This window comes from Pleuronectes platessa, chromosome 1 (assembly GCF_947347685.1).
Source record: "Pleuronectes platessa chromosome 1, fPlePla1.1, whole genome shotgun sequence".
NCBI lineage: Eukaryota > Metazoa > Chordata > Actinopteri > Pleuronectiformes > Pleuronectidae > Pleuronectes > Pleuronectes platessa.
The window spans coordinates 9,044,273-9,164,981 of NC_070626.1; the positions used below are offsets into that span (position 1 = coordinate 9,044,273).

The window sequence follows — 120,709 nt, forward strand, 5'->3', positions numbered from 1 at the left end:
CGGGGACAGGCCGTGACGGACACTCTCCTGGCTGCGAGGGGAAACATCAAGGCTCTCTATATGCATCATGTGTCACGTGGCATGGGGCCCATCGCCCTGGTGAGGTCCATGACGCCCCGGAATGCTAACGTCTTCGGGCAGCCTGTCACATAGATCCAACATCCTGTCCAGCCTCCGGAAGTTTGATGACTCCACCGCCTGGCCCTGACTTTTCCGATGTCAACGGCCTACTTTGGCTCCCCTTACCTTCACCTTCAGCCGCGCTACGTGCAGAGACGCTCTGATTGAGCCTGAGTTAATTGAATTTGGTGAACAACGGTCTGAGGGAGGGGAAGAGGGATGGGAGGAGGGACGCCAGCGCTCCAGCAGGGACGAAGATGATGAATTTGCCTTTGGGGTGAGGGCTTGATTCAGTAGAGCATATGAGCCGGTTTCTGTGGGTTTCATCAGAGCGGGCCTTATGTTGGCTTGGTTGGGTAGAGGTCATGGGAGGTTGGATGGAGACATTTACCAATACACAGGGTCTTATGTAACTCCTCCTCGTGCTGCACTGGGTCAGTGGCTGCGGAGAAACCTGGTTTGAATGCTAGGGGAGCGAGGGAGTGATCATATTTGAAAGAGTCGGCTCTCTCAATTCACAGAAACACACAGTTTCTGAACAACCTCCACTGGTATCTACCTCCATCCATCTATCAACACTTGTCCTTTTGGGGTCATGGGAGGGCTGCAGCCAATACCAGCTGACTTTGAGCAAGAGACCCTTGACATGTCTCCAGTCCATCACAGGGTGGACATACAGAGACAACAACAATTCACACTCATGTTCACACCTACAGGAGATTTACAGTCTCCAGGCTACATGTCACTGGACTGTGGGAGGAAGCCAGATTACTCAGAGAAAACCTACAAAATAAAATCCACATGGAAAGATCCATCCGAAAATTTAGGTTTTATAAATTTTTGTCCAGGTTGTGAGATTTCTGCCTCCACCACAACACAATGGGGCTGAACAGATTGTACTTTGTGAGAGTCACAGCACTGAAGCAACATCTCATTTAAACGATATTAATCCTCATTCACATTCCAGGCTTTGCTATGTGTCATAGTTTGTGATAAATTGATTTAACACTCATTTGTTTAACACCATGCAAGAATAATATCAACTTGAATGTTAAAAGTATCACAAGACTGTAGATTGGGATACAGAGCTTCTACAAGACAGGGCCTGGAGACTATTTCAAATCACAGGAGCCCGATTGAGGTCATCATTACTGAAGGTCATCATTAAATCAATTAATCAAATCTGGATGAACCAGAGCAAGTAAACAAAGAAAAAAAAAGGAAAAAACTGCTGTTCTTGCCTGGTAAAATACCAGTCCAGATATCCCAGGTATACTGGCCCTTTGGTAGCTGTCTCCAATCAAGTTCACTGCATTTGATATCCATAACGTCAATTTATTATATAAAAAAAATAATTTTTAAATTTTTTAATTATAATAAATTTAAATGACAACTTCGTTTTTTATCATGGCTGTTAGTAGCTTTGATTCCTGCTCTGCAGTTCTGTTCCTTGTAGCTTCTAACTTGTTGATGTATCAAACAAATGTGTTTATTTGAGGAGAAACAACGTCGGGGTGCAGGAGCAGCTGACGGATTCGTCAGTGGCTCTATAACCTTCTCTCTGTCGTCGTCTGTTGTTTATCCGTGCAGTCATTCCAGGACCTGAGCAGACAGAGGAACAGGGGAAGTGACAGGATGAGGACGATTAGCCCCACCTCCATCCACCCTACTGCATGTGCACACAGACACACACTGACTCACACTTCCTCCGCACATGGAGAACAACACAGCCTCTCACCAAATTACTGTGCATGTGTGTGTGTGTGTTTGTGTTTACAGATATGAGTTATCTAAGGATAACAGGGATTCAGAGGCAGTGATCTGTGACGGCCGGGATCAGATGAGGTCATCAGCGATGGCGAGCTCAGAGGAGTTTGTCTGCGCTGAGAGGGAGTCGGCTGTGTGTGTTAAGAGTGGAGCAGGGGAAGCTCTCAGTTAGAGCATATGTCAGAATGTTTAGATTTTAGCATCAACTGACCATAGAAATTATCAAATTTGTCCAAATTTAGCAACAACAAAAACAAAGTAGATGTTTTTTAATCTGGCAGTTCAAACGAGTGCATATACACATTTAATCTGTTTTTTTCCCCCTTGTAATTGAAAAAGGTCAAAGTGTTCATGCTTCAGAATATACTGAATTAAAATGCACAATTTGCAAGCTGCTGTCAATAAGATCACAGAGCACCATTTTGCATGAGTGGAAAAACAAATGAACACCTATTTATAGTGCACGAGGGCACATAAGAGAGCATTACCATTGAACTGTTACTATATGTGCCAACACACACGTTGGCACATATAGGCAACATGCCCCCCCCATCCGAGGCCTCAGGTTTAGGGGGGTTCAGCTGTTTCTCAGATGGGCTGCGTCCACTGGGACGGTGCAAACATCAGCGCTCGCAAGCTTCCAGTGAGTGGACGGACAGAGAGGCTGCACGTGACTGCAAACAAACTCACACACATTGTCAGTGAGGACACTTTAGCTGGAGCTGGGTCAGTGTGGCAGACAGCAATGGCTCCCAGCTTTGCCATACCGGTCTGAAACAGTACAGAAAATCACTGACGCTCCCTCTCCTGCCCTCTTTTGATTTGAATCCTGGTGTCGAGCCACTTTAGGGAAGCAGGCCGGGGTAGAGACGGGTCAGGGGGCCGGGTTTCTGAGGTCAGACTGTGGGAGTTGGTGCTCACAGTGTAAACACACAGAGAGCGTGTTTATTTGAACGTAAGAACAAACCGAGCTCTGCTGTGACTCAACTGTCACGTCAGCGAATGTGTATTCAGTGTGTTTGTGTGTGTGTGTGTGTGTGTGTGTGTGTGAGAGTGTGTGTGTGTGTGTATGTGTGTGAGTTTGTTAGTTATGGCAGTAGATGAAAACATGAGCTGCCGTTGCTTAAGTAGCTAGTTGCCAGAAGATGTTTTTGAGACTTGTTTGTGCGCATCTGTCACTATTTCTCAGTCTGTCTATCTGTCAGTGGGTGTGTGTGTGTGTGTGTGTGTGTGTGTGTGTGTGTGTGTGTGTGTGTGTGTGTGTGTGTCTGTGTGTGTGTGTGTGTCTGTGTTTAAGAGAGAGAAAGAGAGAGACACAAATAAAGCTGTAACTCTCTAACACAGAGGAAACAGATGGCGGCTTCTAGCAGACCCCAGGGTCACAACAAGATGGCAAGATGTATGGATAATATGTGGCATGTTGCATCTTGGGAAATATGAAGTAAATATGAAGCATGCAGTGTTTGTGGTGTGTAACGATACCACTGAGAATTGCCCTGCACAATGACAGCGTATTACGCGACCATGTGAAGGGGTCCCGTTCAGGGCAGTGAACGTTATTCACTTATCTGATGTACGATCAGCACCTGCTTGTGTTTGTAGAGAAAAGCTCCATGTGATACTCAAAGCAGAGAGTTATTGAAAGTATAAGGAAAAGGAGGAGCTTGCTCGTACAACATCACATACACAATCTACAGTGGATTGTTGAGCCACAAATTTAAGTTAACAATTTGTTGTGCAAATGACTTCTTGAATTAAAAACAGTCATCGTTTTCTGTCACCACCCCTCCACTGACCTTCACCCCATCTCCACCCATCACCTCAATAGCCATCTCTCTCTCTCTCTCTCTCTCTCTCTCTACATATCGTATCTCTCCTCTTTACTTCCCCAGTCGGATTTATCTCATCCCTCTCTCCTCCGTTCACCCTCGCACTGCCAATTGTTTGCATCTATTCATGAGAGAGAATTTTCCGGTTTTCTCATTCCATTTAAGCTCAGCCAGCACTAACCGATTGTGCTCTGATGCTCCTCTCAGGCAGGAGGTCTAAATCAGGCAGGGGGAGACAGCGAGGGGGGGGGATGTAGGGAGGGAGGGAGCATGGTGGGTATTTGAGGGCTGGGTAAGAAGGCAGGGTTAAAGGAAGGGAAAAGCAGAGAGGGAGAGGTATACAATATCTAAGAGGGGAAGAAAAGCTAAATAAGCAGAGATGTTACAGCGCCGACAGGCTCAGCAGCCATATGCTCAAGTGAACTTAAATTTGTCCCATGACCCCTGCTGCTCTCCATCCTCTGTCTCTCCTGAATGCTAATATCTCTCCCTTTCTCTCTTTTCCACCACCACGCATAATTTTCCTTCTCTAATATCAGTTGTGGATAAAAATCCGCTCTCATGTTTTTTATCACTTGACATCCAGCACACAGACTGTCTCACAGACCGTCTCACTGTGCGGTGACTTAGCCCACTTTGCAGCATCCTACAAAGCTCCAGTGCTTATGAGGTTTAAAAGCCACCGCAGCTACTTGCACTAATACAAGTCGGATGTTTGGATGAAGAGGAGCGCAGCGTCTGTGCAGACATGGAGAAAAGAGCTGGTTTAAAGTAGATTTACAGGATGGGAGCCGAAAAGAAAGAACAGTTAATGCACAGGATTGAGAACAGCGTTATTACAGTCACCAGAGATCACATGTAGAGATGAATCAAAATTATCACTGCTGTCAGTACTATCGTGGTTTTGTTAAAATGTGCCGAAAAGTACTGATACGCAAACTGAGGTAATGCCATTAAGTATTAAACAATATTTGTAATGATATGATTCAGGTTTAAATGAAGTAAAACCAATCTGCAGATGAAAACATCCAAACCATTGTAAAAAGCTATGCATGTAAAAACATATCAGATGTTGATTGATATAAAATGAGATAAAAACAACAACATGCAGAGCCGGACCGGAGGAGAGTCAAAACAAAATGTCTGAATTTTGGTGACAGTGGATGTTGCTCGTTGTCGCCAGAGCACGAGCGGCTCATACTGTTACAGTAACACCCAAATCACCATGGTGATCCCAGTAGTTAAAGATTGACATGGTACAACTACCTGTCAGGAATATGATCACAGTAAACCATCAACCACTCATCAGCCATGACTGCCACAACACTAATACCAGTTACTGTTAGTAGTGTTTTGAAATGTTAATGTGATTATTCCACATTATATATATATATATATATATATATATATATATATATATATATATATATATATACTTTGATTAATAATTGTGGAAAAATGAAGTGCACAAATGAAGCAGACCCTTTTGACCTTTGACCCCATATGGGAGGGTCCGGGAACATCTGGCATCTGGACAGTTTGATGCAGCTGTGAGATAACTGAATCAAGGCATAAACACAACTCAGGCACACAAATAAGTTTAGCCTTCTCTGTTTTCCTGCCATCAGGGACAACACTAAACTCTCGTCCTTCAGCAGTTCACACATTCAGTTTATTTCAGTGATGATTTGTCTTTTCGAGCTCTGTGTTACCGCCCCAGTCTGATTGCCGTTTTGGAGGCGGACAGGTCTGTTTCAGCCAACTCTCTGAACATTTCAGTTTCATCTTTCTCACTTTAGATCGGCTGTGAATGCTGTCATTGAATGTGTCTCTTAGCACTAGCAGCTTCTCTTCACACGTACAACAACGCCAATGTGTTGTTTGAATCCCAGTCTGGGTCCCTGTTTACTTCCCAGCATTGTCCTGTGAATGTATTTTTTTCAGAGCAGCCATCCATCCAAAGTTTCACAGAGGGGCTGTGAAACTGGATGGATGGATGATGGGTTTGTATGGAAGAAGGATGGATGGATGGATGGATGGATGGATGGATGGATAATGAGGTAAAGGAAAAGCTCTCAGTCCCACATCATTTAATTTTCATATTGGTGCATTGCTAAATGACACCAGGTTGCTGAAGACAAATTTTCATCCACAGAAACCAGTGGATAATTCTCATACAAGTTTACTGAAATGAGCTGAAAGAGATCAGAAAAAGTAAATTATTTTATTGTATTTTTATTGGTTTATGTGCAAAATAAAACTGAAAAAATGATATTTCCCAGCAACCCTTCATCCCAGAAACGTCATCCCAATTACTGTGGATAATCCACAGACTTTGCTGTCAACGGTTTTCATGTGAACCATTTTCTGCTGAAGAAATAGTTGCTCTGAAAATGGTCTGCAGTGAGGGCTGTGGATTATCCAGACTCGTGGAGACACTGATTTAAAAAAAACGTGATGGTTCTTTCACATGTACTTATTCAGTTGGCTTCTCTGTAATCTGGGTGAGCATGAAGTTCAAAAGTTGAAAGGTCCCATATTGAAGAATGTGTGATTTCCACATCTAATCTGATTATAAAATACATCTAGATGCTAAATACAGAGCACATATTCAGAAACCGCTTTAAAAAAGAGTTGTAACTGAAGTCGTTTTAACACATGGACTCTGGAAATGTCCAAATGTTTGTCTTCCACATATGAAGAATGCACCAGGAGACGATCCGGTCAGATGCTATTCCCAGCGACTGGAAAAGCTCCTGAACATTCAGATGAGGGGTTAGTGTCACCAGAGCCTTGCAGGAGCCAGGAAATAACATATAAATTCCACAATGTCGTTTTCTTTCCAAGTTGAAATCTCATTTGTGTCTTCTCGTTGTGTGGCACTACTTTTTCATTTTGAGATATTTGTATTCTTCCAGTTTCACGTCCAGCGCGTATTAGAAATGTCAACCACACGCCCACTTGCTCTCGCTCACTCTGACATATCACCACTGGGCTGCAAGGACGAGTTTTTTTTATTCGATCTCTGTCTCTCATTGTCTCTTATATATGTCTCATTCTGCCTCTTAAATGATCTCTACAGCTTCTAATCTTTTTATCATTATTCTTCTGCTGATTCGTGGATCGCTTTCATTTAGCTGTTTTGAGCTTTCTGTTTTACTCATCACAGTGAGCTACATGGTGTGAAAACCAGCTGCCATTACCACAGTGTGTGTGTGGTATGAAATCTTGCTTACTCAAGGGATGAAATCCAATCGCCTGGAGTCACAGCTTTGAAAAAATGGTTAAGCTGCTTGACGGCTTTGTCTCTGTAGCTGCTGCCCAGGCAAAGCATATTTCTGATCATTTCCCTACATACTAGCACCTTTCATGCACTCGCATTAATTTCACCATCAGTCTCACGACAATACTTCCAATCAATCGCATTCAAAACTCTACATGTTCGGGCCAGGAAACTATTCCTTTTCCTTCTGGTAACCCACTCAGTATATATTCCACTCTGTCCTAGCTGACCGATGGTTCACCTCCATGATGTCTACAATGGTGATGATGTGGGTTTCTGTGACAACACACACTCCCCTGGCTGACCTCGGTGCACACTGGCACTGTGCTGCTCCGTCTGGAAAAGCTGGAGGCAGGGGCAGTGGGCTCCGCCACTATTGCATTGGACCTGGACCCCTCACACCCCCATACCTCGAAAGGGGGAACCAAACTGGAACCAAACCCAAAGGTCTGGTTCTCCGGTGCTGCACACCAAATCCAACCAAGGCATTGTAGCACAGAAAGCTGAGGCGCACCTCACTGTCCTGCCAAATTAGCTCGTTGACCCAGGGGTTTTCCATCACTGCCGATCAGAGCAGATTAAAACCCTACTTCTGCAGAATCATCAGTAAATGCCAATTGAATCCATTCCCATTGCAGACAAAAGTCAGTTGTTAGCAGGCTTTAGTGGGGTTTTTCTGGGGGTTTTCAGTCACATCATCAGGCTACACCCCTTTACCTGTGGTCGGCCTGGCCAGGTTTCGCTCCGAAAAATGACCTTTTCTTACTTAAACTCCAGTGAGAGATGTGGGAGAGTAGATGTGAAACAACATCATCTCAAAATCACAATTATATCTTCTTGTGGAAAACCAAACCAGAAATGAGTTAAATATATATGACCTTTAAACACTCTTTTATTCCTCTGGATCAGGGCGGTAATATTCAGGTCACAGGGAAGCTACTGATGTTAGCTGGGGGGACAGTTGCCATTCTGATAAGTGGTGTAGTTCAACACCTCCTGGACAGCCTGCAGGGCATCAAACCACCTCTGCTGGGGCGACACGCTTGCCACCATATGGTGCCATTCCGCAGTGACCCCAGCTGTCTGTCTGATCTGTGGTCAGGACCTGAGTACGGTAGAAATTTACCTCAGCGAATCAGCAGAATCTCCAAACGGCCTCCAATGCTTTCCTGATACAGAGGAAGAAGTTTCATCCTCGAGTGAACAGAGCACTTTTCACTTCTAATGAGATTAGCGTGATATTTTGTCATCTCATGAGGGGGTCGCCACACACACACACACACACACACACACACACACACACATGCTGCTTTCCTTAAAACAGGCATCCCAGTGACTTGCTAATGGCGTTATCTCCGCCCGTGTAAATTAAAAAAACTCCCACAGTGTGGATATTGTGTGCTGCGGGGCACATTGGTTTGATGAGTCTAATCCCTTGTCTGAAGAAACAAAAAGTGTGAAGTGTAAAGTGCTGAGGATCAGAGTGAGTGATGGCGTACAGAAGCCCATCTCTCCCAATCCCACACAGGCTCCTAATCCGAGAAGATCAAGTGTAACCAGGCTGGAAATGTGACTGGGCGGGAGCCAGTTTGATGCTTTCGGTTATGTTGACTCACAACGTGATCACTCCTGACGCACGACAAACTCAACACGTCATGCCTGTCTAACCTTTTGTACCCTGTTTCCACAGAAATTTATCTCAATATGAAATTGACTATATCAAATGTACAATCTGCATTTTTATGTTTTTCCTACATCTGAATTATTTTTCCACATTCTCCCATTAGATATTTGAATTGAAGCAGTTAAAACCTTAATATTTCTGAGGAGTAAACACAGATGTTTGTGCATGGGGGCAGAATAACGTGCCAGGTTCATGTGCAGCCACGCATGACCTTTTCCATAAAGATCTGGGTGAATACTTTGCATGCTGATATGTTGCTATACATGCTCAATGAGACCTCAACTGTTCATTTTCACACTCCAACGCAGCATCATTCAAAACCGAATGGCAGTGCAAGTAACTGAGCAGATGCACAGAGCATTTACATGAGGCTATTTTTAGACCAGGTGTGAATTGTTTTTGCTTTTAATCTGTCAGTGCCACATGTTTTTATTAAATAAATACAACTGATTGCATTCACTCTAATGTTATACTTTTTCAAAGACTCAAAAATATATCATAATGTGGAATAATTTTACTGTTACACATTGTTTAATTAGACAAAGCAATCACAGGGCAGTTGAAGTTAGTCTTATTTCCAAGATTGGATTTGTCAGACATCAGTTTGTCAGAACAAAAATTTAAAATACAATTCATCTATCCATCATCAACCACTCATCACTTGTGGGTCAAAGGGAGCTCGAGCCAATCCCAGCTCAGATGGGGGCGAGAAGCCCCTTCTTTTTTTGGATCAGGTTGATTCTTCTGTTCTGTGAGACATGTTTGACAAGTTGTCAAACATTTCACTACATGCAGTTTGTAATTTTCTTTATTGAAATGTATGGATTTTGCTATAAAGTATGTGTGTGATATACATCATGTTGGATTTCATCCCTCCTGCTGTGTAGCTCTTAAAGCAATTTAAGTTAAGTCTCAGTGGGAACTCATGAAAAAGTGAGTGAGACCTCTGCTGGGAACAAATCCCATAGGTTTGAACATCGAAAAGCAAAAAAGGTGAGAAACTGATGTTGAAACATGCTGGTTGGGTAAATTCTTTCTTTATTATTCAATTTCACAGAGATTACAGTTTAGATCTTATTCACAGTGTTACGTCTCCATCTATTTACCGCTGGCAGCTTTGAAGCTGGGAAGGGGGCTTCAAAGTGTGCCAGGTATAGGCTAACAAGGCATCGCTAAGCCTGCGACAAAGAAGACACAGAGATGTGTAGTGTCATTCCCGATCCACAGGGACTGGGAAAAGTAGGCCAGGCTCGGTGTCAGACTGCTGCGAGGATCAGGACGCTGCAGTTGTTGTTGACTTGTGATCAAAGTTCCTTTTCCCACTTTGGATGTCAAGAATCTCATAGAGAGAAAGAGCGAGAGAGAGATTTTAAATATTCTACACACACATATTTTCTAGCAGTGAGGCTTTTCAGCTGAACACTGAGTCACACAATGTCACCCACTACCCGGTATTTTAATTAACCATCTTTTCTGCTGATGAAAGTTGAACTCTTCACCTCACCTTCCCCATTAGAAGACACAGCAACACGGTAACATGAGAGGACGGAGCACAGAAGAATCCTCTTGGAGACCAAGTAAGCAGACACATGAGTCACTGTAGGAGTATTAAAGTGATGCAACTGGAGACAGCATTTCTAAATTTAGGATGTCAGCTCTGGTCCCTGAAAGGGGCAATGGAAGGGCATTGAGTACGACTGAAGCATGGATATTTTCAGTTTAAGAGATGCTTCATCATTTCAGTCTCCTCTCATCTTCTGGAAATGAGCTTGGACATGTACATCAAATAAACTCCTATGGAGAAGACACATCATTTCCGACTGACTAGGCTAATGAATGTGTTCATGCCCTGAGTTCATCGACAGCCATTTGACTCATTTGCAATTAGAAGGCTCTTTTGTGAGTTGACAAACTGTTCGGCTCCAGCGCGCACACAACTCTGGAAGAGACAGAGGCACCGAAACAGCCAGGGGACGCTGAGGCTCGTCACGTGTTGTTTGTCCCCCCCAGAGTCCTGTCTGACTCCATCCCGAGTTATAATCAGACGGCGAATCACGGGACCCCGTGCGAGCCCGTGGATGCCGACGCGCGCCTTGCGAGCGCACACCCAGTCCGGCGGTGCCTGGGATTGGGTGGAGGGGGTGGTGGCTGCAGCGGACGCAGGGTCGGGATTGGTGGAGTTCACCGCCAAACTTGTTGACTCATAACCACGCAGCTCTCCATCCTTCACGGCGCGGAGCTGTCCGGGGTCCAGTGGTGCTGAAACGCTCACCTCCCGTCGCGCCATAGGAATTATCTCCTCTTTTGTTTTTCTTCCTCCTCGCGGTGTCACTGCTCTCAACGAGCTCGTTAAAAGTTATATGCTCCCTCTGTGCGACACGTCCAGACGATTCGTTTAAGCGTCACCGCTCTCGCCAAGAGCGCACCAAGCCCTCAACTTCTTCTTAGCCGCTCACAGAGAGCAGTCACCGAGGCGCAGCCATGTCTTTCATGGTGAAACACATGGTGGGGGGGCAGCTGAAGAACCTGACGGGCGGACTGACGGAGGAGAAACCCGAGGCTGAGAAGACAGATGCCGCCGCGCAGGGGATGACCCAGGAGGAATTTGAACAATATCAGCAACAGTTAGAGGAGGAAAAGTAAGGCGATGATTGAAGCTTGTGATTGTGAAGTTGTAATGGACATCTAGAGTGTGTGTGTGTGTGTGTGTGTATGAAGCGGTGGAAGCTCGGCATCATATTTAAACTGTGTGTTTTCGTGGGTAAATAGCTGAGCGCTCCCAGTGCGCCGTGCGCTTCTCTTTACGCATCAATGCAATAACGCGGGCGCTCCACACACAGCTGCTCCTCTCGCCCAGGGAGCTCGCTTCCTCTTTGCTCCGGTAAATTATGGAGAGTCGTTTTTAATTTGGGATTCCTGGAATCATTCTTCCATGGAAATGTCCATAGGGATTGGAGCCTGGGGACAAATACGTCCCCATTGCTGTGCATGCATCTAAATTATCAAGCAGATTTTGTGTGAAAATTATTTGGATACAGAAGGATGGCAAAAAAAAAATCACGAACTGATATCAATATTATTGGCTTGACTTTCTTAACTGACTTTCATCTTTCGCTCAGAAGTGTCTTTTGAGGTGATTCAATCAATTTATAGGCTATTATATGAACAAATGGCTAAAAATAGATTGGCATTGCCTCTATTATATCTAAATTTCATTCATATATTCACAGCTGTGAGCCTTTCAATTCTTTATTCTTTATTCTTGAGGTCATTTAACTCTTTCCTCTGTGTACGACGTACAGAAGTGGACTATTTCAACATAATTTTAGATTTTATGTATTTGTTATGGTGTTTATCCCCTGAGCCTAAACTGGAGGTTAATTTAACACAACAACAAGGTCATTTGGTAAAGACTTCACCCAGCAGACATAACTCACTATTGATTAGTGTGACGCTTCCCTTACAGCAGGACTCCACATCCCATATCAGATGTTCTCCATCCTAAGATAGCACTGATAAATGATGTGAAAAACAGAATCTCCCAGTTTTGAAGAAAAAAACAGTAGATTCAGATTATAGTGTCTAATCGTTCCATCCCTCTTTTCATATTGTCTAGTGTAAAATGTGTTTTCAGAAATGTATTTTCTGAAATGTCATGTTTGGACCCTTGGGGCCACCGTAGGTTTCAGTTTAGTATTTTACAGCTTAATTTTGTGTTGATGATTACCCAGGTTGCAATAGGCCTTGTTTTGCTTATGTTACGATTGAAGTCAACAAAAGCTATTTAAATTTCGAAGATCTGAATTGTATCTTAAGCCGCAACATGTTTGTGTTTAACGAGTAAATGTTTGATATGATTTCATGAGATAGGAACCAATTTAGTCGATATATGTCCATGAGCTAATAAACCCAACCTAGATTTATTAAATGGTAAATGGGCGTGTATTTATAATCCCCCTTTCTTAGTCTTATTGATCGCTCAAAGCTCTTTACATGACAAGCCACATTCACTAGGTGGCTAAAGCCAATCTCCCTGCACCATGTGCACTTAAGAATGAGTGGGAAGTGAAGTCCTAACTCCAGCAGCATTAACACTGGCTGAGCTCGGCCCACTGAGCTCCACAGGAGGCTTGGCAAGATGCTTAACGCTCTGCTGTCGTAATGTGACCTTCGGTGGAAGTGAATTATTAGTCAGAGGTGCTAAACATGAGCATAGATCACCGAGACGACCATACTGCTCAGATTAAAGCAGAATAAGGTTTGGGGGCTTGAGTTGTGGGGGGTGGTGTACTGCTCACACTGGCATGTCACATGTAGAAAATACATTTTATCACCCTCAGCACTCGGGCAACAGTGACAACCCAGGTCATCTGATGCCCTTGAGAGGGGAAGACACAGAGCTCAGCTCATTGGCTGCATCAGTGAGCGCTGTACGGGGGCTGTGTGACGTTCTTTGGTGCTCGGCCCGCTCATGTTAATACAAAGTGAGCTCACGCTCACACGGACGGCACCATGAATACTGCATCCTCACATAATTTGACCTTGCCCTGACACATTGGGTACAAGCACTTCAGACCAGGCTTGTGTTCCCAGCTGCTGATCTGATCCTTGCTGACGTACAGTGTATCCTCGAGCTGCCTCTGTAGTTCTGCCTTGAAGATCAGCATCCAGGGTATGTGAGATTAAAGCTGTGGCCTTTTGACATCATACCACATGTTTGGCCTTGGGCCATTGAAGCAAGTTTAAACATCGTTATGTCATGTTGTTGACTCTGATTTCAGCAAATTTAACAATTCATGAGGAACAGTTACGAACCACACTGAGGCAATAAATATTCTAGTGATGTTGATTGGAGAGATTACTTCCGGCAGCCTGCCCTCTGCTGGAGGCATCACATACTATAGGCTGGTGTCTTCACACAAGTGACTTTTATGAGACAAATTACAGAACACAAATTTCAAAAATCAGACTTACGGGTTAACTCACTTCTTGGATAGTTTAGCTCACACTGCCCATGTTGCAAAGATACTTCCTCCGCTATTTTGAGGATTTCCAGGATTAAAGGATGAAAAACACAGTGACGTTTAATATTAGCTCTGCACAAAGGGAGTTGAGTCCAGGATTTGAGTGGAATGGGGCAGCTATATAAGCGGCAGTGAGTCAGCAGTTAGTTGGTCACCTCCGGCAGTCAACATCCCAAAAGGCTTGAAATCCCTCAGAGGAGTGTTGGACTGACAGAGTGCTGCACCTGGGGCTCCTGAACATGAGCAGAACATCTCTCTCTGCTTTTTGACCCCATGGCATCACTGCTGCTCCACCTTCTGCTGGAGATGAGTCAGGATGAGAACACATGTCAATGCTCTGCGTCAAGGGCCTCCAGGGTCCCGACCAAGGCCTTATGATGCCCTTAAAAAAGAGATGCCAGTGCACATGAGCAATGCAATGAGGGAAACTGATTTTGGTCATGTGTGGTGCTCGGAGTTAGGACCGTTACATCAAACGTTAGCGTAGGTGCAGGGTGATGCAAGTCATACGGTTGATTGGAAACTGAGATGATCTAAATGAATTGTTTTCTCCTTTCTTGCAGACAGGAACGAGAAGCAAACTTTGCCCAGAAGAAAGCTGAGCGAGCTACAGTTAGAACTCATTTCCGGGAAAAGTACCGGTTACCAAAGGTAAACTAATTCAGCTCTTCTATTGTAAAGAAATGTTAATTCACCAAGAAAAAAAACAAAAATAAACAGAATAACTGCATGTATAAAGGTTATTCTTGTAGTGCACCTCGTTAACTATGGAGGACTTTTAGTTTCTTTGTTTTAGTATTGACATGCATGTATACATATGTCTTCTGTGTGTCTACGAACTTGTGGACCACCTCAGAACGAGTTGGATGAGACCCAGATCCAGCAGGCGGGGGATGACGTGGAGCTGCCCACGGAGCTGGCCAAGATGATCGCTGAAGACAACCAGGAGGAAACGCACAAGCAGTCCGTGCTGGGCCAGCTGTCCAACATCCAGAACGTGGACATGGACCAGCTGAAAGACAAAGCCCAGGCCACGCTGGAGGACCTGAAAAAGCAGACGGAGAACTGCAGCCTCATGTGATCCTGCAAACCTCCCAGAAGATTAGAGTTTGACTTGTACAAATATTTTTCAGAGGCAGAGCTGCTCTAGAGATAGAAATATTCTTGTTGCTTCAGTGGAATGTCAGTTGGCATAGCCACATAATAACAGTTTTTCTAGCTGTGCAAAGTTGGACAGACGCCCCCGCGGAAAAGAAAGGAAAAGCTGATATTTTGAAATCTTCGGCTCATATTACAAACTGGAAAGAGAGTAGTTCTAGCTACAGTGTCATCTAGGGAATTTTTCTTGTTGACCCTCAAATCTCCAATAAGTCAAATGAATGTCATTCACATATTTTGATCGAATCAGCTAACTTGCACTCTCAAAGACTGTGGTTCTTGGGCTCCTCCTATTGATTTATCACATGAGACTATTTCTGCATTTAGAACAACTCCTCCTCTGAGAAAACTTTATCTTGTGTATCAAATCCTTTCGTTCCCAAACCTCCCTCGGTGTCTGTACCTCACGTGACCGGTGATAACACGATACCTTCCTGCAGCAGAGCGCTCAGGTATTTGTCAGGGTTTTGTTGCTTCCGAACACACAGCACAGCGGCCGATTTCCCTGATGCATTAACAACAAGAGGGAGACGGCGCTCATCAGTAAAATCACCCACAAGACTGACTCTGGCTTGTGTCAGGAAGTCATACATGTGTGTTTAGTTGGATGTAGGAAATTTGGTGATTCATTTCAGGGTGAGTAAAACTAAAGAGCCATTTGTGGGGTTGTTTATATTCCACGTACAAAAGCACAAAATCTTAAAACAGGCAATATTCATTTCAGAGCAACAATTCAGGCAGATCTTTGTTGTAAGTAGCTTACTAATGTCGGCGCCCTGGTGCCCAGACTAAAGCTCCCTGTGGGCTGCGTTAATCTTACTTTCAATATTTTGCTGAGCATATCATTTTACAAGCGTTTAAAGCCTTTTCCGTTCTTCGGTGTGCCTCTGACGTCCGTACAAGGTTGGCGTCTTCATAGCTTCAAGATCTGTAAGCTACTTTTTACAGAAACAGGCCTTATTGTTTGCTCCTCTAGGGGATTTCATTTTTTTTTTAAGTTGAATTAAAAGCAAACAATATATAGTCAGGCACATATGATGTTGTATGTTTGCTGCTGTAATTAAATACACCAAAATGTGTATTATAACTGCGTTCCTGAATTTAACCTGGCAGCCATATTGACTACACAATAGAGTAAATCAGTTTTGTGCTGCATCCAGTTAAAAAAAGAAAAGAAACGATGGCTGCTCAGATGAGAGAAATGTAAACGCTTTAGAAGTTGTATGCCAAAGGAAATGGCGTAAATATGTCAAATTGTGTAACCGAAGTGTGTGTTTATGTGTATAAATCCACATACAAACATTTATGTTGTAAAAGATGTAAATGTATCTCCTGTTTGCCTATAATGTCAACAGCGGATCATCATCCACTGCTCTCTCATCGACTCGCTGGGTCTCGTAGTGTTGTAGAACGCCTCGTGTGACCTTTGACCCTGTCCTCCATCTCACCGACCCCGTGTGTCCTCGGTGGCTTCCGTTGTCGTGTTGGTGGACTTTGTGCTGTTTAGACGATGTGATATGTTGAGTGGTGTCTTTGTAAAAAAAACAACCTGGTCCCGTGTGCTGAGGGTGCTGGTGGTAGTGTTACACATGCAGCACAGTCCCGGAGGTGTTCGGTCTGAGCTGCTTTCCCTGCCGACCGTGAGGCGTGACGGCGTGGGCGACTAAAGAGGGGGTGTCGTTGGTGTCGTGTTACGTTCATATACATTTTTGCCAGTGTTTGAGTTTACATAGCAGTGGTGTGGAGGGTGATGTCAGCTGCCCCCTACTTTGATTCCCGTTATGGTTCAACTGCCAAAAAAGTTATTATGATTTTATTTTAAAGGAAATGTGGGGGGAAACAGATCTTGCCTGTTTCTTCTAGATTTGTTGGCCATTTCCTTTCTGTAGATGCCACACAACTGCTGAATGAAACCCGAGGCACCCTGATTTCGACATTTTCAGAACAGTGGTTAGTGCCCTGTGATACATAAATAGTATATTCATGACATTTCAATAATATGAAGCAGAGGAAAAGTTGCAATAAGTCCTTTTATGATAAACTATCATGTTTCATGATAAGATAACATTAGTGGGTGGAGCAGAAGCCATAAAGCAAGCTGTTTGCTTTTTATGAGTGTGTACAACTTGAAATAAGAATTCAGAAACTCAATAATACTACTACTAATAAAAGTGATATGTAAATGTACGTTTGTGCTGTCATACTGAGCAGTTGATTTGTTTTTCTTTCAGGAAATGGCTGCAAAGACACACAGCCTCTCCTCGTTCTTTGTTTATCGCTGTCATTCTCTCTCTGAAAGGATTTCAGTGAAGTTTTAAATGCAATAAACAGATTTCTAGTATAATGTACTTCCTCTGTGTTGTGTGGTTTTTACAAGGAGCAGCCTCAGATTGTGTTCACTCATGTATCAGTGTTGTTACATCTGCAGAGGCTTGAACACCAGATGGAGACAAAAACACAGTCAGGACAGTTATCCAAGAGATGGGCTGCAGAGTGATGTATCAAGAAAGCTGACTGATATGACTGACGCCCTCAAAGATTGGATGCTGTTGTTAATAAGTATTTGTAAAAGAAGTAAATAATATATATATATATATATTGTCATATGGAGGAAACACTTTAATTATGTGAGAACAGACACAGACTAAGTCAAATAGTCAATATGCATAGCATGTGCCCAAAGCCTTCATAAAGTGAAATAATAATAATAATACATTTTATTTGTAAGGCACTCTTCATCCGAGAATCTCAGAGTGCCACAGGTACATAGTTAAAATCAAAGTCCTAAAAACTCAACTCAAAGTAAAAACGCCTTCTTGAATAAAAAGGTTTTTAGGCCAGTCTTAAAAGAGTCTAGGGTCTGTGTTGCCCTCAGGTGGTCAGGGAGGCCGTTCCACAGGCGGGGCGCTGCTGAGCAAAAGGCCCGGTCGCCCATGGTGCGGAGCTTGGTGTTGGGAACCCGAAGGAGCGAGCTACTTGTAGATCTTATGGGTGCGGGTGGAGGTTTGGGGAGCGATGAGTTCTTGTAGGTAGGGAGGTGCATGTCCATTTATGCATTTATGGGTGAGGAGTAGGACTTTGTAATCAATCCGGGTTGAGACAGGGAGCCAGTGGAGTGAGTGGAGAATTGGTGTTATGTGCTCATATTTACGGACTCTCATCAGGATCCTGGCAGCGCTGTTTTGAATGAATTGCAGATTTTGGATGTTCTTGCCAGTGATCCCAGCTAAAAGTGAATTGGAGTAGTCCAGTCTAGAGGAGATGAATGAGTGGACGAGCTTCTCTGCATCTGACAGGGTTAAAGTGGGGCGCAGTTTGGAGATGTTTTTGAGATGGTAAAAGGAGGTTTTGCACAGGTGTTTTATATGGTCATTAAAGGTCAGGTGTCCGTCGAAATAAATATACATGCTTACATGTATGTAAGTGGAGATGATGGGTGTAATATTGAATACACCCAAATGTGTCTTTTATTTTGTAAATGTACTGCACACACACCCAAGCCTTTTGGCCAGCTCCATCAACGCCCTGCCTTTTAAAACACAGTAAGAACCTAGCTATGTTTCCTATTGTATTCATGAATAGACACCAGGTTTGGGCATACATCTGGTTGTGTTCAGTTAAACTGGCACAGCCTTGGTGTTTGGCGGGTGGAGGGGGTTACTTTGCAAAAAGAAAAAAATCAAGTTAGTTACCATTTCAATGGAAGGGAAGCCTGAGCTATTGGTAGTCTTCAAGTGTTGTGTGAAAGGGGATGGCTGTAAAATATATTGATGCTGAGACCCCTCTCCATTCATAGGCCGCAGTGCGTGAACAATCTCCAGCCTGGAGAGACACACTGGGCCGCTGCATGGACAATCTGACACAATTGGGGTGAAACGGGCCAGAAAATACTATTCTCTCCCATTCTCCTCCATCAACCGAGGCTTTAAAAACGGTGCAGAGGGAGAGAGAGGGGCAGAGAGTGACAATTAGCGAGGGTCTTGCAGAGAGAACCCCTCCACGATGAGGCGGTGATCCCCCCCACTCTCTGTGTCTTTGCCCAGTTTATGGCTAAAAAGAAACAGATTTGTTTTTCTGCGCTGAAAATTGGAGCCGTGAAGTTGCAGATGTGAGCTCCTTGCAGAGGAATGCAAGCCCCCTCCGCTTCTTTTCTTACTTGTGTTTTGCTCCAACAGAACAGAGACGGCTGGGGGGGGGGGGGGGGGACCACACAGATGCACGATGCGAGGCAAATGATAGACATGTTCATCCAGCCCAACTGGATGAACATGTCGTCCCGTCTCTCGTGCACTCGTGAGGATTTGTGCGTAAAGCTGCAGCCGCTGCACAGTCCCGGAGATGGGTCCCACGAGTGACTCTTCAATGACGACCAATCCGGTGGCCAGGATTGTAAATGAGAGAGAGAGAGAGAGAGAGAGAGAGAGAGAGAGAGAGACGGGGGAGGGAGGGAGAGAGAGGGGGAAGGAAAACTTTTCTTTCTCTCGACAGAAGGAGGGGAGTTGTGCGGGGGGAAATGCTCGGCGGACCGTGAAGCGTAACCAGCAAAGGAGGGGGACAAAGACGGACATAGCGGGACGAAATGCGACAGATAGAAACCTAAAAAAACACCACAACAAGAAAACATCGGGATGCGCGGATGGATGTTTGTAAAAGTGGCAGAGCTGCACGGGACGAGGACTCGAACGTTAACAATGGCAGGAGAGAGGAGTTCAAGTGTGCAAAGTTGTGGACAACTGCGATGGTCGGACTGCGCGTAAACTTCGGATAGCGCTGCTGTGACGCGTCGCGGTGTCCTGCCTCGTATCTGCAGCGGACAGGAGCGGACTGGAGATAACGCTTCCCTCTTGTCGACAGGACATGCGTCCCGGAGTCACTACTGCTGCTGAGCTGTTTCTCTCTTTTGCAGCCACGCGTGGTGGTTTCCCTGAGTCAGATCCTGACGCCACCAGGAGCACGCGAAACACGACCAATGCACAAGTTTGTTGATCACCTCGAAATGGTCGAGTGTGTTTTGCGCTTTTAACAAACTGATTACAAAAGAAACTCATGGAATACTTGTGTGAACTTTATTCTGCGATATCCACCGTGTGAATTGCCCCTTTCCCCTAATGTGCTGCTGGAGAAAGTGCACGTCTCCGAACTAGAACTCCATCCAAGCATGAAATGTTGGTGCAGCGCCCTGGCACTTCTCCCATGGGTGCTGGTGGCCATAGACGCTCAGTTTATCTGCTGGCAGGCGCTGCTGCGGTGCCACGACGAACCCGAGTGTGATCTCGCGTACGGCCAGTACCTAGCGGCTTGTGAGGGGAACATCAGGGGGACGCGGAGACAGTGTCCCAGCCACTGCATCAACGCGCTGATCAGGCTCAATCACACCCGCAGCGGGCCGGACCTGGAGACCTGCGACTGCGCAAAGGACCTGGAGTGTCTGAGCGCCAAGCGAACCATAGAGCCGTGCCTGCCCCGCAGGTACCCGAGCGACGCCGGCGGGATCGGGTGCATGGAGGCCCGGCAGCGCTGCGAGGAGGACAGCAACTGCCACACCTCCCTCGCGGCCTACTTGTCATACTGCGGCCAGCTGTTCAACGGCAGGAAGTGCTCCTCCAAGTGTAAAGCCACCATTCAGCAGATGCTGTTCATCCCAAATGGCATGCTGCTCAACCGCTGTGTTTGCGATGGGGTCGAGCGGCCCTTCTGTGAAGTGGTCAAGGAGAACATGAGCAAACTGTGCTCCATAGGAGACCACAATGTTAATTCAGACCAGCCTGATGTGGATGACATGTACGAGGATGAGGACTATGACCCTAAAGCTGACAGAGAGGAGGTGTATACTGACCACTCCTCGGCCCAGAGGTTATCCAGCTGCATGGTGCTCCTGTTCCTTCCTCTAGCACGGATTATTTGCTGAGATGGTGGGTTCTCCAAACACTTGTTGGGTTTATGAATGACTGTTCTACCACATTCATTGTGTTGCCAACACAGAACCTGAACCTGGGTCTGCTGGATAAGGAACTTGGCCCACAGCAAGACTCCCGGACATCCCAGTTTAGTTGCATGGAGACAGAGAGCACAGTAGTGATTTGTGTAGGCCTTCCACAATGTTACAATTTACATAGCAATTCTCCTTGATGCACATCTCCCTCAGGAATACGGTCTTTTGATTTGTGATTCTCGTGTTGCCACGGATGGCCTTGTAGTTCTCTGAGTGAACTGCTCATTTGCTAAGTAGAAGAAAGCCTGTTGTCAAAAATGAAATACATACATCCAGGAGATAATGAGAGGAAATGAACCAAAACCAGACTTCCTTTTTTTTTGCGGGGCCATTGCCCTTTTGTATGTCTTTAAAAAAAGCTCCTGTTTGTTTGGTCTGGTTTCAATGCCACTTGGAGTGTGTGGCTTTATTAAGACCTTGGGCAAACATTGGACCCTTACAGTCTCTGTTTGCTCTGCTCTCAATTCCAGGGGCCACATGCATTGTTGCAGCAAAAGCACACTTCAAATATTTGTGGGGAATGGTCTGAGGACGGGCAAGGGTGTGGGATCAACTCCTTAAATTAACTGAAGTGCCTCTGTAGCACTCTGTCTGGGCCCCCTCCCCTGTTTGAGATTGTTTTATGGAACTTTTCCTGCGACCCTCCCTCTCCTCACCCTCCTCTCTGCTGCCTGCCCCCTTCCACGCCGTTAAAAGACCCCTGTCTTTATTACCGCTCTGACACTGAAGCTATAGGGAAACCTGTCGGCTGCTGGTGTGAACGTGTGAAAACATCATGCGTGAAGTTTGTTCACTCTGCTCATATTCGTGTGTGAATGCAGGTCTAAATGAATGTGTGTTTCCAGTGTTGCAATGAGTTTTCATAAACTACGTGAACAAAGAAAAGTAATTTTATACACATTTAAGATTATTATTGAGGTCATGATAGAATCTCGTGCAATCAATGAATGTGCTTATTTGTGCACAAATACAAATGAAGGTCAGAAGGATTGAAATGTTATTGAGTACAGTTTAAAAATTCCTCATAATCTCTACGAAGGCATTTATTTTGAGATTTAACTGTTGATGACATATGTGGAGATGCTCTGTGTGTCGAACAGGCCTAATGTTACCTGGTCCACAACCTAAGTACAGGGATTCAAACCAGCAGCCTTTCAGTCTCATATCTTTCTTCTACTGTTCCATGTGAAGCTTTTTAGCAAAATGGGAAAGTAAACAGTGTTTTTTTGTTAGTTTTCATCACATCTGTAACAAAGCTGCCCTGTTGTGTCTCTGCCTATGGAACAAAACTGATCTTTTTCTGGTTTTGGTTTTAAACCTTGAACAGTGATACATGTTAAATTATGAAGCTAGACTATAAGGAATGTTTATAAACGTCACAATTATATGCAGTAAAACGAAGCCAGTGCATGGCCACTGTTACTTACAGCAAAATGCATTTAATACACAACAAACACACAATTGTAATGTAGCTCAGATTTTGTCCACAATGCCTGACATGATTTAGAGTTTCAAATTTTTCAACTCATCTTGTGGAAACATAGCAGTAACCATCTCAAAGCAGTGTCTCTCTTGTGGGAGGGTACGTTTTATAATAAAATGTTTATGAGCTAAAGTTGTGTGATGGTTTGATTTGAGCTCAGAGAAATCATGAAAGGAAGAAATGTGAACAAGAATGTGTCAATAAGAATCTTAATTTTTGTTGATCATACGTCTTTAGTTGTGAAACTATGAATATGTCTCATGATTTGATGAAGGAGCTCAGTACATGCTTCAGTGGTACATGGAAAGTAGATTATTATGGTTATATCGTGTATATCGGGATATACCTGCCCTTTACAACATATCGAGTACCATTTCTTTACATGAATTGTATATCATAAACCAGGATGTCACTCAGTTGAGTGAGAAATAAATGAACATGTTGCAAAAACGCACTGTTATAGAAAGTTCAAAAGAAAAATCTTGGATCCGCCCCCTGATCCAGATCCACACCAGAATGTAACGGTCTCTTCCTGGGGTCATGACCCTGTCCTCCACAAAACATCACGGAAATAGGTTTAGCAGTATTTGCAGAATTCTACTGACAAAGAAACGCAGATGAAAATCCAAACCTCCTTGGAAGAGGTAAATATTTAGTTGACGTCATTTTACGACTGCTGACTGAAATCCAAAATAGAGAGAAGATTGTTTAAAAAAGTCTCCACAGTGAGCTCTGCATGAGGCTATGTCTCACTCTCTAATATCCAGTGGATCAGGTCAGTGGAACTAAAACCTAGTGAGGAATTTTAAGTGCGAGTGGGGAGCCAGGTACAGGCAGCTGTGGAAACACCTCAATTCATCCAACTGAGCTGGTATCAGGAGGAGTTTCCTGTAATCAGAGGACTCAACTTCACCTTCTGTGTATTCACAAACTTTGCTAATGATCAGAAGCCATTTGGGACTTGTTCCACACCTACTTTGGCTATTTGCAAGTCATAAACAAATTGTAAAAGAGTAATTTGGTGTTGCTGATAGATGTGAGGTGCACTCTTAAGTCACGTTAGAAGGGAACAGAAGTGCAGTGACGAGTTGAAAAACTGATAAAAGATTGCTGCTGCTATTCTTTTATAACAGTGAATCATACTTGTGTGTTTGTCCCCAGCCTTGCGTGGTGAGAGAGGCCAATGGCCTGTCAATTAGAAATATGTAACTTGAGTAAACAGGTGGCAGGATCTGCAGAGCATACTTCTGAACAGCTTCTCCTGATTTTTCGACCCAACAACTTGAATCCATTTCCAATCGTCCATAGTCCCATACAATGCAAACAAAGTGGCCTACAGCTATAGATTAGCTGGATTCCATCTAGTTTAGTTAGATTGTATTTGCTCCAGTCTTTGGTAACCGCTTCCATACACCTTAAAATCCTCCAACCTGCCCCCGTCAAACCCCCTCACCCCACCTCCTCATCCAGATTCTGGGAGCAAAATCAAAACAAGCACGAGTGGAGCAGCCTCGGGGACTAGAGTGTGCAGAGGGAGGAGAGGGGGGATACAGAGGCAGCACTGTGCTGTAGCCCATTTTCTAAATTATCTTTATTCAACATTTCGCTGAAACAACCTCCCCCTCCGCCAAACCCCTCACTCTATCTTCACCGCTCCAAAGTGGGAGTGACCCTACAGGATTTAGGAGGCTCTTGTCTCTCGTAGGTACAATGTTCCATTCATGATAGCCATCAGTGAATGGGCTGACCTGCTCTCTGTTTTCAGGGCAAGGGGTGCTGGAGTCAGGGCCACTAGGGTTCCCTCAGGTCTAGAGCACAGAGACCCCTTTTGTAGACCACTGCCGCATTAAGAGCATCAACAGAGAGAGAGAGGGAAGAGCCCGAAGGGGGAAAGCCCGATAGAAAGTGTTGTTGGATGTGCAACAAGATGGAGGCTGATTAAAGCCACAATGCTGTAGGTTGCGGTTCGGATGAGGCGAGTGGGGGGTGTCTTGGAGGAGGAGGTGGGTGAAGTTTTCCATCTCAGAATCCCCCCCCCTGTCTGGGTTGCATTACTGTAATGATATTCTGTGCACTTTTTTGGGGGCAATATAAATTGGCGGTGCTCCCGGAAACAAGCAACAAAGCGAGCGCAGGGGTCAAAATTGCATCCAAAGTTTTCCGGGCAGCCACATGCATTACACCGTGGGCTCCGTGAACCAATTAGAGCCCCCGCCACAGCGCAGCCACAAACGCAGCACCCAGCGGTTCTCCATCCTGTTGTTCCAGGACTCGAGGCCACGCTGCTCTCTGCTCTAACCATACAGTCTGGGAGTGATTTACACCTGGCATGCCAGGTGAATGTGATTACCCAGATGGTGGGGAACAAAACTAACATTACTCCGGGTCCTGGTCAGAGGGAAAAAAAAACACAGTGTTTTGCTGCTTTTAGGAGAACTTGATGTGTTTTACCCCAAATCAGTGATGATTTTCCACCGGATTTTATTGTCTTTGAAGTATTTTACAAGAGAGACTCACAAGAAAGAGATTAAAAAAACATTGCTCCACATGGAAAACCACAGAGCAGAGATATCCTGGATTTTAGTCCCTAGTGTGGATCAAGCTCCCCAGACACTATCGCACATTATACCATTATGGTCACATTAGACCATAATGCAACTGGACAGTGTCTTTATTGAGGCTACATCCATACTACTATGTTTTGTTTTAAAACAAAAAAAAAGATCTACATCCACATGAGCGTTTTTACTATCTCCTCTAATTTACTTTACTTTATCTCCTCACTTTAAGCAACTGCTGCAAACAAGTTGTGAAAAACTAAAATCAGGGTTTTCTTAACTGGCAATGAGGTTGAACTGTTATTAAAGCTGATTTCAGACTTGAATTGAGTCTCGCAGATTCTGAATATCTGATATCTGAGCTTCTGCCGACTTTTCCACCTGGCCTCCTAGTATAAAGTCTGTAGAAAGTAAGGAGAATCCAATTTGGGGATCCAGCATTGGGGTCACTCAATTCAAAGCGAGCACTGACAAAGATGTCGAGAGAGTTTGTGGTGATAAGAGCTGAAGATGGTATTGATGTGCCGTAAACAAAAAAAACATTTTAGACGCTCGAGAATCCCGGAGTAGTTTGGACCTGATGACATCACTATGACATCATCAGGGTTGTTTTCTCACAGTACCCCTTTCAAAACTGTCTAATCTGTTAGAGTGACATGGATCAGCAGGTGGTCGTCTAATAATCTGAAGGTTACAAATTCGATTTCCAGCTCCCCAAGAGTGTGCTGAAGTGTCCTTGAGCAAGATGCTGATACCTCGAGCACCACCAAATGCTGTATCATCAGTTTATGTGAAGGAGGTTAAGCACTTTGAGGGGTAGAGAGAGTAGAAATAAAATTTACATTATACTTGATCCTTTTCATAATTGTGGTAATGTGAATCCAGTGATGATCTGTCTTTGACATTTTAAAATGGTTTACTTTTTAATATCTCTCTTAACTACCCCTTAATACAAAGTTACTCTTCATCCATTGAGTGACACAGTATTGGCGAATGTTAGAAAGAAGTGTGATTGTCATGTTGCAGTAAAACGAGCTGGATCTGTCATGAGCAGCAGAGGAGCTAGTGGCAATGAAAGGGAAACAAGATCATATTATTTTAAAAATTCTTTGTTTTCATCATAGTAACGGAGACCTGGACATTTTCAAATTTAGTTTCCATAGTTTTCCTGACTTCCATTCAAATCATATAATTATAAAATGTCCTTACTTTCCCCGGATTGCCTTCCTCTCTCCTCCCCTCATGAGGCCGAGCCAGCTGTTGCTGCAGAGCGGCCTTCCAGATGATGACGACGGCGAGGGAACAGCAGCGCTGCTCCCACGGCAGCACATTAATCTTTCCATAGGTTCTGAAAGCGTTTGCCCTGTGCTGTTGACAAAACGTCTGAAGAGGTTTCAGACTACAGAGACGTCAGAGACTGCCATTTTATTTTCCACTGAATTTCTCATTTAATAAATACATTATAAAAAAATCACAGCTGTATAAACATTCAAATCAAAATTAAAGTAAACAGCAGGGTGGAAGTCTTGTCAGGTGACACACAGTATTTATACCTTCCCTCTTTTGACTTCAGCTTCAGGTATTTTCTTCAAAATGATTTTCACAATGTAAAGCTCCCTTTTCACAGTTTTCAAGCACTTTACCCGTCTTAAATGAAAACAGTGCTTGAAGACCGACAACAGCCTGTGACCACTGTTAGGCTTTTAACCATTTCACAGAGGCCCAGTTATAAAGCTTTCCTTGAGCGCCACAACTCACTGTATCCCTCAAATCCCTGTCCACTGCCAGACCTAAGAAAATGCAAGTCTAGTGTAAATAAGGCAGATGCCGCACCTCTTCCGTTTTCCCCTCATAGTGGTGGAGAGGGCTCCATCAGCGGAGAGAGCATGGTGAGCCTGTGGTCGGCCCACAGTAAAGGCAGTGGGGGAGAGGGGGGGGTAAGGGAGTTTGTGCATGTTTGCATGGGCCTCAATATAATATACTCAATACTACATTTCAAAAACCTCATGGTACTTAACATCACAATGTATATTTGATTGTATCATCAGGGTTTTCACAGTTTTGTCTGACTGACTTAATTTTCTACCCTAAAACTAAATGCAAGGGTCTCAGTTTAACATGTTTACCATGACAGTGTGGTATTGTGGTACAAGCTGTCCAGCATTTACATATGAATGGTGTCAGGAGGAGGGATTTGAGGCGAAGCAGTACACCAGTGCAAAGTAAAGAACCGGGAACTTTCTCATTCACCTCAGTGTGCAAATCCAGAATCCAAAAGCTATTTGCAGAAATTGACCAGCTAAACAGTTTTATCCCTCCGAACAATAATAATCTGGTAGAAATACTTCCGGCAACTTTGACCACATTTGGCTGATGACTGCAGGATCCCACTCGCACACATTGAGTTGGTTAGGGTGAGGTGTGATGCAGATTTGATTCTGCTCCTACAGAACCTGGTCAGGTGGAAGTTCTGAGACCATGAGCATCCCCACTGGTTCCCATGGTCCACTTCAAGCTCACTGCAAACAACAGGCTGAGGACACAGAAGAGTTTGATGTGTGTTAGGTTTCACTTTTTAAACAGATTGTTAGATGTTGACAATTTCAAATTTCATACTATGTTTTAAATAGTAAAGAAAAGGTATAAACCAGAAACTACACCAGTCATTCTGTTAAGTGTTTGTCTGTTGTACAGAGCAATATTTGATTAGTTTAGGACAAATCTCCCACTCCTTTCAAAGGCAGGTCAGTCCTTGGACTCAACATTATCATACTTACTGTTATATTACTGTGTTCCTCTACATATAATGTGAATTAAGACTGTTTGACATTTTCTCTTAACCTACTTTCTCTCAGCCCATTCTATCGAACTTATTCTAAATTCCGTCAGTGATTCTGTATATTTCCCAGTATACCATTTGAAAACAGAGAGGAGCACTAACTTCATACTTTCTATTAATTTGAACATAAATGCATATAAACATTGCCGGCAGGCCAACTGGATTTTGACCTCAAGATACCAGCAGGTAGATGTATTCTAATTACCTATTTCTTTCTTTAACATAAGGAAGTAGCCCTCTTAAGAATATTTCAACACAAATATTTCCTATTTAAGTCATCATTATTATAAAGAAATGTAATGTTTTCATCCTTTTCATATGTATTTACTAGGATCCTGCTATGTTGTGCATACAGCATGTGGTATAGGTGCACTCTTAAAATACTTGCTCCTCAGGCCCATGAACTGATCATACAGTGATGTTGATGTAAGTCTGGGAGGATTTAATGGCCTGCAGTTTAACATCAGAAAGGTACGTGGTCTGAGAATCACTGTTCACTGTGAGAATCAATGTTCTCAGCATAACTTATCATCTTGTTTTGGTGTAGTCTAAGGTGACCAGTTGCCCGGGACTCTCTCCAGTCTGGCTGCTGCTGGATCAGTGCCAGCTAGCGTGGCTGACTGTTCTGTGGTTTTATTAAAATAACAGCAGCAGAATAAGAAACCACGTTCTTCAGGAAACCTGAGCAGCCTTGAGAGTCGCTGGTGCCCTTCCCCCATACCCTTTTTTTTTTATTCACAATTCCCCAGGAATTTCTTGCTGAGAACAGGATATTGTCTGGGCTTTAGGTATCCTCCAACCATCTAGAGGCTGAGGCAAGAAAATACTGGGAACAAGAATATGTGTATAACGGTTACAACTAGGGAAGGGTTTAAAAAAGCAATTCATATAAACAAAAATAGGTTTTAATACAGTTTAGTATTTAGTTTATAGTCCATAGAAGTTCTAGTTGATTTAACTTTTACATTAATGATACACTTTATATTGTTTAAATAATGTGCTGTGTATATGTGAAAGGAATAAAGCGTCAGTGTGTGCTGTTTTTGTGTTAAATCCCTTTTTGCTCACACTGCGTCTCACTTTCACAAGGTAGCCTTTACAAGAGGGCAGAGGACAGAGCGGCCCCGGGCTGCACTGAAATGAAATCAAAGAGCCAGACAGTACCTGTGGGGGGGCCGCCACAGAAAGAGAATGGCTCATATTTTATTAGTGGGAAAATGTTCGGTGAAATGACATCTCATTATGACTTTAGACGACCATTCCTCACTTAACCTCCCCCAGACTTCCACATATTAGTCACATATCTGCCTGCAAGGTTCAGCACGCAAGAGGAAAAGTTTGAACTGTAGAGAAACTCACAGCTTCTGACGGAATCAGCGAGAGATTCTCGATCCAGAGTGACGTCCCTCTGAGTCTCCTGCATCTGATTAAAATAAACATATGCAAGTAAATCCACCTATAAATAACAAGCAAGCAAAGGCCTGGGATTTAAGGTTTTCAAGACTATTGGTATTAAGATGATGTAGATTTACAAAGAGGTAACAACATTTTCCATTGAATATCACATCCCTGATATTTTAGGAAGAGTCACATCCTAAGAGTAGTCTTAATTTTGATGCACATCTTTTTTCAAACAAAAATAGTTGTGTGTTCTTAGATACAACTTGGGGGACACATGCTTACCTTGAAGTGTTTTTTGAGGTATTCAGCTCTGCTCATAAGACTTTTAATCTGGTGAGAGACAGAAAAGTCCAATAAATTAAATTGTATTTTACAATTTCAAGTGTTTGCTCAGGCTTTCTTTGGCAATATGTTTCCTACCATTACTATCGGACTGATTGGCATGATGCAGATATTCGTGGTTCTCGGATTGTTTCTTGTGCCAATTCAAGGCCGACATTCTCAGGTTGTAACATATGTTTTAGTCAGTGAAATATCAATCTCTATTACTGTATATGTGTTGCAAACTGGAGGCTGTGGCCCTGTACACACCTGGTATTAATATGTGGGTTTTGTTATCTGATCTCAAGTGGACAGTTCTAAATAAAGGTGTGAACACACTCAGATTGGATATGGATCCGATCACAGCAGATCACATTCATAGGTGGGATGGGACCAATCAGATGCTTCCCTGAAAGTATTGTGATGACAGTGTATGTATTAAAGACATACAGTCGGTCAGATCAAATATTGAATGCAGTTGATTTAATAAAAGTTGCTTTGCAATCCTCACTTTTATCATTCTGTCCACATTTTCCCTTTTTTAAATAGTCGAAAACACCAGATGTGTTTTTTGAGTTGAGTTTGTTTACTGTCCTTGTGCAGCAGGGAACAAAAAAACTTTAAGAAGCATGTTGACATAAATTCCAGATCCAAATCAGATTAAAATGATCAGCTCTGTTTCTTGCTCTTTCTGTAATTTTTTTTAAACCATTTCATATGGTACACATTTGCAAGTAGTAACTGCTGTCATCATATGCCTGAGGCTGCCCTTTTTACTTTAATCAGTACTCTGGTGATGATGGAGGTTCTTGGCTGAACTTAATACCTAGTTGTATCACTCCTATGTCACAGGATGAAGCAAACCCCTCTCTGTATTACTGCAGCGACTTCTGAGGTCGTAATAACGGGAGACCTGAACTGATGGCTGAATGTCCCTTTAACAACACGTCCTTTGTGGTAAATAATCATTGTGACCACAGGTTTTAAATATCCAGCCCTGACCCCAACCTCATGTTGCCACAGCGCTTTAATCACAACTCCTTTAATCACCATGTACAATCAATGTGGAAGAAATCTACGAGAGCGAGCGGGACACATTGATAACATAAAGAGCCACATGGAACATCATTTGGGTGAAAACGTCTGAGACCATTTACCATCTTCTCAGGATTTTTACGTCTACTGAAACACAGGACAACATGTATTATGTTGACATACGCTGGTTCAATCAAACCCGTGTCTCGCATGAGAAGTCAAGATACTGATTTGCAGCTTTGAAAGGCTAAAGTGAGCTCTACAGTTGATATGAACGCAGATGGAGGCCAGACATGGCGGCATGTGTTGGTTCTTTTGGGTTCTCACATACACACATGCTTTCGATTACGCCCCCCCCCCCACCCGCCTAATGCTGTGTTAGATTATTACAGCCGCATCTGAATTTACTTAGGACAAGCACCCATAAAACTTCAAATAGGGAGGTCTATGAGGCCCACTCAAACCCCGATCCCCCTGTGGGGTTTGTTGGTGAAATTCTGTTGTCTGTTATAGACTTAGATGCTGGTTTAATAATGCACAAAAACAAAAGGGCTAGAAGCATTAATGTTAGGCATGCACCAGTGTTCGACATGTGTTTGTCAGATGAAAATATCAATGCTAGTATTCAGGGTCTTGATTTCTGGAAGTTCCAGCGAGCAGATTTGCTGGACCATCAAAATTTGAGGTTTATAGAATACGTTAAGGCTGATGCACAAGCATAAGGACGTAGTCTACAGAGAAGTTCTCACTAGTGCAAGAAAATGAGAGAAGGCCGGATTTTACTGGTGTATATTAAATCTATTTATTTCATTCTTTCATTGGAACATAATGTATATTTGTAATATATTATGGAGTCTAAACCAAAAATGCTTTTTCCAACATTGTTTATCAAGCTACGTTTGTCAGATAACTTCAATATCAAGTGATTTGCAACAACTTGCCAAGACAACACATTCAGTAAGCTAACGTCACCTTTCATGCCTAAATGCCAAACAGATGGCAAATAATGAATAGAACATTTACTGTCTTTACCTCAGTCGAGGAGGTTGTGATTTCATTGCTGTTTGTTTGTTTATTTGACTTCCTGTTTGCAGGATTACACAAAAACTACTGACCTGATTTTGAAACTTGGTGGAAAGGTGGGTTTTTTCCACTTCATTTAACAGTCTGTTTTTTTTTGTGACTTTTTCAGCAAATGCAGAGATCATGTGAAATTGAATGTGGATAAAAACATCTAGATTTATCTGATGGCAATACATGTATTTGAAATATGATGGTAAACCAGCCAATCGAGCTTCCAGTTTGAGCTTTTTTGGGGGGTTTTCAAAAACTTGAAACTAGTTGCTAAAAACTCTGTCTCTCTTCTGCTTAGAGCTTAAAGAAACAGAATCAAGAATGTTTCACATTCAAGGAATTTGCTTTGGAGTTTGAAGTATGAATATAGCGACTAGATGAATAAGGGCAGATGTTATTAAGTTAGCAGCGCTGAAGGGACAGACTGAGTTGTGCGATAATCCTCCACTTCACTCCATGGGACACTTTTCACACCCAAGTGGTCATGTGATCCATCGCTTATAGCCGCTTTAAGTATCCAATTATAAAGTGGACAGTGATTTATGTGTATGAAATAGTTCCACACATGACGGATTACATTATTTGAACACACGCACATATGACCACAGGATGAAGGCTCATGGGTTACGTGATGGAGCGCCTAGCGTGCTCTCCTAACTAGGTGAACAGCCGAGGGGCTCGTTGGAGGTGACAGATAAGTTGTTCCTACCGTGAGCACTCAACCAGAAGCCCTTCCTTCCTTGCCCACTCACCTCACCGTGGAGCAGCTCTCTCCTTCGGCCCTGGGGCTCAGCTGGCTCACCAAGAGAGAAAGACAATAAGACACAATAATAATGAGCAGAGCAAAGCAGGACAGACTCATTCCACCACCTAATCACCTTGTTTGCTCTAGAAGAGGTCAGCGACTAGATTGGATCTTTCTAGCGTGCAGACTGGGGGCTCAGGGATGGAAACGGTTCTAATGTAGGCCAATGTTTTCACAGTCAGTTATCCTGGAGGGGAGAGTGACAGGGAGGAAAAGAGGGGGGTGGGGGGGGTGGGAGGAGGAGGGTTCTCTGTTGGCGAAGGCATGTGGGGAAGCTGCACAACAAAGAGCTCCAAGCCAAACAAAGAACCAATGTTTTCTCCCCACAATCCCCCTGGTGGTTATCTTACGTGCCACACAGCAAGGCTCCCTGACAGCAGAGAGGCAGGCTGGTTGGGATGGCGTGGGATCCACCAACAAGATGGAGGTTCTTCTTAAAATCTGATTTAACTATTCCAGTGTACATTTTTTTTACTATTTCTTGGGCTCAACGCTTAATAATAAGTGGACTGTGGCTGGACTGAGCTGAGTGATGTGATCTGATACTCTCGTCCATGTGTAAGATAATAGTTTTTATTTGTTTCGAGTGTGCAATAACACAAAGAAATGAAGTGTGCTGCCTGAATGGGAAGCAGATGGCAGGAGTCTTATACCACACACGGGGAGCTGGCACCAGGTCTCATTCCGACTCAAAGCCACATGTGGATCACTGTATCCCACCTCTTCCATTAGGCCGATCTTCCAGATGAGCTCATGAGCCCGGGCTAATGAACGCCAGGCCACAGTGAGAGTCACTGGAGTCTCCTCTGTAGTGCCTCTGTCTGTCTGTTTGTCTGCCTTATTAAGTGTCCCTGTCCCTGTCCAAAGCTATTGCTTCACTTTACTTTCACTCTGTCAGTTCGTCTTTCACTTTGTCGAAATCCCTTTCTCCATGTAATTTTCCAGTCTTTTTTACATCCATCTCAAAGTCTCTCTGTCTAGTTCAAAGTCTCTCTCTCTGTTTCCACTTAAGTCTCCCATAATGCATCTCTATACTTTAACTGGATATCCAATTCATTATGTCTCTCTTTTCCAGCCTTTCCCTTGTGTATTATTCTCTCTCTTCAGGCTTTTCCTAACCTGTCTCAGTTTCTGGCTGTAACTCTAGTTCCTGCTCATTAACTCACTAACTAACTCACTTTATATCTTCACGCACCTCTATCTTTAAAAAAGAGTTTAATTCTGCTTCTGTAATAACAAAGTATCGGACATGGGATGAAATTATGGTTCAAATCAAATTTAAATGTCACGAGCTGCCAAATCTTGGGCTACAGTGGAGGGGCATGAATGCATAAAGCCATCTTGTATAAAAATGTTAGAAAGGAGTTGGTTTTACCTGCTAGCACCAACAGCAGTTCTCCTAAGCACTGCTGGTAAACATCCAGAGCCTCGTGTTCATCCATCTCTTCCTACAAGGGAATACAAATTAAGCAGGGCTGCACAACACAAAAGTTTCAAGAAGATAGAGATACCTGGGTCATCCTGATACTATATATATATATATATATATATATATATATATATAATATAGTTCAACAATTGTGTCTATTAGTTCTTTTTCACACCTCAGTTTTTTACTGTAAAAAACAGTGGCAAATCTGCTTCACCTTGCCTTCTATATAGCAGTGGCATCATCAAGCACTAAACCCTTCTCACCTTAGAAATGGCAGTAGAGGCCATCTCCAAAGCAGCCAGCAGCCGTGGGGATCCTCGAGACATCTCTGAAAGAGTTGGGAGAACAGATAAACTCATTTCAGCTCTACTGTTTAACAAGGTCAGAGTACAGTCAGTGCGATTGTCTGGAAAGTATATAATATTTAAATGTAACATGTCATACTTTTTTACCACATGGCCATTGTAGTATCTTAAGAGTCCAGTATTTATGATACTTTTGATTGTTTAAGACTTCTTAATATTTATTTCAGAGCAACAGGGTGTGTTTGAACAAAAAACTAAATCCCTTGAGAGAGCGACTACATTGCTGTCTGATCTGAGGCAAGGGATTGAAAACTACTTTTTTGTGAGAGGATTAACTGAAATAAAGATAAAAGGATCAGAAAACGTTGCTTTCTTGTTTACAGCAGTTTAGTGTGAGTTTTCATTACTATAAAATTACATGAATAATAATTCTGGGGGAAGGGTACTACGGTTTGATTAAAACACATATATCTTATCTCAGGTTGTCCTCTCATTCAGCACCTAACCAGACAAGTCTAATGCCTGCATGTGGAGGCCTTGCCTCTGCCCTGAGCTGTGTGCGTTACCTCGGAGGACATCCCTGGAGGTTCGGGCCTCCTCAAAGCTCAGCCTGTTTTCTGAGGCCACCAGGGCTTTCAGCTCCTCAGCTCTGGACACATACTGGCTAACCTGCGGGAAGTCCTCTTACATTGACTCAATCACGTCAACCATGCCATTTGCTTTCCATTCACACCATATGGTTTTCATAGAGGACATTTCATTTCCAAGTGAAAGCCACTGGAGTTATAAAAAAACACCAATTGAAAATAGAAAGTAATCAAAATGTGAATGCAGGGAGTGTTTTCAGGCCTACCTTCTGCCTGATGGCATCTTTACGTTGTCGATCCGTCTCGTCTGCAAAAGGGTGTAGAGGAGAGGTCGATGTTACACTTGGTTTTACGCCTTGTGCATTGTTTTAAGGCTTAAGCCACAGACAGGATATGAGAGAGGTTGTTGCTCTTACAGTGAATAGCGGGGACAAAGTGCTCGAGGGCAGCGCAGTACAGAGACAGAGCAGCAGACCTCTCCCCCTTTTGGTCCTTTTGAACGGCCTGCAGAACCAACTCTTTCTGAAATACAAAATAAGAACTGGCATCAGCGAATGCAAACAACAGCAACTCTCCAGAGTGGAGGAACGTAGGGTTAGGCATGATTGCAAACCTTCTAACACATATGTGCATGTGCTCAGAGTCAGTCAAGCGCACACTCATCATCCACAGTCTTCTAGAAAATACACACACATGCCAACGCATACTTCCCATTCTTCTTCTCTTACCGCCTTCACGATACTCTCTGCACTGGGCATGTGCTCCAAATCCACAAAGGGGTGGCTGAAGAACTCTGCAAAGGTGATCCGGACATCTGGATTTCTCTCCAGCAGTCGCAGCAGAAGGTCCCTGCAGTCCTTGGATACCCTGGCCCCAGGAGGGAGCTCAAGCACAAAACACGACCTTATTAAGTTGCACTCAATCAGGAGGAAAAGGACAGCAGATTGTTGCCAGGAGACTTCTAGTCTCACATCACTACCTCCTGTCAAAAGATGACCTTAACACTGTCTATGTGAATCCCTGGGTAATGGACCATGTGCTAATGCAATCCAAAGTGCAAGCCTAATGTTTGGCTCAAGAATCCCAGTGTTTTGCCAAACCCTCCATCATTAGGAGTACAGTTACCATTTATTGCCACTATGGTAATCAAACTGTAGTCTGTGGATGTAGCAGACAGATCGGAGCAGAGACACGGCAACAACGTCTAACTCCCGGCAGCAGTTTTAAAATCTAGAGACACACCTGTTTGATGTGTTTAAACATTAAAATAGACTTTTAGACCATAGACGTTATTTACATAAATCATTAAAGTAGCTGAATCATAGATCGAGTCTTAACTGAACACATGAACCAGACATGTTCGTGTAAATGATGAGTTTGTTACTGGCGAGGAGCATTAAATTCTCCATTTCAGCTGAGCGCCTCCACTTTCCCTGCTGCAATAAGTGGGAGTAAACTGTGAAAGCCTGACATCTAGTGGTTTTACAGTGAACATTCACAAATGTTCAAATCAAACAATTTACATATTTTGGCATAAAATAACAGCAAAATACAAACTCCCTATGGTAGCACAGTGAAGCTGTAGCTAAATGTATTATTGTCTGGAGTTTATGCTTAAAGTTTGGTTGTAATCTATTCATTTTCCCAGAATGTAACTCATCATGGTGTTTCACAGGTTTATGCTACTTTTATTAAATCACTATATTTGTCATTTGTCACATTTCTTTACACAAAACTATGTAGCACAGTGTGAGCAGTGACTTATTCACCAGGGCATCTGAAGTCTCACTATAACATTCTCACTGCGGAGGAAGTCATTACTTGTTGACACTTACCTCAACGGGCTGGTTACTCCGGATCTTCTCCTCTAACTCAGAATAAGACCTTGATGCGAATGGTGCTCGTCCAAACAGCGCCTCTACATTCAGACAAACATCGTTGAAATTGATTTTTGCAATAGATAATCAGCAGTGATTCAGAGTAGGGTGAGATTTTTGAGTATTGTGAGTGGAAGGTTTATAAATCTGTGTACAGATTGTACTAAAACTGTGCAAAGATACAGTCACAATACTTCATCAAAGTGAAGGCTGAGTTTGTGAATGCATGTGGTCCAACCAATGAATGCTCATATAATAACGTAGGAACCGTGACTGACTAGGGAGACATTCTCAGTAAATTACAGGTTGTTCTATTTGACGCATGTGATTGACAGAGACTGTAATTTCTTCCATTATACATGGTACATTGTCACTCAACACAGTGCAATTACTAGTGCTATTGTACTTCTGTTTCACAATTACTGTAACAATAAAAGGGGGAGCAAGCCAGGCTTCCATTTGATGATTGATAATATGACTGTGACCTACTGGGTGAGCTCTTTCAAATCTCCTCAGCCAATCAACTGATGAGCTCTTCATTAATGAAAAAGGGGGCATAAAGGAAATTATTAATCATGGGTATTCATGCTATGTCACACAAGGGACCAAAAATAGATACTGTCCATGGAAAAATTGGCATCAAAATAATTTGTATCAGTCTGGTATCTGTGTGAAGTATTGTGTAATTTATATGATGGGTAGATATTAAAGTTATAGTCCTCACCATAGAGAATGACTCCAACTGACCAGAGATCCACCCTGGAGTCATACTGGCGTCGGCACACCATCTCAGGAGCCATGTACAAGGGAGAACCTCTCAGGACACTCTGCTCGTCCCAGGGTGACATGTACTGGGCAAAGCCAAAATCTGAAAGCAAATTTTCACTGTGAGAGGTCCCACTGGAGGCAATCCCCCTATATATGCCTTAAACTCCTGTATAGCTCTACATTTATATATGTTCATTATGCAATGTGCACAAGTATGATGTTTACAAAAGAAACTTGTATCAACTCTTGTTAACTCTGTAAACATAACAGCACAAATAGCATTTCAGTTGTGTTTTTCCTGTGTCTGGCAAATGACATCACCTGCTAGTTTGAGGGCTGAGCCGCTCAGCAGAATATTCTGAGGTTTCAAGTCCAGGTGTGAAATGTTTCGTTCATGGAGAAACTGGAGAGCGCAGGCTGTTTATACAGACACACATACAAATAAACAATGAGAGAAAACAGCAATACTAAACTCTGCCTGTATCAGTGAAGTCCTACAATGTTACCTGAGGGCATACTTGCAATAAATTATTGAGTATATGATTCAAACCCACATGAATCTGCCAAACTCCTAAACTTAACATAACTTACACTTAGTTGAAAGTTCATATTATTTATATAAATTTTTCAAGTTATTTAAAGGCTAACATCAGTGAAAAGGTGCAACAACTCCCACATGTTATGGAAATAGGTAACGGTGTAAGTTGCAGGGAAATAAGAGTAATCAAAACAGGCCACAAACCCTGAGGTTCACTTTCAACTCACGTCTGATTACTAGTCTTAAAATTGTGTTATTTGTAAGTCATCTTAATTAACTCCAATCATCTAAAAACAGGTCTGGCAATTACTCACCTATCTGCTGCAGGAAGCGTCGAGCCACGCTCTGTGTTAAAATCCTGTGACTGCGGATGAAGCGGGAGAGATCTCCACCAGAGCACCACTCCAGGATCAAATAAATGTTCTCAGCATCCCACTAATGAAAGAGATTTCCTTTTTAAAAAAGAAACAATCTTTCAAAGTAGGTGGATTTTCTGTAGTGACTTCTTCTGCCATGGCCATAAATTAAGACGTAGCTTGTATGGAAAGATGCTCAACATTGTTACCATGGTGAAAATACTGTGGCCCCATGGGACATTTGAAATGCAAAGAAAAACATCTTTATTCACTACACATCTGTTGCATGAGCTTGAACAAAATTAAAAGATATAAATGAGGTTACCTGAAAATCTTTAAACTGAACTATATGAGGGTGACGCACAGTCTTGAGGATTTCAATCTCTGTGAGCAAGTTTTCTGTAGATGCCTTGTTTAGCGTCTTCTTCCCAATTACCTTCACTGCCACCACCTCTCGACTGTCGCCCTGCAACATCACATTCAGAAAATAGACTTCAACTTCAACAATGAACCAATAAAACTAACTTATAACAGTTCAAGCAAGTGGTTACTGTTAATAAACTCATTGCAAACCACTCTCTTGAATCCTAAAGGCAACATTTGGGATGGCAGAAAGCAGAGGTAGTAATGGCACATCCACTGAAATGTCATTGTTAATGTAGCATAATAAATTAAGTCAGTAAACTACAGGGAACCTCAGTGTTGGGCGTCAAACATATAAAGTTGGACGTATGTGGAGTTTACAATAACTGCACAAACCCACCTTCCTGTAGGCTTTATAGACTGTAGCATAGGTACCACTGCCCAGCCGCTCTGTGAGGATGAAGTCTGCCAGTTTTGGAGGAGCAAAGCTTGAGCCCGAGGCCATGTCGACAACATCAATCAAATTTCCCAAGCAGGTCTTGGGCTGTGATACAAGATCAATAACAGTTATTGGAACCAAATTATTGCATGATTCTCACCCTTGCACGAGGATATGATGCTTTACAACACATCATCCTAGTTAACGTACAGTATGTATTATTCTACTTTAAAAAAGATGTTAAAAAAAATCAAGCTGGCATTTGGATCACTCAGAACACAGCAGTTCAATGCACAGCTTCGAATATAGCGGAGGGAGTTGGGTCACATTGTCCAGTACGTCCAAATGTGAAACTCATTTGGATGCTGTTCGCGTGAACAAACTCAAAGCTTACTAAATTAGTCCAGTGTTTACTCTAGCTTCATGTGTCCTTAATACATGACACATTTCAGAAAGGGTTGTTTGTCTTAAACCGTATTGTAACATGTATTTGTCCCACGAATAATAATAATAATAATAATTAGTAATAACATGTTAAAGCAGTAAAATGACAATAAAGATAAGTGAACAAGTGAAAGAAAAGATGAAGAGAAAACGATCAAATCACAGTATCACATGAAAGCAAGTGTCGGAAGTGATTTAAAAGAAGTCCTCTCCTCAGGTTGGCCGTTACAAAGACGAGGGGCCCTGATGGCAGAGGCACGGTCAACTTTCGTTTTCAACCTCGACTTTGGAACAGCCAGCAGGGCTCCAGCTGAGGCTGTCAGGCTGCGTGCAGGCACATACGGGTCTCTCAGGGATTCACAGCTAAGGTGAATCGAGCTAATGGAGCACTCGCTGGGCTTTGGTGGACTGTACAGTACAGTTAGCTTGTTGTAACTACCACAGCTATAAACCTTAGTCCATTAAAAAACCCTGAAGAAGATGCACCCCTATGATGTCTTTAAATTATGATAAAGACTACACGTGGAAGCAGCTGAAACGTACCTGTGAGCTACCGGAGGAAGCGCATGAATGAAGGCTGAGTGTTTACATGTCACCGAGCTGTGGGCTGGTCCCTCACTGCACGGCAGAGATCAGCTGACCACAGAGTGGATGAGGAAATATGACACTGCCTCCTGACGTCGCTCAGAGTTACTGCACATCATGGGAGGACTCATTCTTTTGGACTCGTTCAGCAACAGACATTACCACTTAATTTTAGTCAAGTTCGGAAAGGTATAATAAAAATTCATGAGGCTGATTATTATATAACATTAATAAACCTTGTTCTTGTAAATGTATCTGTTTTGCTTTAGCTGGAGTTTTGCTGTTGTGTTTCGCATGATCTTGCCTCCGGAAGCTGCGTCAAACCGGAACAACAACACAAGCTCCTCTCCTCCAGCCCTGGGGCTAGCATCACAGCTAGGCTAACGTTAGCAGGCTAGCAGTTAGCAGACGCCTTGAAGAAATCAACCAATCACAGTCCACCTGACCTGACCGCTCCAATCAGAATAATAATTTAAGATCGTCTGATTTTCAATTCACAAACATATAAATGGTTACTGGAAGTGTTCGTTATATATGTACAAATTATAAATCGTATACATTCATGTTAAATGAACTGATTCAAAATATTTTATTATCATTTTTGAGTCAAAGAGTCTTTTATTTTTCGAGCAACCGGAAGTTTACTGTGGTCGTGGTGGTCTTTTAAAGATGGCAGCGTGCCTGGCTGAACGTCTGACCGCCCAGGAGGAGCAGATTCGGCTCCTCAACCGGGAAATATCCACTCTTCGGGATGGACTGTGCCAAGGTCTGGCCGCCACCGGTGTCGAGGTGGTCTCCCTGGAGCTGGAGACCCTGCGGGCCGAGAACGAGAAGCTCAAGTACCGGCTGCTGCACCTCCGCCGGGGTCTGCAGGCGGAGCTGGAGCTGGAGGGGGCGCAGGACAGGAGACCGCAAGCCGCCAAGGGGGGCACAGCTCCGGCGAAAAACACCCGCAAAGACCCGCAGACAAACAACCGAGCTGAGCACAAGGTAGTTGTAGAGACTGTCAAACAGGTTAAATAGTCAGGGAGCAAGGACTGGTAGTTAGTTATAGTGTTGCTACAGGGTGAGGGGCCTGGAAGCAGCGCACCTCCACAAATAGATCTGTGTGTGCGTGAGTGTGTGTAACTTTATTTATATAGAAAGGAGAACAGCTGTTACAAAGAGGACAAATTAAACATCACCCCTGTCCTTTAGAAACTTCCCTGGCTCCCTGTCCTACAGTGGATCCAATTCAAAGTCCCTCTCACTCACAAATCCCTGCTCAACCAGACCCCCTACCTCACTGACATGCTCAACCTTAGTCCCCCCCATACCGCCTTCTTCATTTAGGACCACCGCCTGTTGCCTCCATCAAAACGTTAGTTCTAACCCACATACCTTTTCAGAACTGCTTTTAATGTGTAATGATTGACGTTTGGTTATTTACTTTCATGCGTTGCTTTCTCTGTTCCTCTACCTATATGCAAGGTATCTTAAAGTATTGTTAAAAGTGCTTTACAAATGAGATGCATATTTATTATTAAAGTCTGTGTTTCTTAACAGGCTGCAGCTCCTGATACCAAATCAGGTGAGAAGAACAAGAAGGAGAAGAAACAAGGAGATGGAGGCACGAAGGAGGTGACACAGGACCCTGAGGAGATCTTCTCCCCACTGTTCACCCATTGTACTAACATGGACACAAGTCGTCATATTACAGTTCCTCACAGAAAATAAATCGATGTTGGCCTCTGGTCCAACACTTGCAAAACCAATATCTTAAGTCTTTTATTATTCTTCTTGACCGCAGCTGAAGCCCTGGCCTGGCTACGTTGCAGAGCGTCTCAGCCTCTATGAGCAGCTGAAGAGGGAGAGTGATGCCCTGCTGGCAAAGAAAGCCGCAGACAGCAAGCCCATCACTGTGGAGCTGCCAGACGGACGGAAGGTGGCCGGCAAGGCTTGGATCACCACACCGTACCAGTGTGCCTGTGATATCAGGTTGGTACAACAGCGGCTGGTCACAATCATCCGATATCCAATCTGCAACAGCTAGTGTTTGCCAGTTTGATAAAAATATCAAATTATTTAGCTATAAAACTAAGGGGTAGACCTGACTCTCTTAGGAATGGCTTATATCCCTGTTGTGCGACCGATAAAGAAATATATAATTTTATCTTACGTGTCCCAAAGGTGACCCCACCCCCATCTTCCTTTTCATGTAATGAATGGAAACTTTCTGTAGAATTTGGATACAGAATGGCTGAGACAAATATCTTGCATTGATCTTGCAGCCAGGGCCTGGCGGACAATGCTGTGATTTCTCGGGTGAACGGGGAGCTCTGGGACCTGGACAGACCTCTCGAGCAGGACTGCTCTCTTGAGATATTGCGCTTTGACAACGACGATGCTCAGGCTGTGAGTGCAAATACAGGAAAAAGATAAATTTATTTTGTTGTACAGAAATGTGTGTGATCTGTAAATCAACCTTCCTTCGGTGTCCTAGGTTTATTGGCATTCCAGTGCTCACATCCTGGGGGAGGCAATGGAGCATTTTTATGGAGGTTGTTTATGTTATGGACCCCCGATCGAGAATGGCTTCTACTATGACATGTTCCTGGATGGACAGAAGTGAGCAAGTATTTTCACTGTAAATGTCAATTATCAGACATAGATTATATTTTTCAAAAAGTCAACAGATTGTATGTACTGGCTCAATTTTAAACATTCTATTCTTAATTGTGTATTTTGGTGCTTTCTGTGTGTCAGTTAAGTCTTAATTTTGTGGAGCTAAAAGGGTTTTTTAAACAGAAGATGTACTGTTTTCATTTTAAACTCTCAACACAACATCATCATGTCAAACATGACTGGTTAATTCAATAAACGTCATGTTACTTGTCAGAGTAGCCCTGACCATGAGCACTTACTGTATAATGAGTGGAACACGTTTGCTGTTTCCAGGGGAGTGTCCAGCACCGAGTTTGGGGACCTGGAGACTATGTGTAAGGCTGTGGTGAAGGAAAAACAGCCCTTTGAGCGGCTGGAGATCAGCAAGGAGACACTGCTCAACATGTTTAAGGTGAGAATGAGAATCTCGGCAAAGAATTCTCTGCTTGTCTGGCAGAATTAAGAAACCCCAAAGGTGCTATCATCCTTCCCTGCCACTGTTTCTTGAACCTAAAACATATCCGGCTTCCAAAAACTGATATTGTTTCTACAGATCGACCCAGTCTTACTACATCCTAATACCTTGCTTGAATTTTTTAATCAAGACAGACAATGTTGTGTGTGTGTGTGTGGTAATTATTCCTACTGCAAAGAATGACTTCTGACTTCTATCTTTCAGTACAACAAATTCAAGTGCCGCATTCTGAATGAGAAAGTCACCACCCCCACAACTACAGTCTACAGGTTAGTTTGTGAGATATTGAAAATAAGAGATAGTAGCTGGATCTCTTTCATTTAAGATGTTGTTATTGTTGTTGTTTTGGATGTTTATTTCTGGGCCTTGAAAAGCTAACTATCTTGTGAATGCTGGATAGATGTGGGCCCTTGATTGACCTGTGCAGAGGTCCCCATGTCCGGCACACAGGCAAGATCAAGGCCATGAAGATCTACAAGGTATTCTGAAAACACACACAGGGTCTAATTTTAATAATTTGTATCAAAGTCATCTTTTGCCATCTTGTCTAAAGATGTCAATATTCAACTCGCTTCCATCCTCTGTCATCAGAACTCCTCCACCTACTGGGAAGGCCGCTCCGATATGGAAACACTCCAGAGGATCTATGGGATTTCTTTCCCCGACTCCAAGATGCTGAAGGAGTGGGAGCGCTTTCAGGAGGAGGCCAAGAATAGAGACCATCGCAAGATTGGCAAAGTGAGTCACTCCAGGCAGTCATGTTCAAGCCCACCCAGCTGGCTCACACCTAAAACCCAGTACAAAGTGGATTTTGATACGTAATTGTATAATGTGATGGCTGGCACATCTCCTGTGAGGTTTGTGGCGGAGTTTTTCCTCATTCGAGTAGCTTTGTGGTATTTTAGATGTGGTGAAAGGCTGAAATGAACCTGGACAAAGAACGTGAAACATGAACTGTAAAGGCCTTTTTCCCAAAAGGGTTGAGTTGACTCCACACAATTCTGTGATCCAAAAGGGCTCAGGCCAAACATGTTTTCATCTAAAAGAAACTCCAACTCAGATGAACAAGATTCAAGAGCTTAAGAGTCACTTGATAACCACGTTGTTCTGCACTAAATTGTCTGTTGCTGCTTTTCACCAGCTGAGGGCAGTCTGCTCCTTTTTGTAATTTCACTTTCGAGACAACTGTGAGTCATCTGTGGGCCCCAGCTGGTTTCACAGAAGGGGAGACGCAAAAGGCAGCACCTCATCCGCAATGATTACAACACAGCTCCCTATTAAAAGCAAGAGTCAGGTTATTGCGATCGAAGCCAGTTGGAGGGAGGTGACAGAAGTGGCATGTTGTTTTAAAGATGGCGCTCCTGGGTGTGATCCCAAGTCAACCCACAACATTCGGGAAACGTTGCGATGCAGTTGCGTTACCCAATCGCTTCTTGGCGGGATAAAGTCCCTTAAGGTTCACCAGCTGGGATCCGGCTGTGTCAGTCTAATAAAACTGATCCGACATGTTTACCTCACTACTTTTGACATGAGGAAATATTAGCACTGCTCTGTGAATATAAAGTGGTCTCGTGGAGGGTGTTTCTTAAAGTAAAATCACAAGAATCAGGCTTCTTTCAGTAATTCAGGCTCATTTCCAATAAATTCTGTTGGGTACCCTCCCTCCAGACTAGCGTGCTCCTGGTCTGTTTTTATTTTTAAGAATTGAGCTTGATCCCAGGCTTAACCAGTGCTACCGCTGGTCCATCGGGCAGAAACATTCTGTTCTGCCCCGAGGGTTCCTCTTTACTGCTGCACTCTGAAAATAAGTCAAATTGCAGTTAGAGTCACATTAATCACATTGTTGCATCAGCTGCACTAGTTGTGTTCATTTTTGATATATTTTCTTTATCTAAACTACAGACCCATAAATCAATTTGTTGAAAACAAAGTGAAGGAAGCTTGCTAAAACTGCTTTGGCAATATTTCTGGTGACATGTCAAAACCAAATAATAGTGGTGATAGTTGATCGGGAGTTCAGTTTCTAGAAAATGCCACTTCCTTAAAATAATTTATAACATATATTTATGTTTCATCATAGGCAACAGCTTTGTCTTTACACATCCATTTTCTTTGTTTAGGATTGATTTCAATTCATGTCTTGGGTCAACATTAACATTTTGAAATACACACACATGCATAAATACAATCTCTTTCGCTCCATTGACTCAGTTGAGCTTTCTGTCAGTGGGCAGGTGCTGATAGATGGACTATTACCTGATGATTGGATAACTCCCTGCAGTGCTTAGTGGAGTGTCTCTCTTGTTCTACCTGCAGACCGAAAGTCATTAATAAGTCTCCTTTGTCTGCTTCACAGGATCAGGCGCTGTTCTTCTTCCATGATCTCAGCCCTGGCAGCTGTTTCTTCATGCCGCGCGGGGCCTACATCTACAACACGCTCATCGAGTTCATCAAGGTAAGCTGATCATTGCCCGATTTCTGTGGTAAAGAGGAGCTCCCTTTACTGTAGTTTTTAATTTTAAATTTTTTACTTTACAGACTTTTTGCACAAAAAAAGAATTATAACACAGTAGCACAAAGGGGGGAAGTGTCTTCTTTAAGCAATATCCATAGGTAAAAATTGTTTTAACCAGCATCTATATTGTATATAAAAAAAAAAGCACTTCTGAGATGTCTGTGAAACAAATCTCTCATTTCACATCATCATCATACTATTGGTGATATCCTGCTCACAATGCAAACCACTAACCCTTGACTTTTGAAAAACTTGCTAACTCCAAGGAGCTCAAAGACAAAGAGTGTGACAGTCAGTTTAAAAAATTCTTCAAAAGCACAGCCCACTTCTGACTGCTGCACATTTTCAGAATTATGTCTTTTTTCCCCATTCAGACTCCAGTCTAAACTTACAGAACCACATTTTTTTTCAAATTGTGGTGCTAATGAATTTGTCTGCAGCCCACCAGCGTTAAAACAATGTGTTGCGTGTCCTGGGCCTCATGGAGGGATAATTTGGAAGTGGTCTCATGGTTGTTATGTTGAAGAGGAACTTGTGTTTGGGGAGTTACAGTAAACAGTACACAGAAGTTCTCAGTCATGAGCAAACCACATTCTTGAACAACCGTTTCGTTTTGGAGCAACTTGAACGACTCCTTTGCCAAGTTCAGTGGCTGTTCAGAAACATGTCTCTGTGATGTGTTGACATCTTGAAGACTTTCACGGCATACACCAACACACCAGAAAAAGCCAAGAAGGCCTCTCATACATAGCATACATAACACAGAGGTCGTGCAAGATAATTATCACGTCACTTCAGATGCTGTGAAACAAAAATAGACCAGCATACAATGTGTTTCCCACTATGACTCTACCACTAAAACATTTAATGGTGAGAAGGCACGGTGAAGGGTAATCTCCTTAATGTCCGCTCTTTGAGGCTGGTTTTAATGCATTAATGGTCACTGTTGCAGCAGCATGTTGCCATTTAGCACATGGCATCCAGGGAATCATATACAGTCAGGAAAAGCTGACTGAGCGTGCATGTTTTTTTTATCACCTTCCTAATTAACATTGACAGATGAAATCTCTCCATTGACATCACTCCTCTCCTGTTGACACCTTAACAGATCAACTGGACAATATTTTGCCTAAGGACAACAAATTGATTAAGCCTCTAAATTCAGATTTCGGTCGCAGTAACTCCAGGTTTTGTGCCAGAAGTCATGATTGAGCTCAACTCAGATTACCTGTGCAATCCAACTGGCGTGTTCAGCCTGTTTATGTGGTTTTACTTTTTTTATAGGATGAGTATTGGAGAAGGGGCTTTCAAGAAGTAGCCTCCCCCAACATCTACAACAGTAAACTGTGGGAGACGTCTGGCCACTGGCAGCACTACAGCGAAAACATGTTCTCCTTCCCTGTGGAAGATGAGGTCTTTGCTCTCAAGCCGATGAACTGCCCCGGGCACTGGTGTGTTTTATCAAATGTTGTAGATGTAATTATATTTGATACATGTTGCATTTCATTAACTTCCTTGTCTGTGGTTGTCCATTAGTCTGATGTACAGCCACAGGCCTCGCTCGTGGAGGGAGCTTCCTCTGAGGCTGGCAGACCTTGGGGTCCTCCACAGGAACGAACTGTCAGGAACTCTGACCGGCCTGACCAGAGTGCGGCGCTTCCAGCAGGACGACGCCCACATTTTCTGCACGATGGACCAGGTGACCACACCTGGAGTGTTTGACACACCAGGACAATAGAAGAGAATGCTTTCTTTTTTGAAATCATGAAAACTTCATGAGTATTCTTTCTATTGTTTGTGCTCCAGATCGAGACGGAGATGAAGGGCTGTCTGGACTTCCTCCGCTGTGTTTACGATGTATTCGGCTTTTCCTTCCAGCTTCACCTTTCCACTCGTCCAGAAAAGTACTTGGGTGATATCGTTGTGTGGAACACGGCAGAGAAGGTAAACTGTGTCATGCATTATTATGATTGGTGGCATAAAATAAGTACTTTGCCAAAATATAGTTTGTAGCAAATAAATGAGTTGGCTCTGTAGATGAAAGAGCATTCACTACTGTGCAAGTTATTATGAAGTTCTTTTGACATTTTGTAGGTGCATTTCAAACTGCAGGACACACATTTCACTTTGTAGTATAATAATTGATTCTTCAGTACAACTTGGCCTGCCTCCTAGTAATTGCTTTTCATTGTTTGTATTTAAATTATATGCTAACCTATTCCTCATGGTTGACAGCAACTGGAGAACAGCCTGAATGAGTTTGGGGAGCCATGGAAACTAAACCCCGGAGACGGTGCATTTTATGGACCCAAGGTCAGGACATGTCTTGATAGTTCTTGCCAAACGCAAAATCAATTTAATTCCCCCGGGTCCTGAAAAGCGCTGTAATTCTTTCTGTGCCACTGCAGATTGACATCAAGATCAAAGATGCAATTGGACGTTACCACCAGTGTGCAACCATTCAGCTGGACTTCCAGCTGCCTATCCGCTTCAACCTGACCTTCGTGGGGTGAGTCATCAAATCAAAAACATTGACACACTGCTGAGTCTGTGTGCCTTATGTACAGATGATTAAATGTGAATCTCCTTCTGAGTGAGGTACCTCAGCTTGTGCCGTGTTCCCCAGAGCTGTGCACTTAAGAGGTGAAGAGTCACATGCAAATTTGAACTCACCGAGCAGATGACTGGTTAATCTATCATCTCACCAGGAATAACCTGTAAATACAACATGGCAAAATAATACACGTCACATACAGCAGCTGAGAGAATGTGGCTTGTGCATTGGTCAGGCCAGTGTAACATATAGAATGATCTTTCTTCTGCTGTGTCTTACAGGAAGGATGGAGATGACAGAGCCCGACCAGTTATCATCCATCGTGCCATCTTGGGCTCAGTGGAGAGGATGATTGCCATTCTCACCGAGAACTACGCAGGGAAATGGTGAGTTGTTTTCGGCCTGCTCTCGCATTTGGTAGCTAATGTTTAAAATTGTATTACTCTTAAAACAAATCTTTCAATTAACCATTGTGCACAATGCTGATGTGGCACACCACTGTGATCTGTCTGGTATAGTCAGTGATGGTTCAACGGCTAAATCAGATGGTTTCGGTCATTATTTTCCTTGTAATTTGTGTTGTGTGTTTGTTTCATTTAAACCCTTCTGTCCCTGCACCAGGCCTCTGTGGCTGTCTCCACGTCAGGTGATGTTAGTGCCTGTCAACCCGTCCTGTGAGGATTACGCCAAGAGGGTGAGTCTCTAGTTTCCAGATCTCGACCACATCTAAGTACCATCATGTTAATACAGACGATAATTATCGACTGCATTCAGAATTGTAAAATAGAGATGGGACGTGGTCAATTAATTGTATTTCTATCCGTCAGGTGTGTAAGCAGTTTACAGAAGCTGGTTTCATGGCAGAGGCTGACCTGGACTCTAGTTGTCTTCTAAACAAGAAAATCCGAAATGCACAGTTGGCCCAATATAACTTCATTCTTGGTAAGAAAAGGGTAAACACTGACTCACCACTGGTTTGGCAAGCACTTTCACCACCTTGCGCTCAGGTTTTTCCTGCAATTACCTAAAAAGTGTACCGAAGTGGTCAATTTTGTTGTTACTGTCAATCACCACAATGAAGACACAAGACGTGGACTACATGTGGTTTCATTGGCTGCAGGTTTAAAGGAACACACCACACGAAAACACACAAAGACTATGCATTTATTCCACATGCTTTAACCCTTCTTCACAGGAATTATTCATACCTTATACCTAGGTCAATAATTTTCAGAGTTTTTACTATTGTGGGAAACATTGTGTGCAATTTATATGGTGTCCAGCAGCCTAATGGTAAAGGTGCGCACTGCAGAACTGAATGTCTAGAGGATCTTGTTGCATGACATGCCCTTCTTTATTCCCCCTCACATAAGTGGTGAATACTTGATTAGAAAAACATGCCCAAAAAAAAAAAAGAAAATCCATCTGCATTGAGCACCGTAGATGTCCAAAATACAATGTTTGCGTAAAGCAAATGTGATTTGTAGCAAACTACAAAAAACTGACTTGGTACTTCACTTTTGGCTTGTCAGCAGATTCACCATTAGGAAATCAGAAGTCAAAATAGCATTGTTAACTGGTTTGAATACAAAGTGAATGGGTGTCCAGTCTGGCTCACCATCCACAGTTGTTGAATTCAGTTGTACAAAGCAGGGAATGTGTTAGGGTAGCTGTGTGTGTGTGTGTTGTGTGACTTGGGCCGTGTCAAGCTGTTGTATCATCTTGTGTCTTGGCAGTGGTCGGAGAGAAGGAGAAGATGACTAACAATGTTAATGTGCGCACGAGGGACAACAAAGTCCATGGAGAGCTGTCGGTGGCTGAGGTGCTGGCTCGCCTGACCATGCTCAAACAATCCCGCTGTCGAAACGCAGAGGAAGAGTTCTGATGAAGATGAAGGCTCGCATTTAAATACCTCACTGTGTGAACTATAGCCACGAGAGCAGTAAATTATGGTATATATAGAGCTGGTAAAGGAGAAGTGGTGGCACGAAAAAAACAGGTGGTACTGGGAAAGTGTAGTACAGAAAGTTTGTGAACGTGAAATTGGCATTGGTCTATTTTCTCAAAGGTCTGTATCAATGGAGAACAGTCGAAAAATAAAATGTATCTTCCAAATGTGTGTTTTGCTCTTTCACAACATAAGTGATGTAATGTTTTCACAAAATTGAGATCCATAAGAAGGAGCAGTAGAGACACACAGCCTTCCATGAATTCATCCTGGATGCTTAATGATTTTACCCATTCCAAAGCAGGAACATGGTGCTGAGCAGATGCTTTTAGCCAGTAGGTTTCAGTGAGGTGTAAAGAATTGTAGTCCTCAACAATAAAAGTACAACCTTCAATAGTGGTAGTAATTTAGCTGTTGAGTAATACAGGGTACGATACACAAGGCTGCTTTGGGCAATTATAAAATAAGTATACAGGTTGTCTGCAATTTATCTACATTTTTTTGTAATATACAATGTATTGCCATGGAGTAAAGTTGAGTAATTCAACTTTATCTAATGTAGCACCTTACACAGAGCAAGTTTTGCAAATTATTCAAAAAACTACAGATTATAAATGTTAACACAAAGATGAAGCGTTTGCCCTAACAAGTGCTGATCTAAGAAGTGTGTGACTGGATGAGTGGTACAAGCACACATGTCCTTTTAGCTGCTTGATTATTAGGCATGGCAAGGATGTTTTATTTATTAAGCCTCTTTCATACACAGGTAGATTCAAGGTGCAGTACATACAGACAAATATGTTCTTCTCAAAATCTGAAAGCACAGTTTAAATCAACTCTGAACAACAAAGAAAAATATTTTAAAAAGTACTATGAAAGGAATCAGAAGGTGTTAAAGAAATATAAAGTATAAATCTATATCAAAATAAAAATGAGTTGAGAATTAATACAAATGGAATAGATAGACCTGTTTAGAGCAATAAAATAAATGTATAGTTATACTAGTTTAGTTTAAGTCACTGTGGAAGAATATAGGTGTTTAGTTAGATTATTTCACAACAGCCTGAGATTTATCTTCAAACCATCAGATAATCGCTGACACTCGGTTTTTCCTACTTGACTTGAACGCATCCTCCACCGCTCGCCAGCAACAATGGCTACGATCTGTCAAACATGGAGACCGGACCGAGGACGCTGCTTCAAAACCTGCGGGATTATGACTCTGTTGGTCCTGGACCTGGTCTTACAGTGTGTGAACGGTATGTCTATGGAGACAGGCACGTGTTTATACCACTCTGCTTCCTATATGGGGCTCATTTTCCTTTCACTCGGGCTATGTGGGGCCGCTTTAGCACCACAGCGTTAGCTTCCTCCCATTGAGTTAGCATTGATTGGTTGGCTAACGGGCTAAAACTGGCCTTAGCTAGCTAGTTAGCAATATCGAGGATGCAGTGAATAGCTCCGATTTAGGAACGTTTTTCTAATGTAACAGGCATTTTGTGTAAATTATCCATTTATAGCTTTACATTTAGATTAAAGAAAAGCTAGCAGCCATCCATTGATACTAAATTGACAATAGTGCCACTATCATGTCAACGTCTTGTAAGACATTATCTTACATGATTTACACAAAGACCTTCATCCGGTTACTAACATAACTACTGTATTTTTAAACTAGACACGATATTGTCGTGTATGTCTCATGGCACGTGAATGCAGCACCCGTTTGACACCAGTACCCATTTCCCATTACCTACTGAACTGCGTGACCATGATCGTGACAGAAAACTAAGACTAAGTCGCACTGGTTTGTTGTCAGGATACCTGAGCTCCCCTCATGTTGGCCAGGAGCCCCCTTACACCAGAGATGCCCAGCATGGTCCTGTCATCACCAGCCCACTGGTCCCTGCTGCATCTTCAGGTGAACACACACTAGTCTATAATCAACGTCAATCACAACCGTGGAACCAGGGTTCGTTTTACTGTGGCAACATATACAGTGCCTTGCATAAGTATTCACCCCCTTTAGACTTTTCTACATTTTGTCATGGTATAACCACAGATTAAAATTTATTTCATCGTGAGTTTATGTAATGGACCAACACAAAATAGTGCATCATTTGGAAGTGGGGGGAAATATTACATAGATTTCTCAATTATTTACAAATAAAAATCTGAAAAGTGTTGAGTGCATATGTATTCACCCCCTTTACTGTGAAACCCCTAACAAAGATCTGGTGCGACCAATTGCATTCACAAGTCACATTTGCAAGTCACATAATTAGTAAATAGGGTCCACCTGTCTGCAATTTAATCTCAGTATAAATACACCTGTTCTGTGACGGACTCAGAGTTTGTTGGAGATCATTACTGAACAAACAGCATCATGAAGACCAAGGAGCTCACCAAACAGGTCAGGGATAAAGTTGTGGAGAAATATGAAGCAGGGTTAGGTTATAAAAAAATATCCAGAGCTTTGAACATCTCTCTGAGCACCATAAAATCCATCATAAGAAAATGGAAAGAATATGGCACAACCGCAAACCTACCAAGAGGAGGCCGTCCACCCAAACTGAAGAGTCGGACAAGGAGAAAATTAATCAGAGAAGCAACCAGGAGGCCCATGGTTACTCTGGAGGAGTTGCAGAGATCCACAGCTGAGGTGGGAGAATCTGTCCACAGGACAACTATTAGTCGTCTACTCCACAAATCTGGCCTTTATGGAAGAGTGGCAAGAAGAAAGCCATTGTTGAAAGGGATCCATAAAAAATCCCGTTTGGAGTTTGCCAGAAGCCATGTGGGAGACACAGCAAACATGTGGAAGAAGGTGCTCTGGTCAGATGAGACCAAAATGAACTTTTTGGCCTCAATGCAAAACGCTATGTGTGGCGAAAACCCAACACTGCCCATCACCCTGAGCACACCATCCCAACAGTGAAACATGGTGGTGGTAGCATCATGCTGTGGGGATGCTTCTCTTCAGCAGGTACAGGGAAACTGGTCAGAATAGAGGGAAAGATGGATGGAGCCAAATACAGGGAAATCCTTGAAGAAAATCTGATGCAGTCTGCAAAAGACTTGAGACTGGGGCGGAGGTTCATCTTCCAGCAGGACAATGACCCTAAACATACAGCCAGAGCTACAAAGGAATGGTTTGGATTAAAGAATGTTAATGTCTTAAAATGGCCCAGTCAAAGCCCAGACCTCAATCCAATAGAGAATCTATGGCAAGACTTGAAGATTGCGGTTCACAGACGGTCTCCATCCAATCTGACTGAGCTTCATCTTTTTTGCCAAGAAGAATGGACAAACCTTTCCATCTCTAGATGTGCAAAGCTGGTAGAGACATACCCCAAAAGACTTGCAGCTGTAATTGCAGCGAAAGGGGGTTCTACCAAGTATTGACACAGGGGGGTGAATACTTATGCACCCAACAGATGTCAACTTTTTTGTTCTCATTATTGTTTGTGTCACAATAAAATTTATTTTGCACCTCCAAAGTACTATGCATGTTTTGTTGATCAAAAGGGGAAAAGTTTATTTAAGTCTATTTGAATTCCAGTTAGTAACAGTACATAATGGGAAAAAGTCCAAGGGGGGTGAATACTTATGCAAGGCACTGTAGGTCAAACTAAGTTGTACGTAGGACATGACTGCAGAACATTTGTATTACTAATTTAAACGTAGATGGCAGCCAAAGTCTTGGTTCTGATATTACCTGACTGGATTTTTCTTCGAATCATACACGCAGGCATATGACTCTCAGAACATCTTGCCTCACTTGTGAGGTGTTATCAAAATGATTTACCCGAGTGCAGAAAACAAAATTTTTTATATAATATTGTAGTTATCCTTCTAAAATCTAATTTTGTAGTAAAAATGAACAGAGAAACAAAGCTTTGTCTTGAGAGGGTATATCCACTTTGTTATGTTTGCAACTGAAAAATATTTGTAACATTTGAAGGACCACCTATATAGCTGACAGTGAACCAAAATTTCCAAGTTTCATTTCATTGATTTATTGGTGGCCACAATATTAACACTGACCAACACATAATTCACTTTATTTTTTAGAAATTTTGCAAAATTATTCTTTAGAACTGCACATTTCACATTTATTTACTCTGCGACTTCTGGCTCTGTTCTCTTTCTCTCATCCTTTCTCTTTCTCTGACACCAACACACATACACACACATTGACAAAGGATCCATCTGTATAGTCAGACTGGCTAAAAACAACATAATTCGGTCGGTTTGTTTATTTGCATACAGATCTTGAAAGGGGGATCTGATCACAGTGTCAACAAACAAATCCGGACCTGAAAACATGACCTCAGGACAGATGTTAATTCCAGGTCTGAACAGGGCCAGAATCTTTTAACAGAAAGACATAAAAAACCTCCCAAAGTGCTGAGAAGGGCCTCTGAGGTACTTCCTGTTACAGCAGATGTCTCTAGAACCACAATTTGCCCTGATGACACAGACTTATAAGGTGAAAACTATACCAGACAATAGCCATGCAGTCACCGCAGTCTTACTGGTGCAATCAGGAGAAAATAGCCTTGCTTACTCATTCTTTGACGGCCTTTTTGTTGGAGCCAGAGTGTAATTTACCTCCCACAGCATTTCCCAGATTAGCAATAGGTTTAGAGGGAAGCAGTCACAAGTTTGTTGACACCCATTAGGGATCCCAGGCGCCAAGTCTTAAATTATCCTGCATCAAAGCTTTGTTACGTAACATTGATTACTTGCAGAAATTAATTCCCATAACTCAACGTTTGCTGTTTTGCAGTGTCTCCTTCTGATGAAGAGAACTACACCTCCAACTGTCCCAGTGGGGGTTTGTGTAGTCGCCTGCCAGATGATTGCATTCAGTGCAATTACCAGTACAACTGCACCTACGGGAAACCAGCCTCATTCACTTGTAAACCCAAGAAAGGGATTCACTGTATAGTGAGTAGAGGTTTATTTTGTGCATAGTCTGCTGATAGAATTAGATATAATAGAAAAATAACTACCTTAAATTTAGGAATAGCTGTGTAGTGATTTCCTGTTGTTTTTGTATTCCCAGGGAGAGTCAGGACAGCAGCAAACCAACTTCTCCCTCTCCATCATCTGTCAGTTCTGCTGGCAGCTGGATCCGTCCCAGTATCGCTGCTCAAACTCCACCAACTGTATGACAGTGTCCTGCCCACGCAAGCTCTACAACGCCACGTGTGACGTGTTAGACCATGTACATTGTTTAGGTACGATAAAGTCTTCGAGGTTTCGTTGCCTTTAGTCGAAAGCAGATTCTCTCAATCAATGCAATTTTTAAAAAAAAAAAAAAAAAAAAAAAAAATCACCCTTTGCCAGGAAAAGATAGATAAGCAGAAAAGGATTTGTTTACTGAAGGACATCCACTTAGACTCCATCAATCAGACTGTATTGTATAGCACTTCTCATACAATGTACCACCAAGTGCTTTACAGAATCAAAGCAATCAGAACAATATAAAGATACAATACTAGATGTAAAATAATAAAAAACGGACTAAAAGGACTAAGTAAAACCAGAGATAATAATTAGAATATTAAAGTGGAAACAATTCAGAGAAAGTGCATAAGTAAGTAGATGAACAAATAAATTAGAATTGAATAAATTATATAACTGTAAAACAGTCTTGTTTTTGATGTCCAAATAAATAGACAGAAAATACATAAAATTAATTTAAAAGCCCAATTAAAAGTTAGGTCTTGAATTTGCCTTTTGAATTATCCACAGTCTATGTCCTCAGGTTTTAAGGGAGAATAGATAGAGAATAATACAAATTAAAAGATGCTTCATTGTGGGTTCCTGTTCTATCTTGGGATAAAATTAAAAGTTCATGACCAAAAGACCTGAGGGTTCGAGAAAGATCAAATAGTAAAAGAAAATCTGATAGATGTTTAGTCCCAAGAGCATTAAGAGCTTTAATACCAATAAAAGAGATTTAAAATTAATTCTGAAGCAGCTGGTGCAGAGACCTAGCCTGGATGCCAGACGAATTTAGCCCCGCCCACAACAGATTTGGTCGAGCAGTTCTGAACTGCCCGACCAAAATGTTGTGGGCGGGGCTAAGTTCGTCTGGCATCCAGGCTAGCAGAGACCTTCAAATTGGTGTAATGTGTAATTCTCTGTTTCTGGTCTCAGTTGACCCCCGAGCAGCTGAGTTTTGAAGTGGCTGCAGTTGAACTGTAGTCTTCTTAGAGAGACCAGAAAGTAGACGCATCAATAACTTAATGTCCATAATTAAGTTTAATTAAATGTCCCTGGGTCATCAGAAGACTCAATGTAATTTACTAGATAGAGTATTTACTGTAGCTGTAGATTTGTAATGTGTGATTTGGATGTGATTCTGTACAGTGGTAATTACCACACGGTTTATCCTCCGAGGACTTTTAGCTTTTTATTGTCTTTAAACATACCTCAAATGTTCCTTTTCTGGTTTTACGTGTTAAGATTTGTTAAAGAAAATAGGTCTGCAGTAAACCTGTATGTTTTCAAATTTTTTCCGGAAATGTTCCTTTGTTTCAGTTTTTTTCAAATTTCTTTGAAGAACTGCCATGAACATCAGAGCTGCTGTATTCTGTCCACTAAATGTGTTTTCCCTCCGTAGGTAAAAGGCGTTTCCGGAAACGTTTATTTTGTGACTGGACTGGAGGATATAAATGGTCAACAGCCTTAGCACTCAGGTAAACTTTCCACCATCAGAGAAATGATGATGATACAGTCCTTAACTAGAAGGGCATGGCTGATTGGCCAGTTAATTACCAGTTAGTATTCAGATCAAATACATCCAGGTCGTTTTCCGAATTCGCCCTAAATTTAACCTGCTCATAGATATTAGCTTAAAAAATGTTAAACTGGGCGGGATTCTCGACCTGCCCGCCTAATCCAATCTGTTCCTAAAGTTAATGGGTTCTTTCTTGGCCAATAAAACACCCTTCCACCAAGTTTCAATACAATTTGTTCAGTAGTTTTTGCGTAATCCTCCTAATAGTTGGACAAAGAGCAGACAATAAAAAAAAAAATAACCCCCTTTGTGAAGATCAAATTCCTACTTTAAGTGGCATGTGTTGCTCTGACAGTAGTTCTGTTTGTTTTATCTGTGTTTCTTTTTCTCTCATGTCTTTCTTTAGCATCACACTTGGTGGTTTTGGGGCAGACCGATTTTATCTGGGCCAGTGGAGAGAGGGTCTGGGCAAACTGTTCAGCTTCGGAGGCCTTGGTATTTGGACTTTGATCGATGTTCTTCTGATTTGGGTTGGCTATGTAGGACCCGCTGACGGTTCTCTCTACATCTGAGGCAAAGCCCCGGAGACGTGGTTGGATGGTTGATATCGCTTCCGCTTCAATCTCAAAAGATTGAAGATCTGAGATGCTGTGTCCTTAGCACGTTTCTCCTGACCCAGCTTGCTGCGCAACACGTCCTCATCCCATCTGCTAACAGGCAGGAAGCGTTTTCCTCATCACACCAATGATGACTCTACCCACACAACCATCAGATCAATCCCAATCATTCGGCGTCTGTCTCCTTGTGATATTTCTGCAGATGAAGCTGTGCGGGGGGGATGAGGAGCAATTAATTACCTCTCTCTGGTTGGTTTGACTTAACTGGTGGTTAGGCTCTGTCATGCTGATATATAGATAGGTTGAGTTTCCTGTGGAGGCCTACTTTCACAGACATCCTGTCACATAGGAGTCGCTTGTTGCCTCTCCCTTGTTGCCAGGTGAAAGCATCACTGGTGGGGTGGTCAAATGGTAACCATGGCCACAGAGCTTTTTATGGTGACACCAGACACAATTGTCAAGCGTAAGTGTAATATTGATGTCCTGAAAGAGCATGAATATGCAGAAGGGAATATGTTCAGTGTTTTTATTGAAAGGTGATACAGTAGTTGCTCCTCTGGAGGATTTTTATGGTTAATTTGCATGTTCAATGTTGATCATACACAGAACTCACAGTGCAGGCCACAACTGTTACAACTTTCCCTCCCAAGGGTTAGACGCCCCTCTGACCTGCTTCAACACGCAGTCTGATTTGATTAAAAATGCACAGATAACAATCTCTAACAGAACTTGTTTGCACATTACACAACAGATATTGGCACACCTTTGATGTGTTTCACTGGTAAACTGCAGTTTCTTGTGGTTTCCCGTGTTGGAGATGTTGGAGATATATCCTGTGCATTCAACCCGCATTTTCCCCCTCAAACTCATCTCATTCTTCACATTGTTTAGAAAGGTATTGTCTGTATACTAACACTGTAAGATCTGAGCTTGAGACTCAGAGGCACACCTCACTTCATGTAAATATGTTTTCAGTTTCAGGTCATTCTAATTTCTTGGGACACTGTAAATGACTTTTTAAGTGATGTAAATAAAACAGTGTGCAATTTTGAAAGCTTCCTTAGTTTCACTGAACAAAGCCTGGCCATTTCATGTCTGATGTTCTATCAATATTTCAATAAGAGTTCAGGTGTCAGCGTCCTCTCAATACAGTGTGATCTCAATAGCACAGATATTTGATGATTCACTGATTCCTCACTGTTCCCCTGCAGCCTCTGGTAGAAACACGGCTCCCTTATTTGTTGAGGTCCTTTTCACAGATGTCTGCTTTTTCTCACAGTAAACACACAGAGTGGTGCCAGGAGCCCGTGTCGCCCTCAAGCATGTGTCACATAGAGGAGATCACAAGGCTAATGCAGAGCCTGAGGAACACGTCCTTCCAAAACTTGTTATAGGGCCTTTGTGCAAGGCATCAACCTGCAGTCATTTCACTCAGTGAAGCCAGGCCTGCACAAGATCATTGTGAATTCAAAAGTTCATGTAAATATCTCCGCTCATGTTAAGTAATGTGAAAGTAGAAAAAGAAAAAAATTACAGGAAGGAAAAAAACGCATGTTCTCTCTAGGAACTTCTTAGTTTGTGTCGACTTGTCCGATTGGCTGCTTCGCCGAGGCTGTTGTAAATGTACTCCACCCTCATTCCAGTTCCTCAAATTTTACACCAGCGCTCCAGCTCCCTCCCACAGACTGATGCAAGTGTTTGTCATACACTGTGCAGCTCAAGGAGAAGACTTGAAACTCCTACACACTGTATTCTGAAATAAGACACAAGATTCCTGCACTTTTAGGAAACTTGATAGAATAAATATAAATACATTGTGATCTTTAGTTTATGACATTTAAAACATGGAGCGGGTGTGTTTGTATATTTACACTGAACTGTTTGAGATGATGCAAACTCCAGCAACTGCATGATAAATATGATGGAATAATAACTCAGTGGAATAAAAACCTGACAAACTAACTTCAAACTTAGTTGTACTCTTTAGCAGAAATAATCTGATCACCTCATCTCACTAATTATATCTTGAATAGAGGTAAATTACTGCATTCAATAACCTCATTCATACATCAATGTCCACTGCCCAATTACAAATAATAGTCTTTCTGGTTCACGCTTTATGATATTAATTTGCTGTGATTAATGGTAATTATATAAAATTGTATTTCTCATCAGAATAATAGTTTAATTTAGTCAATTATTCCACATTCATTATCCATATGCTTTTCTTTTTTGGGAAGAGAGGCAAAATGTTGTCAGTCACGACTTCTTGGTTTTGAATAATGCGTAGCAGAGAACAAAGGTTTATTCACACTAACGTTCTGTTATGCAATCCCACTTAGTCCCATCGCTGCTGTGCAGCGTCGGCTCTGACCCTCCGTGTCCATCGTGTCCCTGACAAACTGTGTCCATCCATTATGTTCACTCCCACAGGAGAGGGTTTCTTGAAAAAAGTGCACAAACAGAATCCGGAGCTCAGAGCATTCTGTGCTCCTCTCCCTCACACTTTGATGGAGCATTTAGACCAAATTACAGCGCAGATAAAAAGTACAAACAGCCCATGGACTTTTTCCATTTTGCTGTGACTGAATCAAACAAATATGAAACTAGAAAACCTCCAAAAGTGCACACATCCACCAATGCTGAGCAGTCTCCTCATGAAAAGGTTTTTATTTGGATCTGTTTCAGATTGCAAACTCATAAATATCAGTCCCCTCAACAAACCTGTTTTTCATTAAGATCCATGAATTATTCTCAGATAAATCAATAATGTGGGAAAGCGCCCAATCTCACAATGTTGCAGAAAGTGTAAGAAGATTCCTGGATCTGCCCCCTGTACCGGTCGTGCACCAAAGTGTAATGGTTTCGTCCCTGACCCAAGTTTCATTGTCATCTGTTTAGGAGTTTTCGCACAATCTTGGCAACTACAGATAAAGAAAACATAATCTGCTTGGCAGAGGTTAAGGTCATTTCACATGAATAGATTTTTTTACTTTTATAGTCACAAAACTTGAATAGAGCTCACCTGTGTGTAGTGAATTCAAGTAAAGTGCGTCTGAATGTGAAATGTCTTTAACGTAAAAAAAAAAAAGGTAATATTCCAGGCAATCATGCAACAAAGCTTTTGAAAAGTAGCAATCTGTGGAAGAAACCAGCACATTTCCCGGAGTGACTGTCAGTCACACACTGCCCTACATAAAGCTACAGGTCTATGTGGTAGAAGCTTTAGAGAGCAGTCACCTAGAGGCCTGTGGACACTGATGGATCCACAGGGTTCCAGAGTTGAGATGAACAACAGCTGTGCGAGTGCCATAACTGGGGGAGTGTTAACCACAAGGCATGTGGAAGAGTGACACAAAAAAATCTAGGATGGGTCTTCCAAAAGTGAGCTTTTTGTACATCCTGAGATAAATGCAGCAAAAACCTGTTGCAGTCTCTGTCAGAATCCAAACCTCAAGAATCTGGTGAGACTTGAAAATCACTGCTCACTTAATCTCTATGCAATTTACATAAACTTTAAGCTGCAGGTGTTCCAAGTTGTCTCTTTAAATCACAATGCTCGTACACAAACGGTTATGTTGTTGAGTTATATGAATAAAGTCAATCTGGATCATTAGGGCCCGAGCACCGAACGGTGGGAGTCCCTATTGAAATTTAAAGATTTTTCTTATTATTATTATTTGCCTTTAGGGGGCTTTTTCAGGGCTTACACATGCCCAAAATGTAATGGAACTTTGCAGGAAATTCAAAGTCTATGTTTTTTTTTGTATTCTGGAGTAATTTGGATTGGGCGTTGCAAAGTACATTTACAACGGCTCTGAAACCAGCCTCTAGCTTTCCCTATGACCGATCTGCACCATAATTGGAACACAGGTGTATGTAAGACAAGACATGTAAGACAAGAGTCCTGGCCTGATGACATCTACACAGAAATTATGACTTGAAATCACAGCGCCCCCTGGTGGAAACAGGAAATGTTTCGTTTTTTGCATGTCTTGTATTCCTCTTCATCCACTGACCTCATCAATGTCAAACTGTATCAAATGGGTTTCAAGACATTGATAATGTAGGCATAAGATTACTGTGACTTTTCGTCAAACATCATATTAATGGCGTGGCATTAAAGTTCATCAACTCAAAAAAGGGGCCACAACTTACACAAAGGGGCCAATTATATGTCGAATACCCATGCACACTCCCTGATTCAGTTTTGTGCACATTCAAGTCTAGGGCTGAACGATTTGGGAAAATAATCTAATTGCGATTTTTCCTCCAAATATTGCGATTGCGTTTAATATGCGATTTTTTTATTTTATCCTCTTTCCCCCCCCCCCCAAAAAAACCATAATGAATGATTTAAATATGACCAACACAATATTAGATACATTTACTGTACAATATTCTTTCCCACATTTTTATTAAACTGCTCATTACAGAAACAAGAACAACAAATCAGTGTGCATTTAAGTAATTTAATCAAAGTCATTGTAAGTATAAACACAAGGCATGCACTTTTTATAACCTGCGGGTGAGGACAGCAGCCAAGTGCCCTACTCTCTTTCGCACGTTTTAATCGCGCACGTTGCGATTAGAAAATCGCCTTTTATCATATCGCGATTTTATCGCAAATGCAATTAATCGTTCAGCCCTAATTACTGCCATCTACTGGATCTCAATCTTTCTGCATTGAGGTTCTTTAATCTTTATAAAGAAGTACAGGCAAGGTTTAGGAAATTATGACAGATCATTTCCTGTCCTTTAGAGCTCTTTGATCTGTTTTGCCGTCTTTGTATGCTTTGATCTTTGTTGCTGCTGAATTCTTTGAAATATTAGTTTTATAAAGGCTTGGGAGAGGGAGTAAATACACTTTGGCAAGCCGACAACCTGGGACCAGTCTATTATCACCAGGAACAAACCGACATCCAGGTACCAGTCCATCATAACATAGATCAATGCTCCAACCTGGGACCAGTCTATTATCAGCAGGATCAAGCCGACAACCAGGTACCAATCCATCATAACATGGATCACCTCGATCAAGGCGGTGGTCACCAGCGACCAGTCTATTATCACTGGGATCCAGCCGACAACCCGGGACCAGTCTATTATCACCTGGATCAAACCGACAACCTGGGACCAGTCTCTTATCACCTGGATCAAGGCGGTGGTCACCAGGGACCAGTCTATTATCAGCAGGATCAAGCCGACAACCTGGGACCAGTCTATTATCACCAGGATCAAGCCGACAACCTGGGACCAGTCTATTATCACCCGGATCAAGCCGACAACCAGGGACCAGTCTGTTATCACCGGGAACAAACCGACATCCAGGTGCCAGTCCATCATAACATGGATCAGTGCTCCAACCTGGGACCAGTCTATTATCAGCAGGATCAAGCCGACAACCAGGTACCAATCCATCATAACATGGATCACATCGATCAAGGCGGTGGTCACCAGCGACCAGTCTATTATCACCCGGATCAAGCCGAGAACCTGGGACCAGTCTATTATCACCCGGATCAAGCCGACAATCAGGGACCAGTCTATTATCACCCGGATCAAGCCGACAACCTGGGACCAGTCTATTATCACCCGAATCAAGCCGACAACCTAGGACCAGTCTATAATCAGCAGGATCAAGCCTACGGTCAGGGACCAGTCTATTATCACCGGGATCCAGCCGACAACCCGGGACCAGTCTCTTATCACCTGGATCAAGGCGGTGGTCACCAGGGACCAGTCTATTATCACCCGGATCAAGCCGACAACCCGGGACCAGTCTATTATCACCCGGATCAAGCCGACAACCCGGGACCAGTCTATTATCACCCGGATCAAGCCGACAACCTGGGACCAGTCTATTATCACCCGGATAAAGCCGACAACCAGGGACCAGTCTATTATCACCTGGATCAAGCCGACAACCCTGGACCAGTCTATTATCACCCTGATCAAGCCGACAACCAGGGACCAGTCTATTATCACCCGGATCAAGCCGACAACCTGGGACCAGTCTATTATCAGCAGGATCAAGCCGACAACCTGGGACCAGTCTATTATCAGCAGGATCAAGCCGACAACCTGGGACCAGTCTATTATCAGCAGGATCAAGCCGACAGTCAGGGACTAGTCTGTTATCACCTGGATCAAGCCGACAACCCGGGACCAGTCTATTATCACCCGGATCAAGCCGAGAACCTGGGACCAGTCTATTATCACCCGGATCAAGCCGACAATCAGGGACCAGTCTATTATCACCCGGATCAAGCCGACAACCTGGGACCAGTCTATTATCACCCGAATCAAGCCGACAACCTGGGACCAGTCTATAATCAGCAGGATCAAGCCGACAGTCAGGGACCAGTCTGTTATCACCCGGATCAAGCCGACAACCTGGGACCAGTCTATTATCACCCGGATCAAGCCGACAACCTGGGACCAGTCTATTATCAGCAGGATCAAGCCGACAACCTGGGACCAGTCTATTATCACCCGAATCAAGCCGACAACCTGGGACCAGTCTATTATCAGCAGGATCAAGCCGACAACCTGGGACCAGTCTATTATCAGCAGGATCAAGCCGACAACCCGGGACCAGTCTATTATCACCCGGATCAAGCCGACAACCCGGGACCAGTCTATTATCACCCGGATCAAGCCGACAACCCGGGACCAGTCTATTATCACCCGGATCAAGCCGACAACCCGGGACCAGTCTATTATCACCCGGATCAAGCCAACAACCTGGGACCAGTCTATTATCACCCGGATCAAGCCGACAACCTGGGACCAGTCTATTATCACCCGGATAAAGCCGACAACCAGGAAACGGTCTGTTATCACCTGGATCAAGCCGACAACCCTGGACCAGTCTATTATCACCCGGATCAAGCCGACAACCTGGGACCAGTCTATTATCACCAGGATAAAGCCAACAACCAAGGCAAACCATACCACTCTGCCTTTTCTGTCTTCGGTAGCAAATGCTGTTTCATCTCAAACACAGTCTGCATGGATAAACAAAGCAAAGGCTTCTCGGAAAACAAAGAAACAGACTGCAAACTTTCAAATGAGATCTAAAATCACATTACTGCCAACCCCAGCAAACCCTCAACTCACAACGCCAGAATTCATTAAGCTGATCAGTGACAAGGAGACAGACTTATCTGTACTGCTGAAATGGAAAACTGGGCTTACGAATCAGCTTCAGCATTTTGGTTCTCAATTAACCCAGGCAGACCATGAAAGAGCCGTTGGTATTGGTGAGCTGTCCGATCATATCAAGCTGGAACGGAATACTGCCCTAGAAATAAAAAAACTGGAGAAAGAGCTCATTGCTCAATCCGACAGGAGGAAGAAGGCTGAGGCATGCCTCGGCAGACAGGTGGAGGAGACTTATAAAATCAAAATTTCACTGACCCAGGCTCATCATGACCAAGAAAAATCGAAACTTCAGTGGGAAGAGGAACGGTCACATATCCTCTGTGAACAGGTCCAATCAATCTGCTGCCTCAAGGTAGATAAGATGACGGTGCAGGAAGACCAGAACAAAGAGACACTCCAGTGGCTTGAGAAAAGGTCCCACCTCCCGGAGTCTCTAAATAACACCAAGCAGGCTTTGGAGGAGAAGAAGAAAGGGAGAGAGATAACACAATCTAGGTCTGAAAGTTTGAGGACATTGTTGTCCTAGAAAGATGAGACTCAGACAAAACCCATGATGGAATGGAAACAATCACTCCACGTCTTTACCAGTTCTCTTTTAGACTGTGTAAAAACAATAAAAGATTTGTGGGGGTAGTTCTCCACAAATTGATTGACACAGCTGAAGTTAGTTGGCCAATGAAGTCTCCCTTGATACATGTAGAGAGACAGAGATGCAGGAGTTAATGTTTGCTGTTTTTCAATTAACGTGCTGAAACGGGGAATGTTCATCTCTGTCTGTTGTTGGGAGACCCCGGAGCCAACATCCATTTCCACAGTTTCTCTTAGATTACTGTTTCAATTTATATTTTTGTAAAGGTTATATATAATAAAATTAAAAATAATGTTATTATGTACATTTGTCTGTCTTATTAACAGATTGTAATGGTACAAAGCCTAGAAATGATCTCGGCTCAGCAATATTTTTTTCACAATAGAGATTTTATCAGGTAGGGGAGAGCGGGGTTATGTGAGACATTTTTTACATTTGCTCCCCTCTAGGCAAGCTAAAATGATATATCGGTAAAATGTACACATTTTCCATTAATTCTGGATGTTTCCTAGCAATGGAAATAATCACGATGTCTTTAGCACAACGGGCAGTGAAGATATGATTGCTTTTTAAAAAAGTGGTCTTGTGTCTCACTTTACCCCAGCTTAGGGGTAAAGTGATCCGCTCACTTTTTCCACTTTAAAACTATCATAACAACACATGTTATAAGAGTTAAAATCCTGACAGCTAGATTGACAACCACACATTCCAAAACTAATATCGGACTATTAACAGAATCATGGGGATTGGTCAATTAAGCACATTTATAATTATTGTGATTAATGTGATCTTTTGCACACCCTAGCTTACCTGCACATTGTTTCTCTGTCCAATTGGTAGGGACAGGGATATTGTTTTTATCTGCGTATTCAAATGCCAGTTCACGGCACTTAACTGGAGCAAGGCCATGGAACTGGTCAGCTAGTTGTTTCAAGTGTTTGGCAAGCTCCTCCTCCATATCATCTGTGAATATTCTCCTTGCCTCAGCTACTGCACCACAGGCTACTGATTTTACCTTCCCTTTCTCATTCTTTTTATGAATCTTTTGATGGTTGTCTTATCAATATTTCTATCCCTTCCAGCTATTCTTAAGGATTTCCTTCCTTGCATGACCTCAGCGGCTGCACTCTCCATCTCTGCGAGGGGTGTTTGGCCCCAGGTTGTATTCCTGGTAGGGCTGAACGATTTGGGAAAATAATCTAATTGCGATTTTTTTCCGAAATATTGCGATTGCGATTTAATATGCGATTTTTTTATTTTATCCTCTTTCCCCCCCAAAAAAACCATAATGAATGATTTAAATATAACCAACACAATATACATTTACTGTACAATATTCTTTCCCACATTTTAATTTAACTCATTACAGAAACAAGAACAACAAATCAGGGTGCATTTAAGTAATTTAATCAAAGTCATTGTAAGTATAAACACAAGGCATGCACTTTTTATAACCTGTGTGCAAAATTTACCATCTTGAGAAAAACAGTGTCTTACTGCTCCCAAGTCAGTAACATTTCCAGTGTTGGGAAGGATACTTTCAAAACATATTCAGTTACAGAATACATGCCCAAAAATGTAATCTGTAACGTATTCCGTTACATTAACTAATCTGAGTAACGTATTCTGAATACTTGATTACTTCGACATTGATTTGCATTTTATAAGTGTTGGAATGCGGCGTTGTTATAGTCAGTGGAGCAGCAGCAGTTTAAGCTCTGTGTCCGCGGATGCGGCTGGCCAGCTGGATGCTCTGGAAGGGCAGCTTGCGGATCAGCCGCTCCGTAGATTCCCGTTCATGTCCGGGTGGTCGTGCAGCGGTATGGAGGCGCCGGGCCTCAGCAGGAACAACCCCATGCTGAACACCTCCGTCTCACAGATGTGCATGTAGGTGACCGGGTGGCTCTGGAGCCTTAAAATATTAATCACCAAATTTTTAGTACGTGAAAAGGTCACTTTTTAAAAGACTGACAGTACAGGGGCACTTCAGGGCCCAATCCAATTTCAGCTTGGGCCAGTGCCACCCCTGACCCTACCTCTAGATCTGCCTTTGCAAATAATCAAGTTACAAGCAATCTGAAAACATTACTGGTGCAACTGGTATCTCTTATGTAAAGTTTAAATAGTTCATAATCCATCGACTCTCCCATCATCCTGTGCAGTCCGATTAAAGAAAACACGACTATGGGCCAGTTCTGCTTTCAAAGACTGAAACCCCTTGTACAGACTAGGCAAGGCAACAATGTCTCACATATTGGAAAAAAGAAAAAAAAAAACGAAATAAGGTTGGATCATGTTGTCTCACACCAACATGATTGCCTCGATATGTGTCACACAAAATAAAGACAAAGTCAAACCGACTGCATTTTAGTGATTTATTTGTACAATAGGAATTGCACTGTACAAATACCCCAGCTCAGATGTGAAGGCAAGAACATGTCAGCATCTGCTCTGTTCTGCCTGAGCCGAACATCCCTCAAACCACACTGTGAGCTTAGACCAATGGAAACAGTTTTGCACACAAAACAATAATACAAATAAAGCTAAAAAAATAAATAAAGCAGCTGCCAGCCGAAAAAATTAACATTTACAGGGCAAGAAGAGACCCTTCCCAACTAAGTGCCAAAGCGTACTGAAAATACTGAAATTAAAAAAGGCTAAATAAAACCTAGAAAAATAATAATATGTCCACGTTTACCTTCCCAACCTTTATGGCAGTGGAGTGATTATGGTCTCAGTTTAAATAGCATGTAAAAATGGAACTCTCAGTAGACGAATACAGAAGAAGGCATATGGTGATATCTCTATCAGGTCAATGCCCCTATGACACTTACACCACGTACACATGTATACACCATCCATAGACACACTAATGGTGGGAGCTTTTACACACATGACGGGACACACAAAAAAAAAAATCCTTCTCAATCCCACCCCATTTAAATCACGTTTGACAGCAATGGAGCGTGGTGTCTGCAAAGTGTTCTCTCAAAGCAATATCAATTTACATTCACTCAAACTTCCATTAGTAAACCACTAATGTTACCATGGTAACTCAAAACGTCGTATAAAAATATAACAAATACTGAAAACTGATGCACTCAACAAAAGTATATCTACACAGTCTCAAATGTGGGGTGGGGGCTGAGCGACATGGCTAAGAACAGCTTGAATTTCCAATCTCTCATGTCGTTTTCCGGGGGGAGGGGGGTAGGGGGATGCATAAGGACTCTCCGCATCAAGTCTGAGTAGCAGCAGTCTTTCCCCTCTCGCCAATAGCGACACAGTGAAAGCCGCGGGTTCCATCGGGACCTCTGGGCAGCCTCATTACGCCTGGTGGTAGGCCGTCAGCGTTCTGCATCTTTCGGCCCAGCATCGGGCTTCCGACCGGGCTGCTCTCCTGAGATGCCACCTGCTTGCGCCGCTGAACCCATGGGCTCCCTGAAGGGGTGAGGCTACTGTCTGAGGAGTAGTCTGCCCAGCGACGCCCGGGTTCAGGGCTCAGTCTGCCCTCACTGGCCAGGGGAGACTTGTGGGAGTGTGGGGATTTGCGCTGGGGACAGGGGCTGCCGCGGGGACTGGACCACGGACTGTTACGCGGGGAGATTCCAGGACTCAGGTGATTGTTCTGGATGCTGATGCTGGCAGTGGTCGGGCTGAGCTTGTTGCAGGACTGGGACTTCCTGGCAAGCCTTGGGGATGTGGGGTTGCTCTCAGTATCTGACGAGCTGCAGGCGGAGTCGTCCCCGTGGTACTGAAGCTCCCGTATTCTGCTGTTGAGCGAGCGACTCTTGCGCATCCCTCCCTCCTCACGTGGCCGGTCTTTGGGCACCTTCTTCTTGGGCGGCTTGGTGCCAATCAAGACCACTTTCAACCCTAGCAAATTGGCCCCACCATCGTCGCTCCCCACAGCTTCATTGGCTTTAACAGCAGCCTCCACCTCCTCAAACTCCACGATGGCACACTCCTCAGAGCCCAGCTGAGTGTAGCGGCCGCTCAGCCTCTTCAGGTCAGCCGGCAGGTCCTTCCCAGACTTAAGGACTCTGACAGAAGCAATGGCGCCATATGTCCCAAAAGCCTTCAGCAACAGCTTCATCAGCTGCTCCTGCTGGGTCGCACCTCCCTCGTTCCCTCCGTTATCCTTCGTGAGAGTAGCCAGTTCAGGCCACTGCTGCAAATCACTTAACAGCAGCATGCGGCTAGGGAGAGACTCGCTGGCAAAGACTGGCACTGCGGATTGACGCCGCACCTTACGGCCCTCCTCATTCAGCTCAAGTATCTTTGAGTGTCTCAGAGCATAAGCAGTTGTTCTCCAGTCACGAGTCAAGTGTTTCACCTGCAAAGAGATGATGGTTGTGTTACATGGGTGAAATTAAATGGTTTAGAATTGCAATCTCTAAACCACTAGGTCACACCGTTGATCTCTGCAACGGTTTCTACTTTGACAGCTTTAAGGACTGAAATGTTTAATAAAAAGGGTCAACAACTTAGGCTTGTCAGCATTAGGGCTGGGCAATGATTCACACTAATTCATGATCAATAATTCTCCCAATGTAATAATACCCATCAATAGCAACATAAAAAAACTCCAATATTTATATTGATATGCTTATGCATTGTGTAAGCAGCGTGACAAAATTGATACAACACCGATCTGTACAATATTTTCTCGTTTGTCATAGAATTCTATCTTTTAAACCGTTTAAAATGTTTTGTGGCTTTGCTCAAAGCTATAGAGCAAACAGTAGATAAGGAGTGACTTAAACGTGCACCTTACTGAAATCAGGAATAGTGCACAAAAATATCCTAGATCAGCCACTGCACTCAGGAGCAGAGAGCTTTCTTTAAACTTAAGATGTGACATTTATCAATATCGACTTATATTAAATTCGTTATCTTGATACAATTGTTGGCCTCACCACCCAGCCCTAGTCAGCATGATGAATGACTAGTGTCTTCCTTTAACTCATAGGTCCTGAATCAATAACTGAGTCCGTTTGTGGATACAAGCAATTTGGTTAAAATATCCTGAATTCACTGGATTAGTCACATCATCGCTGCATAATTTTCTCATCTTTAAAATGTGTCACCTCCGTGTTGCAAAGCTCACAGTTGAATCCCTGTTTCTATTAAAAATTAGTGTGTGTGAGGAGACGCAGCTCACTTGCAACATAAACAGAAAAACACAAACACGCAGGCCTGCAAATCTGTATGCATGAACCTCGAGTAGCACCAGCGTCTGTGAATCAATAAGAGAATACCGTTGCATCCCAACAAGTCATGTTGATATTAAAGACATTCATTACTATTCAATTCTCACAAGCCTCTGCAGCATTGCAAATTACAATGTCAAGCGCCTGGTTCTTATTTGAAAACAGATTTTTTTTACGTCCGCTTTGTTATTGACGTTATATTTGTACATTTTTTTTGGCAGTGTTCAAAATACTAAATATGATTGTCATTGTATACTATATGCAGCTGACTCTCAGCTCAGGGATATCAGTAGAACAAGATGAAAAGCCCATAATGAGCCACCAGGGGACATTTCATCTTTCAGAGTGGACGCTATATTTTAGCCTGTAATGGTGAAAGGCTTTGTGTGAGCAATATGCAGCCCAATTAGCGCAGTCGGGGATTCAAATGACTTCTTATTGCGTTTCTGGCTTTGCAGCCATGGTTACCTTTTTGAATGATGTGAGCAACTTGACGCTGACAAATCCCAGTTTGTTACGTCGGACGTGTTTGAGCAGGAAGGCATCGTGCTCCAGGTTCTCGTCGGACAGGTAGTACTCAATCTGAGCGACCAGCTTCTGGATGAGCTCTGGATCTGGGGGCTGCCAGCTGTCCTCCTCCAGCTCCCCTCCACTGGTACCAGCCCCGCTGCATATGGGAGGACAAAACACGTATCATGGTCAGCAGTGCGTCACGGAAACATCAGAATGTTTCATACCCTAAAACTGCAAACGGATACAGAGTTAAATCCGATGCAGAAATACAGTGTAACCTTGCTGCCTAAAGGAAACTGTTTCTTAGCCCAACTTGAACCCTGGTTGTTAGAGGAGGCAATTGCTCTTTTAACGCAAAGGAAGCAGTTTGTTTACCCTGTCATAGTATGATGGACTTAAATGTATAGTTATCTGACATGGTTATAAAAATGTTTCAAACCCTAAAACTGCAAACATTACCATTCTCACTTTCATTAATACAGTAAGCCAGAGGTTTAAAAGATATTGGCAGCATTATCCTGCCATGCCTCTCAGCAACATGAGAGAAAAGGGATGGACTGTCTTCCTCCCTTCAGATTTAGTCTCACAGCAGTTAACAAGCTGCGTCTCCAGCCATGTCACCATGCCTCGCTGCCAGACCTCGACCCACAGTGTCGCCCCTGTCCCGAAACTGCCAAGACCTCTCCATCTGAAGGGTGCAGAGTCACAGGCTCCACCTCCCACACATAATATGGTGGCTCACAATATCAAATTCGCACAGTTTACAAAAACTGCTACCAATACGGTAGATGTTTAAAGGCAAAAAGCACAAAGATCTCCCGCAGGCACTTGGCCAAAGCCGTGAGGCAGCGCAGTCGGGTAGCCCTGCAGATTAAGAGTGAGGGTCTGAATGAAATTTTGTGGATGACTCATCACCTCCTCCAGCCTCCTCCCTCGCACACCCTCAGTGAACACCTTTCCAGCCGACTGACCACACAGCTGGCACAAGCCCACGGCTTCCACAGGATAACCACCAGCATTCAGAGGAAAATGTACATTCATAGAAATCACAGCAGAGATAGATACTGTGAAATGTCCACACTTTTCACATCCCTGTTATAGCACAATGTGTAGCAGGAATATTGGGTGCAACAGCCACATGAAAAGACAGCTGATAGACTACACTTTCCTCTATTAGTACCCACATGCCATCAGATGTTTGATGCCCTTAAAACTTCATGCCGTGCCGAGAACATAAATGTTCACAGGTGTTTGTGCCGGTGAGTCACTAAAGGTGTGACCTACAAGCAAACAAGACAGGGATGCATTTCCCTCTCCTTTTCTACAACTGACTCACTCTTTTCGCATGTTGTCCAAGTGAGGAACTTGCAGGTCAAAGGCTAAAAATAGCACGCCATGACGCAGGGGAATTAGATTCAAGTTAAGGTGCCATCCTTTATCTCTGTCACAGGTGTCTGGATGAACAGCACCGGCGCTGCCTGAAGGTGGTTACACTCTTCACTTCTGTCCGACCCAGGAGATAATAACAATAATATCCCTCTAGTATGTCTGTCTGTGAGGATTTGCACTCCCGGTTTGAAAGCCTCTATTGTCCTCCTGGGCACATTGCGATGCTCTTCCCTTTCTTGTGGTCACCTGTTTGGATTGTAGCTCTGTTTGAACAGCATTTGTGTACACAACTGGTATTCTTCCAGTGGAACAAACCAATCCAACTGTACCTACTGCTGGGGACCTGCCAGCACATGAGCAGCGAGTGAAGCTATGGCTAATAGAGAGATGCAGAAATACACCGTGTAACCTTGCCACAGAGAGGAAAGTGTTTCTTAGCCCAGCTTGAACCCTGGTGATCCGGGGAGGCGGTTGACTTGCAATCATGGAACTTAAGTGTGTCAATGATTAAAGCACAGGTATTTTAGAACAAAGGAAGCAGTTTGTCTGCCAGGGGAGGATGGACCTAATTGTTTTGTTATCGGACATTCTTCAGAAAACTTAAAAGTATTGTGCAACACCAACCTGGATTTGTCATTTCTTCCGATTTCGTCCTCGCTGCAGCTTCCCCCGAGGAAGTCGAGGATGCTGGACGACACCTCGGGCTCCTCGTCCTCCGCCGCCTGAATGGCCACCGTGATCGTCACCGTCCCCATCTCCTGCGTGTGCTGATCCACGGTGATTACCTCATCGAAGCCGCGCTCCTCTGACGCATCCGAGGCGCACGCCGCCGGGTTCGCACCGGGGACGTCCACAGACCCGCTCATGGTCCCCGAGTGAGCCGGGCTGCACCCGCCCGCTCCCCACTCTCCTCCCTCTGCGGTAGGGGCAGCGGCAGCAGCAGCAGCGCCTGCCTGGACGCTTCTACTCGGGCTCGAGTCGAAGGCGCGGGCAGGATGCGCGGTGCGTAAAGCCGGTCGACGCTTCTTCTCCGGGCACCAGTAATGGCGGAGAAGCACCCAGGGGGTTCCGAAGACGCGCTCCACGGCTAGCCAGAGACCCCCGATCCAGATCCGACCCGGTGGAGGGCCCTGAGGAACAGCGGGGCTTGTGGCAGCCGGCGAGACGCAGCCTGGACCTGGCGAGAAGGACGGGCTGGAGCCTCCGCGCTGTGCCTCTTCCTCTTCTTCTTCCTCCTCCTCCTCCTCCACCACCGCCGCTGCTGCTGCCACTGCTGCTACTTCCTCAAATGTAAGAGGCTTTCTGCTCTTGAGACGAGCTCTCGGATTGGGTCGCGGCAGCAGCGTGTCTTCGCACTCATTCCCAGCCCACAGGCAGGAGCCGACACAAAGCCGAGAGGGAGGCAGGAGGAAGGCCAGGCAGCGCATGAAGGCGTTCACCAAGGCGTGCATACTACTGTCTCGCTTTTTTTACCCTCCACACACACATACACACGCGCACACACATGCAGTCTGAGTGTTGTTTATTTTCCGCGAGGACACGAATACCCCGTTTGCATGTGTCTAAGTAGGAGAGCCAATTCACGTGTTCCACTCGCTTCTAATTAGGAAAAGGCCGTGCCAAGGACGACCCCCCTCTAACGCTGCTAAGTGGATGATTGGCTTTGGGCTCCTGGTCGCACGCAGGACGGAAGTGGTGCACGTGGAGGAAACCCATACATTAGTAGTAGGTGTCATGGAAGACAAGTTAGGATTACAAACCATTAGTAGTCTCGTTCTTGAAAGACAAATGATACATTGTGTTTGGTGATTCCTGGCCAGGGCTGGAGATTCCATATTAGATTAGACTAGTGCAGTGTCCTAAACCGGCCTGTTCTCTAGCACCATCAGAATGATTCCTTGTCCTTAGTGAGTCCTCCTCCAACAGTTCTACAATATTCCGTCACTTTTTATTGATTTAGTGCTGGATGTTGTAAATACAATTTTCATAGGGTGCAGACTAGTGAATTAGAAAACTTTCTGTTCATCCTACCTGCAATGAAGATTTTATAATACATGGTTTCCTTTTAATGAAAATTAATTAGCTTTATGACTGTTCATGTGTGGAGTTTATATATAATGACATATAATGACATAATGATTTACTTAATTGCTGTGCATGTTGGGTATTGTAGGGGTGGGACAAAATAATCGTATATTGTCGTCCAGACTGGAACTCTGTGAAACTGACACCAAATTGCAGATACTAAAAACACAATTCCAGCATTAACAATACAGCGCGAGGTTGATAAGAAAGATCTTTCTCGAGATTTGCGTTCAAGAGGCAGACAGAGAGATTTCTGTCGCAAGAGAAGCAAGCACAAAATGTCTAAAACGCACATTTCCTCCGCTTTAGTCTTCATGAACAAGGTCACGCTCAGGTAATTTAAGGTGGATTCAATTGTAGTTGTGTATTTCTGTAAAATAAGACATTGACTTCATTTATTTCTTTGACGGTTACTCAGTATTCCAAACAGTTTCATTTGGTCCTGTAATTTCATTCAGGCAGAGTTATTGTTATGTTCAGTGACTCCATAAGTCATGTTTCCTTTATTCCTCATTTATTCAGAGTATTTCTTTTGTTTTCTCTTACACCCCCTCTCATTCCAGATTCCACATCCAGTCCTTGTGTTTCTCACCGCTGTGAATTTCTTTTTTTCACCTTTGTCTCGGTGTCTCCTCCTGTATCCAGTCTCTGTGCTCCCTTCTCTCTGTGCTGCCTTCTCTCTGTGCTATTTGGTCTTAGTTCCTTGTGACAGTGATTCAGTCGATCCTTGTGTTTAAGCTCCTTTGAGCTTTTTCACTTTGCTCAGCTTTGTGACTCTGCCTGGCCCTTTATTAATGTTGTTTGTGTGTTTGCCTGATCACACATGGACCTTTTCATTTTGTTTTATTTACACACAAAATCCATTGCTTGTGTCAGTCACAGCTAAACACACAGACGCATTATGCTGGCTGGCACTTTTCTGTGTGTTTAAGACAGTTTCAAATGTTTTGGTTCAGCATCCCTACTGTATTAGTTGACATTGCAGCGCTGTTGGAAACTCTTGCAAAAGTGACAGTAAAGTGAGTTGTAGGTTCAAACCGCTCTCCGTAATCACTTTTGAAAGACCAAGTTTATAAGGTAATTTGTGATCTCTCTGTACAGGTGGGGTATACAGGCACAAAGTTAACTTTAGAAGCACTGATTGAATTCAAGGTGATTTATAGCACAAGAGCACATGTGGGTGTTGTCATGGGGGAGTTATAATCACAGTCGTCTGAAAACTTATCTGTAAGCTCCAGCCCATAGTCCATTTTTGCAGCCTGTTGCCGGACTGTTCTAATAACCCTGCAATCACCCACACCAGTGTTGTGGGCTGTTGCCATCCCTACATGAAATATCTTTAATACTCCCCACTTGCAAGCCAGGCTCACAGCTGGTGAGCAGTCTGACTCACTCTCCGCACCACATGCCAGTTTGTGTACAATGCAACATGGGGGCCTGCTGTGGGGGATGGGGGTGGGTTCTAACAATTATTCTGAAGACATTCAGTTTCTTATAGTTTGTTATTGAGAATTTTCTTTTCTCAGAGCAAAGTCTTGAAGGTCATTTCCACTATTCGGTGTGAATAAACCACGTCTCACAGCTTATCATGCCTTGTTTAATTAAATATACCAGCATTATACGAAAAAATGCTGAAGCAACAGAATTGAGACCACCTCTTTTCAGAAAACACCGTTGATTGAACAGATGGCCCTCTTCTCTTTCACCTGCTTATTTTCTCACTTCTCTCACCTCTCTGACACATTGTTGTGAATAAGATTAGCGACACGAAGACAGATTTTATTACAGGGTTGTTCGGCTGAGTTGGATCAAATTGCGCATGGTGCATCTAAATCTAGAAACACCATGTTCATATATCCGTCATGAAATAATTTCCTGGGCATTTTCATTCATTTTTAATAATTGCCACTTTCCCACCTCTGGCTCCTAATGCAACACCAAACCTCCAAGGAGAATATCTCTTTGAAGTATCTCCCCTAAGCATATTTCTTAGGACGACCACCAAAAACGAACACAGCCAGATTTTTCCGTCCGCTTTCTGCTTTTCAAGATTTTTACCTCTCAATTTGCAGGCAGGGCTTGAATTGCTGATCCGGACCTTTACAAATCACTTCTTTCATTCACAGTGAAAGATTGCATCCATTTGTCTTCCCATGAGACTGGGATGACGCTGCCTTCGAACTGTGGGAGTCTTCATGTATCTTCACAGGTGTAGTCTAGGGACCAATTATGCAGAAGACCAATATACCAATAGTATTAAAAAAGAAAAATCTTCACCGCAGGTACAAAAAGTAAATACTTAAATAATGCTGAGACCAATTGTTTTATGTTGATGATTCACGATGAATTATCTCAACAAACACTGGATGGATTATACAATTTAGTACAAATATTCAAGGCCTCCAGAGAAAGAATTATTATAATTTTATAGATTTTTTCTCTGGAACCTGCATGAGGTTGACATCTGTTTGGTTTGCAGAGATGTTACAATGGAGTACGACAAAGCAGCAACTGCCTGAGGCCCTGAGTAGATAGGGGCCCCCTGAGACGAGCTGATTACTTTAGTCAAAAACAATGGCAATTTGTGAGAAACCGCTTGTTAGACTGCAACAATGCAATGGTCAGAAACCCCCAGCAAGGACAGATCTAACCATACATTCTATGGTATGAACCATAAAGCACACTTATGAATCACAGAGTTTGGTTTGATGTAAGCAGGCCTTTTGCTACCGTTTCCCCTGGGGTCCCCTCAAGACCCTAGAAACCCCCATGGAGGCTTGGCATGAAATTCAAATCAGTGTGTTAACGTCGTTGTCATTGTGAGCATATTAGCGCCTAGTGCCTACAGCCTCACAGAGCTGTTATCAGGGCAGCTGACCAGTTTTGTGTGTCACTAGAAACAGCATCAATTTAAAAGGATAGCAGTAGTTATGTATCAGCAGAGGTTTCTATCTATCCAGGAATAATACATTTTATTGAGTCGGTGTCTGTGTTTCGTCTGGAATGTACATTAAGAAATATAAAGTGAAGCTACAATCTATAGATTTAAACACAACTGGAGTTTACATTGTATTTTTTCAATGATGGCCTGTCACACAGGCTGTTGATGCTTGCCTCCCATAACATGTGTCAGAATGTGCTTCCTGAATAGACAGTGACAGGCAATGTGTGGGATGTCCCTTTTATGAATCTGGACTTGTGTTCTCTGAGAAACCGCTTATTACTGTTTGAGTAAAAAGGCTGAAAATACTCGGCACCATCTATTCAGTCATTCGATTAGGTGTTACTGACTGAGATTAAATGTCATCTGGAATATAGCCTACTGTATAAAGAGCAAAGAAAGAGCATCCAACATGTGGGTAGACAGAATCCAGAGTGGTATGTACTCACAACATGACAAAGACTTTAAAAATGTCAATAAATTCCATGAAATAAAGCATGTTTTAAATTCATAGGCACTCAAATGGTACTTCTTCACATTTTCAGGGTTTTTCTGATTTGTCAAAAAGTTCTAAGCAATTAAAGTTTGGATTACCCTACATGGAAATGTACACTCTGTGTACATTTGGCTATTATATAGAACAGGAGGTTCATGGCAGGGATGAATCAGGATATAATAACACAGGTTCTGTGTATGGCTCCCTGCTGTGGCTGCACTGACACGCCTACTGTAACTAAAGTGGAGCCATAATTTGTGTTATTTGATGCACCTATGCCTCTTTTCATGTAATGACAAGATGTCCATGGTGAAAGAGGTCTGTCATCAGAGCTGTTGTGGTCATTATCGCTGCAATCTCAGGCAAACACAAAGCGGGAGGAAGAAAACAGGCCTAAATATGATGTTCTCAGCTGCAAGGACAACCAATCACTTGCTTTTGGAAAGGTTTTGTTTTAATTATGTTTAGAATGATGATGAAAGAAATCCATGCAAATTTGACGCTATTATGTGTAATTGGCAAAGAGATCTGCAGTGTGATGTGAAATGCTGAAGGGGGACCCTGGTGTGACCTGTGTGCTCCTGCTGACTGCTGTTCCTCTCACTCTCTGAACAATTGCAACTTGTCAAGTACACTTTATGCAGCAGACTTTATATGGTTGTTGAGAAAGCTACACTCACAAGGGTCCGATCATTGTGGGATGCTACCCCCAGTTTTTTTATCCTACTTTGGCTTAAGAAAATGTAATTGTGGAATATAGACAATGATAACATAATATACAAACTACAATAAATCAGGTTTACACTGCAAATACTACAACTGCCACTTCTACAACAACTAATAATTCTACTACTACTACTAACAATAACAATAACAATAATAATAATGATAATGATAATGATGATGATAATAATACATTTAATTTGTGTAGCACTATTAACAATGCTCAAAGTTAAACAAAATGTTACTCTCTTCTACAAGTCACTGCATCTATGGACATGTTACAATTTTTTATTCCAAAGTTTAGGAAAGAAAGCTTGAAGGTTTTTGGCAGACTGATATTTAGCTTGTGTAAGTTCTTGTAAAATCCAGGTTGCTAGTTTGCCAGTATTTAATGTGATAGATGTTTACTTTTACTGATGAAACTGTGTTTCTTTTGTAAAAGTGATTGATTGGATCTCACTGGGACTAACCTGGTTAAATAAAGTATAAGTGCTACAATATTGGGCAATAATTTTTATTGACTGATAATTGTTTGAGGAGCATAATATAATAAAGCCACCTATAGGGATAATCTGGGTAATCTGGGACATTGGGTTATGTGGGACACCTAAACTTCATTCCTTTTCTAACAAATCTAGCTAACAGGACTATAAAGTAGCATGGACATCATGTGACTGAAAGCACATGACTTCATGGGGGTGATGTTACATAAAGGGGAGGGGCAAATGTCAATCAGAAGCTCCCCCTTGGAATAGCATGACTAGGTCAATGACAGAAGTCTCTGACAAGATTAATTTAATACTGTAAGTCTGTCATAAATTTGACAATGATCCTAATTGTTATCAAGTTATGTTGGTGATGTATTTAAGCATCAAAATATGCATTGAGCCGGGAAAATGTGTTTTTTTAAAACATTTTTGAGCAGTTCCATATTATCAAACATGATTGATAGTGTGGGACAGCATGCTTTGGTAATCTGGGACAGTCAGTGAAGGTCTCTAAATGAGGGAAATATGCATTTAGGGACTGAAGTGAAACAATGATCCACAATGAAGTAGCAACTGATCTGCAGTTATCAGACGGGAGATAATGGTAAATACAATCTGTCCCTTTCTGTTTAAACTGATGGTCTGGTGAACTAACTAGCACATAATCAGTTTGCTCTCTCGGACAGAGATGATCCAAAAAGCACTGAAGAGTCTGTCCTGTGGTCTGCAGCCACTGGTTTCACCAAACACGTGGCGAAGACAATGGGCTGATCAATGATGATGGTTTCTCATCTGCAAAGACTGTCTGTTACCCAATAGCCAAATTACTGAATGAATAAACTGTTATTGGTATTGTTGTTTACTGCTGATTAAACTTAAATTTATACTTTTTTACACCTTTTAATAGAATGTTTTTAATTAATTTGATGGTTTCTTTATTTAAGATGGGGTTCTTTATGAAAATCTTGAATTTGAACCAATGACATTTCTATGAATAATATATATTTCTTTATTCAGCTTTCTGTAATGTGTGTAAAATATATGTAAAATAATGCTTTTTAGAAATTGGTAATATTGACCTTGACATGCATAACGCTGTGGGCGATTCAGACTTTCTTTAAACCTACTACAAGTGTCTCAGAATACAAAGTGACCCGTCCCAGATGAACAAATCAAGCCAGAAGTTTCTATTTTGTCCAAAAGAAAATGAAAGCTGTGTCATGTCTCCTCTGAGTGTGACATCTCCATTCTTTCTCCTGCTGGGGTTAGAGAACATCTGCAGGATTACAGAAAGGTTTTTTTTTACCTTTAGAGAGAGGAACCCTTCAGGAGCTGTTTCTTCCACGGATCCCTTTTTTGGTAACACGGGAAGTGAGCGTAACCAAGCAACGCCGTCGTCCCCATGGTTACAGTGCTTGCCAGAAGTGAAGATGAGCGTCGGTTCGGAGCAATGACTCAGCAGTTCAGCAGCAAGTGAGTCTTTGTATTACGACGATTAACAGTACGGAAGTGGGTTCGGGTCCTGACTCAGCTGTTTCACCGCTGACGTCGCTCTGAACTGGTAACTCCGGCACACGTGAGCTAAATGGAGCTAAAGGGCAAAACGATGCGCGCTCACAAACACAACACGTGTGTGCGTGACAGAGGGATGCTCCCCACCCCCATGGTAAATATAACTTTGAACACCCCTATGTGTCACAGTGTAACTACACGACATTGAGATACTTAATGTTGTCTGTGTGTCTTATTCAATGCAACACAATTGATGTGCAGGTCAACAGCTGCAAGTTGCACCTCACAACTGACAGGTCACTGGTTCCGGACAGGGCCCAGGCAATGGTGAGTCAGGACAGACCACACATTAATGGTTCATGGCTCATTTCCAGTGCTTCACTGTTGATCGTGTTCGCCATTTTACAGGCCGACTCTCAAGATACTGGGAAAGACATAAACATGAATTGGAACCCAACAATGGATCGCTCCAACCAAGGTAACCGTATCCCAGTCCACCCATTCATACACCAGCTGGGAGGTTGTTTTTGTGTGATTCAACCTATGGATTCTACATTTGATTGTTTTTATATTTCATTTATTTAATTTACTTTATTTATAAAGCACCTTTCAAAACAAAATTACAAGGTGCTTTAACCTTTTAAAAATGAAGGCCAAATATAGGAAACAATTAAAAGCAATAACTACTAATCGATTTAAAAGCAATTTGAAGATCACACAGATCACAGACACAGAAATAAAACATGTTGAAGATTAGAAAAGAGTAATGACATGATAAAATAAAACAATATAAAATGACATTAAGATTAACACAAGGAGAAAGCACACCTATACAAGTATAAGGAGTTTGCTAGACGGATCTTCTGAGGGAGATTCTTCCAAAGAGTGACAGCCCTGACAGAAAAGCCCCGGTCACCACTGGTCCTCAGCCGGGACTGTGGAATATCGAGTAGGGTCTTCAGTGAGGACCTCAGGTTATAACCTGGCATATATGGTGTATTTAGGTGAAAGTCCAGTAAGGACTTTAAAAGTCATCAATAAAATCAATCAGAACAATCAAATCAAATCGGAAATTTACTGGAAGCCAGTTAGGAGGGGCTCAAATCTGAGTTATATGCTCTGTTTAGCAGAGTTGGTGCATTCGGGACAAGCTGTAATTTATGTAGACTCTATTGGCTCAGGCAGGTGAAGAGAGAAGCGATTGGAAATGAAAGCATGCAGTTTCCCCTCAATGGAAACATGCTGATCTTTAAAGTTTTCCGAGCTGCAGAAAATGCGACTGGTAAACTGTATTGACATGATTATTTAAGGTGAGGTCGTCAGAAGTTTTGGGCCATCCAGTATTTTACATCCATGCTCATGTACGTCATCTATGATATCATCTCTGTAGGAGCCAGGTTGCTTGCGTGCAACCAGAGAATCATTTTGAAGACAACACCACCCGTGCCATCATTTGTCAGTGACTCTACAGATATTGCACATCATGATGTACCACCAGCAGCTGCCGCTCTGAGTGGCTCGGCTGCACTCTCACATGCTGCACAAGAAGCAAGCGACAAATCTAAGAGACTATCCAACAGCGCCCAAGCCACATGCTATCACAATGTTTTAAACCTTCCCAAGCTAGCTGGTAAGAATTGCAATATCAATCAACACATATTTTGACATTAGGAAACCGTAGTTTTTTAGAGATTTTGATATTTGATACATGACAGCATAACCTGTGCTGTTAATTCAGTGTAATGTCTCTACCAGGTGGTTCTGGAGGATATAACAGTGCCGCTCCCGGTGTCCCCTTCACCCAGCTGCCCTGGGACAGTTTTGAGTCCGATTTTCAACGCATTGACTTGGACAGGTACCTCTGCCCTCTTATTTACTTTTGGTCTTGAAGAACATCTTGGTTTAGCTGGAAGTTGCTGTAAACTGGACAAAAATCTGTATGAATTAAGCATGAGTCATATCAGTTCGCTGCGTGTTTACATGCAGGGTCTTTCCTATTGTCATGTCATCCTTATTTTAGTTTAATGAACTCAGTCTGGCTGTTAATAGTATTTACAGTGGAAACCACAAGCCCTTCATCTAAATTGGCGAAAGCTTTAGGCCGCCACCAGGGAGCAGCAAAGTCTCAATAGAAACCCAACCCATGTCTCCAATGATCAGTGTCTGCTGACAAATAATTGAGAGATCAGGAACCTCCCACTTGAACTCTACAAGACTGATTGTTGTAATGGAAATAATTAATTAGTCATATGTTAAAAATGCTTTCCTGTAAACATATAGTTTTATTATACATCTCTAATAGCTGTAGCATGTCATGAAGTTGAAGTAATGATCTGAATAGAGCCTACATTTTTCTTTTTCAAGGCGTTGCCTAGAGAAATGTCCTCAGCTGGCCGTCATGGAAAAACTGCAGCTTCTCAACCTCCAGCACAACCTGATCACAAGAATCCAGCATTTGTCTCATCTGCAGAATCTTGTTTTCCTGAACTTGTACGACAATCACATCTCTGAAATGACTGGCATTGAAGCTCTAAGTTCTCTCAGGATACTAATGCTCGGGAAGAACAGGTTGGTTTTCATTACAGACACAGTCACAAGCTCAGGAATACAAAAACATGTCAGATTTGTCTGAACTGCGTCTGTTATATGTTGAAGGTATAACCGTGTAGTTTAAATTTGAAGCAGTACAGCAAATGATGAATAATGACTTTGAATTTTTCTTTTTTGAATGTAACATATTTAAAGGAGGGCCCTGGTTTTATGTGAAATTCAGCAACACTTAAATATTACAAAGAGGCCAAGAAACATCCTGATTAAATGTAGATGTTGCTTGTATCTTATTTAAGACATTTTGGATTTAGAGTTTAAATTATTTAATAAACTAGCTGTTTTTACTTTTCCAGCATCTTTATTTCAGTGTTGGCCATTTTTACACAGTGATTGTTACAAAGATCTTAAAATCTTTGTAACAGCCATAAAACACGAGACCCATCTTTTTAGACCTACTTCCACGGTCAGGTGCAGTTTCCAAAGAGAAAATAATTCTCTTCATATTCCATTGGCATTTTCCAAGCGACCGCAGCCTTTCATCGTGAACTGTAACTTGATCTGAATCTATAAGGACAGTCCTGAACAATAGGTCACTGTACACTACTGTAAGTTCAGTTTCCCTGGGGAATGTAACCTTTTGATACGCTTGTTGCGCTGCCAGCTGTCCTCCGCTAGCAACCGCACACAAACAAACACACACACTCTCTACCAGGTGTCTTCACCTGGTACAGTCGTGAGAGCTGAAAGGTTATTGATTGATTTGTGACAATTTGTTCATCATGTACATTTTACAATCAATTATTCCTGATACTTCTCAGAATCCAGAAGATCCGCTGCCTGGGAAGCCTGTCCAAACTGAATATCCTCGATTTGCATGAGAATCAGGTACCTACTCCCACCTACAGCGTGTGTGTGTGTGTTCAGTCTTGTTCGTTTAGTCACCAAAACTGTAACTGGATTCACAATGTAAAGCTGCTTAGTTCCGTAGAAGTTGATTGTCTCCTCTACCTCCTCCACACTGTTGATAACTGCTGGTTTGTAATGTGAGATGCAGATCTCCGAATGCTAGAGTCATATAGACTCGACAGCGGGAAACCAAGCAGGCGTGTGAATTTATGTAGTCATCTTATTTCACTGATAAGAAAAGGAGGTCTACCCAGGGCATCGTTATTAGCTGAAATGTCCAGTTGTCACTGTCAAATGAAACTTTAAATAGTGCAGCTCTATTTTGTCGATCTGGTGTCCTGAACACTCTTGGGAACACATAGGTCATGCCTGGGAAACACTGTGCCATATTTATGCCAGAAATCATATTGGTATTATGATCATTCTTTAACTACCTAGGGACTTGTCTTCAGCTTGTGATTTAGTTCCCAACACAGTGAGAGAACAAAGGAATGTAAATCATCAGGGTCTACTCCCACATCCATTTTCTCAGTGACCCCAGTATAAGTCGTTCAACAGGCACATTTTCTTTCTCTTGCATTTCACAGGTACACCTCACTATTACAAATACAGTCTAATAAATCTAATAGGTCCTGCATCCATGAGAGCTATAATGTTCACTTTGTGTTTTAGTAAAGTGATGATTTAACTTTATTGTCATTTTGGAGGCTGCAGTTTGGCACTGCTCTTAAATTCTATTGCGTTATATGGACACATGTTTCAATTTATCCCCATATTGCATATTGAGATCATATATATATATATAACAGGTTTACAGTTTAAGATCTGCAAACTGCTCACATTAAATATAGGTTAAATAAACATTTTCTGGTATAGTTAAAAAAAAATGTATTTGTTGCCATACAGTAACTGAAAAAAATAATTCACCCCCTTATTTTTTTTATTTTGAGACAAAAAGTCTGAATCATTATCCACCTGTTCATAGATATTAGCAGTCTGCATACACTGCATTATTTTCATAAAGATCTCTGCATTATTTCTTGAGAAATTCACAAAAAAAGTCCAAAAACAATCTCACAGTGTTAAAGGAAGTAAAAAACATCCAGCATCACAAATCCTGATCCCTAGCAAACTTAGCGTATTCTCCTCAGATGTATTCAAATTTTGTGTGTAATCTTGCCTAAAATCATTAAAAAAAAACGATCATATGGTTAAATTAAAAACCCCTGTAAAACAATTTCAATCAAACTTGAACGTTCTAACTCCATGAATGTGGGATTTGTTTCAGAGCTGCTGTGAGAGACTGCATTAGTTTTAAGCTCCAGTAGGTGACTCTAAGAAGCTGCCAACAGAGTGTGTGTTTACAGCATTGGCAGAGGTTTTTAGCTGTGGCATATTACACTATTCTGCAATTAATGTGAATATACATGTATTAGTAGGTGATGTTTGCTCAGCCTCTACAGCAGCGCCTGGCTCACTGATGTCAAAAGCCAGAGAAATTGAAATGATCCAAGTAACACGGATGTTAGGTTAGGATTTCAGCAAAACAAATAGAAGAAAGAAAACAATACGATAGATTAGAAAAGTGTCCCTTGGTCAAATCCGTGTTTTGCCAGCAGTCTGCCTCCGCCCCCTCCTCAGAGAGCAACTCCAGACCTCTCTAATGTTGGCTCCTCTTTACACTAGCAGGCGTCCCAATTACTATTCAATGACTGCTCAGTGTTATGTTATTTTCCCTCACACAGGACGCTTTGTTGCCCTAATCCCTGTGCATTTGCTCTTTTTCCTACAGCTACATCTGCAAAGTCAATTTAAACGTTACTGATAATGTGACTAATTAAGTGAGTGACCTTAGAATGAGGTAATAAATAGAATATTTCGTGCTGTCCTCGCTGGTAATGAAAGCACATTGTAAATGCAGGTAGCCATTTTTTGGAAGGTGCCCCTTGAGGAGCAGACGATAAAGCTATTATTCCAACCGGGACAGGTTTCTTTTCAATCACTTACACCAAAGCCTTCTGGTTTGTGCACTTAAACAACTGTTCAATCGGCCATATTCAACTTTTTCCGATCTCGCCAGAGACCTGACCACCCAAAAGTAATGTGAATCACTATGCAATGATTATACAAGACGATGAGGTGAGGGAATTCAGCGAGGGGATTCAATAGGAGAATGAATTAAAAATAATGAAGTCATGGTTATTCTACTCGCTCAGGTTGTTGTCGAGCTCCTGTCGTCAACATAACACCAGCTGCTTGTCCTCTTACCTTTGGTTTGCTCTCTCTGACCACAAGTAGTACATCACTGTCATCCTTTCTCACAATCTTTTCACTGGTTTTTATTTCTGTAGGAGGAATGCCGTTTCATTTCCAGTTTTTGAGTACTATTCAAGAGGAGATATTCTCTTTGGGAGTGTGCATCCAACTCACACAGTCTCAGGAAGAAGTGATGAGGTCATAGTACAAAGTGACCTGACCTTGTTGGATAACCTTTTTTTATTCACAATCTGATTTTCTACTAATGTTTCACAAAGATCTCAACATAAATCCTCTTCTGTCTCAAATTCTGCTCACAGGTATTTATTCAAATGATATCTTATAAGTGCAGCACAGATCAAACATTACCTTTCTATATTCTGCAAGCCTGACCTACACCATAGGAATTCATGATGTGAAACACAAGGTCCTCAAATATCTTCAGACGAGGTTATCCAAAGTCTACCTTTTAGTTTGAGTAGAGATACTGTGTCCGTGTGTTGACAGATATTTGATATACAGACGCCTGTCCTGTGTCCGTCAGGAAAGCCCAAGTCTGGTTCTAAGATGATGTCGTTTCAATCTTTGCAAGTTTTTCTGCTCATATTACTATATACAGGGATAGTTCACTGCACACGTGGTTACTTTACATCTTCTGATATTTAACTGAGTTCACACAAATGTATTGTATGTGTCTGTGTTGCTTCCTGTGATGCCTCCGCAACAGCCAGAGACCGGAGGCGTTATGTTTTCACATTGTCCGTCCGACTGTCTCACTTGTTTGAACAAGATCTCACCTTGAGGGAATTCAAATTTAGTAGAAGCATTCACTTGGACTACTGATTAGAATTTGGTGGTTGAAGATCGAAGGTCAAGGTCACAGTGAGCAATTGTTCTTTTGACTCTGTTGTATTAGAAACATCGAAATTCCATTACATCTGGGACAAACATTCACTTGGACCCAAAGACCTTATACAATATGGAGGTCAAAGGTCAATGTCACTGTGACCTTACAAACATGATTTTGGTCTAGTGAATCAAACCTCATGAACAACTTTAGGGATTTTCTTAACATTCAGTTGAAGGCTAAAGGCCAAGGTCATACTGACCTCATATCAGTAAATAAAATGATATAATCTGAAACTCCACTGGTTGGTGGAGGCAAAAAGCTGTTATTGGTAATTCTAATCTTTGTTTCTAGTTTAAACTAGATTTCATTGTTGGATTCTTATTAAAATTTCTATTGTTTTTTACCTATTTAACATCATGTGATATGTCATCATGTTTTGACAGAGTCCTTGAATCCTTGATAATCTTTTGACCTTACCTTCACATTTACAGTGTGCACTACAGAGGGTAATCACATCATCCCCTTTGGGGAACAGCCACTGGAACAAGAACTGTGTCATTATGACAGAGGCCCCTAAATAATCTCCCCCAGAGAAAGAGAGAGAGGAAGGGGGAAGGCAGGGGAAGTGTTCACTCCTTGTTTGTTATTATGATTTGAGAAGTCAAACAGGAGTCAGGGCTTGATGTAACTTACTCTAAATCAGTCATTTCAAATCTGTGATACGGATAGTCCATGTGATAGGGTTCACTTGCGGTATGTGAGAGGAATGGTAGAGCCATTTCTGTTTCAGTGTCAATTGCAGAAAGGAAAAGCCTCGAGCATTGCAAAGAAAGGGGAGAACACTGCTTTTTGGGTTTCTTTCACCCCTCAACATTAAGCTGCTGCAGGCTAAAGAATTCTAAACGGATCTAATCTGATTATCCTCAAATACATGGCCTGAATGTGAGAGGGAGCACTGAATGTATACAATTCAACTGCGTTATGCTCTGCCGCTCCTTCCTCCCTCGGTGTCACTCTACATGTAGAATATGATTATCTAGATCTGCTCTCTGACATAACACTCTGTCTTTACTGTGCTTTCCTGCAGATCTGCAGGATCGAGAACATTTCTCACCTGAGTGAGCTGCAGGTGTTGAACCTGGCAGGAAACAACATCTCCAGAGTGGAAAATCTGCAGAAGCTCGACTGTTTGACTGAACTCAACCTGAGGCACAACTGCATCTCTTTTGTGGTGAGGGGCCTCGTTTTCAATCACTGACCGCTTCAAGCATTTTATTCACTACATGCTCACTTTACTACAGAGAAAAAGGCACCAACTCTTCAGTGAACCCAATCTCATTTTCAATCAAGGCTGAATTTACCTTTAGCAGGTTCTGTTTTCTCCTATTTGAAAGTGTAAGGTAGACTTAGAAATATTAAACCATGTTGTACAAGGTAACCACAATATATTTGCAGGATACAGTAGATATGGACTACATTCATTTTGTTTTGGCTGCTCCTATAGCAGGACTTAACACATTTTTGCTGATGTCTTTGATGATGATGTGCATTGAGGCAGCTGTTCACATGCATCATTCACATGTATTGGCTCAATGTCAGTAATTCAAATCTAGTCCAAGAATGTGTACATGTTAAATGGTCTGTATTTATATAGCGCTCTAGTCAGTCACAGAGATGCACAGGTTTTGTCATTCACCATTTCACACAGACATTCCAGCAGTTCATCTATGAACAGCACTTTTTTTTACTATGAGGAGGGCACAGCTGTCAGTCAATCTTGCCCGAGGACACCTTGGCATGGCATGACATGGCATTGGGAAGACTGGGGTTCGAAGACTGGGATTGAACCCCCAACCTTCTGGTTATAGGAAGACCCATATAATTATACTATATATATTTATATATATTACAACATCCAGTGGTTTTTAAGAGCTAAGCCAATGCTCATCTCAGTTCTGCGCCAATTAAGTTCCTGCCACACACACTCACACAGATCCTGACAACTGATCCTCAGAAAATGAAGGTGCTGGTGTCGTGCTTCATCTTTCAGTTAATGCCATTCCTCTGGATGGTTCCTGTTTCCTCTCTTATGGGATCACATGTAGCAGTTCTTGCTGTCACAAAATAACAAACAGAGAAATGACTTCAATAGAATCTTTGTCAGGGAGTCTGCAGTGTGTGTGTGTGTATCTCACTGGCGTTACCTAGAGAGACGTAGCTCATTATCCACAACCTCCCACCGACTCTCTGGCGCAGATAAAAAGAAACTCGATATTCTTAACATGGAAATTCACTTCCCTTGGTTACTATAGTTTTAATCTGATAAACAGAACAGCTCAAGCCAAAACAAGCCTCTTCATTTGTATGCAAATCCCCTCAGCCCTTTCTTGCTTTTTGGGGTAGAAATACGAAGTGAATCCAACAATGTGTTGTGTGAAACCACTTCCCATCACTCAGCCTGTCCTCTGCCTCCAAGTTCTGATCAACAACCACTTCCAACCCTAATTATTGGATACAATGTTTTATTTGATACATGGGTGGAAAAAAATACTACCTCTCAGCAGATTCTTCAGTCTCTGTCATTAGTGGTATTTGCTGCCAAGTGCGCAAAATAAATAATCATCCTCCAGGTGTCCAGTTCAGATGGTAATTTGCTTGGCCCAGTTATTAAATTAATGATTTATATCTATGTTTAAGTGAACATTTTAAAGAGATAGGTGCAACATTTTATCAGACATGCTTTTGCATTATTCAGATTATTTAATGCATAAAAATACTTATTTATTTATATTTATTATTTACCTATAAAAACCTATTTCGTTTGACTGGTTTGTATGCACTTCAAACACTTCGAATCTAATCCACAGCATTTTTATATCCAAAATCCGAAATTATTCTATCTATATCATTTATATTTGCATATAAATTAAACTTTCACAATAATTATAACACGCTAAAACATTTGGGATTCATTCCATATCCACGGGAAAATTATGTTTACACTTGCTCTATGGTGGGTCTCCACATCTAGAGATCATAAGGCAGGTAAGTCATGCATTTGACATTGTTGGCAGCAGCAACAGTTAGTTTTATAAAGCAGCAAAAGTTAAAGTTAAAAGTGAAAAGAGTCTCTGGATTAGCAGTTATATTTGATGGGCTTGTCTTCTTGGGGGTCGGTATTGGATCAAGCAGCATCATAGTTAAAAATGTAAAGAAAATAGTGAGATGAACAAACATGCTACCTCAAAGTTCTCAGGTAAATTATCAAATTTAATTCAACTTAAACAAATTTGCCACTATACTGTTACAGCAATATGAAATAATGCCTGAGATGCAAAAACAGTAGTTTTTAAAAGTTTTGCAGAAAAGAGGCCTTAGAAGTAGAAAATTCAAATTGGGTGGTTCTTAATTTTTAGGAACATCACTGCCAAAGGACACTGCAAAAACACCACTCTGCCATAATGTAGAATAATAATTATTAGTTTTGGTTTTTTGTGTTTCTGCTCACACTGGGGATCAATTTGTTTGAGTCTAAAAGACATAAATGTGTATATTTGGAACTAGTATTTTACTTTTGTTGTGTATTTCCATCGCATTTTTAGTATTAAGATTAATTTCAAGTGGTATTAATAAGTGATCTTAATAAGTCTTACATTTAACTTGTTTAGAGCTGTAGACACACTCTTTAAAGGCAGAGAACATGGACATGTTACAAACAGAAACTCAATCATCTGTAACCAGAAGTCCAAGAGGAAATCTATGTGACGTGTGTTACAATTCTAGTGCACAAAAGCAGAGGCTTACAAGCTGACATCTCAAGTCTCTGTTATTCAAAGAGCAGCCACACACAGCAGAGTACAATGTTTGAAACCCCCTCAGCATCCACATGTGCGTTTAGTTGAGCAGCTTCCCTGCCCTTTTGTTTTGTGTGATGTTGCATGCAAAGGAGACAACAGTGATGAGAGGTAGATGTATGTTTGTGGAGTAATGCATCTGCCAGAGCTAAGTATGAGTGTGAAAAACATAGTCACGCAAGCTGTCAGTGAGAAGAGGGTGGAGCAGGAATAAAGAGGTGAAGGCACGGGCACACAGACACATAAATACACCCCTGCAGGCAACACTTAAACACACACACACAAACACACACACACACAAACACACACACATACACAGCTACAAAGCTGTGCCCAATCTCACATCAGACGCTGTCCGCTGATTGGTTCTGATCAATCAGGTTTTCTAAATGAGACCATATTGTTGGGCGATTGTTATGTAGCACATCAGCTCAGTGATGACATCATCCTGTCTGAGAAAGGGCTGCTATATTTAGTCGCAGACAGTGTGCAGTGGCTGCCTCTTCACCAGCATCCACACAGGGCTGGGAGGGGACTCACTGGTAGGGAGGGTCAGGATTTGCCAGGACTGGATGGTGTGACTTGCAGTTTCTGTTTAGTGTTTTTTACAAGGAAAGAACACAATCCTGTATTAGGCAGCTGATTTAAGAAAAAGATAAAAATCAACATTCAACTGTAGCGTCGATGTAAATAATAACTTTATTCACTGTGTTCAATTATTTGTCCTGAGAAGAATTATTATTGCCCTACACAGTGATGTTGTTTGATCACTAAGGAGCAAATAAATTCCAAACCACAAAACCATCAAAACAGAAATACAGTATTCATGGATCTTGTTTCTTTTCTTGTGTTGTGAACTCAACATACATAGTAAACTAGTCTTCAGCAGAACTCCTCTCTGGAGCTGTAAAGGAGGAATTGTTCTGGAGAAAAGTCAGAAATGTCTATTAGAGTGTGCTATGTGTCTTAAAGTGAAAAGTTGGCAAACATCCATCTTGTTAAGAACTTAAAGCTGCATCTCTAAAAAAGAGACCCGCGGGTAACTCTCAATTTATTAGTCATACTGGCATTAAGCTCTGGCTTTAGGCAGTCTCACTGTTAGCTTATCGCTAATCTTCTAAATTTGAGACATGTTTCCTTTGTTAGTGCCTGCGTCTAGCCAACATATTCCTCTGTAATGTGTTGATTGGTTTAAAGGTGCGAAGCAGATTTTGTTAGCTTTGGCCAAAGCCATGCTAGCTTTTTTCCACCCCCTTTTACACTATTTATGCTAAGCTAACTAGCTTTTGTTTGCATTTTCACCACTCACCAAAGACTGGTATCAATCTCCTCATTTAATCTTCGGAAATAAAATCTACACAGTGGTTGTAGGCTATAGTGAATAACACATTGAAAAGAACACACAATTCAATCTGTTCTGGCTTGTTATAAGATATTTAATTTAATTGATTTATCTTTATTTCATCAGCTATAATGATCTAATCACATTAATTCCAAAGGTCAAACTTCAAACACTGAAACACCAATGGCTCTTTCCATCAATGATCATTCCATCAACAGTCAGCAAGTTGGGTGCTAGGATGAGTAACTGGATGTGTGGATTGGCTTTGTTGCACTTGTGTGACTAATGTTACACTGCTACTGTTCTCTGCAGAGAAGCTAGCATAGCCTAAATGCTAAGCCAATATCCAATTTTAATCGAGGCTGGCAACAGCGCTGAACCAGGCTGTGGGGCGGTGGCTGCGATATGGGCGGATGTCGACGCAGCTCCTTCAGGCTGCTGCTGGGCGTGTCCTCTCTGCTTCCATGTGCATCACTGGCCACACACACAGATGCACACGCAGCACAGACCTTGAAACTACCTAACATGATCTCCCTCACACTGCCATCTGATTAGCTGAAGTCATCTGGGTGGGGACACTGCCCACACCCATGTGTCTGCCCCGTAGCCTGCCAGCTGGCCAGCTGCTGCTCATCGCCCCCTACCCCTCAATAAGTGCTGCATTGATGTTGATGCTGCGACAAAGAAACGACCCCAACCCCAGCCAGTTTCCATCTCATCCTCACCATTGTTCTTGGGAGACGAGGTACAGCAGCTAGTGGGCGTTCATCTGTATGTATATGTGTATCAGTGAGCTTCGCGAGTCAGCCTCCTGCAGCAGGGGATCTCTGCATTAGCGCAGCACAGGCTCTGCTCTCCCTCCCTTCCCCCTTTCTCTCACACACACTCTCTCTCCCCTGCCCCTCCTCTCCATGTGGAGACAAGGCAGCATGCTCTATGTGTGTGTATGTGTGTGCATGCGCAGGGTGGATGGGGATGCTGTATGCTGGTACTGAGAGCTGCAAGGTGACTGAGGGAATGGAGAGGGATACAGAGCTCTGACGACAGTGACGATGCAGTGCCCTCTTTGCATCCACCTTTTCACATCCCTCCACATCTATCTCTCCCCTCTCCCTCTTTCTCCTTCTCTTTCTAGACAGAGGTGGACCGCCTGCCCTGCTTGCAGCGCCTCTTTCTCAGCTGCAACAACATCACCAGGTAAGAGCTTACAGCACTTAACTCCCTCCTGCCCACAGTGCAGGGACAGGGATGGTGGCTGGACAGTGCCACGTCCCCCTCCCTTGGCTCCTGGCTGGGCCTGGCCAACAAAACGCATGCAGAACACACACACACACACACACACACACACACACACACACACACACACACACACACACACACACACACACACACACACACACACACACACACACACACACACACACACACACACACACACACACTGAAACATGCAGTGACACGCACAGGTTCGCTTTAGTGGGCAGTGTCTGTAACCTAGAAAAGAACATCCTGGAAATGTTCTTTGTTATTAGTAATTAACATGCTGTAACCTAAGAAATGGGTGTGACTATTTTGTTAAAGTTATGCAGACAACGCAAAGGAAGGACAAGGTGAAGGTGGTTAATTTCCACAGGAAATTAAAGGGAGATTAGAGGGGTGAGTGAGTTCAGGAGCAGCACTGCTGGATAAGGGTGGATAGGATGAAGAGATGAGAGCTCGGTTTTGTTCCACAGTGCGAACATAGACCTGCCTGACATACTTTTTCGCATTTATCTCTCTGTTAGCTTCCTTGTCTCTCTGATCCAAGAAAAAGAAACGTCATAGAGGTAACGTATTAAAGCAGGATAGACATCTCAGTGAATAAAGCTGGACGAGGGACCTGTGTAGGATTCAGGGTGAGACTGTTCATAAGCCTCCTTGAGCGTAGTAACTTGGTGCCATGATAGATCTGACCTGACGTTCAAACACAGCCCTGTTGTTATAGTGTATGGTTCAGTATCTGAAACGCTGTCACAGAGAGAACTCTGATAAAAAAAATCTACAAAAAATTATTAGTTTAGATTCTAAAACTTCTCAGATCATTACACAGCGACGGCTTCTTCCTGGTACACTATATTTATAAAAAAATAAAATAATATTGTATTGTTTTATTCGTAGTATTGTACAATTAATAAGTGTAATGTTAATAATAGCTTCTCTTTTGAATTTATGGTCTAAATGGCAGCATAGAAGCCTGGTACCTTTTTTAAACTAGTCAATGCTGATAGGAGAAGACTTGTGCTCTGTTGCTAGGTAGAGGGACAGCCCACATGCGTTTACTTGGTGCAGTGAGTTCGGTCAGTCGAGGATGTTGTATTTTTTCCCTCACTATGACATTGCATTTTTTATTTAAACTGCTTGACGGTAGAAAAGAACTGATGTGAATCAGTAAATAACAGATGCAGGAGTTGTAGTGCCGCTATAGATGAAGTTGGAGGCGACACAGTTTTTGACCACACACACACACACACACACACACACACACACACACACACACACACACACACACACACACACACACACACACACACACACACACACACACACACACACACACACACACACACACACACACACACACACACACACACAAACACACACTGTAATTCACTTTTCATTGGACCTCTGATAGTGTCCAGTGACTGGTGTGGAGAGAATTTGTATTACTATTCAACAATTCTCATGGACTAACAATTCCCAGAGGCATCAGTGACAGTGATGAATGCAAATATGTATGAGATGCACCTTTTGGATCTCTCAAGAAGTCTCATAAGCGCTGTAGAAAACACAGCCCCATCACTTTTGGTGTAATGGAGTGTAATTAATCTTTATTGAAAAAACTTATGAAACATGCATGGGAATTAATAACAAGTGCATAAATGCAAGCCACACGGTTGTGGCTAAAGACTCCCTCATGCTTTGCTGAGGAACTTTATGCATAATTTAATGTTTCGTTTAACTGACTCAAAAAGCGTGGTCATAAGCACCTGAACTGAGACGACACTACTCAACTTGTCTATACGTGTTTTTAATCCCTATGTGTACGTGTGATGATTGTGTTCATATTTTTTGTTGTAGTTTTTAATTTATTTATTTGTATTTTATTTTGATACACATATGGCCCTAGGAATCCAAAATAAAGCTTAACTAAAACAAACATATAACAAATACATTGATCTAGGTTACTGGATGTGTTAGACCTATAATAGTATTTCCACCCTACATTATATTGCAGAAGAAGGTCTGACTGTACTTTTTTTGTGTGTTTTTGTGTGTTTTGGCATTATGTACAGTCTGAATTCGGGAATTTCTAAATGATACAGGTATTAGCACTCTGTAATGGAACTACTTAAGAACTGATAAGTGAGCCTCCAAACACCCTGATCAGAACTCATCACCGTACCCTCAGCTCGTCTGTGGTTAAGACGACGGATTCCCTTCTGCCTTGACTTCTACTTTATCTTATCTTTAATTTTGGTTAAACTCCTGGATATCTGATATTCCTTCATATCAGCTATACCTGAAAAGAGTTTATGAATTGCATTCATTACGGTTTAAAAAAGTCTTACATTCTACTTATTGAAACCTGCAAAACCCTGAAGATAGGAAAACAAAACATCCAATGACTCCCCTAATGATATTTGAATTGTGAATATTTGCTCTCTATTTGTTGGAGCTACAACATTGTCCCCTGATGGTTTTACTTGTTTTAATAGTTCAGCAAAGGTTAATATTCGGGCCTCTTGGGCATCCAAACAAACCTCTGGCTAGGTTCAGGCACGGTGCAGTGTAGAAGATCCAAGCAAATGATTCATCAAATTTATTATCCCAAATTAGCAATACAAATATCTCCACCGCCTGACATAGCATGACTGTGCTTTTTCATGCCTCCTTTTGCCAAAGGCTGATATCAGCAGTGTAGCGGATCTGTCTTCGTTGCCTCCTGAGTGATGTCAGGCTGCCAGTGTGCTTTCAAAATACTACTACTACTTGTTTTAGCTTGGCTTAATTCTGTCGGTAAAAGCCAAGATTGAAAGTTTAACAATCTGAGGAAATGGGGGAAGTTGTCTCGCTTGACTTACCCAGGGGATGACTCAAGCTTCCCAGTACTTATTTAGGTCAGCGTGCCTCTCTATCACTGTCAAGCCTCTTCCTTTTGGAAAAAAAGTCTCATTTAAAATGTTCTTTCTTTGTTTCCAGTTTTGATCAGCTAGCCTGCGTCGGAGAGTTGCGCTCCCTTTCCGAGCTCACCCTGGATGGGAATCCTGTAGCCCTGAAGACATGGTACAAGCAGGCCGTCCTGCGCTGTGTGCTTCATCTGAGACAGCTGGACATGAAGCGTATCACAGTAAGACCCAATTGATTAACTGTGTCTGTGTGTTTACAAGAGGAAAACTGGCCAATGGGTTCTAATTACTATACGGATGGTAGGTTTAGAGGTTCTTGTAAACTTAGTTGAACTTGCTTCCAGATATTTTTTATTTCTGCACTTTAAATACAGTGATCACACAACTGCTAAGGGCGACCATGATGTGATGTGACAGTTTTCATCATGCTGCATATGAGCAATAGAGGCAGATGTCTGGCTCTGTATATTGTTATAGTTGATGTAATTAATATGTCACTGAAAACAAATGTTCTTATGATTTCACAGGTCAAAACAAATTAAATAATTCCTCAGAGGCAGCCTCCCATTCACTGTCAGTGGGGCATCGCCAAGCTCCTGTACATTGTGATGACGATGTACTCTTTATTCCTTGTTCTCTGTCATTGGCATAGCAATTATCATGCTTTTGGTTGCATATTAAAGGAAAAAATGTGTCAGTGACTAAACTGAGATATGACCAAAGCCTTTAAAACACATAATGCATGTCAGATCCATAAAAACAATGTGTCTATATATAAATGTGGAGTCATCTTTTATTATACACTATGTCAACAAAGTGATACAGTGCATATCTCCCTGCTTTTAGAGGCTGTCAGCAGGGAGCACCCAGGTCTGAGCTTGTATTTTAAAGGAATCTGAAAGAGCACCACATACCTTGCCCTCAGAACATTCTGCTGAAATAATAAAAAAAAACTCATAACTCCAATTTCAATAGTTTTCATGTTTTTACTTGAAATTTAAGGAACAGGCAGGTTTCACGACCCATCGGTCCATTAAATCTCCCCAACGAACTACTGTCTGTAGCTGTCAAATCTGAAAACAGAGAGTTTACTTAAGGGAGATGCAAAGCTTTGATTTGAAAACAGAAAAAACAGCAGAGTGCTGCAGTTTCCATCTCTTTAAACTGTGTCACGATATCGCTGTGGGGGAAAACTCGTTGTAATCACTGAAGATCTGGATTTATTTTCTCCTCCAACTAATTTGGAAAAAACCTGCCCCTGTGTGCACTATACTGTCAGTAGAGGTGAGATCAGATGATCTGAGATAAGATCTGTGCCTGACTGCTGGAAGATTGGCAATTATTAATGAATGAAATTGAAAAATGAAGTTAATAACGCCAATTAGGAGATACAATGGTACTGTTGTGCTTTGTGGTAAAAAAATGAATGCCTTTCTTCTGTCTCCTTCAGGGATTTATATGTGCCAGCAGCATTTGAATTATTTACAACAATAAATAGAGCAAGTTAAAACAACGCACATACAGTAAACTGGAACTGACCAAAGTTATTATCAGGTGGCCTATAGTAATTATATTTTATGAAATTGATTAAAACTAATTAATCATATCATCCTATTTGATTGTATCATTAGCTGTAGATACATTTCAAATAGCACACAGAGCTTCTTTATCAAAGACAACAATCAGGAATCTACTATCCTATAAATACATTTGATAGGAAATAAATCATGTTTTAATTGTATTATACAAATGGAAATATTGCACCGTATATACAGTCTAATGAACTTTGTGGCAGCTACCCAAACATGGAAATTGTTATTGCTGATATCAAGCCCTCACCGTTATCAATTGATCGATTTTGCGGATGCACTCTTGTCATTTTTCCCATTAGAACCAGTGCTCCTCATGAAATTATTTAAACTCATGTCGATCTTCCAAACCCCCCCCCCCCACCAGCTGACATCAGTCCTTTACTCGAGTGAGGTTTTCATTGTGGTTTCTATTGATCAGGCTGAAGCGTCGTCTCTACCAGCCCGTCGCAGACAGCTGAATATCCCCCATTGCTTTCCGCTGGCACAATCAGATTGTGTTGGCAGCATTGCATTCTGGGAGTTTTGGCTTTCCCCTAACAGCTGGGCTCAGATGATCCGAGACTGAAAATCAGACAGATAATCCTGTGTGATGCTGCAGGCCACTGTGAGAATTTTCTCCCAGCCTCCACACACAGGGAGCAGTCTCTCTGACGGTGTCTTTCGCGGTTCCCCCTTCTCATGAGTAATTCAGAATAACTCCTGAATGGAGCGGCACTCTGATTGCACTGGCTCTCTGTTTCAGGACGAGGATCGGCGAATGGCTAGTGTGCATGCTCGGAAAGAGGAGGAGAAGAAGAGGGAGAATCACAAGCAGACCATTCATAAGGTACCTCTCTGTTCTGATCTCTTCTTGTTGTCTTTGTCTGCCGGGATTTTGAGTTTACATTTACAGAAAATAAGCAGAGATGCCTGTACATCAGACCCTAGATTAACAAGTGTCCTGTGAAGGACCTTTCTAATTTAGGTATTCTTAGTAGAAAGAAAATAAAATGAGTTGCAAAGGTTGAAAGTACTAGAGCAAGCTTTGATAACACAATAATCACACAGGTTTTGTGAGTGATTATTTTAACCATCAGCTAAATGTCATGTAATTTAAATTCAACACCCATTACAGCAAGAGGCCATTATCACTGTGGCTTTCATGGTTAAGTAAGGCAGTGGTCACTAGAGGAAGGATGATTTTTAGAAGTCTAATACAATTTAAAAACAATTCAATAATATTGCATCATATTTTATCCACAACTACTACTACTACTTACAAATAGCACAATCTAATTTAAATTAAAATCATGCAGATAATCCTCAGCCTTCTTTCTTTGCCCCCATGTGACCCTTTCAGTGATTATGACAGGTTAGTGACAGCATCAGATGCAGCACCACATGTGCACATGGGATTGGAATTTTTTTATGAACTTGCTCAAATCCATATAACTTGAGATAATGAGGGTGGCAAATCTGAAGTAGGGTTGTTTAAATATTTGGACAATAACCAACCTCCTTGGCTTCATAATGGTACATCCTAATCTGCAAATTTTTTTTGCTCAGCTTTCCCATCATAAAACATTTGATGAGAAAATATTAGGTCATGGTCAGAATTTGTTTTCACAGTAACGATTTACAGGACATTGAATACACATTTCATATGCTGTCATAAACTTTGAACCTTTCCAATCTATCTACATGACATAAAGCCATCTGGGAACATTGTTAATGTATGAAGTTAAAGAGTCTTTAGTGCACAGTGGTACTGTGTCGGTAAATGGCTCGTAATTATCCTTTATTTCGTCCAAATGGTCAAAGATATTGACGGCGTCTATTTTACAGTAATACGTTTGTGTGTGTGGGGGTGTGTGTGTGTCTGCGTGTATGAATATTGATGTGTGTTCCTGCTGTGTCTGCGCTGCATGGGTGTCTTTTGCTGAGAGGTGATCCCTGCAGATTGCATTGTCTCTCTGTAACCGAACTCCTTGCTAATCCCTGGTGTAGAGAAAATGTCATATTGAATGCTGCAGCGGAGGGTTCATGAGGGCAGAGGATTCACTATGAACTGATACTGACTCACCCCTGCATCGGGGAGTGGCACATTCCATAAGAAAGCATAGTGAAACTGCAGCTTGGCGAGAAAAGGACAGCAGAGGTAGAGAAATCTTCTTCCTTGCAGGAAATCATAGTTCAAATTAAATGCTGCGGTACACATTCATACGCAATATCAGATCAGACTAATGGGTGCTGATATCTGCCAAATTAAAACCAGATGCAGTGCAGGAGGAATAGTTTTAGCTGTGACCAAAGCTAAAGAGACAGGTTCCATTAGCTTAGTATATCCTCTCTGTGTTCTGCCCTGGACAACTGTTTCTTGAAACCATCTCTGTCCTCAGCTTGTGTGTGTGTGTGTGTGTTACGCTCATCTAGGAGAAGCGGCGTCTGGCGATCCGTAATGCAGCGCAGCAGTGGGAGGGTATCAGGGCCTGCCTGGAGCTGCCACCAGCACAAGGAGCAAAAGAAGAAGTGAGTCCAGAGAACAGCCCCGCCCACAGCCCCGCCCAGACCAATGGTCTCGCACAGGAGCCTTCTCCAGACGAGCCAAGGTACACAATACATGACAGATACCAGTGCTTGGTGTCACTTCATGTTTACGTTGCACGGTGAATTGTTGTTTCCCTGTACCTGTGGTTGGTTGTGGTGTAGATCTGGTTCATGGTAAATTTAACATCAACAGTAAGCTCTTAGCATTTTGCTCAGAGGACCACTGTGCCTAGATACAGCCTTACTGGGCCTCTGGCATATCTTAGTTTTATCTTAAATATTTGCTGCCAGACACGTCACAAATGAGAAACTCCATTTTATTGTGTTTGCTCCTTTACATTTTTCAAGCCACTGTTCAAATAAGTGTTTGTTAATGGGCTTCATCAGACCCAGTTCAGACTTCTGTCAAGATAAACAGTTATAAGTACATGTGTGAACGCACCCAAATGAGCACTCTGAGGTGGTCTGAGATGAATGTAGCCAAAGTCTTTTAGCTGCGTGAACACATGTGTGTCCTAGGTAACATATGAAGATCCGTCTACTGAGCTGACGTCCTCTGACTCACTACGGTTTCCTGTAGTGACTCACTTATTTAATGGTAGAGCTGCACGCTGTGCACTGATTCCCTGAGATGGGAAACTGTGAAAATAAGAGTGATGTATGTTGTGTTCAGATTTCATGTGTTCTCTTTCCATTTCCAACTGAAATAGTTCTGAAATGAGTTGTTTGCTCTTTTGGTGAACGTTTTTGTTATTTCTTTGTAGACGAGTAAGTCCAGGGTCAGGATCAGAGCGGGCATTAGGGGGAACGGAGACCAGACTGCGCACCAACAGCCGCCCAAACAGCCCGCGAGATCCCAAGTAAGACAATAACCACCGCCTAAGAAACATTGTTACAATACAGTCCTACAGTGCTGTCATTGACACATGAGGTATGCCTCCTGGCCATAAACCATTTTGACACCTTCCTTAGGAAACAATTGGTTTCAGTTGAGCAAATTTAATACTGTTTTGTGCAATTCTCTTTCATCCTTGCAAGAGTCATACATCTCTGTTTGTTAGATCAGAGCCTCTCACTTTCACACATGTAGAAATATCGTCCCACACTGTCATCCCACAAAACTATTCACCAGTGTTATTTATGTATTGCAATTTTTTTCTCATTCAGTAAACTCATGATGATGAGTTGAGGGCTCCAAATTTTCTGGACGACTTAGATGCTGTGGCTGCTGAGGTGGAGAGTTGTGAATGGATTTGAACTGATATACTCTCATTCGATAGACATCTGAAAATGTAACAGCATTTGGCTCCTTCTAAAAATCTCAGTCTTTCTGAGCTCATCATCCGTTTTTGGTCAAATGAAATACCTATAAGACTCATTAGCTCTGAAAGACTCACTATAGATGGACTCAAAAACTGGTAGACTATTTAAGGATTGCTGCCTGCCTATATGTGGCTTTAGACTCTTTCGTTGATTCTGCAGATGCGTCCAAATTCTTGTAGTTTTGTTGTCAACCCCAAATTAATCATTAAGGATGAGTCAGTAGCTTCGTCTCCAACCATCTGCAATGTGCTGTAAACAAAAACACAGTGATTTCCACAATGGGACTTATATGCCATGTCCTGCTTCCTCCCCGCTTCAGCCTGCCGCCACTCCTCACCTGAATGTTCAGGAAATGTTCCTGTTGTTGTGTTGACTTCTGACCCTGACAATGTCCTATCAGAAAGGCAATCTGTACAGACCCAATGACCTGCATTTGCCAGAGTTTCTGTCAGAAAATAATATCTGTAAAATACCAGAGTTACACTGGCACACTGTCTATATCCGTTGTAATGAATGGACACATAATTGATTGGCCCTGAAATATAACACAACCCCTCACCTCAGAGCAGTAGAGAACATAGTTTTCTTATTATAATATGGAAAACCCTGCACTGTACATGGCTCCACCAGTAATCCAAGCTGTTGGTTAGCTCCTCCTTACCTGACCTTCTTGTCCTTGTGTCTTTATTTTGATTATGCAATGTTTCTCGCAGTTGGACTATCCCTTTTTTCCTCTTAATTTTTCAACTGGGTGAAAGACAGACAGGGCATTTAGAGAGATCAGCCAAATTATAGATGTGATCCCTGCAGCAGCTGGTTCATCAAAAGCATCTTGAGCAAAGCAATGACACCTCTACTTACACCAGAGCCGCTGCACTTTAGCTCTATGAGTTCTCTCGGAAAACGGTGTCTAAACGGTGATGTTGGAAGCCCTGTGTATCATATGTCTGTGCTGAGTCTAATGTGAGTATAGAGCTCTGATATACTTTCCCTTCAGAGAATATGATCCAGATGAGCGATGAGGGGGAGGGTGGAGATGAAAGTGGGGGCTGTGTCAACGACTGGTATTACACATTTCAGAGCTGACTTTTCCTTCCCACACCAGGATTTAAAAAATACCCCACCAGCCGCCTGACTCACGATTACGTGGAATTCATACGAATTCTAGTGCATCACTTTTAGTAGTATTGTAGCCTACTCCTGTACAGGGTCTATTATAATTTCATGTTGTCTGTTTAAACTCTGTGTGGTCTAACAGGTTGTTGTGATGAAGATGACTCAGACAATTCAGAATCCCACACACTTAAAACTTTGGAATTTATACACGGTTGCTGGTGCTTTGTGAAAAGGGATTTCACAAAGGAAAAAAATAAAATCCAGATTTGTGACTAAAAGGTTAAAGGAGGGATAAAACCTTCATAATGTCTGTGAATATATAGAGTAGGTGGTAGATTGAAAGCCTGTTTCATTCTACAGTGTTTGGGTTTATAGAAAGGTTGTAACGCCTACACAGTGTAGCCCAGTGTCACTCAGATAGCTGTTGCAGTATTACACCATCCTCCCCCATGTAGAGCAAGGAGGGACAGATGATGGATGACCTTGTCTCTGTTTGTGAAGCCTGTGTATCAACACTCTTGGCTGTCTGTTGCGTGACATCCCGTATCAGGACGACGGGGATGTGAACCCTCAGGAAAATACTAACAGCAGGAGGATGTGTATTCTTTTGCACCCGTAAGAGACAGAGTATGGTTTGTTATAGGTCATCCATAATCCTGCTACTTCAGAATCTCCACAGATTCTTGGTTTCGCCGACAGGTCAGGGGCAGATCCCGACCCATCCAAACATCTGGATCTGCTCAGTGGGAAGCAGGGGCAGACAGCAGCTTCTTGGCACTCGTGTGAATGTACAGTATGTCTGTGTGTTTTTCTCTGAGTAGCAAACTGGGGATTGCCCTTGAAACTCTGAGAGACAACTTATGAGTAAAACACATTTGGAAAAGTCTGAATTATATCATTATTGTCAAGTTCTGGGAATTCTTTAAGTGCTTGTTGTTTCAAACAAGTTTTGCTGGAGTATGGTTGGATGTAATGTAAATATGAAGTGGTAAATTATTTGATGAAACATTTTTAAAGAGGCCTGGGACAAACATGGATCTTGATGGAATCTACTGCTGCTGTAAACTTTCATTTATAATTTCTATAATAGTCTCAGAAATGTAACCTTTAAAAACTGGACAGTGACGTGAAAAGAGGAAGAGATGCAGACAAAGATAAAAGTTGACATATGACATGAAAAAAAAACTGTGAATGGATCAGTGTGATATGCTTTTTGTATTTCTGTTAGAAACATATCTGACAGCTTTGCACACATTGACCCAACTTCGCTGCCTCAAAAGTTAGTTAACATGAATCAGCTTATTTTCAGGGCACAGACTCAAAGTCATGTTTGTCACTATCTCCTAGGCCTCTCTAGACCAGAACACATTTTACATACTGTATTACATGAGTGGTTGAGCTTTGCTAATGGTGCTTTAAAAATGTTGGTGCCTCATTGCTTATATACAGTGTGGTAGATGCATATAGATGTAGTCTCAAGCCCACAAAGCAAAACCAATTTGGAAATGCAGGAAACCTGATTCACTCAAATGGCCAGCAGGGGCAGGCGGGTGAAAGAGAAACCAGTTTCTATAGAAGTCTATAAAAAAATGACCCTTCTTCATATTTGATTTATAACATTTTCTTAAGGAGTTCATGGTCTCAATTACGAGTCAATAAAGTAAAGTATGCATTAGGGCGCGGATACCATGTGATTGACAGCCAATACCGTCCAATGGGTGCATGCATGCAGTGTCCTCGAGCTCTCACCCCCTGCTCAACAATATTGTTACTTGTAGATTCATAAAATCCAGATGGCACTGGCCAAAATGCCAAACTTGTGGCTTCAACACGATCAAAACAAATGGGTGATGTCATGGTGGGTGCCTACTTGGGTAGATGGGATTAATTAGGTGGCTGTTTATTAAGGAAATATTTGATGATAGCTGTGCTCACCATTAGCAGCTTCAGTTTGTTGATACATTAGAATAAGAATAAAGGGAATCATGACAGGATCACTGTCATCCTACAAAGGATTATATAACATTAAGCTTGTGTCACTGCCTAACTTTGACTGTGTTTCAGCCCAAAGTTTATTCCTTTGTTGTATTGAAGGAAGATGGTCATTGTGTGGGGAGATGGAGAGGGCTTTGCAATTTTCATTCATTCATTTAACGGAGGGTGGTGCTTTAGATGGAGAACAGCGGCTTCAGAAACCATGTAGTTCAGAAACACACATTCACAGCAACAGGCTGGTCAATTTGCAAGGCTCACTACTTACAACACAGCTTTTTGCTGTCAGGGCCCCAAGGCTCTGGATCTACCCGAGTCAGCGACATCTTTGAAATCCCTTCTTAACATCCGCTCATCCTGTCTAACTTTGAGTTTATACTTTATTTGTCTTGGTATTAAGTTTAAATCCCCAGTTTGAAGTTTCATTTGATCTCGTATCACTGAATTGTTTATCTTATGAATCCGTGAACCAGTTTATTTTGTTGCCCTGTTGTATGCTGATTGTATGATAATAATTGCATCTGTATCAGTTGAACCATTTCACTTTTTAATGCGGAAATTATGAAATTCTGTTTCAGCTCCGAGAGTAATGTTTCATACACATCACCACTACGGAGTATTAAGGCTATTACTAAGTTGTCGAGAGATGGCCAACCTCTTTTTTAATGGGCGACATATAGGCAGGCAGCAATCCTTAAGGGCTGTAGGATTAGGTGAGGGATCTCTAATTGAATTACATCCTGACACCAATAGGCCGCAGCAGGATCCATGTAATTGTGACAGATTCTTTGCCCTGTCTTCCCCACTTGTTCACTTCTTCTCTCAGTGTTTGTTGCTGGGTTCTTGTCAGGAGGGTATGCAGGGCCCCTGGCAGCTTTTCGTTGTGATTACTGGGAACAATGTGCAGAGTGTGTTGATGGCGCATTTCCAGGCAAGCAGAAGTTACTCCCATTCTTTATGTGACTTATCTACATGTCACCCTCCATGTCCTGCACGGCTCCCACTCCCTCTGATTTTCTGCCTTTGCCAGTCCGACATCTCGGAGGAGTGGCATATCCTGACGAGTTAATTTCCTTTCAGTGTCTGATGCCTCCTCCTCTAGTTCCAGCCAAGTACCATGTTTCTGTCCATGTGTGTGCTCGTAAGAGGAAACAGTTCTTGGTTTGGTTTCCTTTCTTGTAGTCATTGTTGTTTCCGTTCAAATGCACGTTTCATTATCTGTAGGAGTTCAGTCATCTTCAATCATTTATGTACGTGTTTCTACTTTTGTAGCTGCGGTCACTGCTCAAGAGCTTATTATTCTGTTGACTGATAAGATATGTGTCAATACTATACTAAGACTGTGTGGGACATTCCCTGTCAGTCACTGGTTTGTTAAGAGTGATTCAGGCTTTATCACATGGTTATTCTGGATCAGTGATGCCGGTAACGCGCTACTTAGTAACGCGTTACTCTAATCTGACCGCTTTTTTCAGTAACGAGTAATCTAACGCTCTACTATTTCCAAACCAGTAATCAGATTAAAGTTACTTGTCCAAGTCACCTTGCGTTACTATTTCGGTATTTGTGGTTAGCCCGCTGGGCACGTCCTGAGGCTGGGGGAGCAGTCGCCCCGTCGCCCTCCTCACCACGCCGCCGGAGGCTCGGTGTGCGGCACTCCTCGACGTTTTTTTAGGGGGGGAGGTGCTCGTCCGCGGTGCGGGGGCTTTCCTTATAGTATGCCGCGGGGCGGTGTCCGTCGGCGCTGCGGAAGGCGGGGACCGGTTGGAGGGGACCGGGTACGACGGTCGGCGACAGCGACTCTGGACGTGTGTCGGGCTCTTCTCGCGGATCACCTCAGCTACAGCGCCCGTTAGGGGAACCCTCCGTTCGCGCGGGGGGGGGCCTCCGGCGGTGTCTAATAAAGTTAGTGTTGGCCAAACCGGTTGTCATTTTTATGTTGAGGCGGCGGGGGTGTTGTCGGCAGCTGCTGAATGTAACTAATAAAGTAACTTGTAATCTAACTTAGTTACTTTTAAAATCAAGTAACTTGTAATCTAACTTAGTTACTTTTAAAATCAAGTAACTTGTAAAGTAACTAAGTTACTTTTTCAAAGTAACTATGGCAACACTGTTCTGGATGATGTGTTGATTCGGTCTGACAAGATTAATTTGTGCCTCAGAGTTCAGTAACTTTTAAATAATCTTCGGGGGAAATATTACAAATCAAAACGAGGCACAAATTAATCTTGTCAGTACACAACAAAACGCACTACGACCTCAAGAAGTTATTGACTTTTGCTTATGAAAAACACACACACACACTCGCAAAAAAGCTTTGTGGTCCTGCACTCTTCCATCTCCTGAGGCTCAGGACCATTTACCTGTCTTTTACACATGATTGAATAAGTAAACTGACTTGAGGCCAATTATCATCAACCAAAACCCAGATGTCAGTGTTGTGTCACGTTGGTGTTAAAGACAAGACCATCACCTGAATCTACCAAACTCTCTTGCTTCTCAGTTGGGAGGGTTTGCTGCTTTTCTGCTCTTTTGTGACAATAAATAAAATGGGATAAAACCCCATTTGGACCATCATGTTTGGACCAACTCATGTATTACATGCTTACATATTAGTTACTTTAACGTGAATATTTAATACCAGCTGTTAAATTACAGCTCATTGTTCAATGTGCGTTATCTGGTGTCCCTGTATGTAAAGTAGTTCAAACCAGCTCAGCCACCAGTAACTATAACAGTAACATACTGCTCATACACTGATGCTTCAATATTAATCATCTAACGATGTCATGTATAGTAATTTATTAGTCAGAGGCACACAAACAGTTCTTTACCTCTTTTTACTGAGGTAAGTTTTGTAATGCAGGAATTTCATTTTTTCTGTTAATTGGTTGTTCTTCCAGGCTAAACCCTTCAGTCTGAGTGTGTGAAATTTGGTGCAGTTTTGATTAAAGGTTGGGCCCTGGTGGAGGTATGCACCTTTGTCTCTCTGTCCCGGACTCAGAATTCTGTCTCCGAATACACCACTCACACACATACTTTATGAAGATTGGTCTCAACAAGAATCTCGGATTAGAGTTCTGCAATCAAAGGATTAGTCGTCTAACCACCATGGCTTTCTGTTGCAGCGAGATTGGAAGGGTGTGAAATATGAATAGGGGTGATTAGTTAGTTGGCAGACTGAGCCCAAAATGATCAGCGTTGGGTACTGTGCAGCCAGTAGCCATCTGATGCCCTGCTATGCTGAGAAGTCCTCTGAGTGTCAGCAGACCCAGAAGGCTGAGCACATGGGCTCGGCCGAGGAGTTTATGTCTCCTTGAGACTCGCCAAGATTCTCAACTCTCGCGACTCTCTTATCAAGGAAGGGCACTTTAGAAAAGGAATCAGTTAGGCAACACAAATAGGACATTGACTAGACCACCGAGTGTTATGCAGTTATTTTGATTTAAGTATTCTTCTCTGTGTGTGTTCTGCAGGCTTGTGGAATCAGGGAGCAGCAGCGTTCAGAGCTTGTCCCTATCTGACTGTCACCTAGTGGAGCTGGATGGAGACACCCTGCGTTTGTTTGGACTTGGAGCCCTGGAGGCCCTGGAGAGGGGATGGGGAGTTCAGACCGCCGGTGCTGTCACCGTGATAACCTTCCGCTACATCAGCCTTGACGCCATCGTACCGACACTGCCACGTATAAGGGTCAAGTTCCCCAATCTATCGGTGAGGGCACCAGTCACATAGAATTACCCATGGCATGATGTTAAAATTCCCCCAGAAATCGTGTGCTTTTTTATTTTCACCTCTCTCACACACTAAATATGATTTATCACCAAACTAGAAGAAGTGGTGAAAGAATTTGGAATTATATGTAACATGCAATTAAGTGGAACTTTTTCCAAAGCCCCTCACAGTTGTTCAGCAGCATCCATGACTTTAACGATTCACTGTGACAGTCTGTACCATGATCAACTCAGACAGTAAAAACAAAGAGAACTATATACTGCTCTTCTGCTCCTCCGAAATCTGACTGGTTGCTTCCGCCACAGCACCTGATCTTCCTGGAAACCAACATCAGCCGCCTGGCGCAGCTGGCAGCCCTGGCTCAGGTGAGGCGTCTGGATCAGCTGACCATTCACCCGGAGGGAAACCCCGTGGTCGGTCTGGCTCTGTGGCGCTCCTTCGTCATCTACCGCCTCCACCACCTTAACCTGCTGAAGATCAATGGCCACGAGGTGAGGAGCAGATAGATTATTTCTTCAGCCCTCCTGCTGGCATGCTGGAAACAAATATAGTCACCTGCTATGAATTTCACTCTTAATTATAGATGTTACATTTATTTTGACATGTCTTACATAAAGGTGTCTTGATTGTTTAATATGTTTAATTGAAGCAAAAATGTTGTAAATGCAAATGTAAAGGTTCAATGAATGATTTGAAAATATGCTCATTTGTCACAGCACTTTTTTTTTAGATGATTAATTAGCATGCTAAATATCATTAGTTAAATCGTTAAAGAAATGATAGGAGGTTATGTGCTGAATTATTCCAGGGTTCTTATGGGACTGCCTGGCAAGTGGTCCCAGACAAATAATAGTTGGACACAGCACATCCCCTGGAGTGGCAAATTGTCTTATCAGACTTAAGTTTTTGTTTGGATTAATCCATTTAAATATGGTGTGTTAGCTTTAGCACTTCTGGTAGGGGGATTTTGCTATCTGCAGTCTGACAGACACTCATGCTGTGTCCATTGCTTGCCGCTAGGATAACTGGCAGTATAGATAAAGAATGATACTGAATGTTTCATCTAAGTCGTAAAGTGTTTCTCTCAAAATGGCATGCTAATATTCTACTGTTTCCAAACTTAAACTAGGATCCAATAGGTTTTGGAATGACCCATCTGAGGATTTTGCCTCTTAATCCATGTGTGTGTCTGCCTCAGGTGACCATGAATGATGTGATCGCTGCTGAGCGTGTGTTTGGAACCTTGGGTCACATAGCAGCCACGGAAACTCCACGTTATCGGCTCCTGCTGCTACTGGAGGAGTCCAGGTGAGAACTTGATCTGAGACTCTAAAGCATTATGTAACATTAACCACAATTTAATGACAGGTGAGTGCTGGGTCCTGGACTGTGTGTATTCGCGTTAAACATTCAAAGAATGTGGGGATTCATAAAGAGTTACAGCTTATGAGTGCGTATGCTACTGTGCATGCATGTGCATGCACAGTATGGCACTGAGGAGGCACTGAGGAGCCAGGAGATTCAGACTATGTGTCTCAGGGTAAGGGTGGGTATTTGGCACTTCCACACAAACATTCCTCCCTCTCCCCAGCCAAAAACTATTGAGAGCTGTCACTGCCGGTCAATGAAAAACATCCTCACGAAGCAAAAAAAAAATCCACTGAATTTGTCACGCACTAGAACGCATCTTAGAAAAAGACAAAATTATTTTACTATTTTGTATAAGTTTACCGAAAAATTGGGACCTTTCGAGGTTGAATCATCTGAAAGGTTAAGAGAACATGTGGATCCCTTAGTACGTTCCATTGTGATTGACATAATCACAATAATGTGCAGGAGAATATGAGGATTTCAGTGTTGCAAAAAAAAAGGGAAGTGCATTCTGCATAAAATATAAACACAATTCATTAAACCCTCTCATCACTTATTGTTGAAAAGTACAGCAGTGACTGAGCTTCAGTGTCCTCACTTACTGTCAGAATCATGTCGAAAATGAACTTGTGAACACTAGGACCTCTAATTCCTCACTGTATCTCACCCTGATTCATTGACACTGTGTTATGAATAGATAATACACAAACAGCCCAAGGCTAAGGATTATTTTCATCAGTGTTGAAATCTTAATCACAGTTTGCTGCATGTAGAATCACCTCCCTGAAAGTCAATTATATCCATTTGTCTCACTAAATGCTGTTAGATTTGAAGTCTTACCCCTATAAAACCTTCCTGCTGCAGACTTTGTTCTCTGGTTTCAGTTTATTTGCACATATAAAAAAAAAACACAGATGAAAACATAATCTCTTTGGTGGAGGAGATTTTCATCATAGAAATATTTTCTACTTCAGTTGATGTCTTGACCTTGTTCACATGATGTCAATGAGAAGAGCTAATGTTTTTCTTCTATCTCAAATGTCATCCGTCCCCACTGAAGAGAAGACATCACAAGATCTTTTTTACTGAATGCTCCCACTGTATTGCTCAATGCGCATGTTGCTTAAAACATCATATTATACAAAAGGCCACTATATTGCACAGGACCTTTAAATAGACCTCATTGGCTCTTTGTCTGCAATGCTCAGTCAGCAAGTGACATATGATGTTAAGTCTTGGCTCACAGCCACAGGGAAGACAAGTAAAGTCCCAGGGTTTGCATCAGACATTGTGAAGTGTTACAACACACACACACACACACATATACACACAGGGTTCTGCTTTGCATTAGCGCATTTCACCTTGATAGTCAGTGTAATGTGTGAGCCTCTCTCTCTCTCTCTCTGTCTCTCTCACACTCACACACACACACACACACACACATACACACACACGCACACACACTTTACAAACTGTCTTATCCCATATGGAATGTTTGCCTGCAGCCTCCTCCAGAGAGACTATTTCAGCATCCTGGCACCAGCCTGTGGAACATGTTGGTGCAGTAGTGTATCACATGAGATGACACTACTGCTTTAAGTGTCCACATCCTGCTTCTGAGTGATAAGACTGCAATTAATAGACCAACATATAAATATTTTCTGAGGAAAAATTATTTATATTTTGTTCAGCCAAAGTTTGATTGCTATCCTCTTTTTTGGAAGAATTGACCCTAAAGTGAGAGTGTTATTTGATGGACACAAGAACACCTTTATTATCTTGGTGTTACTGACTTGCTGCCACTGTTTCCTCCCAGGTTTCTGTGTGTCTCTTATGTGTCTGATTCACTGATCTCTCCGTCTCTCTTCATCTTCATCAAGGAAGCGTCAGCTGCAGTTCCTGTTGGAGGGGCGAGGGCGGCGGCCGGGGCTCAGTCCGGAGGATCTGCGAGACAACGGGAAGCTCCTGGGAGAAGGCCTGAGCAGAGCGCTGTTCAACTACCCCAGCAGAGACTGCAGTGCAGAGAGCCCTGAGGTCAGTCCTGTGTTAATAACACCACCCCAGTGGTTTGAGAGACTGCAACAACTCTTGAAACAGATTTAAGTTACAAGTTCGATTGGCGCATCAACCCAAATTGTGCTCTACAAATTCTAGAGTTAGTTCCTACAACAGCTCACAGTCTTGTTCAGGCGTGAGGACATTATGTAGCACGAGATGGACAAATGGGTTTGTTCAGTGTCAGCAGTAATGCAGTCATTTGATTGGACTGTAATAGCGAAGAGGAGCAATCTATGTTTCAACCCTTGCTTATGGTCACAAGCTCTTAGGGATCAGAAGAACCAGGTCGTGAATACAAGTGGCCGAAATTATCCTTTTCTATGGGGTTGCTTGGCTCAGCCATAGAGATAGCGTGAGGAGTTCAGACATCAGTAGGGTGGTCGGGTTAGAACAGCTGCTCCACCGCGTCGAAAGGGGACAGTTGAGGTGGTTCAGCCTCCTGTGTGCCTTCCTTGGGAGGTTTACAGGGCACACCCAACATGGAGGAGATGTCTGGGATACCCAACTTTGCCACATCCACCATCCAAGCCCTGATAAGTGGCTAGAAAATGGATGGATGGACCTGTAAAGAACTCTTGATGAACAGTATTCTCCCCGCGGCTGCTGTTCCACCAGAATTGTGTTGCAGAATTTTACTTTGTCAACACCACGTACACTCACAAAGCACTTAATCAGAAACACCATACTGACACAGGGTAGGGCCTCCCTTGGCTTGGTGGCATGGATTCCACAAGATGCTGGAAACTTTCCTCTGATATCTTGCTCCATGTTGACACGACTGCATCTCATCATTAACTGGATTTTATCAGCTGCACATTCAAGCTGCCAATCTCTGCTTCTACCACAAAGATTCTGCTGTATTCACATCTACTGGGGAGGGCACCGAGGTCGCTGAACTCATTGTCATGTTTGTAAAACCAGTTTGAGACTTCTGCTTTGTGACATGGAGCATTATCATGTTGGATGAATTCATTAGAACAGGGGTCTTCAACGTTTTTCAGGCCAAGGACCCCCAAACTGGGCAAGAGATGGAGCAGGGACCCCCTACTACATATATATATATATATACAGTATAAAATTGAGTTTTATATTAAACTGGGCCTAGTGCCTTGTATAAACATAGCTACCCTGTTATTGTGCAATCAATACTAAGCTTATCAAATATTACAAGGGTTCATTTATTCATGTTTTTAATTCAAACACGTGAAACGTACAGGGTGGCCATGCCACTGCCATTTATAAACATACATCTTGCCATTTATAAACATACTGAGCTATTAAAGTAATACACAGATTCATGTTTTTATTTTAAACATGCATGTAGAAGAGACAGTGAATCCTCAAGCCATCTGTGGATGGCAAACATACGCCCACATTAGTGAGATCTCGGACCCTGATGGGTAGCACACAACTTATCTAATCTTGGACGGATGGAGGTTGTCAGGCAGAGGGTCATATCAGCCTCACAAAATTTTGGATGCATGTAAATGACATTTAAATTTATGGGGAAAATTTTCTTGAAAATTTGGGGGAAAAAAAGTTGAACAAATTAAAAAAAGTTGTCTAATCAGCCAAAGATTTTGCGACCCCCTGCAGTACCTCCGCGGACCCCCTAGGGGTCGCGGACCCCCTGTTGAAGACCTCTGCATTAGAAGATTGATAAATGATGGCCATGAAGGAAAGCACACGTTCATAATAATGTGCCATCTTAACCAGCCTCAACTGTCCCTCTAACCCTAACCCTAGCACAAGGCAGTTTATGTTGATGGATTAAAGCTGAATTTTGCCCAACCAATCTAGATTCATAGTTCAAATCTTCAATTGTCCAGTTTTGCCTCAGATTTCTGTTGTTGGCTGACAGGAGCGGCTCCTGACTTGCTCTTCTGCTGTTTTAGCACATCTGCCTCGACACGTTGCTCATTCTGAGATGCTCTTCTGCTATCTACAGTTAAAGAGAATGAGTTACTGTCGACTTTCAGCTCCACCAGCCTTGCCAATCTCCTCTGACTGCTCTCATCAACAAGGTGTTTCCATTTGCAGAAATACCACTCACTGGATGTTTTTTTCATTTTTGCAATATTCTCAGTAAACAAGACATAGAGTTATGTAAAACACGAAAATGTGCATGTCTTATCGACATCTCAACGCAATTCACTAGTTACAAGTGACATTCAACCATTCGAGCTCTCCTTCATACAACGCTTTTCATACATCACTCATACACTGTCAGCACAGTTGTCAAGTGAGAGTTCAGTATCTTGCCCAAGGAAACTTCAGAATGCATACTAGAGGTGCCTCTGGTTAGTGGACAACCCTCTCCCCCTTATGATCCACAGATGCCCAAATTATGCATGATCAAAACCACTGTGTTCACATATCCCTGTCCTGATGTGTGATGTGAAGCTCCTGACCTCTAACTGCAGTATTTTATGTACCGCACTGACACGTTTTATTGATTGGATAATTGTGTGAATAAGTGGGTCTAAGGTGTTCCTAATAAAGTGCCCAGTGTCGCATGATTTCCCTTTCTATACTACTTTATTGTGATTTATTGTTAAAACCATTTCTATGTTCCACTGCAGTATTCCTTATGCAAATAGTTCGGTTGAGCAAAACTATATTGTTATGTGAATTTTATGTATTTAATACATTTGATTATATCCTCATGGATCAAAGAGACAAAATTGGCTTTACTGCGTGAATTTCCTAAAAGTCAAGCTTCCATCGATGACACTAAACTTTTGCTGACGAATGGAAACTACACACTCAAAACAAAAAGAAATAAATAAACTCCAGACACCAATTTTTGGAATCTCTTCCTTCAACGATAAATCCAGGGGATTTGGGATTATGGTTGATTAAGGCTTCATTTTGTTTTGTATGCATTTTACTGCCTCTGACATTTTTTAAGATGGAAAGCATCAGCAGAGCTAATGCAGTTGCAATCGGATTTAATTTTCTACTCTCAGGTTTCTCTATGTTGTACAATATTTGGAAGCTGTTGCTTGTGCCAGAAGATGATCATTTTTAGACATATTCTATCTTTTCAATGAAGATGACAGGTGAAGCTATATTTATGAAAAAGAGGGGTAAATACTTAATGCAGAGCATGTAGGACCGGAGTTGAGGCCAATTTCAAGGGAAACATGAAACAAAACAAACTATATTGTCTTGACCAGGATTAGTCTAAACATAGACTGAACTTTTTATCATCACTCACTCCATTAATGTATAATCTGGAACACACATCATCTGACCTTGAAAGCATAAGTTGGATGCTGTCAAAACATTTTTAACATTACTTTTGCACACGAATGTTGACATTCTAAAGAACTGATATCGTACTTTTCCACTTTAATAAACATGTAATAGCTATATTTAAACAATGATTAATCTAATAAGTGCACATTTGACCCATTGTCAATAAGATCAAATGTTCTTCATCCAAACTTTTTGAAAAAGTTGCCAAAGATATTTTGTTATTTTCTGTTATTACAGTAAAGTTATTACAACAGTCAGAACAAAACAACATAAATGACTTGCTTTTCCTTCCCTGACAGGAGAGCACAGCGGAGTCGTCGGAGCGCTCCACCATGATAGAGCAGTACCTCCAGGAGTTGGTCCAAAGGGCATCAGACACAAACCTGAAGGGCGAAGCTCTTCATAAGCTCTGGCCCTCCATGTTTGCAGAGATGGTGAGAGACTCTGTGTTGGAGATGAGGGACCGAGCGGCCTTCCGCCAAGCCAGCCTTGCAAAACTCTCTGACACCAAGTGAAGAGGACCAAAGTTTCACTCTGAGATCACTCAAACACACACATGAACACGTGGACATAGTTTTACCCGGGGCCTCCAGCGCTCACTCTTAAAACGCCATCTCTAATACATCATCACTTAGCGACTTTATCAGTTATTAAAATCTTTGAAAGCTGAGGGTGCCCGGTGTGTGGGAAACTCTTCCTTAAGACTTAGATTGTTTTAAACATGTCTAAAGAAGTGGCGATGACGAAGGCGTCTTGATTTGAATGTAGATTTTCACTAAAAAAACAGTCTGATTCTTCTGTGCTTAGAGCAGCGACATACTTGAAGAAAGTGAATAAAGGACTCACTGTGCAATGTGGTCCTCACGGAGCATCTTCTGCACTTTAAAAGCCTTCTGAATGACCCCTCCTCACCATGACTGTCATCTGCTGAAAATGACCAGTGTCTCTTTTGTCGAGACTAGAATGATTTTCCTGTCTCAAATCTTGTGTTATGCATCAATCTCTCACTTTCTCCTGCTTGATGTAAAAAGAAGGGCACAAACGAGGACAAGGAGTTTCTTGTTTACCACTTATTTTCTGTATTGTACTTAGAATTAAACAATTCTGTAATAACACAGGTTGTGTATATGATTCATATGATTGTTTTTTATGCCTCGACGGCGGAGGGACTTGGGTATATATCGTCCATCCATCCGTCCCATTCTTGTTAACACGATATCTCAAGAAGGCCTTCAGGTAATGTCTTAAAATTTGGTACAAACATTCAGTTGGACACAAGGATGAACTGATAAGATGTTGTACATCAAAAGTCCAAATTCTACGTAGTTCTTTACCTTAAAAAGCACACAAAAAATGTATGTGACCATGTTATCCTAACAATGCTTCGAGAGAATACTTTCGAATCTGGCACAAATGTATATTTGGACTCAAGGATGAACTGATAAGATTCGGTGTCCAAAGGTCACGATGGCCTCACAAATTATGTCTTTGGCCTCTTGAAAATGATATCTCAAGTCTGTCTGTAAGGAATTTCTTCAAATTATTACAAGCTGTCACTTAAAGATGAATTGATTCGGTGGTCAGACGACAAAGGTCGCAGTGACCTCATATTTTTGTTAATTTAATATATCAGGGACAAGTAAATGGACTGAGACTACACTTGCTGATGAAGGAATACAGCAGGGTAGTAATTTTTACTTCTAGAATTGTCTTTTCTGTAGAGATCGGGCTTCAAATCAGTCCAGATCAGCAGTGTTTTCCCTCTGTCCAAGGATCCTCCTGTTCCCCAAACATGAGTCCACCTCAAAACTATGTAATTTCATCTCTTCTGGTTCCTTTATTGGGCGATTTGACTTAGAACATTTTCACACCTCACCACCACTGGTCTCCCATGAGGCCGAGGCTGTGTGTGTGTGTGCGTATTGTAGGTCCAGGAACCATGCAGGGTCCTCTGGGGGGGCGTGAGCTCAGACTGGAATGTCCCTGAAGGCACAGTCGCTGCACCAGTTCCTCATCACCTGTCCCTGTTGCCCTCACTCAAACCAACCAGAAAATAATTTCTTAACCCTTATTTAGTCAGGCATGAGAACACAGCACCGGCCTGGAAGAGTAACCGCCGAGGGATGAAGTGTTAAGTGGCTACACACACATGCACACCTGCTCAGTGGTTGACAAGTACTTCTGTCCAATGTCATCCACTCCACTGGAGATCAATGCCTTGCTCGAGGGAATCTAAATTCAAAGAAGACAAGAGCATCAGGTTGTATGTTAAAAGTTTTTCTTTCTTCTTTTTCTACTTTTCTACTCTAGTTTTCAATAGCATCAGTGACCAGTAACTCTCAATGTATTCTTCCATTAATCAGTGAATGTTTAAGTTGATGTTAAAGACATCAACGGTCTCAAGAAAATTCAAACGATAAACCCAAGCCAGACTTTTGGATGGTCCCCTTCCTTATTTCAGTATTTTCAGCAGTTTGCTCAGACATTAGCACTACACCACAATACCTACCTATTTCAGTTGGATGGTGGTTGACATAAGAATATTCAATCTTTTGGAAATGTGTTGGCCATAAACTCGCACGTCTTCCCACAACAAAATATGTTTTTTGCTCCTGTAAAATAGCTAAATACAATATCTCTTCATCAAACCAGTTTATCTGAATTAGAGGACAAAAAGCTAAATGCAGTACAGAGAGTATTACTGCAGTAGTCAGCTTATATGGAGGTTTTTTCCCCTGAAGATCTCGTGCAAAAAAACTTTGACAAATGTATTTTTAGCACCTCTCATAAACAACATTGCTTAGTGCTGACACATGTTGTTGTTTTGTGGCTGTCAACATCGTGGGGGGTGGGGGTCTGGCCTCAAAGGAATCCATGAACTGGTGACTGCCTGCAGACGCAGAGAAGGAGAGCGTAAGAACAATGTGTCACATCGCTGGAAAGAAGTCAAGAAGTCTGGACAGTGTAGCACCACACAGCTAAACACTTTGACATGAAATCCTTATGTCTTGGTGAGCAGTAGTCCACCATAAAACTACTGCTCAAATATAGTAATTGTTTTAGTTCATTATAAAGAGGGAGGGCAGTGATCTAGAGCTCAATGACTAGGTGCATGAGAGTATCTCAGCTTATGATCTATTTCTCCACCTTACATATTTGTTAAGCTGTTAACCTTTCATACTTTACATGGACATTGCAAAATCAAGCAAGTTAGCATGCTGATTTGATTATTTGATTAATTAAGATATAAAAAATATATCTTAAAAAATATAAAAATAATAAAGCATGTGTATGGAAACAGTTGACATCTGGTGCTGATCCAGATAATGATCGGGATTTTGTGATCTTGATCTTAATTCAGTTACTGTATGATAACAAATATTCAACAATTTCAAAGAATGGATATTTTGACTATGTTTAAATATTGCAGCAGTATTTCTGTCTACATGGTTCATGCAATGTGTTGATTAAGTGGCCAATTAGCCTTGCCAGAGGTATTTAAATTCAATTCAATTTTCATTTCAAGGTAGCGGTTCAAGGCATACAAGGTTGAGACCTTAAGTATGCAACCATCTTGATATAAAATCTATACATAATTTATTTCTCAAACAAATACGTATGTTCAACGCAGTTCTGGTGATTTCAGGGCTTAAATACACACACACACACACACACACACACACACACACACACACACACACACACACACACACACACGTACACACACGTACACTGAAGGCACGTCCATTAATGAACAAAACGGGCCAATGAGCAGATTGGTAGAGGAGCTGGCAGACAGAGTAGAGCTGTTTTATAAATTGTGTTCACATAGAGGAGGTCAGTGTACGAGAGCAGCTTTATTATAATATTATAATACTCACTTACCAAGTGATGATGGCTGAGCAATATTATCTTCACAATTCGTGTTTGGTTGAAGGACAAGCAATAAACCTAAGCACTGGTTTGGAGGCTGCAGTGTTGACGTGCTCGACCCTCTGATAAACCTGAGTGAGATGTGGCTGCCAGTTCGTTCCACCTCACAGGACCAACTATTACTTTCTCCTGGAATGAACAGAGTGCATTGTTTATTGTGAGTCATGCCCTCCAAAAAAAACAAAAAACATAACCACCTGAAACTGGATTTATTTCCCTGGTTTCAAAATCTGGATTTTATTTAACATAAAAATGTAATTACTGCCTTGCGGTCGTACACCTCTGCCAACCAGTCACAATCACCTCCTCTGTTCCTAAACTATGGTGTTGAATCGTGGCCAGAAAAGATTTTTTACAGAATAATACGAGCTCAAACTGAAGTTGACCTTTGACCTTGGCCAATATAATGTCCTTATTAATAAATCAGCCAATTCAAGGAATGAGTGTTGATAAGATAACATCAGATTTGGCAGCAGTGCTGATCCTCTTTCAATAATAGCACTGGTGAAAATGACCTTATTCAGCTGAAGTGACTTATAGATGGATAGTTTGTCCTGTGTGAGATGTCCAGTGGCAGATCAATGCATATCTTGTCTGATGACCATAGTTCATTCATCACGTAATGAGGCAGAGTTCATAACACACTTTAACATCTTAATGAATTCTGAGTCTTGAGATTTGTTTGACGACATTGGGGTTAAACCAGTTAGGATGATCCATGAGGGACCAGTTGTCTACAGATACATGCAGACACACATATACTCTATATAAAATACCCTCTGTATTATAAGTTAGTACACAAACTCACATTTGGAAACATATTGACACACAGGTTTTACAATAATGACAGATTCATAATGAAGCCACTGTCAAGCCAGAATTAGACAATGGCTATAATGAGCTGCATAGCTTAAACCACTGCACTTCACATAGATCTGTTTCTGTTCTGTTGAATGAAACAAAGAGGTAAAGAGAATAATGCACCAACTCTTCCAGTTAATTAATTTAGTAAAAAATCCCAGCCTATACATATAATTACACTCTACTGCTCTAGGCTGTACATGCAGAACATTCAGACCACTTTTTAAATTAGGAGACTTTCAAACAAACCATGTTCCACTTTCTATTATAAAAGAAAAGCCTTTACCTTATCCAATTTTGTCCCTGTTGAGTGATATGCACCCACTTAATT

General features: G+C 42.3%; 7 protein-coding genes across 7 annotated transcripts; 5 read left to right on the plus strand and 2 right to left on the minus strand.

Moving 5' to 3' along the window:
- Positions 1-11,164: 11,164 nt before the first annotated feature.
- On the plus strand, positions 11,165-14,788 carry cplx3b (complexin 3b). The gene is made up of 3 exons (XM_053424240.1): positions 11,165-11,322; positions 14,271-14,358; positions 14,564-14,788. Exons 1-3 carry the CDS (start codon positions 11,165-11,167, stop codon positions 14,786-14,788), a joined length of 471 nt encoding a protein of 156 aa, XP_053280215.1.
- Positions 14,789-19,317: 4,529 nt separating this feature from the next.
- si:ch1073-459b3.2 (growth arrest-specific protein 1) lies at positions 19,318-22,472 on the plus strand. The gene has a single exon (XM_053419928.1). It carries the CDS (start codon positions 20,024-20,026, stop codon positions 20,771-20,773), a length of 750 nt encoding a protein of 249 aa, XP_053275903.1. The 5' UTR covers positions 19,318-20,023; the 3' UTR covers positions 20,774-22,472.
- A 3,836-nt stretch (positions 22,473-26,308) lies between these two features.
- ulk3 (unc-51 like kinase 3) lies at positions 26,309-40,380 on the minus strand. Its single transcript, XM_053419438.1, has 17 exons — positions 40,026-40,380; positions 39,000-39,143; positions 38,562-38,702; positions 38,195-38,315; positions 37,664-37,759; positions 37,299-37,442; positions 36,533-36,615; positions 35,426-35,581; positions 35,114-35,219; positions 34,964-35,004; positions 34,677-34,779; positions 34,069-34,133; positions 33,749-33,821; positions 32,321-32,361; positions 29,421-29,468; positions 29,097-29,160; positions 26,309-27,431 (listed from the first exon to the last, which is right to left on the minus strand). Exons 2-17 carry the CDS (start codon positions 39,102-39,104, stop codon positions 27,415-27,417), a joined length of 1,404 nt encoding a protein of 467 aa, XP_053275413.1. The 5' UTR covers positions 39,105-39,143; positions 40,026-40,380; the 3' UTR covers positions 26,309-27,414.
- Positions 40,381-40,400: 20 nt separating this feature from the next.
- tars3 (threonyl-tRNA synthetase 3) lies at positions 40,401-50,369 on the plus strand. The gene is made up of 19 exons (XM_053419426.1): positions 40,401-41,057; positions 41,613-41,687; positions 41,857-42,044; positions 42,338-42,461; positions 42,550-42,674; positions 43,005-43,122; positions 43,390-43,454; positions 43,586-43,664; positions 43,777-43,923; positions 45,542-45,640; positions 46,985-47,151; positions 47,237-47,399; positions 47,507-47,644; positions 47,936-48,013; positions 48,109-48,209; positions 48,536-48,640; positions 48,876-48,948; positions 49,082-49,196; positions 49,991-50,369. Exons 1-19 carry the CDS (start codon positions 40,737-40,739, stop codon positions 50,137-50,139), a joined length of 2,430 nt encoding a protein of 809 aa, XP_053275401.1. The 5' UTR covers positions 40,401-40,736; the 3' UTR covers positions 50,140-50,369.
- A 934-nt stretch (positions 50,370-51,303) lies between these two features.
- tm2d3 (TM2 domain containing 3) lies at positions 51,304-58,627 on the plus strand. The gene is made up of 6 exons (XM_053423734.1): positions 51,304-51,461; positions 52,022-52,123; positions 54,995-55,155; positions 55,274-55,448; positions 56,840-56,915; positions 57,363-58,627. The coding sequence occupies exons 1-6, from the start codon at positions 51,356-51,358 to the stop codon at positions 57,526-57,528; spliced, it is 786 nt and encodes a 261-aa protein (XP_053279709.1). The 5' UTR covers positions 51,304-51,355; the 3' UTR covers positions 57,529-58,627.
- Positions 58,628-67,690: 9,063 nt separating this feature from the next.
- larp6a (La ribonucleoprotein 6, translational regulator a) lies at positions 67,691-73,895 on the minus strand. The gene is made up of 3 exons (XM_053427437.1): positions 73,069-73,895; positions 71,011-71,209; positions 67,691-69,665 (listed from the first exon to the last, which is right to left on the minus strand). The coding sequence occupies exons 1-3, from the start codon at positions 73,893-73,895 to the stop codon at positions 68,568-68,570; spliced, it is 2,124 nt and encodes a 707-aa protein (XP_053283412.1). The 3' UTR covers positions 67,691-68,567.
- Positions 73,896-80,581: 6,686 nt separating this feature from the next.
- LOC128438618 (leucine-rich repeat-containing protein 49) lies at positions 80,582-116,699 on the plus strand. Its single transcript, XM_053421231.1, has 18 exons — positions 80,582-80,843; positions 80,951-81,016; positions 81,098-81,167; positions 82,080-82,319; positions 82,445-82,544; positions 83,054-83,257; positions 84,058-84,124; positions 88,339-88,482; positions 93,583-93,644; positions 96,687-96,834; positions 98,948-99,031; positions 100,618-100,793; positions 101,496-101,591; positions 108,639-108,873; positions 109,200-109,385; positions 110,093-110,202; positions 112,146-112,299; positions 115,884-116,699. Exons 1-18 carry the CDS (start codon positions 80,763-80,765, stop codon positions 116,097-116,099), a joined length of 2,439 nt encoding a protein of 812 aa, XP_053277206.1. The 5' UTR covers positions 80,582-80,762; the 3' UTR covers positions 116,100-116,699.
- Positions 116,700-120,709: the final 4,010 nt, after the last annotated feature.

Bases quoted from the DNA above. Each gene is read 5' to 3' on its own strand.
- larp6a (XM_053427437.1), bottom strand. From the start codon at position 73,895: ATGCACGCCTTGGTGAACGCCTTCATGCGCTGCCTGGCCTTCCTCCTG. The intron at 71,210-73,068 runs GTTGGTGTTGCA...TCCCATATGCAG, and splicing joins GGAAGAAATGACAAATCCAG to CGGGGCTGGTACCAGTGGAG. The intron at 69,666-71,010 runs GTAACCATGGCT...ATCTCTTTGCAG, and splicing joins TGCTCACATCATTCAAAAAG to GTGAAACACTTGACTCGTGA.
- tars3 (XM_053419426.1), top strand. From the start codon at position 40,737: ATGGCAGCGTGCCTGGCTGAACGTCTGACCGCCCAGGAGGAGCAGATT. The intron at 43,924-45,541 runs GTGAGTCACTCC...TCTGCTTCACAG, and splicing joins ACCATCGCAAGATTGGCAAA to GATCAGGCGCTGTTCTTCTT. The intron at 45,641-46,984 runs GTAAGCTGATCA...CTTTTTTTATAG, and splicing joins CGCTCATCGAGTTCATCAAG to GATGAGTATTGGAGAAGGGG.
- si:ch1073-459b3.2 (XM_053419928.1), top strand. From the start codon at position 20,024: ATGAAATGTTGGTGCAGCGCCCTGGCACTTCTCCCATGGGTGCTGGTG.
- cplx3b (XM_053424240.1), top strand. From the start codon at position 11,165: ATGTCTTTCATGGTGAAACACATGGTGGGGGGGCAGCTGAAGAACCTG. The intron at 11,323-14,270 runs GTAAGGCGATGA...CCTTTCTTGCAG, and splicing joins CAACAGTTAGAGGAGGAAAA to ACAGGAACGAGAAGCAAACT. The intron at 14,359-14,563 runs GTAAACTAATTC...GGACCACCTCAG, and splicing joins AAAAGTACCGGTTACCAAAG to AACGAGTTGGATGAGACCCA.
- LOC128438618 (XM_053421231.1), top strand. From the start codon at position 80,763: ATGGAGCTAAAGGGCAAAACGATGCGCGCTCACAAACACAACACGTGT. The intron at 96,835-98,947 runs GTAAGACCCAAT...TCTCTGTTTCAG, and splicing joins TGGACATGAAGCGTATCACA to GACGAGGATCGGCGAATGGC. The intron at 108,874-109,199 runs GTGAGGGCACCA...CTTCCGCCACAG, and splicing joins TCAAGTTCCCCAATCTATCG to CACCTGATCTTCCTGGAAAC.
- tm2d3 (XM_053423734.1), top strand. From the start codon at position 51,356: ATGGCTACGATCTGTCAAACATGGAGACCGGACCGAGGACGCTGCTTC. The intron at 55,156-55,273 runs GTGAGTAGAGGT...TTGTATTCCCAG, and splicing joins AGAAAGGGATTCACTGTATA to GGAGAGTCAGGACAGCAGCA. The intron at 56,916-57,362 runs GTAAACTTTCCA...GTCTTTCTTTAG, and splicing joins TCAACAGCCTTAGCACTCAG to CATCACACTTGGTGGTTTTG.
- ulk3 (XM_053419438.1), bottom strand. From the start codon at position 39,104: ATGGCCTCGGGCTCAAGCTTTGCTCCTCCAAAACTGGCAGACTTCATC. The intron at 35,582-36,532 runs GTAAGTGTCAAC...TTTGTGCTTGAG, and splicing joins GGAGTAACCAGCCCGTTGAG to CTCCCTCCTGGGGCCAGGGT. The intron at 33,822-34,068 runs GTGAGAAGGGTT...ATTCCCTTGTAG, and splicing joins CCTCTACTGCCATTTCTAAG to GAAGAGATGGATGAACACGA.